This window comes from Salvelinus sp. IW2-2015, linkage group LG2, assembly GCF_002910315.2.
Source record: "Salvelinus sp. IW2-2015 linkage group LG2, ASM291031v2, whole genome shotgun sequence".
NCBI classification, from domain to species: Eukaryota; Metazoa; Chordata; class Actinopteri; order Salmoniformes; family Salmonidae; genus Salvelinus; species Salvelinus sp. IW2-2015.
In genome coordinates, this window is record NC_036839.1 from 32,940,483 (window position 1) to 33,078,463 (window position 137,981).

Sequence of the window (137,981 nt, forward strand, 5' to 3'; positions counted from 1 at the left end):
AGCGTCCCTGGGTTCGCGCCCGGGCGAAGGGGACCGGGCACTATAAATAGTACGACCCGAAACACACAGCCAGGGCAACTAAGGAGTGGCTCCGTAAGAAGCATCTCAAGGTCCTGGAGTGGCCTAGCCAGTCTCCAKACCTGAACCCAATAGAAAATCTTTGGAGGGAGCTGAAAGTCCGTATTGCCCAGCGACAGCCCCGAATCTTGAAGGATCTGGAGAAGGTCTGTATGGAGGAGTGGGCCAAAATCCCTGCTGCAGTGTGTGCAAACCTGGTCAAGAACTACAGGAAACATATGATCTCTGTAATTGCAAACAACGGTTTCTGTACCAAATATTAAGTTCTGCTTTTTTGATGTATCAAATACTTATGTCATGCAATAAAATGCAAATGAATTACTTAGAAATCATACAATGTGATTTTCTGRATTTTTGTTTTAGATTCCGTCTCTCACAGTTGAAGTGTACCTATGATAAAAAATTACAGACCTCTACATGCTTTGTAAGTAGGAAAACCTGCAAAATCGGCAGTGTATCAAAKACTTGTTCTCCCCACTGTAGCTGCAGATGTCCCATTGATGTCTAGTATAATCAACAGCATCCGGTGGGGGCTCTCTTAAAATACGACCGTATTCTACACTACTAGTAATATGGGAGGAATGATGAGAATAAGTTTTTAAGGACCAGATGGTTACAATCCAGGCCGTGTTAACTAAACTAGACTCTCAGTGATTAAGTGGGATGATAAGTTGCCTCTCTGAACTAAATGACTATCGCCCACGTAGCACTCACTTCTGTCATCATGAAGTGCTTTGAGAGACTAGTCAAGGATCAGTTTGCTTACCGCCCCAATAGATCCACAGACGATGCAATCGCCATCGCACTGCACACTGCCCTATTCCATCTGGACAAGAGGAATACTGGAGACTTACATTTCCCTCACTAACTTTAAACATCAGCTATCTGAGCAGCTAACCGATCGCTGCAGCTGTACATAGTCCATCTGTAAATAGCCCACCCAATCTACCTAACTCATCCCCATATTGTTTTTATTTACTTTGCTGCTCTTTTGCACACCAGTATCACTACTTACACACCATCATCTGCTCATCATCATCTGCTCATCTATCACTCCAGTTGTCACGTTCTGACCTAGTTCCTTTTTTATGTCTTTATTTTTAGTTTGTTCAGGGCGTGAGTTGGGGTGGGCATTCTATGTTGTTTTTCTATGTTTTGTTCTGTAGGTGATTTTCTATGTGTTTGGCCCAGTATGGTTCTCAATCAGAGGCAGGTGTCAGTCGTTGTCTCTGATTGGGAGCCATATTTAGGTAGCCTGTTTTCATTTGTGTTTTGTGGGTGGTTGTATCCTGTGTTAGTGTTTTCACCATACGGGACTGTTTTGGGTTGTTTGTACTTTTGTTATTTCGTTCAGTGTTCTGTTTGATTTATTAAATATATCAWTATGGACACTTACCACGCTGCGCATTGGTCCTCCTCTTCTTCCAACMACGACAAGCGTTACACCAGTGTTAATCTGCTAAATTGTAATTACTTCGCTACTATGGCCTATTTATTGCCTTTCTTCCTCATGCCATTTGCACACACTGTATATAGACTTAAACATTTTTCTATTGTGTTATTGACTGTACGCTTGTTTATTCCATGTGTAACTCTGTGTTGTTGTTTCTGTCGCACTGCTTTKCTTTATCTTGGCCAGGTCGCAGTTGTAAATGAGAACTTGTTATCAACTAGCTTACCTGGTTAAATAAAGGTGAAATAAAATAAAATAAAATAAATACCTATGTAAGAATGCTGTTCATTGACTATAGCTCAGCATTCAACACCATAGTACCCTCCAAGCTCATCATTAAGCTCGGGGCCCTGGGTCTGACCCCCACCCTGTGCAACTGTGTCCTAGACTTCCTGACGAGCCACCCCCAGGTGGTGAAGGTAGGAAACAACATCTCCACTTCACTGATCATCAACACTGGGTTCCCACAAGGGTGCGTGCTCTGCCCCCTCTTGTACTCCCTGTTCACCCATGACTGTGTGGCCGTGCATGCCTCCAACTCAATCATCAAGTTTGCAGATGACACAACAGTAGTAGGCCTGATTAGCAACAATGACGAGATAGCCTACAGGGAGAAGGTGAGGGCCCTGCGAGTGTGGTGCCAGGAAAATAACCTCTCACCCAACATCAATAAAACAAAGGAGCTGATCGTGGTCTTCAGGAAACAGCAGTGGGAGCACGCACCTATCCACATCGACGGGACCACAGTGGGGAAGGTGGAAATCTTCAATATTCTTTCCTCTTACTTCCATTCCTTTACTTTAGATGTGTGTGTATTGTGTGTATTGTTGTGAAATTGTTAGATATTACTTGTTAGACACACCCGCAATAACATCTGCCTAACACGTGTGTCCAATAAAATTTGATTTGATTTGATGTTAGAGAGTGTATCATTAGTGAGTTAATTAAAGCAGTAGCCAGGCTCTGTCTGTCTGTGACATGACTGTCTGCCAGCTTCAGGACAGATCCTGACAGAGGCCTGACTCTCTCTCACTGCCTCTCTCTCTCTCTCTCTGATACACGGTTCACACGTGTGACACATGAGTCTCTTTTTCTCCTCATTAGGGTGCTTTACAGCACACACATACACACACCACACACACGCACACAGATGGCAGGCCCCCTGAACGGTACCAATTTCGCCCTGTGTGGTCGAGCGTCTAGACAAAAGTATGGCCTGATGGTGGCATTTACAGTGGTGTAAAGTACTTAAATAAAAAATACTTGAAAGTACTACCAAAGTAATTTTKGGGGGTATCTGTACTTACTTATTTATATTTTTGACAACTTTTACTTTTACTTCACTACATTCCTAAAGAAAATAATGTACTTTTTACATTTTTCCTGACAACCAAAATGACTCATTACATTTCGAATGCTTAGCAGGACAGGAAAATGTTCCAATTCACACACTTATCAAGAGAACATCCCTGGTCATCCCTACTGACTCGGATCTGGCGGACTCACTAAACACAAATGCTTCATTTGTGCCGTCTGGTTTGCTTAATATAAGGAATGTGAAATTATTAATAATTTTACTTTTAATACTTAAGTATATTTTAGTAATTACATTTACTTTTCATACTTAAGTATATTTAAAACCAAATACTTTAGACTTTTACTCAAGTAGTATTTTACTGGGTGACTTTCACTTAAGATATTTTCTTAAGGTATCTCTACTTTTACTCAAGTATGACAATTGGGTACTTTTTCCACCACTGTATAGAAGGGGTAAAAAGTAAAAGTAGAGATACCTTAAAAGAAAATGACTTAAGTAAGTGAAAGTCTCCCAGTGCAGGGAGAAGAATTGGAGAAGCCGTTGAATGTGGTTCTAAGAAACCCTGCCAAGCTCATACCACACATATATGCTCATTATAAAAACTGGGAAATGGAAGGGCATTGTCATATTTCTAGCATTGCGCAGCACTTACTACACTGTCTAATATTCATATGAGCATATTCTCAGTGTTACACAATGTGTACCCACTGCCCAGTTCAAATTGCTTGGAGGAACCCAATATCTTTGCCTTTGTAGCAAGCACAAAATACATTAATACAATCCACAGGCGGAGTGGAGAGGTCCGTAACTGGCCTAGTTTTGGGGAGGCTGTGTCTGAAATGGAACCCTATTCCCTATATAGTGCACTACATCTGACCAGAGTCCCATGTGCCCTTAATGGAGAAGTTCGCTGTCTGCCACCCAAGCCACAGACCGGTTCAAACATAACCATGGAGACAAGGCTATACTCATGGCTTCAGTGGGCTCCCAGCAAACATGTCCACATTGGCACAATGTGGGCCCAATGCGGGCTAAAATATTGGACCCATGAAGGCTACCCACATTGGGCCGATGCGCCTTTGTGCATCAGCTTCATATTGGCCCCAAGGCAAGGGGCCCCAAGGGTAGCCCTCACTTCACCTGAAATAAGCCCACCCTTTTGGATTGGCTTCCAGTTCCATTGTATCAGAAAGACAACAAAGTTGTTGCTATCATATATATATATACAGTTGAAGTCGGAAGTTTACATACACCTTAGCCAAATAGATTTAAACTCAGTTTTCACAATTCCTGACATTTAATCCTTATAAAAATCCCCTGTCTTAGGTCAGTTAGGATCACCACTTTATTTTAAGAATGTGAAATGTCAGAATAATAGTAGAGAGAATGATTTATTTCAGTTTTTATTTCTTTCATCACATTCCCAGTGGGTCAGAAGGTTCCATACACTCAATTAGTATTTGGTAGCATTGCCATTAAATTGTTTAACTTGGGTCAAACATTTCGGGTAACCTTCCACAAGCTTCCCACAATAAGTTGAGTGAATTATGGCCCATTCCTCCTGACAGAGCTAGTGTAACTGAGTCAGGTTTGTAGGCCTCCTTGCTTGCACATGCTTTTTCAGTTCTGCCACTCCAATACCTTGACTTTGTTGTCCTTAAGCCATTTTGCCATATCTTTGGAAGTATGCTTGGGGTCATTGTTCATTTGGAAGACCCATTTGCGACCAAGCTGTAACTTCCTGACTGATGTCTTGAGATGTTGCTTCAATATATCCACATAAATTTCCTCCCTCATGATGCCATCTATTTTGTGAAGTGCACCAGTCCCTCCTGCAGCAAAGCACCCCCACAACATGATGCTGCCACCCCCGTACTTCACAGTTGGGATGGTGATCTTTGACTTGTAATCCTCCCCCTTTTTCCTCCAATCATAACGATGGTCATTATGGCCAAACAGTTCTATTTTTGTTTCATCAGACCAGAGGACATTTCTCCAAAAAGTTAAATCTTTGTCCCCATGTGCAGTTGCAAGCCGTAGTCTGGCTTTTTTATGGCGTTTTGGAGCAGTGGCCTCTTCCTTGCTGAGCGGCCTTTCAGGTTGTGTCGATATAGGACTCGATTTGCTGTGGATATAGGTACTTTTGTACCTGTTTCCTCCAGCATCTTCACAAGGTCCTTTGCTCTTATTCTGGGATTGATTTGCACTTTTTGCACCAAAGAATGCGTCTCCTGCCTGAGCGGTATGACGGCTGTGTGGTCCCATGATGTTTATACTTGCATACTCCTGTTTGTACAGATTAACGTGGTACCTTCAGTCAATTGGAAATTGCTCCCAAGGATGAACCAGACTTGTGGAAGTCTACATTTTTTTTACTGAGATCTTGGCTGATTTCTTTTGATTTTCCCATGATGTCAAGCAAAGAGGTAGGCCTTGAAATACATCCACAGGTACACCTCCAATTGACTCAAATGATGTCAATTAGCCTATCAGAAGCTTCTAAAGCAATGACATAATTTTCTGTAATTTTCCAAGCTGTTTAAAGGCACAGTCAACTTAATGTATGTAAACTCTGACATACTGGAATTGTGATACAGTGAATTATAAGTGAAATAATCTCTGTAAACAATTGTTGGAAAAATTACTTGTATCATGCACAAAGTAGATGTCCTAACCGACTTGCCAAAACTATAGTTTGTTAACAAGAAATTTGTGGAGTGGTTGAGAAACGAGTTATAATGACTCCAACCTAAGTGTATGCAAACTTCCAACTTCWACTGTATATATAATGAACAAAAATATAAATGCAACATGCAACAATTTTTATGATTTTACAGTTCATATAAGGAAATCAGTCAATTGAAATAAATGTATTAGGCCCTAATCTATGGATTTCACACGACTGAGCTTGGGCATAGGCCCACCCATTTGTGAGCAAGGCCCAGCCAAACAGAATGAGTTTTTCCCCAAAAAAGGGCTTTATTACAGACATAAATACTTCTCAGTTTCATCAGCTGTCCGGGTGGCTGGTCTCAGATGATCCAGCAGGTGAAGAAACCGGATGTGGAGGTCCTGGGCTGGCGTGGTTATAGTACGTGGTCTGTGGTTGTGAGGCCAGTTGGACGTACTGACAAATTCTCTAAAATGACGTTGGAGGCAGTTTATGTTGTAGAACTGAACATTAAATTCTCTGGCAACAGCTCTGGTTGACAGTCCTGCAGTCAGCATTCCAATTGCACTCTCCCTCAAAACTTCTGTGTCTTGTGACAAAACTACACATTTTAAAGTGGCCTTTTATTGCCCCCAGCACAAGGTGCAGCTGTGTACTGATCATGCTGTTTAATCAGCTTCTTAATATGCCACACCTGTCAGGTGGAGGAATTCTCTTAGCAAATGAGAAATACTCACTAACAGGGATGTAACCAAATTTGTGCACAACATTTGAGATAAATAAGCTTTTTGTGTTTATGGAACATTTCTGTGATTTCTGAAACATGGGACCAACACTTTACAAGTTGCGTTAATATTTTTGTTCAGTGTAGAACAAAAAGACTTCTCGGCTGGGTCTCGACTGCCCTGCCTGGTTGGGCTGAGGAGACAGTGGGTTGCTGCCTGGTTGGGCTGAGGAGACAGTGGATTGCTGCCTGTTTGGGCTGAGGAGACAGTGGGTTTGCTGCCGGGGTGTTGGGGCTGATGAGACAGTGGATTGCTGCCTGGTTGGGTGAGGAGACAGTGGATTGCTGCTGGTTGGGCTGATGAGACAGTGCATTGCTGCCTGGTTGGGCTGATGAGAACGTGATTGCTGCCTGGTTGGGATGAGAGACAGTGGATTGCTGCCTGGTTGGGCTGAGGAGACAGTGATTGCTGCTGGTTGGGCTGATGGACAGTGATTGCTGCCTGGTTGGGATGAGAGACAGTGGATTGCTGCCTGGTTGGGTTGAGGAAAGTGCATGCTGCTGGTTGGGCTGAGGAGACAGTGGATTTGCTGCCTGGTTGGCTGAGAGACAGTGGATTGCTGCCTGGTTGGCTGAATGAGACAGTGGATTGCTGCCTGGTTGGGCTGAGGAGACGTAGGATTGCTGCCTGGTTGGGCTGATGAGAACAGTGGATTGCTGCCTGGTTTGGGCTGAGAACAGTGATTGCTGCCTGGTTGGGCTGAGAGACAGTGGATTGCTGCCTGGTTGGGCTGATGAGACAGTGGATTGCTGCCTGGTTGGGCTGATGAGACAGTGGATTGCTGCTGGTTGGGCTGATGAGACAGAGATTGCTGCCTGGTTGGGCTGAGGAGACAGTGGAATGGCTGCTGGTTGGCTGATAGACAGTGGATTGCTGCCTGGTTGGCTGATGAGCAGTGGATTGCTGCCTGGTTGGGCTGATGAGACAGTGGATTGCTGCTGGTTGGGCTGAGGAGACAGTGGATTGCTGCCTGTTGGGCTGATGAGACAGTGCATTGCTGCCTGGTTGGGCCTGGGAGACAGTGCTTGCTGCCTGGTTGGGCTGATGAGACAGTGGATGCCTGCTTGGTTGGGCTGATGAGACGTGGATTGTTGCTGGTTTGGGCTGATGAGACAGTGGATTGCTGCTGGTTTGGGCTGATGAGAACAGTGCATTGTGCCTGGTTGGGCTGATGAGGAAGTGCATTGCTGCCTGGTTGGGCTGAGGAGACAGTGGATTGCTGCCTGGTTGGGCTGAGGAGACAGTGGATTGCTGCCTGGTTGGGATGAGGAGACAGTGGATTGCTGCCTGGTTGGGATGATGAGACAGTGCATTGCTGCCTGGTTGGGCTGAGGAGACAGTGCATTGCGCAGTGAGATGGAACAGTAAATAGGCATTTCAACGTCATAGCCTCCCACAGGGAACAGACGTCTATTCCACGTTGGTTAAACGTCATTTCATTGATTCAACCATTAATTCAACGTTGAGTCAACCAGTGTATGCCGCCAGTGGGTTTAGCCGGTGGTATTTTATGGAATAGACACCAGCTGGAATGCGGCTTTAACCAATCAGCATCCAGGATTATACACACTCACATAAATAAATAAGTGCATGTAGAATATCATATAAGTATTTTTACAGACTTCATCATTGGCAGTGTACAACATCATTTTGTTTTTACACGACACAATAGAACACTTAAACTGGAACGACACTCAGTAACAGTTGCACAAATACAACTTGAGACCTGAAAAAATATGATTACAACATAATTGGCTTTAAAGTTCCGAACCCTCATTTGTTTGAATGATGTCAATAATTGTATCTTGTATTCTTTTTTAACTTAACAACATGAATTGGGGTATTTGCAAACCTCTCCCCCAAATATTCAAATGAGCCCCCGCCACTACATTATGAAGTAGCTGGTCTTAGTGGGCTAGTCTGCGTTGGGCTGATGTGAAGTTGGTGTAGGCTAGCTTGTGTTAAGCTTGTTGTGGGCTAGCCCCTGCCCATCTTGCCCACCAAATACCCATATGGGGCCAATGGGGATGTTTGCTGGACTGTGTCTAGTCTGTCTTTTATATTCAGAATGGATGTTTTTAACAAGAGTAGACATCCTGATTGGGGGCATTACTGCTTTCTGACCGTTCCTTTATCCCTCCCTCTTTGGCCCTCTCTCTGCCCTCCCGTTCTGCACGCTCTTAACCAGCACTCAGAAAACATCAGGCACATGACAGCGCCTTTATTAAATTAATCTACTGCTAAATGAAATGCCATCAATACCTCTAAATTGCAGCCGCTGTATAAAATGTCAATCACTGTCCTTGAGGACTTGATGTGGATGGCCATTTTGATTACCCCTCACTTTGTTAATGTCCTGTGATTTACAGCGCCTCCGAGGACAGTTGACTATATATCAGGGTCTGATTTAAAGACACTACAAATAATACTGTGTGCGACTCCGGGATGCTGGCCTTCTAAGTAGAGTTGCAAAGAAAAAGCCGTATCTCAGACTGTCCAATAAAAAGAAAAGATTAACATGGGCAAAAGAACAGACACTGGACAGAGGAACTATGCCTAGAAGGCCAGCATCCCGGAGTTGCCTCTTCACTGTTGATGTTGAGACTGGTGTTTTGCGGGTACTATTTAATGAAGCTGCCAGTTGAGGACTTGTGAGGCGTCTGTTTCTCAAACCAGACACTCTAATGTACTTGTCCTCTTGCTCAGTTATGCACCGGGGCCTCCCACTCCTCTTTCTATTCTGGTTAAAGCCAGTTTGCGCTGTTCTGTGAAGGGAGTAGTACACGGCGTTGTACGAAATCTTTAGTTTCTTGGCAATTTCTTGCATGGAATAGGCTTCATTTCTCAGAAAAAATAATAGACTAACGAGTTTCAGAAGAAAGGTATTTTTTTCTGGCCATTTTGAGCCTGTAATCGAACCCACAAATGCTGATGCTCCAGATACTCAACTATTCTAAAGAATGCCAGTTTTTTTGCTTATTTAATCAGTGAAATGGCTAGCTAGTTAGCGGGGTGCGCCCTAATAGCGTTTCAATCGGTGACGTCACTTGCTCTGAGACCTTGAAGTAGTTGTTCCCCTTGCTCTGCAAGGGCCGTGGCTTTTGTGGCGCGATGGGTAACGATGCTTTGAGGGTGGCTGTTGTCTATGTATGCAGAGGGTCCCTGGTTTGAGCCCAGGTAGGGGCGAGGAGAGGGACAAAAGCAATACTGTTACACTAACATAATTGCAAAAGGGTTTTCTAATGATCAATTAGCCTTTTAAAATGACAAACTTGGATTAGCTAACACAACGTGCCATTGGAACACAGGTGTGATGGTTGCTGATAATGGGCCTCTGTACGCCTATGTAGATATTACATAAAAAATCTGCCGTTTCCAGCAACAATAGTCATTTACAACATTAACAATGTCTACACTGTATTTCTGATAAATTTGATGTTATTTTAATGGACAACAAAATTTTGTCTAAACTTTTGAACGGTAGTGTACGCGGCACATGCATACTGAACAAAGTCTTGCATGTGTTTACATGGTTTTGCGCATGTGCCAGGTGATCGAAATTTCAACGGCAGTACCAGCTCTCTAAAATGTCTGGTAAATAATACTTTTATGTGGATATTTTTTTCTCAGATTTCGACCTGAATCAGAAGCAACCGCACAGAAAACCTGGAAGAGTAAGTTCAAGTGTAATTTTATTGAACATTCTGGCTCGTAAGGAAACTTTCCACGTTTTTCCAATGCTTTAATTCGGACTGGATCCCAGATATCAGGGGTTACAGTCTGATTTATTAGGCAAGTTAGCGCCATACAGCCTTGTACTGTTTGTTTGGTCAAAAGTTACAAACACTGTAGGCTATCAGTAAATCAAATTCACAGAGCCTGATCAACTATTGACTGTTTAAAAATACAACTGTTTACATTAGGCCCACCATTAACATGCATCTTGCCGTTGTTGTTTGAGATTCTTGCTTAGTAGCAAACTGCAGGCACTGGGCTGCATTCCAAGACGAACGCACGCCTGATCAAGCTCGTTTTCACTGCACAGTCACTAAATTAATCTCTCCTTGGAGAGGGGGTGGTATTTTACATTTTATATATTTTTTGCCAGTCATAAAAACTATTGAATAAGTAATCTAAAATGTATATTTAAAACGTAAAGATATTTTTWAATGCATTCTATGCTGTGAAAATATTCATGTTTAAAGAATGTAGCCTAATCATGTGACTAACTTACCTGCCTTTAGTATCTTCCAGGTATGGGCAGGGCTTTTTAAAACATTGGTTTTGTGCAGCTACTTTATTCATTTTCATATTTTTCCTGCAGGACTTTTGCTTTTTGTTCTTTGGAGCCTAAGAACAACAAAGATAAACTTGAATTCCTGGTGCCATGACTCTCTCCTTCCACTCCACTTCACAAACACACACACACACACACACACACACACACACACACACACACACACACACACACACACACACACACACACACACACACACACACACACACACACACACACACACACACACACACATATCTCTTATACACATCTAGATGTGTATAAGAGACAGCACACACACACACACACACACACACACACACACAGACATCTACTTGCCAGTGCCATTCTTTAAAGACTGAGGCCTAGATCTCTTTCTTACAAAAGAGAGAGAGAGAGAGAGACTGTTATGGTGTAAAGTAATGGACAGTGAGAAAATTAAGATGCCTGAGCCTCCCTTTGGGAAAAGCCAATCAATCCAAGTTGTATCATAGATCTAGAAAGCATTGTGAGCCAATGACATATCCATAACTTTATTAGAATCCATTTCACTAATATGTTGACCATGCATTGATGTCAATGGGAGATTTGTGGGAAATGCGCATCTCAACCTGGATGGGACCCTACATGACTGTATTGCTGTCTACCCACTACTGTAAGTAACATGGCTTCCATTACAACCACAATGTTTGAAAAACAACAACAGTGGGATTAAGTGAGCAAACTCAGCTAAGAGGAAGCAAACTAAGTATATTCAATCCAATTGTTACTGATATTATCACAGTCATCATCTCTGTCATTACCGCTGTGTTTTCCTCCAATGAAATCGACTATAATTTTCCTCCCCATTAAATGTGCATTATCATCTATAGTCTACAGAGGCTGCGCCAACATGTGTGCTGCTCTCGCTCCGATCTCCTGAATACACAGAATTMATTCAGGAGAACAGCAGCAAAGTTGCAATTTCCTGTAATTTAGCAAGAAGGGGGTAGCTGCTGGGTATTCTGCAGGGAGGAGGGAGAATTCTCTAAGCTTCCCTTCCCTCTGTTCCCCTTTCCTCTCCTTATCCCTCTCTTCCCTCTCCTCCTCCCTCTCTCTCTTCTCTTCTGAACTGTATACAAATTGGCATTTCTCTCTCCTAACCCTGACACATTGGACTCAGATGACAAACTGTGAGATTGATTCTGATTCTGTTTGTCACTGACTCAAATAAAGACCTAGAGATTCCTTTCAGCTCATATGGCATACAGTAGTTTATAGCTCATATGCAGCCCTGCTATACTGCAACAGACTCAATTGACAGTATAGTACATGACATCTGGTTTCAATGAATGGATGATTATTGTTTACATGCACACACCATAACACTTACAGAACGTGTTGCTGAAAAACAGTACTAGCCAAGCTGAGTTCTGGCTGAGAAGTATTCTAAAAGAGCCATCGCAGCACCTTCAGAGCAGAGTTCAAACTCACAACCAACATTTGTCTCTGTTTAAATGTTTGGGGCTTGTACTGGATGCTCCTACAGGCCCTGGTGCGTGTATTTTCCTTTCCGCATCCAAAGGGTATGAGCGATGTTGTGAATAAAGATAAAATATCAGTTTAAAGAGGCTAACAGAGCCAAACCCAGCCTCTTCCCTCATAGCAAGCTGCTGCACCACAAAGGCACACAGGTGAATTATTGATATCCTACATTTGTATTGAGGAGGTATCATCTGAGGAATCCGCTGGCGCTCCTCTGCTAGCTGAAACACTGTTGTCAGCACACCTAGTTTAGGCCAGAAGTGCTTACTACTGCTGTATACACCCACACTGTGGCTTACTGCTTCCACACACACACACACACGACCACACACACACACACACACACACACACACACACACACACACACCACACACACACACGCGCACGCACGCACGCACGCACGCACGCACGCACGCACGCACGCACACACACAGCTCTCTGGCCTCATGATGGCCACATGTCTGTTCATCACAAATACCTCTCAATTACAGGGACAAAGTTACTGAACAGAGACAACCTCATCATGAGTCCAACTCCACCAGGACACGGCTTAATTGTATGTTTCTCTCTTAGAGAACACAGAGAGAGAGGGCTGTGTGTGTGTGTGTGTGTGTGTGTGTGTGTGTGTGTGTGTGTGTGTGTGTGTGTGTGTGTGTGTGTGTGTGTGTGTGTGTGTGTGTTGTGTGTGTGTGTGTGTGTGTGTGTGTGTGTGTGTGTGTGTGTGTGTGTGTGTGTGTGTGTGTGTGCTCGCATGTTTGTGTTTGTGTGTGGAAGCAGTAAGACACAGTGTATACAGCAGTAGTAAGCACTTCTGGCCTAAACTAGATGACCGAGAGAGAGATGAATAGATCTGCTGGCACATCTCTGCTGCTTACAGCTTTGTTCCTCTGCTCCTCTCTGTTCTCTCTGCTCCTCTCTGTTCCTCTGCTCCTCTCTGCTCCTCTGCTCCTCTCTGCTCCTCTCTGCTCCTCTCTGTCTCTCGTCTCTCTGGCTCCTCTCTGTTCTCTGTTCCTCTGCTCCTCTCTGTTCCTCTCTGCTCCTCTCTGTTCCTCTCTGCTCCTCTCTGTTCCTCTCTGCTCCTCTCTGTTCCTCTGCTCCTCTCTGCTTCCTCTCTCCTCCTCTTCTGTTCCTCTCTGCTCCTCTCTGTTCCTCTGCTCCTCTCTGCTCTCTCTATTCCTCTCTGTTCTTCTCTGCTTCTTTCTGCTCCTCTCTGCTCTCTCTGTTCTCCTGCTCCTCTCTGTTCCTCTGTCCTCTCTGTCTCTCTGCTCCTCTCTGTTCCTCCTGTCCTCTTGTTCCTCCTGCTCCTCTTCTGTTCCTCTGCTCCTCTCTGTTCTCTCTGCCCTCTCTGTTCCTCTCGCTCCTCTCTGTTCCTCTGCTCCTCTCTGCTCCTCTCTGCTCCTCTCTATTTCCTCTCTGTTCCTCTCTGTCCTCTTGCTCCTCTCTGCTCCTCTCTGCTCCTCTCTGCTCTCTCTGTCTCTCTGCTCCTCTCTGTTCCTCTCTTCTCCTCTCTGTTCCTCTGCTCCTCTCTGTTCTCTCTGCTCCTCTCTGTTCCTCTGCTCCTCTCTGTTCCTCCTGCTCCTCTGCTGTTCCTCTTGCTCCTCTCTGTTCCTCTCTGCTCCTCTCTGTTCCTCTCTGCTCCTCTCTGTTCCTCTCTGCTCCTTCCTCTGCCTCCTCTCTATTCCTCTCTGGTCCTCTCTGCTCCTCTCTTGCTCCTCTCTGCTCCTCTCTGCTCCTGCTCTGTTCCTCTCTGCTCCTCTCTGTTCCTCTCTGCTCCTCTCTGTTTCCTCTCTGCTCCTCTCGTGTTCTCTCTGCTCCTCTCTGTTCCTCTCTGCTCCTCTCTGCTCCTCTCTGCCCTGCTCTGTTCCTCTGCGTCCTCTCTGCTCCTCTCTGTCCTCTCTATTCCTCTCTGTTCCTCCTGCTCCTCTCTGCTCCTCTCTGTTCCTCTCTGCTCCTCCTCTCTGTTCCTCTCTGCTCCTCTCTGTTCCTCTCTGCTCCTCTCTGTTCCTCTGCTCCTCTCTGCTTCCTTCTTCTGCTCCTCTCTGTTCCTCCTGCCTCCCTCGTTCCTCCTGCTCCTCTCTGTTCCTCTGCTCCTCTCTGTTCCTCTCTGCTCCTCTCTGTTCCTCTCTGTTCTCTCTGTTCCTCTGCTCCTCTTCTGCTCCTTCTTCCTTTCCTCTCTTGTTCCTCTCTGCTCCTCTCTGGCTCCTCTCTTGCTCCTCTCTCTGTTCCTTCTGCTCTCTCGGTTCCTTCGGGCTCCTCTCTGTTCCTCTCTGCTCCTCTCTGTTCCTCTGCTCCTCTCTGTTCCTCTCTGCTCCTCTCTGTTCCTCTCTGCTCCTCTCTGCTCCTCTCTGCTCCTCTCTATTCCTCTCTGTTCTTCTCTGCTTCTTTCTGCTTGCGGTGCCAACTGGCTTATATGATGACATATTGACAGAGGTTCCATGAAGGCACACGGCTCCCTCACTGCTTGCTGGGTTGGAGAGGTCTGTGGGGGTCGTCTGGGGAAATAAAGAGGGGAGCCCAGGGGTCTGGTGGAGGAGATGAGGATGAATGAGAACATTCCTGGATGTCAGCAGCAGCAGCATGTTGATGTATAGCCAGAAGAGAGGAGAGGAGAGCAGAGGAGTGGGCAAATGTAGACTATTAGACTATTGATATGCACTCCTGGGTTCCGAGTGAGCAGGGCAGCCATTGATTTCCTCTCCTCTCTCTAACTGGTGTTACCAGCGATTACTAGGCCCGGTGGGCAGCAGTCTGGTCTCCAACACAAACACACAGCACAAGACCAGAGGGAACACAACTCACAACTCCCAGCCTAGCCAAGGGGTCAACTATAAATGAATATGACCTTTTTCTACAACACAGAACACAGATCCTTCCTTCTAACTGGCTCCATCTCCCAGTATCCCCCAGAAGGCCCTAAGGCCCTAAGGCCCCCAGGGTAATGCAGTATTGTACTACCCACAATGCTGAGACAATCTGAGCTCATGATCTTTTGTCTTTTAGAGAGGTACTGGAGGGTGATAGATACAGTAGGAAGACCCTTGAATCGATCATTGAAGTGTAATAGAGGTGTTTCAATGGTGATTAACCTTGCCTGAGACCTGAAGAGATGCCTTGTCTCCCACTAAAACAGTCTTGTGGTACACAAGAGACCCCGGCTGTGTTCGAGAGGATAGAAACCGCAATGAATCCTTAGTAAATTGTGACTGGCTGATCTTCAAATTATAATGAGTCGTTATTTATGATGCAAGGTGATTTGTAGGTCAGTCAGCAGTCGCCTGCAATCATTTTGATGCTCTCGAACACGGTCCCAGTCTAGGATGTCACCCCCACATCCACTCACTAAGGTTTGTTGAGTCACTACATGGTGACATGCCGAAACAACCCTTGAAAATCACAGAGGAAAATTATTTAATAAACTAATATGGTTCTCTTGGGAAATCTAGAGCGGAACATTCTCATTTTTCCATCCAAGCTCTGTTCTCTAATTGGCTTACTGTGCGTGGGTTGTGTTGTGTGAGGAAGTCAGTCAGAATGCAGGGGTTTGAGCAGAAAGCACTGACCCCTGAGGTGTCGCCCCCTGGAGGCCTGTTAGGGTACAGCTGCACAATGAATCACTCCTGCAGACTCATTTTCCCAGAATCCCCTAGGCTGTAAGAGGACTGAGTGAGAGGGAGAGGAGCAGCAGCTGGGTGGGTGGGTGGGAGTTGAGTCTTCCACTGCCCCTCTGGTAGGTAAAATACAGTAAGTGAGGTTCAGGCTTAGCAGAACAGGGCCGGGGCCAGTAGTTGAACAGTTCAGCAGTTGACGGTACAGTAGTAGAGGTAGCAAGGCAAGTCAACTGTAGAAGAACAGCACCTACCCCCACACCTGAGGCAACTGGTGGCACCTTAATTGGGGAGGACAGGCTCATAGTAATGCCTGGAACAGAATAAATGGAACGGTATCGAACACGTCAATGTATCATAACCTTTATAACTTTCAGCTAAGTTATTTGTTAAAACCTTCAAAGTTTTCCCCTTGTCTTAATCTCTCCTCTACTCAGCAGGAGAGAGCTGATGCTTTCTGGGTTTAGTCTCTTCATAGGGCTCTGAAAGAGAGAAAGAGAGCTGGAGGGTGAGGGAGAGAGAAAGCTATAACACTTCTGATGGCTTTACAGTGAATATCTCTCAATGTAATCTAGATGAAACATGGGACCAGATCTCATCCACCTGCTGGGTATCTAGAGGCTGAGCTATAGGCAAAGGGACATAAGGTCATAGGGTCAGTACCCACATCTTTACCCTTCAAACTGGCAGTCCACTTCCAGACAGATGGATAGAGGTGGGGAGTGGACATTGCTGCTATTAAGAGCTATTAATAGCATCCAAATGTCCAGGCACTGATGTCATTTTGTGTGTGTGTGTGTGTGTGTGTGTGTGTGTGTGTGTGTGTGTGTGTGTGTGTGTGTGTGTGTGTGTGTGTGTGTTGTGTGTGTGTGGTGTGTGTGTGTGTGTGTGTGTGTGTGTGTGTGTGTGTGTGTGTGTGTGTGTTGGTGTGTGGGCGCGCGTGAAGTGGCAGCGGCTGGGTTCCCTGGAATTGAAATTAATGAGTGTAATCAGAAGCAAACAGCGAGCAAAGCAAGGGCAATTAATACAAACAGGCGGGCAGTGGCTGAGGGTGGAGGCTGGAGAGAGATGGGGATTAAGATGCAGCGTGGACAGGCAGGCAGCTCTCAGCAGCAGATGTCCAGGAGGACGGGTGCTGGGAGGCTGGCACCAACACACATCCCGCAACCGGACGCTCTGGTCGGGGCAGCCAGCAGGCCCAACGCGAGCTGACAACCTCCTGGCAACTGTCTGATAACGTGATGATCCTCATTTAGAGCCAAGCTGAGAGAGTTGTCAGGGCCCTGGGCTGCTTGGTGAAGCCTGGCTATATCAGAGTAACACTGCAGTATGGAGGCTATACATGTGTGTATGTTTACAGAACGTGCTGTTGTTTTAAAGGCTGTGTGTTTATAGAACTCTGCTGTTGTTTTAAAGAGCTGTGTGTTATATAGAACTCTGCTGTTGTTTTAAAGGGCTGTGTGTTTATAGAACTCTACTGTTTGTTTTAATGGCTGTGTGTTTATAGAATCTTACTGTTGTTTTAAAGCTGTGTGTTTATAGACTCTACTGTTGTTTTAAATGGCTGTGTGTTTTAGAACTCTGCTGTGTTTTAAAGGGCTGTGTGTTTATAGAACTCTACTGTTGTTCTAAAGGCTGTGTGTTTATAGACTCTGCTGTTGTTTTAAAGGGCTGTGTGTTTATAGAACTCTACTGTTGTTCTAAAGGGCTTTGTGTTATAGAATCTACTGTTGTTTTAAAGGGCTGTGTGTTATAGACTCTACTGTGTTCTAAGGGGCTGTGTGTTTTAGAACTCTACTGTTGTTCTAAAGGGCTGTGTGTTTATAGAACTCTCTGTTGTTTAAAGGGCTGTGTGTTTATAGAACTCTACTGTTGTTTTAAATGGCTGTGTGTTTAAGAACTCTACGGTTGTTCTAAAGGCTGTGTGTTTATAAGAACTCTACGTTTGTTTTAAAAGGGCTGTGTGTTATAGAACTCTGCTGTTGTTTTAAATGGCTGTGTGTTTATATAGAACTCTACTGTTGTTTTAAAGCTGTGGTTTATAGAACTCTACTGTTTGTTTAATGGCTGTGTGTTTATAGAACTCTGCTGTTTGTTTTAAATGGCTTGTGTTTATAGATCTCTACTGTGTTTTAAAGGGCTGTGTGTTTATAGAACTCTACTGTGTTTTAAATGGCTGTGTGTTTATAGAACTCTACTGTTGTTCTAAAGGGCTGTGTGTTTTAAGAACTCTACTGTGTTTTTAAATGGCTGTGTGTTTATAGAACTCTACTGTTGTTTTAAAGGCTGTGTGTTTATAGAACTCTACTGTTGTTTTAAATGGCTGTGTGTTTATAGAACTCTACTTTGTTTTAAAGGGCTGTGTGTTTATAGAACTCTACTGTTGTTAAAGGGCTGTGTGTTATAGAACTCTACTGTTGTTTAAAGGGCTGTGTGTTTATAGAACTCTACTGTTGTTTAAATGGCTGTGTGTTTATAGAACTCTACTTGTTGTTCTAAATGGCTGTGGTTATAGAACTCTACTGTTGTTTTAAAGGGCTGTGTGTTTATAGAACTCTGCTGTTGTTTTAAATGGCTGTGTGTTTATGACTCTACTGTTTTTTAAAGGGCTGTGTGTTTATAGAACTCTACTGTGTGTTTTTAAATGGCTGTGTTGTATAGAACTCTACTGTTGTTCTAAAGGGCTGTGTGTTTATAGAACTCTACTGTTGTTTTAAGGCTGTGTGTTTATAGAACTCTGCTGTTGTTTTAAATGCTGTGTGTTTATAGAACTCTACTGTTGTTTTAAAGGGCTGTGTGTTATAGAACTCTACTGTTGTTTTAAGGGTGTGTGTTATAGAACTCTACTGTTGTTTTAAAGGGCTGGTGTTTATAGAACTTACTGTTGTTTTTAAGGCGCTGTGTGTTTATAGAACTCTACTGTTGTTCTAAAGGGCTGTGTGTTTATAGAACTCTACTGTTGTTTTAAATGGCTTGTGTGTTATAGAACTCACTGTCGTTTTAAAAGGGCTGTGTGTTTATAGACTCTACTGTTTGTTTTAAATGCTGTGTGTTTATAGAACTGTGCTGTTGTTTAAATGGCTGTGTGTTTATAGAACTCTACTGTTGTTTTAAAGGCTGTGTGTTTATAGAATCTACTGTGTTTTAAGGGCTGTGTGTTTTATAGAACTCTACTGTTTGTTTAAATGGCTGTGTGTTTATAGACTTCTACTGTTGTTTAATGGCTGTGTGTTTATAGAACTCTACTGTTGTTTAAAGGGCTGTGTGTTTATAGAACTCTACTGTTGTTTTAAAGGCTGTGTGTTTATAGAACTCTACTGTTGTTTTAAAGGGCTTGTGTGTTTATAGAACTCTACTGTTGTTTTAAATGGCTGTGTTGTTTATAGAACCTGTGCTGTTGTTAAAGGGCTGTGTGTTTATAGAACTGTGCTGTTTGTTTTAAAGGCTGTGTGTTTTAGAACTCTACTGTTGTTTTAAATGGGCTGTGTGTTTATAGAACTGTGCGTTGTTTTAAAGGGCTGTGTGTTTATAGAACTCTACTGTTGTTTTAAAGGGCTGTGTGTTTATAGAACTGTGCTGTTGTTTAAAGGGTGTGTGTTTATAGAATCGCTGTTGTTTTTAAGGCTGTGTGTTTATAGAACTCTACTGTTGTTTTAAAGGGCTGTGTGTTATAGAACTCTGCTGTTGTTTTAAAGGGCGTGGTGTTATAGAACTCTGCTGTGTTTAAAGGCTGTGTGTTATAGAACTCTACTGTTGTTTTAAAGGGCTGTGTGTTTATAGAACTGTGCTGTTGTTTTAAAGGGCTGTGTGTTTATAGAACTCTGCTGTTGTTTTAAAGGGCTGTGTTTTATAGAACTCTACTGTTGTTTTAAAGGGCTGTGTGTTTATAGAACTCTGCTGTTGTTTTAAGGGCTGTTGTTTTATAGAACTCAGCTTTGTTTTAAAGGGCTGTTGTTATAGAACTCTACTGTTGTTTTAAAGGGCTGTGTGTTTATAGAACTCTACGTTGTTCTAAATGGTGTGTGTTTAATAGACACTGTGCTGTTGTTTAAAGGCTGTGTGTTATAGAACTCTACTGTTGTTTTAAAGGCTGTGGTGTTTATAGAACTGTGCTGTTGTTTAAAGGCTGTGTGTTTATAGAACTCTGCTGTTGTTTTAAAGGCGGTGTTTATAGAACTCTGCTGTTGTTTTAAAGGCTGTGTGTTTATAGAACTGTGCTGTTGTTGTTATGCTGGTGAATGAGGACCCAAAAGCGACGTAATAGAAACAGAGTCTTTATTCCAGTATCAAAACAAACAATGATTCTCCTGGATATATCAAAGGTAAATCCAAAACAGGAAACTGAAATCCTCTCGTCAGTAGAGAGGAACGACTGGAGACGCGACCACAGACTGCTGGTCGCTTCAGGAAGGCACAGGCCGTAGCTGACATAGACACCTGCTCAACCGCAGCATCTGAAGAAGGCAAAAACACGACAGGGCGGAACAAGGACACAGGACAGCAAACATCAAACAAGAATCCGACAAGGACAGAAGCGGAAAACAGAGGAGAAATAGGGACTCTAATCAGAGGGCAAAATAGGGGACAGGTGTGAAAGAGTAAATGAGGTCGTTAGGAGAATGAGAAACAGCTGGGAGCAGGAAGGAACGATAGAGAGAGAGAGCGGGAGAGGGAGAGAGGGAGAGGAGAGAGAGGGATAGAAAGAAGGGAAAGAACCTAATAAGACCAGCAGAGGGAAGCACAGGGACAAGACATGATGATCAAAGACAAAACATGACAGTTGTTTATAGAACTCTGCTGCGCAGAAACATCAGCCCACAGGGAGAAGCACGAGATTGAACTTCACTCAACTTTCTCGAGTAGTGGTCACCAACCGGTCGATCCATGGCATTCCTAGACGATCGTCAAACATTTCTGTAAAAAACCCAACGATAAGGCCTTATGTTCCAATAAAAAAATGTTGTCTCAGCTGTTGTTAGTAGGTGCACCAGATTCAGCTGCCCTGCACGCCGTGTAGGCGAACTGTTGCATTTTTAACCATTTCATGTGTCTGAAGGTACAAACTCTGCCTTCCCAGCAGGCCCAGAGAGCAAATCAAGTGCACTATAGGCCTACCACTTTGCCAGCAGCATACCACCCTGCATCCCACTGCTGGCTTGCTTCTGAAGCTAAGCAGGGTTGGTCCTGGATGGGAGACCAGGTCCTGCTGGTCTAAATATCCTAATGCCCCAGGGCAGTGATTGGGGACATTGCCTTGTGTAGGGTGCTGTATTTATGATGGGTAGTTAAACGGGTGTCCTGACTCTCTGAGGTCATTAAAGATCCCATGGCACTTATTGTAAGAGTAGGGGTGTTAACCCTGGTGTCCTGGCTAAATTCCCATTCTAACCCACATACCATCACGGTCACCTAATCATCCCCAGCTTACAATTGGCTCATTCATCCCCCTCCTCTCCCCTGTAACTATTCCCCAGGTTGTTGTTGTAAATGAGAATGTGTTCTCAGTCAACTTACCTGGATAAAATAAAAATACCACTGGCCAATTGGATGTCTCAGATGACTGTGTCTGTAGTAATGTAGCAGGCCTAAAAGAAAGTTGATACTGTGAGATTTCAAAATGTTTAAAACCATGACTAGAGAGAGACTCAATGAATACAGCAAAAAACGAGTGAGTTCATGTTTAAGTTCTTCCTCAGCACTGTATTCAACACTTTTATAAGCCATAAAATGTGTGTTCTTCCTATTTTCCCTCCGCGCTAAAAGGCACACTGCATCAGTAATGAAAGAGTTGGAAAGTGTATCTATAAACTTGAGGTGTTATTATTAGCGGCTTGGGTCTTTTTTAATATCGAGGAATATTTCACTTTCTCTGTTCATAGGAGTATCAACATGAATTTGAGCATGTGGCAGAAATAATGCGGTGCGACTCGAGTTTCGCCATCATCTGGAAGACGGTGTCCCTTTTTGGTCAGTGTCAGCGGAGGAAAGGGAGAGTGGAGGGATTTTAAGAGGCGGACCCTCAGTCTGTTCCTCTCTCCCTCCGCTGAGACTGACCATCAGATGCAGGCACCATCAGCCCAGTAAAATAAAAATAAAAAGCACATTTATTTAAATGTATGCTCACTCAGCTGTGCTTTATAAGTAATACAACAATGGATCTATTACCGGTGTGATCATACAGCTTTTTTAATGCATGGCATTTATGCGGTGCCAATATGCGGTGATAATCTATTGGGCCTACAGTTTACTCCAACAATCTCATTGCTACAGTACTGTTTTTAATTGATTAATGTTGCATAGGATTATGTTTTTTACGTCATGTTAAAAAAATATGAGTGGTAGATATCGGCTTACATATGATCTTGACTCAGACCACTGTTCTAGAGTTTTCCCTGTTAACACTATTAACGTTTCCCTTTACTGGGGCAATTGTGATCGAATCAACGCAATATTAGTCACTTTCAAAGCAATATACCGAAACTGTAACGGGTGTCGTCGGAAGGAAGAGACCAAGGCGCAGCGTTCTTAGAGTTCCACATAATTTAATCACAAAGTGAAACTAAAACAGGACAAAACAATAAAGAATACAACGACCGAACAGCTTCGATGTGCAAACTCCCTGCACCACAAACAAAGAACAAAACCCAACAGAAAGAGGAAAAGGCAGCCTAAGTATGATCCCCAATCAGAGACAACGATAAACAGCTGCCTCTGATTGGGAACACACTTGGCCAGAACAATGAAAATACAAAACATAGAATTACAGAACATAGAATGCCCACCAAATCACACCCTGACCACAACACAAAATAGAGACATAAAAAGGATCTTCTAAGAAGGTCAGGGCGTGACAGTAACCCCCCCCACCCCCCCACCCCAAAGGTGCGGACTCCGGCCGCAAAACCTGAACCTATAGGGGAGGGTCTGGGTTGCATTTCACCGCAGTGCGGCTCTGTGCGGGACCAGAGGATGTGGGGGACGTGGCCCCGCTCCTTAGTCTTGGCCACTTAGGTGGTGCCTCTGGAGCGGGGACCTTACCAACTGACCCGGACCGGGCACCCTCGCAGCGGGCCCGGACCGGGCACCCTCGCAGCGGGCCCGGACAGGAGGGAAACTCTGGCAGCGCCGGACAGGCGGGAGGCTCTGCAGCGCCGGAAGCGAGGCCTGGAGCAGCGCCGGACAGGCGGGAGGCTCTGCAGCGCCGGACAGGCGGAGCTCTGGGCAGCCCGGACAGCGGAGACTCTGGCTCTCCGGACAGGCGGGAGACTCTGGCTGCTCCGGACAGAGGGAGACTCTGGCTGCTCCTGACAGGAGGGAGACTCTGGCTGCTCCTGACAGGAGGGAGACTCTGGCTGTGCTCTGACAGGAGGGAGACTCTGGCTGCTCCTGACAGGAGGAGACCTGGCGCTCTGACAGGAGGGAGACTCTGCTGCTCTGACTGAAGCCCGTCACTGGAGGCTCCGACTAGAGGCTTCGCTGGAGCCGGAACTTACGAGCGCCGACGCTGGAGTCCGGACTATAGGGCCGACGCTGGAGGCTCCGGACTAGAGGGCGACGCTGGAGGCTCCGACTAGAGGGCGACGCTGGAGGCTCCGACTAGAGGGCGACGCTGGAGGCTCCGGACTAAGGGCGTCGCTGGAGGCTCCGGACTAGAGGGCACGCTGAGCTCCGGACTAGAGGGCGCTGGAGCTCCGGACTATGAGGCGTCGCTGGAGGCCTCGTGCCATAACTCCTCACTGGAGCTTCGTGCCATGATCTTCACTGGAGGCTTCGTGCCATGGATCATCACTGGAGGCTTCGCGCCATGGATCACCACTGGAGGCGCGTGCCATGGATCACCACTGGAGGCTTCGGCCATGATCACCACTGGAGGCTTCGTGCCATGGATCATCACTGGAGGCTTCGTGCCATGGATCATCACTGGAGGCTTCGTGCCATGGATCATCACTGGAGGCTTTGTGCCATGGATTATCCCTGGAGGCTTCTCACCATGGATTATCACTGGAGACTTCGTGCCATGGATTATCACTGGAGGCTTCGTGCCATGGATCACCACTGGAGGCTTCTTGCCATGGATCATCACTGGAGGCTTCGTGCCATGGATTATCACTGGAGGCTTCTTACCATGGATCATCACTGGAGTGGAGAGACACACAGGAGGCCTTGCTCTGGGAGAAGGCACAGGACTCACCAGGCTGGGGAGACATATAGGAAGGTTACTTCTCGTCGCAGGCATAGGACTCACCAGGCTGGGGAGACATGCAGGAGGCCTTGTCCTTGGCCGAGGCACCGGATACAATGGGCCTTGGAGGCGCACTGGCGGTCTCGAGCGCAGATCTGGCTGCTCCCGTTCAGGCTGGATGCCAGCTTCCACCCGGCAAATGCGGGACACTGGCACCGAGCACACCGGCCTGTGGATGCTCGGCCGAGACACCGTGCCCATCACCCCATAGCACGGGGCCTGACCAGTCACATGCTCGCCCCAGTAAGAACGGGGAGTGGGCTCAGGTCTCCAACCTGACTCTGCCACACTCCCCGTGTTCTCCCCCAAAAAATGTTTGGGTCTGCCTCTCGGGTTTCCTTGCCAGCCGTGTTCCCTCGTACTGCTGGTTCCCTTCTCCTGCTGCCTCCGCTCTCCTGGCTGCCTCCACCTGTTCCCATGGGAGGCGATCCCTTCCAGCCAGGATCTCCTCCCATGTGTAGGACCCCTTCCCATCCAAAATGTCCTCCCATGTCCATTCCTCCAGAAAACGCTGCTTGGTCTTTTTGTGGTGGGATCTTCTGTAACGTGTGTCGTCGGAAGGAAGAGACCAAGGCGCAGCTTTCTTAGAGTTCCACATAATTTAATCACAAAGTGAAACTAAAACAGGACAAAACAATAAAGAATACAACGACCGAACAGCTTCGATGTGCAAACTCCCTGCACAAAAACAAAGAACAAGATCCCACACAGAAAGAGGGAAAAGGGCAGCCTAAGTATGATCCCCAATCAGAGACAACGATAAACAGCTGCCTCTGATTGGGAACCACACTCGGCCAGAAACAAAGAAATACAAAACATAGAATTACAGAACATAGAATGCCCACCCAAATCACACCCTGACCAAAACAAAATAGAGACATAAAAAGGATCTCTAAGGTCAGGGAGTGACAGAAACAAAACAAACTATGCAAGAGATTTYGTTGTAGGCATAATGCATCGGAGTAGGATTCTATTGCATTGATACCACTACTCAGCCCATACTCCACACAGACCGGTGAGGCATAAACAATCAGAGCTGCAGTAGGCCTATATGCAAATAGACCATTGCCATATATGGATCTGTGCCATTTACTTTGAACTGGACTGTGTTTACAGCATGAGCAGTCGTGATGAAAAGATGCGCTGGTTTGAGATCATAGCGAGAGCTACATGTAGCCACGTATACACATTTTGTTCATTTCCTTTGCTAGTTAGTGAGTTATTAACCAGCTATCGATCATTTGTAGTCAGCAATAGGGGAGTGAATGCTTCCTACAAGAGCACAAAACGTATATATCTCTAAACATCTTTGAAAAGCGAGTCAGGTAAAGAGCTTTTTTTGGTCTTAAAGGGGCAGTGTTGTATTTTGAGACGGGCTTGAATAAGCTAAGCAGCCAATAGGCAGAGGGTAGCATAATTTGTCTGATTCTCTGTAATAATGGTATGGGAATAATAATGCATTTTATTTTGTAAAGTGGTTTCTTGCATCAAACACCACAAGTGGATAAGTGGATAAACAGGTTAATGTTAAGCCCTGCATGTTTTGTTTTTTCCTAAAGTCTCATGGATTTTAGGCCCACATTGAATACCACACATTAGCTGCAACTGTAGGCTGAATGATAGAACAGCTACTTCCATGTTAAAATGTTATGGGATGCAATTTCTCCGTTGTTTTTAATGGTAGGCCACTCTGGTAGGCCTACAGTGCACTCAGAAAGTATTCAGAACCCTTTACTTTTTCCACATTTTGTTATGTTACAGCTTTATTCTAAAATGTATTAAATTGTTTTTTCCCCTCATCAATCTACACACAATACCCCATGACAAAGCAAAAACAGGTTTTTAAATTTGAAAAAATGAAAATATGACATTTACATAATTATTCAGGCTCTTGACTCAGTACTTTGTTGAAGCACCTTTGGCAGTGATTACATCCTTGTGTCTTCTAGGGTATTACGCTACAAGCTTGGCAAACCTGTATTTGGGAAGTGTCTCCCATTCTTCTCTGCAGATCCTCTCAAACTCTGTCAGGTTAGATGGGGAGGTCGCTGCACAGCTATTTTCAGGTCTCTCCAGAGATGTTCGATCGGGTTCAAGTTTGTGCTGTGACTGGGCCACTCAACGACATTCAGAGACTTGTCCTGAAGCCACTCCTGCATTGTCTTGGCTGTATAAGTTATGAAAGTAAGACCCAGATGCAGTCCACGTCGAATAAAAAATGTATAATTCAACAGGGGCAGGCAATAGACAGGTCAAGGCAGGCAGGGGTCAATAAACCAGAGGTGGGGCAACGGTACCGGATGGCAGGCAGATCAGGGTCAGGGTAAGGCAGAGGTTGGTAATCCAGAGGGGGGCAAAGGTACAGGTCGGCAAGCAGGCTCAGGGTCAGGAAACAGGAGACAAAGGGCTGTGAGACATGGGTTTGACTCTGGACACATGAAAGATGGGATGCATATGAAGGGTACGGGGCAACAGAAGATGAACAGCAGAGGGGCTAATGATCTTGGACATGGGGAACGGGCCGATAAACTGAGGAGAGAGTTTGCGGGATTCCACCAGGAGGGGCAGATACCGGGTGGATAGCCATACCTTCTGCCCGAGAAGATACCGGGGAGCTGGGGTCCGATGGCGATCCRCTTGTTGTCGTTTCCTGTAGGTGGTCTTGAGGAGGGCCGACAGGGCTGTCCTTCAGGTACGACGACAGCGGTGGACAAACATCTGGGCAGAAGGTATGTTGACCTCCTCTTCCTGCTCAGGGAAGAGCGGGGGCTGATACCCCAGGGAACACTCAAGCAGTGATAGGCCCGTGGCAGAGCAGGGAAGGATGTTGCAGGCATATTCCCCCACACCAGCTACTGGCTCCAGGTGGTGGGGTTGGCGGAGACCAGGCAGTGCAGGGTGGTCTCGAGGTCTTGGTTGGCTTGCTCTGACTGGCCATTGGACTGGGGGTGGAACCCGGAGCACAGGCTGGCCAATAACCCAATGAGGGTACAGAACGCCTTCCAGAACCGGGACGAGAACTGAGGACCACGGTCGGAGACAATGTCCACGGGCAGTCCATGGATCCTGAACATGTGCTGGACCATGAACCGATTCAGCATGACGCGGAGAACGTCATTTACCAGAGCCTGGAATACGTCAGGGGCGTTGGTGAGGCCAAAGGGCATTACCAGATATTCGTAGTGGCCACTTGCCTTGTTGAAGGCGGTCTTCCGCTCGTCCCCCTCTCGTATCCGCACCAGGTGGTAGGTGTTTCGTAGATCCAGCTTGAAGAACACAGTGGCCCCCTGGAGCGGCTGGAAGGCCGAGGAAATGAGTGGTAGCAGATAATGTTTCTTTACAGTGATGTCATTAAGTCCCCGGTAGTCAATGCACGGGCACAGGGTCTTGTCCTTGTGCCAGCAGGAAAGGAAGAGGGACGGATAAATCCAGTAGTTAGGGAGTCCCCAATGTAGTCCTCCATAGCCTTGGTTTCAGTTCCCGACAGTGAGTACAGATGTCCCCGGGGCGGCGTGGTGCTAGAGAGAAGTTCAATCCCGCAGTCATAGGGGAGGTGCGGCAGAAGGGAAGTGGCCTGGGACTTGCTGAACATCTCCCGGAGATCCTGGTACTCCGTGGGAATGGCAGAGAGATCCAAAACCACATCCGAGGACACAGGAAGACGTCCCGGGGCAGGTTGCGCCAACTTCAGACAATGGGCGTGGCAGAACGGACTCCAGCCCATGATGGCATCCGTAGACCAGTTGATGAGTGGGTTGTGTCGCTGGAGCCAGGAGAATCCCAAAACCACAGGAATCTGTGGCGGCTTGATGAGCAGGAACTGAATGGTCTCGCTGTGATTCCCTGACACACGTAGGTTGATGGGAGTGGTGTTATGGGTGATCTGACCTATAGAGCGCCTGTCCTACGCTCTAACATCCACGGGAATGGAGAGGGGCTGAGTGGGGATGTTCAGCTCGGAAGCCAGTGTGGTGTCCAAAAAGCTCTCCTCAGCCCCAGAGTCAATGAGGACACTGAGAGATTTGGACTGGTCTCTGCACAGCAGAATGACATGAAAAGGGATGTGAGTAAGGGAAGCAGAAAAGTTCCCCATTTGGCCCATCAGAGTACTCGCTCCTACCGGTGAGCCTGGTCTTTTACCGGGCACGAGGACACAAAATAACCAAAAGACCCGCAATACAGGCAGCTCCTTGTGCTGATACGGTTTTGCTGCTCCGCTGGCAACAGCCCAGCCCTGCCTAGTTGCATGGGCTCGGGAAACAGTACCTCGGCCCTCGTCGGTGACTCTCGAAGAAGGTCGGGAAATCTCGGGTGCTCTCGGCCACGGGACCGTCGGGGACTTCCGGGGTGACTCGGAGGCGAGGTGGAATCCCTGGACATGCGAGTGAAATCGAATTGAAATCCTCTCCATCTGTCATTCCTACAATCACCCATCGATGTGGATGGTCATAGCGATGAGGGAGTCAAAATCTGTGGGTAACTTCCAAGCCGCAAGCTCGTCCTTAACCTCCTCTGAGATGCTACGCAGGAACATGTCGAACAGTGCTTCCGGGTTCCACGCACTCTCCGCTGCCAACGTACAGAAATCCACCGCATAGTCCGCCACAGTGCGGACGTCCTGCCGGAGCTAGATTAGCTTCCGGGCAGCTTCTCTCCCGGAGAACAGGGCATCAAAAACCTTCCTCACCTCTCTCACGAACCCCTCCAGGCTCGCGCATATGGCCGGCTGCTGTTCCCATACGGCTGTAGCCCAGGTGAGAGCCCTACCAGACATCAGTGTGATTAGGCAGGCAATTTTGGAGGGATCCGAGGGGAAGGAGGATGGTTGAAGCTCAAAATTGAGGGCACACTGAGTTAAAAACGCCCGACAGGTGCTCAGCTCTCCATTAAAGCGTTCTGGAGGAGGTAACCCGGGGCTCCCGGGAAGGTGGAGTGGCCGGTGGGGTTACCATCGAGGCAGGCTCCCCCCCAGACGACTCGCAGAATTGCTCCAGCAGCATGTCCAATGCCCGGTCATGGCGCTCAGCCAACGTTTTGTCCCCTCCATCAGCCCACGAAGCAATTCCTTGTGCCTACCAATTGAGGCTCCTTGGGAGGAGATGGTGTTGCGCAGCTGGTCCAGGTCTGCTGGGTCAGTCATGGCCAGTTCGTACTATCAGGTATGAAGGTAAGACCCAGATGTAGACCACGTCGAATAAACAATAGTTAAAATTTTCAACAGGGGCAGGCGATAGACAGGTCAAGGTAGAGCTCGGTAATCCAGAGGGGGGAAAAGGTACAGGTCGACAGGCAGGCTCAGGGTCAGGGGCAGGCAGAGTGGTCAGGCAGGCGGGCTTGGTGTCAGGACAGGCAAGGGTCAAAACCAGGAGGGCGAGAAAAGAGAGACTGGAAAAAGCAGGAGCTGAGACACAAAACGCTGGTTGACTCGAACAAACAAGACGAACTGGCAAAGGACAAACAGAGAACATAGGTATAAATACACAGGGGATAATGGGGAAGATGGGCGACACCTGGAGGGGGTGAGAAAATCACAAAGACAGTTGAAACAGATCAGGGTGTGACAGGCTGAGTGCTTAGGGTCTTTGCCCTGTTGGAAGGTGAACCTTCGCCCTAGTCTGAGGTCCTGAGCACTCTTGAGCAGGTTTTCATCAAGGATATATGTACTTTGCTCCTTTCATTGTTCACTCGATCCTTACTAGTCTCCCAGTCCCTGTGGCTGAAAAACATCCCCACAGCATGATGCTGCCACCACCATGCTTCACCGTAGGGATGGTGCCAGGTTTACTCCAGATGTGACACTTGGCAGTCAGGCCAAAGAGTTCAGTCTTGGTTTCATCAGACCAGAGAATCTTGATTCTCATGGTCTGAGAGTCTGTTAGGTGCCTTTTGGCAAACTCCAAGTGGGCTGTCATGTGCCTTTTATTGAGGAGTGGCTTCCGTCTGGCCACTCTACCATAAAGGCCTGGTTGGTGGAGTGCTGCAGAAATAGTTGTCCTTCTGGAAGGTTCTCCCATCTCCACAGAAGAACTCTGGAGCTCTGACAGAGTGACCATCGGGTTCTTGGTCACCTCGCTGACCAAGGCCCATCTCCCCGATTGCTCAGTTTGGCTGGGTGACCAGCTCTAGGAAGAGGTGGTGGTTGGTGGTTCTAAACTTCTTCCATTTAAGAATTATGGAGGCCACTGTGTTCTTAGGGACCTGCAGAAATATTTTGGTACCCTTCCCAGATCGACACAATCCTGTCTCTACCGACAATTCCTTCGACCTCATGGCTTGGTTTTTGTTCTGACATGCACAGTCAACTGTGGGACCTTATATAGACAGGTGTGTACATTTCCAAATGATGTCCAATCAATTGAATTTACCACAGGTAGACTCCAATCAAGTTGTAGAAACACTCAAGGATGATCAATGGACCTAGGATGCACCTGAGCTCAATTTCGAGTCTCATAGCAAAGGGTCTGAATACTTTTGTAAATAAGGTATTGCTCTTTCTTTTATTTTTATAAATTAGTAAAACATTCTAAAAACCTGTTTTCACTTTGCCATTATGGGGTATTGTGGGTAGATTGATAAGGGGGATTTTCTTTTTTAAATTTTAGAACAAGGCTGTAACGTAACAAAATGTGGGGTCTGAATACTTTCCGCATGTACGGCACATTATGATCAAATAGCCACAGTAGCCTACATGGCCACTGTTAAAACTGTAAGTTAAAAATGGTACAGTCTCAGTGTTCAAAGTAAGAAGTTGCACTGGAAGTTGCACAGAATTTTCACAAAGTTCAAGTTTGCGCTCAGCAGACCTGAAATTTGCTCAGTGCCGAAAAACATTACAGGGAACATTGGCTGTGTGTTTATAGAACTCTGCAGATGTTTTAAAGGGCTGTCACGCCCTGACCATAGAGAGCCTTTTTATTCTCTATTTGGTTAGGTCAGGGTGTGACTAGGGTGGGCAATCTAGTTTTCCTATTTCTTTGTTTGGCCTGGTATGGTTCCCAATCAGAGGCAGCTGCTATCGTTGTCTCTGATTGAGGATCATACTTAGGCAGCCTTTTTTCCACCTTAGTTAGTGGGATCTTGTTTATGTACTGTTGCTTTCCAGCCCTACAGAACTGTGCGTTTAGTTTTGTATTTGTTGTTTTTTGGTGTCATCAATAAAAGTAAGATGTACGCCTACCACGCTGCACCTTGGTCTACTCCTTCCAACGACGAACGTAAAACAAGATCCCACACCAAAGGTCAAGCAGCGTGGCCAGGAGGAGCAGGGTCCTGAGCCGAGAGAGAAGGGAGTGGAGGACATCATGGACATGGGAGGAGGTTATGGCAGGGGACAAGACCCTGCCATGGAAGCAGGTGGAGGCAGCGAAGGAGGATCAACGAAAAAAGGCCACACGGAGTGGTCGGCGGAGCCGAGCGGTGAACCAGAGCCAGTCAGGGAGTCGAGTGAGGAACTCGACGAAAGATTCCGGAGAGAGGTGTTGGTGTTGAGAGCGCTGCAGAGCGGGCGTGCTGAGGAGCGTGACCCCAGTCCGGTGTCATAAGCACCAGTTTCACGCATCTGGCCTCCAGTGCGCCCCCCAGTCCGGTGCGTCCTGTGTCTCCTCCATGCACTCGCCCTGAGGTGTGTGTCACCATTCCGGTCAATGTGTGCCGGTTCTACGCACCGTGTCTCCAGTGCGCCTCCACAGCCCAGTGCGTCCTGTGCCAGCTCCCCGCACTTACCATGCGAAGGTGGTCCTTTGTCCAGGACGCGTTGTGCCAGCTCTACGCTCCAGACCTCCAGTGCGCCTCCACGGTCCAGTATATCCTGTGCCAGTTCCATGCACCCGGCCTCCAGTGCGTGTCTCCAGCCTGGTACGTCCTGTGCCTGCTCCACGCACGAAGCCTCCAGTGATGATCCATGGCCCGGAGCCTCCAGTGATGATCCATGGCACGAAGCCTCCCCTCCCTCCCACCCAGTGATGATCCATGGCCCGAAGCCTCCAGTGATGATCATGGCCCGAAGGCCTCCAGTGATGATCCATGGCCCGAAGCCTCCAGTGATGATCCATGGCCCGGAGCCTCCAGTGATGATCCATGGCCCAAAGCCTCCAGTGATGATCCATGGCCCGGAGCCTCCACCTTAGTTAGTGGGATCTTGTTTTTGTACTGTTGCTTTCCAGCCCTACAGAACTGTGCATTTAGTTTTGTATTTGTTGTTTTTTTGGTGTCATCAATAAAAGTAAGATGTACGCCTACCACGCTGCACCTTGGTCTACTCCTTCCAACGACGAACGTAACAAGGGCTGTGTGTTTATAGAACTCTACAGACGTGCTAAAGGGCTGTGTGTTTATGCATGTTTGAAAAATAAAGTTGCACACTATCTTTAATACTCCCATGATATGTATTGTGGATGAACCAGTTTTGAGCTGGCATTCAAGCAATAGAAAATCTGAGTTACTGGGTCAGTGTACCAGCCCCTTCCACCCCATGTCAACCACTGTATAGGATGATGGAGAGCAGTGATTGTTTCCTGGTTTATTTTAAGCTCTTCTGATTGAAACATCCTAGTTGGCTTCATGTATTTAGGTGTTCTTATCCCTGTGTTTTCCCCTTGTATAAATACAGAAAGTGTTCTGGTTGTTGTTTGGGTTAATTGATGTTAAACTAGACTGTCACAGCCACAGGATCCTCTCACGCTCTGCCTGTTTGTTTCCTGGGATCCTGGGTATTCCCCTGTGGTATAACGTTTCTAATGTTTATGTGAGGTAATTATGTGAGTGTAAAACTACACCAGGCCGGAGCACAGAGCACTGTCAGAACCTCTGAAGCCTGCCTCTCCAGTCCACATCAATTTAGCCTGAAATGGAACAATGATGTCAGCTGTAAATAGATGCATTTAGCTGACGTAAAGGGAAGGAAGGAAGAGAGAAGGTGACATCATTTGTCAATCGATAGAGACCGTGCCCAGAATCTAGTTTACCATCACCCTCACTTTTCTTACACAAGTTTTTTATATATTTTTTTAGATAAGTCTACTCAACAAAAGTTTGTAAAAGCTTGTATGTATTAGAAATGCTCTGACTGAATAGCACTTCTGAGATTCCAATCACATTGATTGAATTTACCTCTTAATGTGATTTGTCAGTCAATTTTGAGGAGAAATATTATTGCCTATTGATTGATTATAGCTGCCAAACATAAATCCCGTTTTTATTGTCTTTCTTCTGCAGCAGCCAATGCTGTCTCTGTCGCCTTCATGTGCATTCATAAATTACTGCCACTTCCATAACTAGTGAAATATGTGTTTTCATACCTTTGAAAGGGAATAGTTTAACGTGCCACTCTTTTAGAACCCTATTAATTTAATGGCAGACAATTCACAGTAAACTAAAAAATTTACTGTTTTGTTCATGACCTAGGCTACAAGAAACTGCCAGCTTACATAAAGTAGCCCAGGCTGTGCTTAGGAATTGACAACTTTCCTCACATAATTGCTTTAAAAGCTTTATATTTGGCCAAGGATCAAAATATCACTGCTCCCTGATGTAGCATGCCTGCCCCCTTGTGGAATAATGGGACAATGTCACTTTGAAAGTCAACAAAACTTGAAATGGGGAAAAAAGATCAGTATCATTCTTTCAGTATGAGATTATTTTTAAAAATAGTGCATAATTATCCGGTATATAACGTTTTATTATTTCATATATTATACCATCATGAAACAGTAACCCAGTTCAAAAACAGACAGGATACGTTTAACTCCATCTAAGGGAAAAATCTGGGTTTACAATGCACCAGTAAACCCATCATTTTTGGCAGAGAGTGTCTGAGAAGGGATGATGGTTCCACCATACAGACTTTCACCAAAATCTTCTCTCATTAATATGCTCATTCATCYCTATACAAAAGCAACTGTGTAACGTAATTAGAACCGTCAAATCAAACTGAAGTGCAAAAACAAATCTACTTGGCAATTAAAGCTGTTTCCATGGTTCACCACCCGAAAGCTATTTCAAAGCTCCAGGGATCCAGAGTTTAGAGTTTAACATTTCCTTTATGAGAAACACACTTCTTCATTAAAGAAAAACTCCAGTCACAGGGATCAGGAGACGCCAAACATACACACACACACTCAGACGCCAGTGAGTCGTATTTTTGAAGCTGTGCGTCAGAGCCGTGCCATGGGCCAAACCACTTATTAAACAGAGGAAAGCCAAGTGCCATAAAGGCAGGAGGCGGGCAACTTGTTATTATTCTTTCTGTGAGGTGAACAGCCAGAGATCAATGGCCGTGGTGGTTTCCTCTGCCACAACTATGGCCCAGTAAAGTACAGAGCCCCAGCCTACAGAGACAGATATTAACTAGCTCAGTTCCTTTGAAGCGAATGCCAAGAATAATTTCCCACATGTAACATTTCCCACCAAAACCACAGAGTCACTGCTGCATTCTCTACCCCACCACACAGAGCCAGGCCTATAGGCTACATTCAAACAGAGTGAGAGAGGAGAGAGTGACAGAGAGAGAGATTGAGGGTGAGAGAAAACCAATGAAAAAGGGAGTGGACACATATCATTTCTGTCATGAAATTGTCTTTGTGAAAGTACATACAGTGCCTTCAGAAAGTATTCACACCTCTTGACTTTTTCCACATTTTGTTGTGTTACACATTGGGATTAAAATATATTTAATTGTCATCTACACAAAATACTCTGCCATGTCAAAGTTGAATATTTGTATTATATTTTTATGAATATAAAATAAAACTAATATATCTTTATTAGATAAGTGCCCCAAGTCAATACATGTTAGAAACACCATTGGCAGCGATGACAGCTGTGAGTCTTTCTGGGTAAGTCTCTAAGAAAGGGGGATAACTAGTCAGTTGTATAACTGAATGCATTCAACTGAAAGTAAGAGCTTTGCAATCCGGGATTGTACAATATCTGCACATAATTTTTTTTCAAATTCTGCAAGTTCTGTCAAATTGGTTGTTGATCATTGCTAGGCAGCCATTTTCAAGTTTTTGTCAAAMCTGTAACCAGGAACATTCAACATTTTCCAGACAGGTCACCTGTGATACAAGTCAGTATTCGACTTCCATTCATGTCTGAGGATGTCGGGAGATGACGTGGAAACCAGCCACTAGGGGCAACAGTGAGCGCTGTTACCTTCAAGTAGGTTTTGGTTTTGTTAAGGTGTTGTGGAAAGTGGTGGTGGATGGGTGTAAGCGTCTGCCTCTGGGTGCATGTATGAATCCAGTGATAGAAAGTTGTTTTTGATATTTTGGTTTTAAACCTATCCCAAACCTTAACCTTTACATTAACCATTCGGAGTTAATGACAAACCTTAAGAATTTGGAGTTAATGCCTAAACTTAACCTTGGAACGATAAAGAGAAGTAACCAAAAACTTTGAAATTTGACGTTTGAGAAACATGGAAACATCTAATTCTGACGTGAGGCTGTGAGAGTCTTGTTTTTTGCAGTATTATTTAGTGCCTTATTGTAAACAGGATGCATGTTTTGGAATGTTTGTAAGCTGTACACGCTTCCTTCTTTTCGTTATGTAATTAAGGTTAGTATTGTGGAGTAAAAACAGTGTTGTTGATCCACAGTGGCGTGTATTCATGGATATCTCTGTGTTTCATAATTTTACTACAATTCGCAAGAAGCTGAATATATCTCACAGGAGAAAGCATCCGAGCGAGCAAAACAGCGCCCCTCTGTCTGTCTAGTTGCTGTCTAGTCTGTCTTGTCCAAACGAGTATACTGTTGCCACCCTTGGCATTGAAGGCAAGGGAAGCCAGCGAGCATCTGGCCTTCCTTGACAAAAATAGTATAATTTGCCAATCAGCGTTGTGCTAAATTTAGCGGGCTCAAGTATGAATGGTCCTGTCACACCAAAGAAAAGTGTCAAGGGAAGGCAGCTTGGATTTGGCCATCACTCCTGTCTTTTAGATGTCACTGTATTAGACCAAGCAGAAGTGATTTGATAATGTTGAAATGTTGAAATTGAAATGGTGGAGGCAGCTCCTGTTTTCCACTTATGGAATTACTTCAGGGGGGGTTGAGCATTGGCTTCCCCAGGGATTTTACCATCCAAAGTATAAGTAATAACTTCACTAAGGAATATTCATTGCCTGCTTATTTTCTACCAACAGGTGCCCTTCTTTGTGAGGCAATGGAAAACCTGCCAGGTCTTTGTTAGAAATTCATTGCTTGACTGAGGGATCTTACAGATAATTGTATGTGTGGGGTACAGAGGTGAGGTAGTCATTCAAAAAATCACRTTAAAGACTATTATTGCACACAGAGTGTAATTTATGTGACTTGTTAAATACATTTTTACTCCTGAACTTATTTAGGCTTGCCATAACAAMGGGATTGAATGCTTATTGACTTAAGAAATGTCACCTTTTGTTTTTGATGAATTATTAAATGTTGAAAATCATAATCCCACTTTGACATTATGAGGTACTGTGTCTATGACAAAACAATCTCAATTCAATCCATTTGAAATTCAAGCTGTAACACAACACAATGTGTGAATACTTCCTGAAGGCACTGTAGCTACCTGGACTATCTGCATTGACACTTTTTGCGCTAACTTTGACTCATCACTGCTGCTACTATTTATTATCTTCACTTTATTCTTACATGTACATATAGTATCTACCTCAACGACCTTGTACCCGTCCGTGCACATCGACTCAGTACTGGTAGCCTGTGTATATAGCCAAGTTATCATGACTCATTGTGTATTTATTATTACATGTCTTAATTTTCTATTATTTCTCTATTTTCTTTCTCTCTGCATTGTTGGGAAGGGCCCGTAAGTAAGCATTTCACTGTTAGTCCACACACGTTTAAGAAGCATGTAACGAAAAATGTGTATTTGATTTGAAAAGATCTGTCTTTTTGTTAGTGACAGTAAATCGAAGTGAGGATGTCATCCTTTGACATCTTATCCAACAACTCTCTGCAACCATAAAGCTCCTTGTAATTAAATCCTGACATTTAAAACTACAAAGAGCTCATTTAAAATCAGAAACTTGTGCTGAAACTTTTCATAGTAACTTGATGTCAGATCATGCCAGCAATATATGCCAATTTAACCAGTTCCATTTCAGCAGAGCATATCTGGGAGCTTTTGATTTCAATTAAACAAAATAGAAAATAGAAACCTTTGTAATAGAAACCTTTGTAATAGAAACCTTTGTAATAGAAACCTTTGTAAACTCAATAAAAAATTGAATTAAGTGCTAAACATTTGGTTCATTAACCAATGTATTGATGGTCTATTGCAAAATGATTGTGCAAAACATTGAAAAGTAATGCAAATTCAGTGAATTATAAGACTGCATAAGGCACAGGTCGAAAGAGAACATATACTGTAGGACTAGGTAAATGCAGTGCATTCGGAAAGTTTTCAGACCCCMTGACTTTTCCACATTTTGATATGTTACAGCCTTTTTCTAAAATTGATTAAATKACTTTTTCCCTCATCAATCTACACACAATACCCCATAATGACAAAGCGAAAACAGGTTTTTAGAAATTTTTATGAGACTCGAAATTGAGCTCAGGTGCATCCTGTTTCCACTGATCATCCTTGAGATGTATTTAGAAGTTGACTGGACTGCTGTATATTCAATTGATTGGACATGATTTGGAAAGGCACACACCTGTCTATATAAGGTCCCGCAGTTGGAAGTGCTTGTCAGAGCAAAAACAAAGCCACGAGATCGAAGGAATTGTCCATAGAGCTCCGAGACAGGATTGTGTCTTGGCACAGATCTGGGGAAGGGTACCAAAAACTTTATGCAACATTGAAGGTCCCCAAGAACATCTGGGGACCTTCTGTGGAGATGGGAGAAACTAAAGGACTGTCATCTAAAGGACTCTCCGACCAAGACACAAGATTCTCTAGTCTGATGAAACCAAGATTGAACTCTTTGGCCTGAATACCAAGCTTCACGGTGAAGCATGGTGGTGGCAGCGTCATGCTGTGGGGATGTTTTCAGTGGCAGGGACTGGGAGACCAGTCAGGATTGAGGGAGAGATGAACAGAGCAAAGTACAGAGATTCTTGATGAAAACCTGCTCAATACCTCAGACAGGGCCGAAGGTTCACCTTCCAASAGTACAACGACAAAAGCACACAGCCAAGACAACGCAGGAGTGGCTTCAGGACAAGTCTCTGAATGTCGTTGAGTGGCCCAGCCAGAGCCCGGACTTGAACCCAATCGAACATCTCTGGAGACCTGAAAATAGCTGTGCAGTGACATTACACATCCAAACTGACAGAGCTTGAGAGGATCTGCAGAGAATGGGAGAAACTCCCCAAATACAGGTGGCAAGCTTGTAGCGTCATACCCAAGAAGACTCGAGGCTGTAATCGCTGCCAAAGGTGCTTCAACAAAGTGCTGAGTAAAGGGTCTTATGTAAATGTAATATTTAAGTTGATTTTTTATAAATGTGCAAACACTTCTTAACCTGTTTTGGATTTGTCATTATCAGGTATTGTGTGTAGATTGAGAATTGTATTTTTTTTTATATATATATATATATTTTAGAATAAGGCTAACATAACAATGTGGAAAAAGTCAAGGGGTCTGAATACTTTCCAAATGCACTGTAAGTCACATACCTGATCAATATCAATACAGTTAATATAATATCAGCCAAACAGGATGACACAGAGCGAAGCAAACGGTACACAGGCAAAGGTTTAAATTATTTTTAGTACTGGTATGATACATATTTACAATATAATATACTTCAAGTTTTAGCCATATACCGTTACCGATGATAGAGGCATGCTTCTGCTTATAGACTATTCTACATAAGGCACAGATCACAGGTCATTTAAGGGAAAACGCCTCAAATGAGAGAAGAGAAGAATCGTGAAAACCACACATTCCTACACCAACCAAGAACTTTTCCCATTACATGGAGAGTAAACCTAAACATATCCTGGAATATAGTATTAATAGCAAAAACATTTTGTCTTGATACAGCAGTACATAATAGCTTACTATATAGTATTGAGGAAAACAGACCATGAAATGTATGTTTACCTCATCATGACAATTAAATTACTTGCATAATGTATTGAGTGCACTTTGTCTTTCATTCTCACAGGCATATCTCTAACCACTGCTCCCTTATGGTCTACAGAGCAGACCTCTTCTCTTAGTGACACCAAGTGTGAATTTCAATGATCTGAAGTGTCTCTCTCTCTCTCTCTCTTCTTTTCTCCTTTATCTGCACTGACCTGAGAACCCAAGATTGGTGAAAACAATATGGTGGATGTGACATTGGCAATTTACTTTCACCTGTCCATGTTTTTCACGAGTGCAGATAAAGGAAAGGAAGCAAGGAGAGGAAGCCCCTTTAGACTATTGGGATGCACCTCAGTTCCCTCATCTGCAGAGCAGCTGTAGTTCAGAGGAGCTGCAGGTCAGTGCAGGCGAGGCCAGCTCCTCTGCTCCTCCCAGGGCATCCTGCCCCCTGATCTTCAGGTTGACAAACTTGATCTTCCAGCTGTTCTGTTCCAGCGGTGAGCGGATGAGGCCAAACACCTGTTCATAGACTCCTAGGCAGACATCATCTCTGTGAATGGTCCCTGCCACAGCCACCAGCACTAGGCCGTGGGGGGAGGACAGGACCTTCAGGCCAGGAGGGTCAAGGTTGGGGCTCAACAGGAGCCTCTCGTCCCTCGCCAGGGCCAGGAGACGCAGGCTGGTCAGCTCAGAGCCATGGAACTCTTCCATTTGTTGGCCATCAGCACTGAGACAGAGTGAGAGAGAGAGGTCCTATGAATTAATATGGTATTTAATACTGTATGTTCAATACAAAATAAAATGGTAAGTTAGTCAAAATCAATACTTAGTCCCTAAGAGACTAAAAACTATATCATTTGTGTCCAGATTTTTACCTGGAGAAGAGGCGCAGACGGACGTCCTCCCAGAAGTGTTGTGGTCCCCAGTCCTTAGGAGGCTGGCCCAGGGAGGGGTTCTGACTGTTGAGAAGCTGGAAGAACCACTGACAGAACTGTCTGGCCAAGGCCAGGTGGTCAAAACCAGGACTGTACCCTAACTCAGAGGAAACAGAGACACTCTCAGCTGGTCTCAGACTTAGGCTGGTCTCAACTGCTGGGGTTTGATAGTCCAATGCCTACAAACAAGACCACAGACATTAAGTGACAAAAGCATGTTAAAATGTTCTTGCCAAATTCAGCCTCTATGAAACACAGAAACACGAATGTGTCTATACCTTCCCAGTAGACCAAAACTCTAGAGTCCGCTTCACTAGCTGGTGTTTCTCACTGTTGGGGGGCATCACCACCCCCTCCTTTGCCAGGTACTTGAATATAACGTCACGGTGGACCTTTTTTCGTTTTAGCAGCTCCGCCGTATCCTTGGTGTATGAAAGAATGGCCTCAACTGCTTCTGTAACAGACAGAGACGACCCCAAGATTTTACTATGGTATACCATTTACAGATCAAAACTTGCAATGGTTGGCAGCTAGCTAGTTAGCCCAATAATGGACTAAAGGAGCCTAATGTTACTCCTTATAGTCCAAGGACCGTACATGTTCTGTTTAAAGGCGAATTGGCTGTCTACCAAATACTCCATCTAAATGTGAATCGATTCTCAATTGAGGTATGGTCCTAAAAACAAAAAGCCCTTTACTATCATATCACAAAATAATTTCACAAATGAAAAATATACACTTACTGTACACTGTTTTAACACAGTTGCAGCCAACAGTGCTGTAACTTGGAAATATTGCCTTGTGGGAACCTTAACAAAGGTGTGTAATAATTGAACCTTTTGTTTTTTGAAAAATATTTCTCGATTATATGAAAGATGTACAATCCTTATGTTTCTAAAACCGTTCCACAAGCGATGCGTTTTAACGTTATGTTTCTAAAACCGTTTCCACAAGCGATGCGTTTTAACGTTATGTTTCTAAAACCGTTCCACAAGCGATGCGTTTAACTTCTAAAACCGTTCCACAAGCGATGCGTTTTAACGTTATGTTTCTAAAACCGTACCACAAGCGATGCGTTTTAACGTTATGTTTCTAAAACCGTACCACAAGCGATGCGTTTTAACGTTCATAACAAGCATCGGGGCTCTTAACAAAATACCCTGGCCAGAACACACTATCATCAATAGGCGCTAGAGGTAGTTATGAGTGGGTTAGCTACCCCTTGATCATGACTCTTATTACACATAAGAGTCATTGGATGAAGGCGTCTTCTGTATGGGGGTGTTTTGTTAAGAGTCCCGACTTTCGGTCTGAACATTAACAGCATGGCTTGGGGTATGGTTTTGGATGCATGAAAGGTCCTTATCTTTCATATCTGGGATAAATCATAAGAGGTTACATTGACACACATATTTATAGGGTTTGGGTTCCCACACATATGTCCATGTTACAGCGCTTGTTTGCGGAAAAAATACGTTAGACAGTGGTTGGACTAGTTACATGTGCTAATTAACTATCTGCGTCTCCGAACACCTACCTGTATGTAACCATACGGAAGACGGACGCCAAAAACATGTTGACACTGAACAATACTGCGGGCTGCGACTGTATTAAAACAATGTACAGTAAGTGTGTATTTTGCATTTGAGACATTTTTTCGAAGTGGGGGGCGGCAGGTAGCCTAGCGGTTAGAGCGTTGGGCCAGTAACCGAAAGGTTGCTGGATCGAATCCCCGAGCTGACAAGGTAAACATCTTTCGTTCTGCCCCTGAACAAAGCAGCTAACCCACTGTTCCCCGGTAGGCCGTCATTGTAAATACGATTTTGTTCTTAACTGACTTGCCTAGTTAAATAAAGGTTACATTTATTTAAAAAATACAAATTGTGATATGAAAGTAAAGGGATTTAGGATTCTACAGCCTAACCGCCATTGACAATCGATTCACGTTTAGATTGAGTATTTGTCTGTTTCTGCATCCAGAGCCAATTCGCATTTAAACAGAACATGTGGTCATTGGACTAAAATGCAGCAACGTTCGGCTCCTTTAGTCCATTATTATTGGGCTAGCCTAGTTAACATTAGCCGCTAAGTTCTCACCTGTAATGTTTTCCACTGCAATCATTTTGTTGGTGACTGTATCGCTAAGCGAAAGTATGTCGCCCCTTGACATGATACCCAACATATTTTTACAGCCCTTACGCTCCGTATCGGACAATACAGGCATATTTAAAAGAATAGCGTACAAYTTTTAACCCAGTAAACACCTGCAACGGCTGTGGTTGTACTTCCGTCATCCACCACTCGAGGGTACCAAAGGGAACGTCCGGGAGGAAACACCGCATCCCTCAAAGGTTCCGCAAGTGTTTGCACGCTGCCTGTAGACAGAAGCAGAAGTGACAGTGCCATCTATAGTGAGTTAACTAATCATTTTCAGCATGTACTAGGTACTCATTTTTTGTCTTAATAATGCATACTAAGGCATTATTATCGCGACAGAAGAACATMATTTATTCCGTGCAGCTCTGAGATTTGGCGATAACGATTGTGGCGTATTGCAAGTAACGTTAGGGTGTCCGACGCCGTCCCAAAACAAGGTAGGCAACGATGATAACTAGCTAGCTAAGGTTACCTAGACTATGCCATGGTGAGTATCATTAACTAGCTATGTCAAGCATCTGCATTTTATATGATAGCTTAATGTTGGCCAGTGGCCAGTTGATAGTACATTACTGTACTGCTGGGCTTCGCAATCATTTAGCGATTCAGTAGCTAGCTATATGGGACTTGCTAGTACAGTATGATGACGTTCATTAGCTAAGGGTGTTCCTAGCTAACGGTACGTTAATAGCCCTAGTAACCCAAACAACCCCAACCCTAAACGAACCCTATTACCAGAGAGGATGAACCTCTTTGCAGAAGATTGGACAAAGTGGATGTCATCAGTAGCCAAGTTTTTTTTATTTCTCACGATTGCTCTATCTTGTCAGATTTATTAACAGGAAGTTGTAGGCAATGTTTAAACCACAGAGTCCTTAAACAGTGTGTTAAATGTCATCATGGAGGTAAAAATTGACTTTTTCCAGTATTGATGAACTCTGCAGGTAAACTTCTTTTGAGGAGGAAGTTGAGTGTACCATGATTTCATCAACCCAATGAACCTATATTGCAAATCACTGTAATTTCCCCACAAGGAACTTGGTACATAATTATTGCTACACCTCAAGGAAGTGTTGTCAAAACACTTAATTTCACCACTACCACCCAACAATAGTTGCTTACTAAACCTCTGTCTCTTCTCTGTTTATCCTCTCCGGTGGCTGTTTAGATGGGGGAGACTGAGGGCAGGGTGCTGGGCAGGGTGACGGTGTACTCTGTACTGGGCTGTCCCCACTGTGTGCAGGCTAAGACGAGCCTTGGCCGTCTGGGTCTGCCTGTGTGTGATGTAGACATGGGAAAGCACCCAGAGCTCCGGGTCAGTGTGAAGGAGCTGACCGGACGGAGCACAGTTCCTCAGATCTTCTTCAACAGTGTCCACATCGGGGGGAATGATGACCTGCAGGAACTGGTGAGAACACTGTCTCTCAGATGGATGGATACATTGTCTCTTTGACTGCTCTATATTCAGTCATTCAGTTAAGTGAACTTTAGGTACTTTACCAATTTTTTTTACAAAAGGTGGGTTTGCTATTGTAGTAAGTAGAGGCTTGCTTCTGAATGCCTTGCCTGGCTAAATAAAGGTTAAATAAACACTACTCTCTGAAGCTTCCAGAGGAGTTGGAGCGTCTAGTGCGTTTGGTGAGGGAGGAGCCTGTCTTGTCAGAAGCCCTACCCCTGCCCAAGGAGAACCAATCAGATGGCTCAGACACAGCTGAGGAGGCTGATGGAGGTCAGTGGACACACAAGAAGCCCTGTGCCTGATTAGATTACGGTTGATTTAGAGTTGGGCCCTACTCTATAGAAATGTTTGCACCTTAGAACTGGAATGGGTAGACTGGAATGGCTGCAAAGACACATTCAGTCAAATGTGTTTATTAACCATTTTTAGAAGAAAAAGAAACGCACACCTATTTAGGCGAGGTGCTGGCTAGCGGAGTAGAAAACTTAAAAATAAAGGAGAGCCGCACACTCTAGGAGCTCAGATGCAAAAATGTAATTACCAACGTTTCGACAGCCAAGCTGTCTTCATCAGGGTATAATCACAAACACTGCGGGATGACTCGTTTATATAGTGTCAAAAGACACACAGGTGTCTGTAATCATGGCCAAGAGTGGCCTAATGTCATTGGTTAATTCTCAAATATTAAAATGGCATACAAAGAGCAGCATACAAAAAACAAATGGATAGCATACGATCATAGATTCATTTTAGACTATACAAGTTTACAAACAATTACAATGGCAAAGTCACAAGAATGGCTTCAGATCAAAGTCTACGTTGAGACCGAAGGGAGCAAGGGTCTTTAAGTTAAAGATCCAGGCAGCCTCTCGTTTTAACAATAAAATATCAAGGTCACCCCCTCTCTTAGGGAGGGTGACATGTTCGATGCCAATATACCGCAGAGACGAAATCGAGTGGCCTGCCTCCAAAAAGTGGGCCGCAACTGGGTAAGTCAAGTTTTTGCACCTAATGGTGCTACGATGCTCTGAGATACGTACTTTTAATTTCCGCTTTGTTTTACCCACATCATTTTTACCACAAGGAAAAGTTATAAGATAAATAACTGCCTTAGTGGAGCACGTAATAACACCTTTGATTGGAATCAATTTCCCTGTTTGTGGGTGTTTGAAGGATCTGCATTTATAAGTGCCATTGCATTGAGCACAGCCATTACACTTGTAATTTCCATCCAGTAGGGGCGCAAAGGAATATCTTGGGGTGGTAAATCAGAGTGTACCAATTGGTCTCTGAGATTTCTGCCCCGCGTGTAGTCTAAAATKAATCTATGATCGTATGCTATCCATTTGTTTTTTGTATGCTGCTCTTTGTATGCCATTTTAATATTTGAGAATTAACCAATGATATTAGGCCACTCTTGGCCATGATTACAGACACCTGTGTGTCYTTTGACACTATATAAACGAGTCATCCCGCAGTGTTTGTGATTATACCCTGATGAAGACAGCTTGGCTGTCAACGTTGGTAATTACATTTTTGCATCTGAGCTCCTAGAGTGTGCGGCTCTCATTTTTAAGTTATTAACCATTTTTGCCTATTGCAGTTAAAAGACAGACCTCCTGTGGCGAGACTAATCTAGTCTTCCTCTAGTTATAAACATGAGCTCTGATTCGACAGGGTTATTTGGATATGATACTGATATTACTGGACATGCTACTGTTTGAATACCAGCTGTAATATCAGTGTCATAAGACCTGGGGAAGAAGTGTCTGTCTTGTCAGTGTGGAATGTTGGYGTCTGCTGCATGAGAGAGAGGCTGGTTTTGTGGTTTTGTTTCAGCAGCCACAGCTCTCTGTGTGAGTGTGTGTGTGTGCGCCCATCTCCTGTCACCACAGCAGACGCAGAGACAATGGATCAGTGTTACCTGATAGCCCCAGACCAGCCAGCACCTGGCCTCTCTGCCCAGCCACAATATGTGTCTCTGAGTTCTAGTCTCCTCTGCTACCACTCAGGTCCATAAAATACATTCATATGGACTACAGTAAGAAATAAATATTGTCAATTGCTCCAACCATTTTCTCTTACACATTCCTATAGTGTTGATGTCTGGTGAGTGGCATCCATTCACATATTAGATGATTGCCAAGCCTTGTGTGCATTCTCTGCAGAGTTTAAGTGTGAGAGGGATGCGTTAGCGGACGTGGTAGAGGAACTCAAGCGGAGCGGTGTGATTGGATTTCAGTGGAGGGGACTGAGCATGTGCAGAAACAGCTTCACAGGAGCACAGCTGGTTGGCTGGCTGCAGAAAGAGAGGGGCATGGGTAAGGAATGAGAATGAGTAAACAGATATTCCTAAATTCTACATTCTAATTCTATTGTTCTATTCTATGATTCTAACTGATTCTAATTCTCGGATTCTGGCAGAGATGACTAAGGCATGTGAGACTGGGCAGATGTTACTGGACAGGAAGTACATGGTGGGCGTGGCTGGGGCAGGGAAGGGGGTGGGGTTTGGAGTGAGTGACAGGCTGTACAGGCTGATGGAACGCAACCCTCACTCGGCCCTGAACGCAGGACAGACTGCTGCATGCTCCCCTTTACAGGGTAGGTAGGGAGGACTCTCTTTTCCGAGTCTGGTTCTTCTCAAAGTTTCTTCATGCTAGTGAGCTTTTCCTTGCCACTGTCGCCTCTGCTTGCTCTTTGGGTGGTTTAGGCACTTTCAGATAAATCCCACTGTGTAGGTGGGGGCTTTCCTGCATGGAGCTTCTCTTTCTACTAGTTAAACACACAAGTGTAAGAGGCAATCCACACCTGGTGTGGGCTATTACATTAATTCCATAATACGATTAACTGGGATTGCAGTAGGTGTCCTTAAAAGCAGCTGATCTGTCTGTGTTCGTGCAAACGTGTGTGTGTGTGTGAGTCTCTGTCATTGCATAAGTTTAGTCTTTCTGCATGCCTCTTGTTGTCTTGCATAAGAAGTAACCTTAATCAGAATGTCTTTCCTAGTAAGGACATCTGCTCATTATCTGTTAAAAATAGTTTATTCATTGTATGTGTCTATATTCTCTCTCTTTCTCCCTTTCCCTCTGTCTTTCTTCCTCTCTCAGCTGCTGAGTTGTCTGCCATTCTAAGGGATATGATCCTGAAGTTGTTCTCTGAGTACCTCTCTTCTGATGGAAAGGTAACAGTCACACTGAACTAACTGAACCCTCCACTACAGTAGATATATTATGACATGACAGTTGTACTACAAAATGTGTGTTTCCTTACAGTGTGTGGACTACAAGGCCATGTCCCTGAGCCCAGTGTTTGAGCGCTACTGTGAGCTGGCTGTTCAGCTACAAAGAGTGGAGCTGCTGTCGCTGACCAGAGAGGAGAAACTAGCCTTCTTCATCAACACCTACAATGCTCTGGTCATCCACGGAAACGTCCGGATGGGAGCCCCAACCAACATGTGGCAGAGATACAAGGTAAGAGCACCATCTAGGATTCTGGAAAGACAACAAGTAATAGTCTGTTTAGCAGTGATATTACTTTGTTCCTGTGTGTTGTTTGCAGTTCTTTAACTACGTGAGCTACCTGATTGGAGGAGAGGTATTCACTCTGCAGGACATAGAGAACGGAGTTCTGAGAGGGAACAGAAAGGGTGTCGCACAGCTTCTGAGGCCCTTCTCTAAGACTGACCCTCGTCTACAGGTACACTACTCCGCTGGACCGGGAAAACTATTCAACTTATTATAATTTTTTTATTCACATCTCTGATTTACTGATGCAAATGTATGTTTTTATCTGAAATGTTGCGCAATCTGTGGCAGTGGTTGTAGTGGTGATAGTGGATGTTCTGTTTGTCCACCAGGTGGCTCTCCCAGACGCTGAGCCTCTCATCCATTTTGCTCTGAACTGTGGAGCCATGGGCTGTCCACCCATCAAAACATACACTCCACAGGTAACACACTGGGTTTTTACACTGAAAATAGTACACAGTATTTTCTGAATCTGGAGTTGAGTAAAGTCACATGATTTGTCCTCTCTGACCAATCAGGACATCGATAGTCAGCTGCGCAYGGCGGCCGAGTCCTTCCTGGAGAACGATGATGGCTGTGTGGTGGATTCTGAGAAGGGGGAGGTCCGTCTCAGCCAAATATTTAAGTGGTACAAGGCAGACTTCGGAGGCACAGATGAGAAGGTACCTCAACACTGACCTTTCACCTTTAACTGAAGAGTACGGTCTCCTGTCCTAACACAGCCTTGCCCGGTCTCTCCTTCAGCTGTTGAACTGGATCCTGGAGCACATGGGGGAGTCTCCCAAGAGGTCCAGCCTGCAGAGTGTCCTCTCCTCTGGGAAGATCAAAGTCAGCTACCTGCCCTACGACTGGAGCACCAACAGCTCTGAGGCAGAGTAACAAGCCATAGGAACACACTGTTCTGTCCACAACACAGAGAAACACACAGCTCAGCCTGCAGACATGTCTATCCTCAGTAAAGAGGTCTGCGTGTCTAACCCTTTCTTTCGATCTGCTTCCCTACTCTCCCACAGCATGTGAACCTATAGTTTAACCTGGTTTTACTTCCTCTTCTTACTGGGTCTTCCATTTCCAGCCTTGGAAGTGCTAATGCTGCATTTTAGCACGCACCTACTTATTATAAATTAGTTTTATCATTGATTATAAATATATTTATTGATACTGTATATGTTAGGAAGGCTTGATTAATTCCATGCATGTTTATGATCCAATTCAACACTTAAAGGACACATTTGTACTTTTTCTAACAAAATAAAAAGTTAACTATTTATTTTTAAAAAAGGATCTAAAACTGTTTAGTAAAACTTTTATCCCAAATGGTTTGTTCATCTCCTGTTTTATGCACACCACATTGTGCTGGTCTCTGTATAGCCAGGTACCAGTAAATTGTTCTCCAGAAAGAGCTTTGTACTGTGTAGCACACTGAGTCTGTTCTAGCCCATTTGTTTTTAGAACTCTCCCACGGTATGACAACGGAGGGGTATGTCTCCCTCTTTACCCAACAATCACTGGTGTGTTTATCTCAGGTCAGCTGCCCCATGATGCAATGGTAGGACTTCTTGTATGAGCAAAATCTGGAAAACTGTTGTCATATCACTAACATGTAATAACTGTATCATTCATATACCTGCAGTATACTGCTATTTCTGTCAAATCCTGATGTATTAACCATTTGCTCTGTCTCCCACTCCGATGTTTGTCTTTGTTTGTTGGGTTTCTGTGAGAGACTTGCTGTACCTCTAGTGAAGCAGATTCTCCAGTGAGAGGAATAACTCTCCTGCTCTGAAGGCAAAGCCGACCTTAGATACTGTTTAGAAGTATTACTATTTTTACTGTCTCGTTCACTCACTGAAATGCATGTTACAATGACTGGAATGCGTTCGTTTGTTTGATGCATGTACTACTGTATGCTTGGGATGCTGAATCCTCTCATCCTGAAGCCTGTAGTTAGAATATATGACCCTGTTCTCTAGCCAGTGCCTTCTAACCCTGCATGAGAGAGAGAGTACCTCAGACCCTGGCCACATCTATAGCTAGTACTCCTATAACAACTACTCCTAACCCCTACTGCCAACAACAGGCACCAGTACTCCATACTAACAGAGTTATAAGTACTACACTGGTAGACATGTTGCTGGGAAATTCCAGTTGGGCAGTGTTCTTTACTCCTGGTCCTGGATAGCCACAGTATGTGCAAGCTTTTTTGTTCCAGCCCTGCACTAACATACCTGTTTCAGACCTTGATTAGCTCCAGGACCGGTAATGAAGAACACTGCTTTAGTAAGGTTTCATGCATCTGCAACAGTAAGAGCTTGTACTCTGAATGATACCCTAAAAGTTGGAGAGCTCAGTCTGCTCTGACGACCACTGTACTTCCCTAAACTTACCTCATCTCTTTGTATTTGTCAGGGGGAAAAAATGTGATGCAAACCTGTAGAGAACAACACTGTCGTGGCTTTTACCTGGATCTAACTATGACCTAACTCTGAAGCAATATTTTTTATGATGGAAATGATGCAATTTGTCATCTGAAATAAATATCTTATAGTTCACTGGTTGTGCTCTCCCTTCTTGACCCATTGCAGTAAAGCACTACTTTGGTTCATACTGTAAATTGTTTATTGAAAACAAAAGTGACTTTTCTTTAAGAAAAATAGAGTTGAATTGATTGAGGATATTTACATTGAGTACAAACWTATAACATTTGTACATATAATCAACCAATGCAGGTAAGTGCACATCACTATATTCATCCCATTATGGGCTCTTCAACAGTGATTTTTATTTTCAAATGCATTTGGACTCTTTTACAAAATAAATGCATAGATCAATTTCTAATACATTGTAAAACAGTTTAATTTGAAAGAAACAAAATCAGTTAAAATACTGAACTAAAATATAGATTTTATGTGCCAACTAAAACTTATGGCTAAAAATACAATTAGAAGTACTTTTGAAGCACCATACCTACAGTGTGATTCTTCATACTGATTTTAAAGCAAATAAGAATTGAACAAAGAAGTGTAATGACTGAAAGGCAGTACTGTTCGGTCCACATGTATGTACAGTGAAGTGTAGCAGTAACACTGATTCCAGAGGATTGTGAGGATTGTATTTTTAGTGCCCGGCAAACTTCAGGCTGCAAGTATTAGTCTGCCACGAGTCTGGCCCTACAGCTCTCAGAGCCGACTGTCTGCTAGTAGTGCCTGTATTAGGCCCAGTTCAGAGTACAGATAAAACACAGAAGTGGAGACACATGTCTGATAGGAGCATTGTGGAGCTTCATATGGTTTCTGTAGTGCTCGAACATGAAGAGCATTTCACTCCCCTTCACCACTAACCTGGGAAGGAATAGAACAAAATGTATATTTGCTTTACAAAACAGAGTTGTCACATTACTATGCTTTTTGTATATGGTAGAAAAATTGTTGACCAAGTTCATGTTTCAAAACATTCTCTCCCTTTTGATATAAAGCTGTGCTCTATTCATTAGGTGTACCGTAGCTCATTTTCAAAGATGCATTATGGTACATTACAAGCTCAAAACATGTTTCAACAAATTACAATTATGATAAGTGGATATTTGCATGACAATTAATCGTTACCCCAAATGTAATAATGGTCACAGCCCTAGCTCCCCGTTTGACAAATTCAGTGAACAGAAACTCCCACGTACGCTACTCACTGTCGTCATCGGAGTCGAAGCTGAAGAGGAAGGAGCAGGTATTTTGGGAAAGGTGTTTCTCCAGTTCCTCGGTGCTAGTGAAGGAGGAGAAACACTTGGAGCAGCGCTGTCTTTGAGGGGCCTCCTCCTCAGCCACCATCTCCTTCTTCCCCACCACACTCCTCTTTACCGCAGCCTTACTCTTTTTGCCAGGCCCGCAGGAAGTGACCTCGCTGGGCTTCCTGCGCTTGCGCATGCTGAGGGCTGCCTCGGTCAGGTATGTAGAGGGGGGCGGGCGGATGAGGGGAGCTTTGGCCAGTGGTAGGAAGGAAGGATCCTCTAGTTTGAAGGTCTTGTGTTCCGCGATTACTGGTTCCTCTCCGCCAGGCACCACCTGAGCCAAACTGACGATATTGTCCACGTCCCTCATAGTCATTGGCTCAGTGATGTTTTGGAAGATTCTGGGATGGGGGTGTGTGGGGGTGGTGGTTTGGGATGGGGGTGTGGGAGAGGTGGTAGTGGTGGCAGGGACGGCTGTCTTGGGGGCTTTGTCTTTCTTATCCTTTTCATCATGGCCATTGATGAGTTTCAGTGTGCAATGATTAGGAGGTGTGGTGACAGCACCATGAACAGTGCCTGGAGTCTCCACTGGGCCGTCATAGTCGTTACCGTTGGTGTCTGACTCCGGAGTCTGCCCCTCCTCTTTGGTAGCGCTCTGCCCCTCTGTCGGCTCGTCATTAGGCTGGCCCTGGATGTAATGCCTCCACTCGTGGTCATGGAGAGAGGGGAGGCGGGAGAAGATCAGCCCACAGCCGGAGTACCCACAGGGGGCCTGGAAAGGCAGGTGCGTATCCATGTGCTCCCAGAGTAAGTGGGTTCTGGAGAAGCGCTGGCCACAGTTCAGGTGGAGACACACCTGTTTCAGAGGAGCATCATGGATCTTCATGTGTTCTAGGAAGTGCTGGTGGTTCCACAGGTACCTGGAACAGAAAAGAATAGAGACATAAGCAACACCATTTTCAACAGGCCTTAATTTACCGGYWCAACCATCTATGGGCTGGTTCCCCAGCCTAATCATGGAGAGCAGTAGATTTGGTGTTCTCACTGGCTTCTGCAAGTCGTGTCTCAGGCCTGGCCTGAAGAACACCTCAAGGTTGAAATGTTGTTTTGATAGAAATAATTTGACAGCAGTGTGTGGAGTCTCCCTCTTTTCACCTGTTACAGTGAAGGCACTTCTCATGAGGATTAGAGCGCCTGCTTTTGGGAGTAGGCGTTTCCCTCTGCCCCCTCCACCCGTGCACTGTCACATCTTGGCCCTTCGCCCTCTGTTTCCAGGGGGCCTCGCCCTCAGGGCTCAGCTCTGTGGTAGCGCCCTGCTCCAGCTCGTCTTTAGACTGGGGCTGGGTATAGTGCCTCCACTCGTGGTCGTGGAGAGAGGGGAGGGTAAAGAAGATCTCCCTACAGCCGGAGTACCCACAGGGGGCCTGGAGAGGGCGGTGGGTGTCTATGTGGTCTTTGAGCTCCTGGGCAGTCTTGAAGCGTTGGCCACAGTTCGTGTGGAGACACGCATGTTTTAGAGGAGCATCGTGAAGCTTCATGTGGTCTCTGTAGTGCTCAATCACCAACAAGAGCCTGGGGCACAACAAGAAAAAGATGGAGACATAAGTGACACCATAGTAAAGTTGGAACCCCCGCCCCACCTAGATACATTCTGGTCTAGTTGGAGCATACATATTTTTCTGTGCCTTTGCATCTGACCTGGGAAATAATCTGTGGGGAAAGACCCTTCTTACCTCTGGCAGATCTGGCACTTCCCCTTCCCCCACTGGAAGGTCTTGTCCAGGACGGCTGCGTCCTCCCTGTGGTAGGTGACAGCGTGTCTCAGCAGCGATGGGCCGATCTTCATAAAGATGCTGKCACAGCCCTCTGAAGGACACAGGTGGTACTGCTTCTGCTTCCCCTCCTCCTCTCCTCCCTCGCTCTCCTTCCCAGGCACCACCTCTCTCACGATCACCACTTTGTCTTTCACAGTCACCTGTTCATCAGTCACTTCCACAGACTTCAGGTTGTCCGTGTCCATTTTACACTTCTGGGTCTTTCTGATCAGGTTTCTCAGGTTCTGGATGATTCTACTCTGCTTACTCACCACCGGCTTGGCTTTAACACGTTTGGGTTTAGGAGGCTGGTCCGTCGGAGTCGAGGGCTCGGTCAAGTTCTCAACGGGTTTCGCTTCGTTCTCTGAGGCTTGATTAATATTCTTTGAGGAATATGTCTCCCCATTGACAGCGGGTTTGACCTTAATGTTGGCTGTGGAAGTTCTCAGTTCCTCTATGTGCTCYAGAACGTGTTCCTTGGCACGGTTGTACCTTTGGAAGTGTTTACCGCAGAAGACACAGCTGAGCCTGGTCTTTCTCAGCTTCAGGTGKGCCAGGGTGTGTCTCACCACGTTGCCTCCCTTGAAGAGTTTCTGGCAGTGGCTGCAGTGGAAGCGCAGGTGTTTGGAGCGTACTGGAGCCTTGCCTGGCTCAGTCTCTTCACCCTGTAGGTGCAGAAACAAGCTGTTATGCTGTCAAAGTGGAGAGGTAATATTCACAGAACCGGGTGTACTAGATAAACACTAAAGAGCTCTGGAGGAAGGTTAAGAATACATTATAGATGAATGAATCACTAGATTTTTTTTGCTCCAGATAACACTAACCTGAGTGTTTGAGTCTGATCCCGCCTCTGTCACTGTGAATTCACTTTCTCTAGAAAGTAGTTCCTTAGCAGCTGTCCCTTTGGAAAGTTTGGCGTAGATGTGGAACAGTTTCAGTGGACACTCCTCCATCTCCAAGGCTGGACCATCCAACTCTGGGTCAGTCTGCTCACTGGGACCTTCTAAAACCTTCACACCTGAAGGCTCTACTTCTAAAGGCTCTACTTCTAAAGGCTCTACTTCTAAAGGCTCTACTTCTAAAGGCTCTACTTCTAAAGGCTCCACGTCTAAAGGCTCTACTTCTAAAGGCTCTAATTCTAAAGGCTCTACTTCTAAAGGCTCTAATTCTAAAGGCTCTACTTCTAAAGGCTCCACGTCTAAAGGCTCTACTTCTAAAGGCTCCACGTCTAAAGGCTCTACTTCTAAAGGCTCCACGTCTAAAGGCTCTACTTCTARAGGCTCTACTTCTAAAGGCTCCACCGCCGAAGGCCCCCCTGCCGAAGGCTCCACCACCGAAGTCTCTACGTCTGACTCTGGTTTATACTTAAACGGTCTCTCACCATATACACCATTAGGCTGTCCCATGTTAACATATTTCTCAGACTCACTGTGCTGTTGTTTAATACGAACACTGGGTTCTAGATGACTCTCTACCACTTCCTGGTCAACAGGCACTTCATTTTCAGGGAAGGACAGCTCCATGCCAGATATAGTCCGACGGTAAGGTCTCTTACTCTCCCTTCCCTGCCTCATCTCTCTCTTATCCTCCTTTTCATGCCCCCTCTCTTTCCCCTCCTCTCCCTGTCTCTTACCCTCTCCTCTCATTCCCTCCCGTCGCTTCTCCCTCATTCCCCCTGGGGACATGTTCTCCGTCTGTCTGGTCATCTCCAGGAGCAGCCATCTTGGTTTCCTGCTGCGTCTCTTCAGGATCTTGTTCTTCACATGTCTGGCCAGGTATTCTCTCTGCCGATTGGCCGGTAGCTTGGTGGAGCTTTCAGAACTGAGATTGTGAATGAGGGAGTACTTAATGTCTGGGTCGTCAGCATACTCAATATCTGACCTACAGTTTCTTCTCCTCCTCCACCTCCTCTTCCTCCTCCTCCTCCTCCTCCTCCTCACAGGGAAGTCCTCTGTCTGTGACTCAGGAGCATCCCCATTCAATCCCTCTTCAGGTTCCTGACCTACAGTGTCAGAGCTCTCCAGTGCTGTGTTAGTGTGTGGTTGGAGGTGGGAGGCGTCTGTGTGTATCCTGCATGTCTCCTCCTCCATCCAGTAGCTTGGTATCCACTCCTCCTCCACCTGCTCCAACTCCTCTTCTTCCTTCAGCTCATTGAGAGCATCCCTCATGGCCTTGTCAGTCATCAGCTCCAGACAGTGGGTTCTCAGGGTCAGCAGATTCCAGAACTCTGGGTCAAAGAACAGACCTTCCTTCAGCACCTGGACCAGGACAGAGTTTTCAACTCTAAGTATTACATTGTTATTACAACATGTATCCTCAATGAGGACATCCAACATTTTCTTACATAGAAAAAAAATACATAGCCCAATGGGCTTTGAAATGCCATACTGTACAATGAAATACACTTTTGACAAACGTACTCCCCGGTGCCCCTCTCTGACCTGTAGGATATAGAAGCGGATGTTGGTTCTGACATGGGTGTGCTGGGGGTGTGGCTCCTCATCGGGGTATGTGTAGAGCAGATACATGGTCTTGTAGGCCTCCATGCTACGTTCCAGGCAGAACACCAGCAGGGCACAGAGGCGACATACCTCCAGGTCCCTGGGGAGCAGGAAGGCGATGGTCTTACACAGCAGACAGCGTGTTACAGGGTCAGACTGGAGGTCTGTCTGTAACGCTGTAGCACAAAGCTCCACACACAACGGCACTCCCTCACTACCCATCTGGCAAAGAAATAAGAACACTGTGTTACATTTAATTATGTAAATAGCAGAACAACAAAGTTAATTTCTAAGTCAGGGTAAACTAGGACTATAAGCAAACAAGAGAGTCAGATGTGTTGGTGGTTGGCTGTACACTCACCTCTGCTGTGATGACTTTGATGAAGGGGAAGATGGCGCTGGCGTTGATGGCGAAGACCATCAGCTGGCGACACTCAGACAGAAATCCCTGCTTAGAGGGATGGGCCCTGAGGTACAGTCTGCTCCACAAGAACACCAGATCCCTGTATGAACACAACATTCTATTATGTTACAGTACTGTATTATTACTGACCAGATTTAGTACAGTCGTGGCCAAAAGTTTTGAGAATGAAACAAATATTAATTTTCACAAAGTCTGTTGCCTCTGTTTGTATGATGGCAATTTGCATATACCCCAGAATGTTATGAAGAGTGATCAGATGAATTGCAATTAATTGCAAAGTCCCTCTTTGCCATGCAAATGAACTGAATCCCAAAAAAACATTTCCACTGCATTTCAGCCCTGCCACAAAAGGACCAGCTGACATCATGTCAGTGATTCTCTCGTTAACACAGGTGTGAGTGTTGACGAGGACATGGCTGGAGATCACTCTGTCATGCTGATTGAGTTCGAATAACAGACTGGAAGCTTCAAAAGGAGGGTGGTGCTTGGAATCATTGTTCTTCCTCTGTCAACCATGGTTACCTGCAAGGAAACACGTGCCGTCATCAGTGCTTTGCACAAAAAGGGCTTCACGGGCAAGGATATTGCTGCCAGTAAGATTGCACCTAAATCAACCATTTATCAGATCATCAAGAACTTCAAGGACAGCGGTTCAATTGTTATGAAGAAGGCTTCAGGACGCCCAAGAAAGTCCAGCAAGCGCCAGGACCATCTCCTAAAGTTGATTCAGCTGCGGGATTGGGGCACCACCAGTACAGAGCTTGCTCAGGAATGGCAGCAGGCAGGTGTGAGTGCATCTGCACACACAGTGAGGCGAAGACTTTTGGAGGATGGCCTGGTGTCAAGAAGGGCAGCAAAGAAGCCACTTCTCTCCAAAAAAAACATCAGGGACAGACTGATATTCTGCAAAAGGTACAGGGATTGGACTGCTGAGGACTGGGGTGAAGGCATTTTCTCTGATGAATCCCCTTTCCGATTGTTTGGGGCATCTGGAAAAAAGCTTGTCCGGAGAAGACAAGGTGAGCGCTACCATCAGTCCTGTGTCATGGTCAACAGTAAAGCATCTGAGACCATTCATGTGTGGGGTTGCTTCTCAGCCAAGGGAGTGGGCTCACTCACAATTTTGCCTAAAAACACAGCCATGAATAAAGAATGGTACCAAACATCCTCCGAGAGCAACTTCTCCCAACCATCCAGGAACAGTTTGGTGACGAACAATGCCTTTTCCAGCATGATGGAGCACCTTGCCATAAGGCAAAAGTGATAACTAAGTGGCTCGGGGAACAAAACATCAATAGTTTGGTCCATGGCCAGGAAACTCCCCAGATCTTAATCCCATTGAGAACTTGTGGTCAATCCTCAAGAGGCGGGTGGACAAACAAAAACCCACAAATTCTGACAAACTCCAAGCATTGATTATGCAGAATGGGCTGCCATCAGTCAGGATGTGGCCCAGAAGTTAATTGACAGCATGCCAGGGCGGATTGCAGGTCTTGAAAAAGAAGGTCAACACTGCAAATAATGACTCTTTGCATCAACTTCATGTAATTGTCAATTAAAAAGCCTTTTGACACTTATGAAATGCTTGTATATATACTTCAGTATTCCATATAACATCTGACAAAAATATCTAGACAGCTGAAGCAGCAAATTTTGTGGAAATTAATATTTGTGTCATTCTCAAAACTTTTGGCCATGACTGTACATGAGGTATACATCAGTGTTACTGAGCAGATTTAGTACATGAAGTATACATCACAGTGTTACTGACCAGATGTAGTACATGAAGTATATATATCACAGTGTTACTGACCAGATGTAGTACATGAAGTATATAATCACAGTGTTACTGACCAGATGTAGTACATAAGAATATATATCACAGTGTTACTGACCAGATGTAGTCATGAAGTATATACACTGCTCAAAAAAATAAAGGGAACACTTAAACAACACAATGTAACTCCAAGTCAATCACACTTCTGTGAAATCAAACTGTCCACTTAGGAAGCAACACTGATTGACAATAAAATGTCACATGCGTTGTGCAAATGGAATAGACAAAAGGTGGAAATTATAGGCAATTAGCAAGCACCCCCAATAAAGGAGTGGTTCTGCAGGTGGTGACCACAGACCACTTCTCAGTTCCTATGCTTCCTGGCTGATGTTTTGGTCACTTTTGAATGCTGGCGGTGCTTTCACTCTAGTGGTAGCATGAGACGGAGTCTACAACCCACACAAGTGGTCAGGTAGTGCAGCTCATCCAGGATGGCACATCAATGCGAGCTGTGGCAAGAAGGTTTGCTGTGTCTGTCAGCGTAGTGTCCAGAGCATGGAGGCGCTACCAGGAGACAGGCAGTACATCAGGAGACGTGGAGGAGGCCGTAGGAGGGCAACAACCCAGCAGCAGGACCGCTACCTCCGCCTTGTGCAAGGAGGAGCACTGCCAGAGCCCTGCAAAATGACCTCCAGCAGGCCACAAATGTGCATGTGTCAGCATATGGTCTCCACAAGGGTCTGAGGATCTCATCTCGGTACCTAATGGCAGTCAGGCTACCTCTGGCGAGCACATGAAGGCGTGCGTCCCCACAAAGAAATGCCACCCCACACCATGACTGACTCACCGCCAAACCGGTCATGCTGGAGGATATGCAGGCAGCAGAACGTTCTCCACGGCGTCTCCAGACTCTGTCACATGTGCTCAGTGTGAACCTGCTTTCATCTGTGAAAAGCACAGGGCGCCAGTGGCGAATTTGCCAATCTTGTGTTCTCTGCAAATGCCAAACGTCCTGCACGGTGTTGGGCTGTAAGCACAACCCCCACCTGTGGACGTCGGGCCCTCATACCACCCTCATGGAGTCTGTTTCTGACCGTTTGAGCAGACACATGCACATTTGTGGCCTGCTGAGGTCATTTTGCAGGGCTCTGGCAGTGCTCCTCCTAATCCTCCTTGCACAAAGGCGGAGATAGCGGTCCTGCTGCTGGGTTGTTGCCCTCCTACGGCCTCCTCCACGTCTCCTGATTACTGGCCTGTCTCCTGGTAGCGCCTCCAGCTCTGGACACTACGCTGACAGACACAGCAAACCTTCTTGCCACAGCTCGCATTGATGTGCCATCCTGGATGAGCTGCACTACCTGAGCCACTTGTGTGGGTTGTAGACTCCGTCTCATGCTACCACTAGAGTGAAAGCACCGCCAGCATTCAAAAGTGACCAAAACATCAGCCAGGAAGCATAGGAACTGAGAAGTGGTCTGTGGTGCACTCCTTTATTGGGGTGTCTTGCTAATTGCCTATAATTTCACCTTTTGTCTATTCCATTTGCACACAGCTGTGAAATGTATTGTCAATCAGTGTTGCTTCTAATGGACAGTTTGATTTCCAGAAGTGTGATTGACTTGGGAGTTACATTGTGTTGTTTAAGTGTTCCTTTATTTTTTTGAGCAGTGTATATCACAGTGTTTACTGACCAGATGTAGTACATGAAGTATATTTATCACAGTGTTACTGACCAGATGTAGTACATGAAGTATATATATCACAGTGTTACTGACACAGATGTAGTCATGAAGTATATTAATCACAGTGTTACTGACCAGAATGAGTAACATGAAGTATATATATCACAGTGTTACTGACCAGATGTAGTCATGAAGTATATATATCACAGTGTTACTGACCAGATGTAGTACATGTCTCCGTTGTGTAGCTGTTGGTTGAGGAAGGCTTTGCACAGAGACAGCAGCAGCTCATCTTTCTCCTGGCTCTCTGCATTACAGATTATCTCTACTGCGTCTCTGCCATCTATCTCAGCCATCTGAGGGAGGAAACAAAACCATGAGTCCATGCTGATGATGCTCATTGTCCATCAACCTACTCTGATTAGAGAGACTGTCTGAATATAGAGTGAAAGGTAGTTATAGATGGTTGCTGTACCTCCTCGTGCAGGTGTTGGTGTAGTGAGGCCTTGTACAGGCAGGTGAGGTAGGCCTGGTGGAAGAACAGGTGCCTCCACACCTCTGGGTGCTCCAGGCAGCACTTAGCCAGGGCCATGGCCTCCTGCACGCGCTCACAGGACTGCAGGTACCGCACACGCAGCTCAAAGAACACTGGCTTCTCTGAGCTCAAATACTTCTCCACTTTAACAGGGAGAGAGAGTGGGAGAAGGAAGAGAGGAAAAAGGAAGAGGGGGAGAGGAGATAAAAGACAATAAGAAATGCATAGGAACCTCACAAACAAAAAAACAAACAGAGAATGTGTATGTACCTTCTGTCTGTGTGAGGGCTGTGTCTTTCAGGATGGCTTGCAGAGCGGGTCTCTCCCAGGGACCGCCATCTTTGATGATCTGCCTCACCTGCAGCAGGTACACGTTCCTGTGTCTCAGCAGGCGGCGATGGCAGGCCTACAGAGGAGTAATGAAAAAATAAAGATAGTCACACTCTATATATAAACTCCCAGTAATTTATTGGGTAAATCACCAACGTTTCGGCATCACTGTGCCTTCTTCAGGGTCAAAGAGGATGAAATGGGACTCACGTTAACACAGTGTACATGGATCATCATGATGATTGCACTCAGTGAGAATAAAAACATGACACTTTTTTGCCTCACCTGAAAAGAGGCTAATATGTCCCTCAGGGGGGCCTCTAGGAACTCCTCTTTCCCGAAGAACAACATCAGCTCAAAGAAGCTCCTGAAAATGACATTTACACACACACACACACACACACAGTGCATTTGGAAAGTATTCAGACCCATTCCCTTTTTCCACATTTTGTTACGTTACAGCCTTATTCTAAAATTGATTAAATACATTTTTTTACTCAATCTACACACAATACCCCATAATGACAAAGCGAAAACAGGTTTTTAGACATTTTTGCAAATGAATTACATTTGAAAACAGATACCTTATTTACATAAGTATTCAGACCCTTTGCACCTTAGCCAAATACTTTTAAACTCAGTTGTTCACAATTCCTGACATTTAATCCTAGTAAAAATTCCCTGTCTTAGGTCAGTTAAAGGCTGACCACACCGTACGCAAGCGTTGCAAAATAAATTAAGAAATCTATGTTATTCAATTATTGCGCGCGCCAACGAGCGTCTGCGTTGCCAAGGGCTAAAGTAGAAATCAGTTCCATTTCTGACGCAGATTGCGCTGCAAGTCCTGCCTCTCCCATCTCCTCATTGGTTTATAGAAGCAGGTACCCATGTGCCATCTCCTCATTGGTTATACCCACGTGGGTGACTGGGGAAAAGACAAACAAGGTCAGTGGCGGTAATGCACCTAATTTATGAAAGTTGCCAATCGCAATATAAAGTCAAGAGAAAAAAAGCCTGGAAGGAAGAGAGATGACTAGAGACGATTCGGTTGACTGTTTATGTGTGGATTAATTGCCGGAGTAGAAGACCTTGTGCATTTCAGGTTAAAATAACAACTCAATGTTTATATCCCAGGACAAATTAGCTAGCAACAGCTAAATAGGATAACTTAGCTAGCAAGTGCAAGCTAGCTAGCTAAATTGCCATAAAGGTTTAATGCTTTTCGACTTGTCTCCAAATTAATGTAATTGGTTCAGAGTTTGTTTTGATATTTTAACCTGCGTGTGGTGATCGCGTTTGGTTGGGGGGACAAAATAAATGTATGCGCGCAGCCGGTTTGGGTTCCGTGTAAGGTCTTTAAGCTTTAACTTCCTGACTGATGTCTTGAGATGTTGCTTCAATATATCTACATAATTGTCCTACCTCATGATGCCATCTATTTGTGAAGTGCACTAGTCCCTCCTGAAGCAAAGCACCCCTACAACATGATGCTGCACCCCCGTGCTTCACGTTTGGGATGGTGTTCTTCGGCTTGCAAGCCCCTCCCTTTTTCCTCCAAACATAACGATGGTCATTATGGCCAAACAGTTCTATTTTGTTTCATCAGACCAGAGGACATTTCTCCAAAAGTGCGATCTTTGTCCCATGTGCAGTTGCAAACCGTAGTCAGGCTTTTTTATGTTGGTTTTGGAGCAGTGACTTCTTCCTTGCTGAGCGGCCTTTCAGGTTATGTCGATATAGGACTCGTTTTACTGTGGATATAGATACTTTTGTACCTGTTTCCTCTAGCATCCTCACAGGGTTCTTTGTTGTTGTTCTGGATTGATTTGCACTTTTTGCACCAAAGTGCGTTCATCTCTAGGAGACAGAACGCATCTCCTTCCTGAGCGGTATGACGGCTGCGTGGTCCCATGGTGTTTATACTTGCTTACTATTGTTTGTACAGATGAACGTGGTACCTTCAGGTGTTTGGAAATTGCTCCCAAGGATGAACCAGACTTGTGGAGGTATGCAAAACAATTTCTGAGGTCTTGGCTGATTTCTTTTGATTTTCCCATGATGTCGATCAAAGAGGCACTGAGTTTGAAGGTAGGCCTTGGAACTACATCCACAGGTACACCTCCAATTGACTCAAATGATGTCAATAAGCCTATCAGAAGCTTCTAAAGCCATGACATAATTTTCTGGAATTTTCCAAGCTGTTTAAATGCACAGTCAACTTAGTGAATGTAAACTTCTGACCCACTGGAATTGTGATACAGTGAATTATAAGTGAAATAATATGTCTGTAAACAAACTGTGTATATATACACACACATATATATATATATACTTTCAGAGAACAGTCGTGCTGGATAGCACATTGTAGAAAGAGAATATTCAAGTCAGCTTTGTACAGTGTGGGTCAGCATTACATGATGAAAACCAAACAAGTACTTACAAAGCCAAGCTGCTGAGAGCATAACAGACGTGCTGACAGTCATCGGGGTAGGCAACAGTGGCTCTGGTGAAGCAGGTCAGAGCCGTCCGCAGCACCTTCAGCTGGGGCAGCGGCACCTGCCATCTCCCTGTGTGCACCTCTACCAGCTTTACAGAGAGACAGTCAGACAGAGATACAGGGGCTGTGATTGAGATACACAGGCCAGTGCAGATTATTGGATCCGTATGTCATTAGTTGTTGTGGTTCCTGAATTCTGAAATATTAAAACCTTTTTTCAGGTGAGGTATTGTAGAGATCTCAGCATCTGTGCAGTCGAGACTTGTGTAGCTGGCTAGCAATCTAGATTTTAGACCATGTGGCAAGGGAATGCTTCAGGGAAGAGTGCTGCTCATCTGAAATGTTTTACAGTAGCTAGCTCAAATTGGGTTTCATTGCTTGTTAGATGTGCTGGGTAGTACCACCTCAAGACTTACTATAAAATCAAGTGACAGCGCGCCTTATTTGTCAATGTTTTTGACAAGTGGAGTGAGCCAATATATTTTTTGCATAATCCTCTCTTTGACTAGACTACTGACGTTACATAAAATTCAAAAGGCAGTAAGGCACATTTCCTCATATGAATAAATTCAACGTTTTTGCTTACCGTTTCATACACATCTGTGTGGTTTTACTATGAAGATGATACGTTTAATTCGTAACTACATCCATCGTAAAAAGACATTGATTACACTCGTGGTCATTATGTCAACAATATCTATGTTTTTGCCACCCGTTATAACTAATTGGTGGCGCAGTCCGTTGCTGTTTTCATGTTATCCAGAGCGTTGGTGACTGGAACTGTGCTGCTGGCAACAATTTATTACGCTTTTTTGCAGACGTTTACTGACACCCGCCATATTCAATGGTGCGCGAGTGCTCTGAAATTGGAGTAGATTGACAATTCTTGCTATGTCCATTGAAACGCACAATGACTATTCCACTTAGCCAAGAATGATGTGAATAATCAAGTCAATAAACATTGGTTAGTTATTTAATATACTGCATGGCAAGTTCAATGTATTATTATCCAAATAGGTAACTAGGGCGGCAGGTAGCCTAGTGGTTAGAGCCAGTACATGCATATAAGAAATTGTTCTTAATCAATAGGGTAGGGGGCACTATTTTCACCTCTGGATGAAAAGCGTGCCCAAAGTAAACTGCCTGCTACTCAGGCCCAGAAGCTAGGATACGCATATAATTAATAGATTTGGATAGAAAACACTCCAAAGTTTCTAAAACTGCTAAAATAATGTCTGTGAGTATAACAGAACTGAAATGTCTGGCAAAAACCTGAGAAAAATCCATCCAGGAAGTGGGATTTTTTTTATGTTTGTAGTTTTCCATTGACTGCCTGTTCAGATCCATTGACTTAGAACTGAAATTGCACTTCCTATGGCTTCCACTAGATGTCAACCATCTTTAGAAATTGTTTCAGGCTTGTATTCTGAAAAATGAGGGAGTAAGACCACTCTGAATGAGTGGACACTGCAGTGTCCCAGAGGTTTTTCATGCGCGCGACCGAGAGTGCGTCTTTCTTGTTTAACATTTATTTTAACGAAGCTTTTGTCCGGTTGAAATATTATTGATTATTATGACTAAAAACAACCTGAGGATTGATTATAAACATTGTTTGACATGTTTCTACGAACTTTACTGATACTTTTCGGATTTTTCATCTGCCTGTTGTGACTGCCTTTGAGCCTGTGGATTACTGAACAAAACGCGCAAACAAAACAGAGGTTTTTGGATATAAAGAGGGACTTTATCGAACAAAACAAACATTTATTGAGTAAATGGGAGTCTTGTGAGTGCAACCATATGAAGATCATCAAAGGTAAGTGATTAATTTTATCGCTATTTCTGACTTGTGTAACTCCTCTACTTGGCTGGTAACTGTTTGTAATGGTTTGTCTGCTGGGCGCTGCTCTCAGTTAATCGCATGGTATGCTTTTGCCATAAAGCCTTTTTGAAATCTGACACCGTGGTTGGATTAACAAGAAGTTAATCTTTAAACTGATGTATAACACTTGTATGTTTTATGAATTTTTATCATGAGTATTTCTGTTTTTGAATTTGGCGCTCTGCAATTTCACTGGATGTTGGCCAGGTGGGTCGCTACAGTCCCACACCCCCTAGAGAGGTTATTAACTGACTTGTCTGGTTTTTAAAAAAAAAATTGCTTACATACTGCTGTAATGCTATTCGTAGCTAACAAATTGTCAGCCAACATAGCGTGTAATGTAACTTGTTTGAAAAGTCATTACATTTTCTTAACATTTGTCATTAGTCAGTTGTCGTTAAACTTTGGCTGTATATTTTCCGCCATTTTCTTCAAAACTGAAAACGATGTGAAGCCACGCCCATTTCCTGAAGAATGTGTGTATACAGTACTTCATAATTTGGCGAATTTAGTACACAGGAACTTTTGGCATACTCACTACATCCATACTATGACCAATAAGCATACTATATAATCAGTGCGGGTTAGTATGAGTATTCGAACACAGTTCTAGTTAGTTTCTAGTAATCTCTCCTAGTTCAGTCTTCTTCTTTAGATTTTATATGGCATTTGGCAAGCAACTTCAAGGCGCATCAACCGACTGGACTGGAGTGTGGACCTCATTCATCTGTCAATCACCCACGTGGGTATATCCTCCTAAAAACAAATGAGATGGGAGAGGCGGGACTTGCAGCGCAACAAGCATCTAAAATAGAACCAAGTTCTATTTTAGCGCCTGGTTACGCAAATGCTTGTTGACACACGCGAGCACTTTGGATGAAATTATTGAATAACATGCATGTGTACATTTATTTTGCAGGCGTTGTGGTCAGCTTGTTACGCAGCACGTGGCAATAGATTTCAGGAACTCAGCTCCTTACCACTGTGAGGTAACTGTCCAGAACCACATTTGTAAAAGATGGCCACTATTTTATTATGAGTGTGCCAGTGGACTTATGGTAAGTATGCTTTACTGAGAAAGTGTTGGGATCAGGTACAATTACCCACCCCTAAACGAATATTTATGAGCAATTCCCCCCACCCACAACTTCTCACCTTAATGCATTATTTTCTTTTTTTTTTGAGGGGTTGAGACCGGCATATCATCAATCAACCACATTTCTCAAATACTTTGGGGCTAAATTCCACAAGTTCAGAGCGATCCTGCATCTGCAGGAACCCCTCTAAACTTATATTGGTACATGTTTATTAAGCTAAGACAGGCGGGAGCGCCCCAGTGCAGTACGTGGTGTTCATGCACAATGTTGGATATCAGCCGCAGAGAAAAAGGAGCGGGGCCGACAACAGTAGCTAGCTAACTAGCCATACACTAGTAGACAGTGTCCTTCATCCCGCCTGTCGGGCACTGTTTTCCAGCAGTTCTGTTAACGACAGCAGGTGATCGGCAGGCTGGAGCGAAGGACACTGCTAGTTTATCCAGCTAGTCCGGTACACAGCAGGCGGGGGCTACCTGTGGCTACACCGTGTGCTAACTAGTTATGTGCGCTAGCTAACTAACACATGGTGTCGCTAACTAGCTACCTAGTTAGCTAGCACACGGTATCGCCCCAGCCTGCTATTCTAGTGGGAGRCGGGTGCTACCGGTAGACAGTGTCCTTCGTCCCCGCCTATCAGGCACTACTTCCCCATAGTTCTGTTAAATACGATGAGGGCCACCTAGAACACGGTGTCGCTAACTAGCAAGCTAACACATGCTATCGCTCCAACCTGATGTTCTAGCGGGATCAACCGGTAGACTGTCCTTCGCCACTGCCTGTTAGGCACTGTTTTCCAGCATTTCTGTTCCGCAGAAGAAAAGGACACTTGTCTACCAGTGTCGATCCCGCTAACTAGCAAGGAGGACTTCGGGAGGCAGGGGATTAAAAAACCTCAGATAATAGTTTTATTTCTCACATTCAAAAGTGTCACAAGCATGAAGATGTGCCCGGGGGGGTGGCCTAACTACTTACAAAATGCGTGCTTCTGACGAAGTAAGGTACCTTAACATTTAAGGTCATTTCATAAAACTTGAGGCTCTCCATGCTCACTAGTTGCTCATTCAACATATTTGCTGCTACTTCAATCAGTCCCGTTTTAAAAGACTCCCTTCTTATCTGTTTTACATTCCCTGAGACCAACCAGAAATGATTTCTTGGCCAAATATTCCCAGATTTTTATAAAACAGCCACACACGTGGGCTCTCGTTTCTGCATCACCAAATTGTGCGTGAGGCAAAAAAGTAGGCTACGTGTGTTTCTATTAGCTCGTTCGGTGCCGCGGGAGCAAGGCTGTAGTGGAGCGCTTCTCACAATGGTGCTCATTTAAAGTCAGATCAAAGCTGCTGAATCAATGACAAAACATGTATTTGTACTGCTCTAATTACATTGATAACCAGTTTATAATGAAATAAGGCACCTCTGGGGTTTGTTGGTGGTATATGGCCAATATACCACGGCTAAGGGTTGTATCCAGGCACTCCGTGTTGCAGTACGCTTAAGAACATGTGGTATATTGGCCATATACCACACACACCCCCTCGGGCCTTATTGCTTAATCACCACCATCTTTATTTTTTTTTATGAAGATCTAAATGCATATTCCCATGAAACTAATTTGAGATCAAATGATTGACATGCAGATGCAATTTGGACGTTTCACGTGAAGAAATGTCATTCATGTCAATCATGTATTAAAAATAGAGGGCGCTGCCGTTTTTTTATTTTATTGATGTAGGCTACAATGTCCCACATTCATCCTGTTGTTCATCCTATTTTAAATGTGGTTACCCTAGCTTTTTGCCAACAGACATAGCTATGTGACAGCTTTAGCTAGCTTATCATTAGCCAACTGGCTAAATGTAAACACGGTATTAACATATTAGCGAAGAAAAACGTATTACAGCACAGCTAGCTACATGCCAGTTTGTCATTTTAGCTAAACTTGTGGACACAATCAGTAACGTTAGTCTTCTCCACAGTGATAGGTAGACAGTTTTGCATGCTAGCTAGCAATCCTAGGTTGTGTTCGTAAATTCAGAGCGTTGTCAGATTGTCCGTTCATAAATTCAGAACGTTTCGCCACAGATTGAACAATGAGACAGATATTTTACCGGGTGTATRAATGTGAAGCATTTGGTTGGTGTTTCCACACACTACCAAATATCCTGCCGAGACGAAACCCAGTAGCAATCAGTGGGAGAAGATGGATTTTGGGCGACATTCTGTACATTTTCTCATCGATGAAACATTTGATATCCATACAGTTCAGAAATGTAATCTGTAACAAACAGTGGACTGCGTGTTGTAGACTTTACTATTTGCAATATATATCTAACATTGTAAATGGTGTTATTTAGGAGTGCAAGGGCGAATCGTTCCCTAACGGAAATATGCAAATAAATGCTAGAACGCGCCAATTGGATCCCGCTAGCTCGTTCTTGGCTCTGCCCATCTCCTTGCTTGTTCTGCCCACTAGGATTTATTTGCTCCCATTGCAAACGACAGGTCAAGATTTGGTTACGCTCTCCGGAGCGTACACTGGATGCTGTGGCCAAGGAGTAGGGTTGATCAGAGCGTTCTGGCCTCACAACAACAACAACAGTCAAGCACCCAAGCTAAATGAGCTTGCTAACATGCTACTTCCAGACACAAATGAGAGAACACCTCATTCTGGCCATTTTAATCACCCCAGCAGAACTGGTTAAGCTGTTATTTAGAGCGGTGGTGACTGTGCTGCTAGCAACAATTTAATTGCTGACGTTTACAGTACTGACACCGGTCATATTCAACGGATGTTGCGCGTTCGTAAATTCCTCATTCTTCGAGAGTGCTTTGAATTCGGAGTAGATAGCTAGAGTGAATTTACGAACGCACCCATAGTTAGCGTGTAACGTCACATAGTGGTAGCCAACTCAAAGAGAAATAAAAGCTCTGTGGGGTAACGTTATAGCTAGCTAGACCAGTATGGGTTGACTAAATTTGCGATGCCACGTAACGTTGGCTAGTAAAGTAATGTATTTGCTATCTACAGTAGCTGAACTGCCTTGCTTCGTACTGCAAGCAACTGGCTAACTTACTTAGTAGCTAGCAAGCTTGGCGTAAGAACTCGCCTCTCTCCCAACTAAAACCAGGAATTGGCGTGATTTAGCTTACCTTACAAAACTCGGAGCAATATTCTTTGCTTTGTACCGAAGAATTGTCGTTAGAGTATATGTACAAAGTCTCCAGTTCCAATTCTAGCCTGTCTGTTTCCAAATCACTTTCCCCCTCCGCCATACTGTCTCGTTTACCTTGCACATAAAGGGCCTACTAGCGGATAGGTTGACATACTACAACAACTAATATCCTGGATCTACATTGGATAAAAACTACATCAATATGAAGGGTTATGAGAAAGCAAGGCAGTTGCTCGTAATGCTTTTTAAAATTTTTATGACCAGGCATTAAACAGCATGAAATCTTACGGACTGTGCATGGTTTATTTTATTAAGTGCCAAAGTGATGATAAACTGCTGGAATGGGTAGACAACAGAGATCAATACACATGGGTAAAGCCAGTGCTTGCTTGACTTGGGCAGGAGCTCACGAACTGAGTACCAGCACCTCAAATGTTCTTCTGCTGGAGTTCCTGCATCTCCTAGAATATTAGCTCAAAAGTATAGAGTTCCTGCACATAAATATAAATGGTATGTAGAGAGAACATTCCTCATGTCACCGTGCAGTTGATGTCCCTCTCAAGAATCTCTGCCCTGCCAGGAGTGGCATCACTATCCACATACTACAAAGCACGTGGAATGTCAAAGCACAATACAATAGGCAGAATAAGACAATACAATGCAAGTGATCCCAAATAGAGGAGAATACATGATTCAGACAGAAAGACATACAGTCGTTGATTGACGAGATTAGTTTTTATATAACTGAGAAATTATTTTGGAGGCAGTGATTTGGGTTACGAAGCACCTTTGGCTCTCAGCTTGGATAGCAGCATTTCATTCTTACGACACTCCTGTAAGAAAGAGTATTGGATTAATAAAGCAACGTCAGTGTTTCACTTTATCAGTTTAGAAGGGAAAATGCAAAAATAATTAAAAAATATATATAAAAATGTTTTTTAAAAATCAGCTCTGGGAGACTACGGTAGAACACATTCATAAAACAGTTAACTAGTTCCGTCATGTTTTACCATACATAACCAGAATGCGGTTCTCTCTCAGGCCTCACCTCTTTGAAGTCCTTGACAGTTTTGAAGTAGAGCCTCTGTTTGTCCAGCAGCTCCAGGTACTCATCATTCAGCTGGTCTCTCCTCATCTTATTCTCCTGCTTCTTCTTCTCCATCTGTAGACCAGGAGAAGGCATCACCAATATGCATCACACAGCACTGTCATATTTAAGTGTTTTTCACTAGGGCCAGGAGGAAAGCACCTGGCATCTTCAGCTCAAGCTGTCATTAGGTAGCGGACGGTGAAGATAAGAGAGATGGTTAGTTACTGTACTCACCTTAATGCGGCTTTGTTTGATTCCCACCACTATCTGCTCCATCTGTCTCAAGAACTGCTCCTTGGCCCCCAAAGACGCCATCGCCCTGAGCAAGACAGAAGACCACGGCTTAGACAGGAGGTAAACCTGCTGGACTCCATTACCCATAATACAAAAAGCAGGATAGGTTTATAAAAGGTAAATTGTGAAAATACTCACTGTTGGAAGTTGTCATGGATGGAATTCAGCAAGTTCACCTACAGAAACAGATCAACACGGGGTGGCAGGTAGCCTAGTGGTTAGAGCAATGGGCCAGTAACCGAAAGGTTGCTAGATCGAATCCCCAAGCTGACAAGGTAAAAATCTGTCGTTCTGCCCCTGAACAAGGCAGTTAACCCACTGTTCCTAGACCATCATTGTAAATAAGAATTTGTTCTTAACTGACTTGCCTAGTTAAATAAAAAAAACACAGAAGATGATTACCATGAGTAAACAAGCTGATTTCAGCTGCAATGGCTCTATGAAATTGATGCCCTCTCCTCTTACCTCCTTCTCCAGGTATACCTTCTTGTCATCTAATGTGTTATACAAGGTGAAGAACTGCTTGGTCTCTTTATGTGTTGCTGAAACTAGGGGACACACACAAAAGTAATGTTTCTTTGATGTAAGAATTTGTTAACAAATCAATAAGTGGTTGAGGCTAAGATACCTACCTTGGCCATAGAGCTCAATGAACCTCTTCTGATACTGGTTCAGTTCTTCCCTGCTCGGCACCTCGTCCATCTTCCTCTGCAGGATGGCGATCTCACGGTTCCTCCGAGCCTATCAGAGAGTAGCCCTCAGGTCATGAGCAAATAAAGGACTTGATAAGAGGACCACTATTTGCATGCTCCAAACAGAATACCTAAGTGAATTCAAATTGATTAAGCAGGAATGAATCCTGCTACAGCAGTGTGCATTGGTGCTTTTACCATCAGCAGTCTGATCTTCTGTAGCTTATCTCTGTCTGTGTTGTACTGCTTGTCGATTAGCTGACTCCTCTCCTTAGGGAGAGAGTGAGAAAGAGGGGGAAAGAAAGTCAGTCACAGTGTAACATTTATTAAACATAGACAAAAAAGAGTTAGCTGGTCTTGGGAGTGTATTACCTTCTCGTCCTCCGTATCATCTCCTGACTCCATCTTCAGGTCCTCAATGTTCTGCTGCAGGCGAACCATCTCCTCCTGGGAAAAAATTGCACTACATGTTAGTTGTTTTTCTCTTACCAGGAAATAAGGGAATTACATCACAAATACACCTGTGAAGTAGGTCCATTTCAAACTTAAATCTAACAAGTCATATATGGACAACAGATCCACAAGATAATGAAATCTCTATTGCACTCAATACTGCCCTTTCCCACTCATCACCAAGCTAAGGACCCTGGGACTAAACACCTCCGTCTGCAACTGGATCCTGGACTTCCTGACGGGCCACCCCCAGGTGGTAAGAGTAGGTAACAACACATCCACCACACTGATCCTCAACACGGGGGCCCCTCAGGGGTGCATGCTCAGTCACCTCCTGTACTCCCTGTTCACCCATGACTGCATGGCCAGGCACAACTCCAACACCATCATCAAGTTTGCTGATGACACAACAGCAGTAGGCCTGATCACTGACAACAATGACACAGCCTATGGAGTGGTCATCAGAGACCTGGCCGTCTGGTGCCAGGACAACAACCTCTCCCTCAACGTGATCAAGACAAAAGAGATGATTGTGAACTACAGGAAAAGGAGGACCGAGCACGCCCCCATTCTCATCGCCAGGGCTGTAGTGGAGCAGGTTGAGAGTTCCAAGTTCCTTGGTGTCCACATCACTAAACAAACTATCATGGTCCAAACACACTAAGACAGTTGTGAAGAGGGCACGACAAAACCTATACTCAGGAGACTGAAAAGATTTGGCATGGGTCCTCAGATCCTCAAAAGGTTATACAGCTACACCATCGAGAGCATCCTGACTGGTTGCATCACTGCCTGGTAGGGCAACTGCTCGGCAACTGACCACAAGGCACTACAGGGGGTAGTGCGTACGGCCGAGTACATCACCGGGGCCAAGGTTSCTGCCATCTAGGACCTCTATACCCGGTGGTATCAGAGGAAGGCCCTAAAAATTGTCAAAGACTCCAGCCACCCTAATCATAGACTGTTCTCTCTGCTACCGCACGGTACCAGAGCGCCAAGTCTAGGTCCAAAAGGCTTCTTAACAGCTTCTACCCCAAGCCATAAGACTCCTGAACAGCTAATCAAAGGGCTACTGAGACCCCTCTTTTACGCTGCTGCTACTCTCTGGTTATCTATGCATAGTCACTTTAACTCTACCTACATGTACATATTACCTCAATTAACTTGACTAACCGGTGCCCTTGCACCTTGACTATGTACCGGTACCCCCTGTATATAGCCTCGCTATTGTTATTTTACTGCTGCTGTTTCATTATTTGTTACTTTTATTTTCAACTTTTTTTTTTTTTTACTTAACACTTATTTTTCTTAACCAACAATGCTTCAAGAAGTTTAAGGCTTTTAACTAAGCGTTTCACTGTAAGGTCTACACCTGTTGTATTCGGTGCATGTGACAAATAACATTTGATTTGAAAGTATGCAGACTCACTCTACAATGTGTCCGGAACTCCTGCTCTTGGTGCTTCAGGTTCTCATTCATGCCTACCAGAGCCCTCAGCTTCTCCAACAGTCTGTGGCACACACAGGGAGGATGAGAAAAGTCCAAAACACCTGTATAATTTCAGAAAGAAAGAATGCCCTAATGATTTGGTCTGTATGTGCAGCACTCACCCAGTATCAGCCTGGCCCTCAGCCTCTTCCAGGGCACTCAGCTCTTTCTCCAGTCTCTCTGTCTGCTCTGTGGCCTCCATCAGTTTGCTCTTAGCTTCCACACACGCTGATTTTACCTCCAAGTGTTTGGCTTGTAGCTGAAAACACACCAAATACACATACTTTTAATTACTTCTGACAGGAAGATAAAGTGCATCATATCCTTCCATTTAAGAAATGCATGGCTATTTTACACAATGTTCTATGAAATTCATAAAGTCCAGTCGTCACCTCCTCCAACTGCTTGGTCTTCTGTTGGATCTGTTTGTTAAGAGAGGTCACTATCCTACGGTGCTGCTGGACTGGCCCGTACCGCTCTGGACGGTCCTCTGCAGACCTCTCCAACTGATGGAAATGTGTATGTGGAAACACATTTAACTACACACTGTGGCATTGATTTATTCTTTAAAATATGACAAATATTTTATGATTGCAGTTAACCATTTAACCCTGCTGTGGGAGTTGCTCACCTTCCCAGCATACTCAGATGCTATCTGTTTAATCTCCTCAGACTGCAGCCCAACTATCTGTCCCACTGTGCTAGCCGTTAGCCTCCCCTGTATTGATGTTACATATTAAATCAAATAACTTTACACAGTAATCAACCACACAGTAAAGGCACTGGCAAAGAGAAGAACTAAAGCCATGCCTACCTCCTCAGTCGCCATGGCAGCCATGCTGGTCATCAGTGTTTTGATGCACAGCTGAGAGGATATATCACAGAGAGTCAGGGACATCATCACAAAGAGGGATGCATTTCTGTAGTATTGGGCATGGGGCTACGGTTAGGTTTAGTGATGTGACCTCACCTCCTCCGCTGCCTGCAGGTCCTCCTCCTCCTGCGACCCCTCTGTAATCCCTGGGGGTGTGGCCTGAGAGCCTGGCATCAACAAGGCTTTCCGTTCCTCTGCCTGTAGGGAACAGGGGGATACCATCTTTCATCGTGGTTTCACTTTCTACTATAGCTACAGTTCACAGAACACCTATGATCCACCCTGTAATATTGGTTGTAATGATCGACCTCCTGTCCCTGTCTTCATCATTCTGTAGTTATAGGCTTTGAATTCATATAATGCTACAATTAACTTGACAAATATGACAGTAATTTCAATAAATCTCACCTGGTCCTGTTTTGTCTGCTTGCTGAATCCATACCGTCTAAAACACAGGCGTAATAAGTACTTAAATCACTGTTAGGCACAGGAGGTTGGTGGCACCTTAATTGGGGAAGACGGGCACGTGAAAATGGCTAGAGCGTTATAGTGGAAAGGTATCAACAACATCAAACACATGGTTTCCATGTGTTTGATGCCATTCCATTTGCTCCGTTTCAGCCATTATTATGAGCCGTCCTCCCCTCAACAGCTGTAAGGATACTGGTACATGAAAGGAACACATGTATGCACACACTAACCCACTCCATGCTTTTTTGAAGTTTTGTACCCTCTTCTGTATTGAAACACACACACACAACAAGCATTCATGTGAAACACTCCTTGCAGTGAATGAGACCATTTACATACTTACAGAAGGTAATCTGACATTCTAATATAAGGATGGATGAGACACAGGAAAAGAATAGGAAAATGAAAGGAACACAATTGTCAAATGGGATGAGATCACATTGAGAATCAGAACCAATGACAAGGTAAAGATCTATCGTTCTGCCCCTGAACAAGGCAATTAACCCACTGTTCCTAGGCCGTCATTGTAAATAAGAATTTATTCTTAACTGACCCACCTAGTTAAATAAAGGTAAAAACATATTTTTTTTTAAATGTGAACATGTAACATGGACTGTGGAGAAAGTTGGATATGGAGAGATGGAGAGAGACAGGCGGCCTACCTTCCGTACTCCAATAGAGTGGAGTGAACCCTGGACTCCTCGTCCAGCAGCGCTCCTGCTTCAACCTGTCTCTTGTATTTCCTATGAGGTTTATACACTTCCTGTCAATACCAGAGGAGAAAAACAACATGCTGTGTGGTTTTAAAGTTTCTATACTATTACAAGGGCGGCCTTTAAATCAAATCAAATTTCATTTGTCACATGCTACGTAAACAACAGGTGTAGACTATTTTTATTTAACCTTTATTTAACTAGGCAAGTCAGTTAAGAACAAAGTTTTATTTACAATGACGGCCTACACCGGCCAAACCCGGACGACGCTGGACCAATTGTGCCCCGTCCTATGGGACTCCCAATCACGGCCGGTTGTGATACAGACCTGGAGACAAACCGTATCGAGTCGAATCGATGAGGTAATTGCGGTAGATATGTATATATAAGCAGAATTGGTCAGAAGCCTGTAAAACGACTGCTATCCACTGCAGCACCATCTTTATGCCATCTATATTGTAAAGGCTCATGGAATAATTTGACCCAGACATGGCATGTCAGCTTCATGTCAGGGAGTCACTCACCAATACATCTAGGACTGCTTTCACAACCTTTTCCTTCCTCTGGAGGAAGTCTTCATCCTAGGATGRAGGGACAATACAGGGTGCATAAGACAGGGGTTTATTCAATGAAAAGTTCAGAACATTGCAGCACAAATGTAATGAGTAGAGCTGGAGTTGAATATCCCTGCCATGGAGCCACCCTACAATAACAGCACTCACCTCAGGAAAGCTGTGTGTCTTCTGGAACTGAGAGACAGAGTAGGCCCTCACATAGTCTCCCATCTCCTCCCTCGTCTCTATGGCCCTCTTCACCAGCCACTGAATACCATACAACACAGGCAATGAATCAGACATGAGGTCACAAACCAAGTGTGATACTCTATTACAAAACTCTMATGTCTAGGAATACACACCTGTATCACTGGAAATATATGGATGAAATCCAGCCCTTGGATCTGATGGGGCTCCAGGCGATGAGGGCACTTCATTTTGGGCAGAACAGACACAATCTTCTCTGTGAGAGCTCTGCAAAGAGATACACAAGTTCATCCAACATCAGTTACACTGGTCCAGCAACATCACTAACAGTAAACAAAATAATGCTATATGTTAGCTACTTACATTTTCTGTCCAATAGTTGAATTCTCCTGGAACAGCAGATCCACATCAATGTCAAAGTTACATGTTGTGATGCACCATGTCATCCCTCCAACCACCTATAAAAATACATGGTTCAGGGAATGGAATTAGAAAGGGTAGCAAGGAGATGGTAAACTAGGAATCAAAAGCCTGCAGMGCTTCAGGAGGTTTGTAATGTAAGTCGGTTCTCACCTTGTCAAAAGGTCCCAGTCCTTTTATTCGGGCTCTGAAATATCCAGCAGCAAGCAGAAGTTCCAGGATTTCTGCTAGCCTGACACTCTGCTCCTCGTCCTCCCTTGTTTCAACCTGCAAGCCACAGTTGCTAACATCAGTTGCTTTATTTAGCAAACTGCGAATTAGCTAACTTAGCTCCAGTAGGTATCTAGCCAAGTGGCAAACCCAGAAATGTTTACATTGCAATGTTGTGTTGTTATATTATGACAGAAACCGCACCATATTAGGAAAAATGACAGACTAAAAATGATGTTACCTGAATAAGATTGCCCTCTTGATCATATTGAGCTCCTATTTTCGAACCTGTTCTCGCTCTGTGGAAAACAGACGTGGCCGCCATGTTGGACTGTGGTGTGTAGTTACATGACGAAAGCATATGACTTTGGTCTTAATTCTTGAAAAATTGTGCGTTCAGGATGTAGCTGTAATCTTTATACAAAAAGTAAGCTAACCTCACTTAGATGTCGACTGCAACACGGCCACTGTCGAGTGATGGGAGTCGATAAAGTGATTATTGAGTTAACATTTAGAAAAACAAAAGGGAACAATGTTGCATGTGAATCGCTGCAGCGGTTCTAAACGTTGCAATTCCACTTTTGTCCACTGGAGAGAGCTCTAATGCCACTATAGATTATATGGAAAGGCTGACATGATGAAGCTCTCTAGGTCTGAAGCCTTTCCAACATCATTGCATCTTTCATTTCAACAGGGTTGTCAGTATTCCTAGAGACAAATAAATCATGCACGTTGTGATTAATGATCCTCAGTTGTTGAAGTCATGTAAGGAAGCAGGACCATCAAGTACACATCCTGTCCAATGATCCTGCCATAGGCCTATAATGCAAACCATCAGTTTGTCACACAAAACGTAAAATCTATTTGCTGTGTGTGTGTGTGTGTGTGTGTGTGTGTGTGTGTGTGTGTGTGTGTGTGTTGTGTCTGTTGTGTGTGTGTGTGTGTGTGTTGTGTGTGGTGGTGTGTGTGTGTGTGGTGGTGTGTGTGTGTGTGTGTGTGTGTGTGTGTGTGTGTGTGTGTGTGTGGTGTGTGTGGTCATCAACCATAAGCTGCTCTCAGATCCAGTGTTCATCTGTCATAGGGAGATATTCTCAATAGGCAAAAGTGTGTCTCTCCTCGACTCATCTGCCCTCCTTCCCAATGTGACCCGAAAACCGATAAGTGGTTGCAATGTAGAGAGCATCAATTCGTTGATATGTGACAGAGAGGTAGTTTGCTCCTTTCCTCGACTGCTTTTCTGGCAAGGATGCTCCAGTGTATCTACATGGAAGAGTTTTAAAATCCGCAACAAACCCTTTGAACATATATTTTCTCAGAGGTGAAAAGCATGCACATATTAAAAACAATATGCTACGTATCTTTTTATCATAAAATGTTAGCACAACTAGCTAGATGTATTAGGATTTAGGATTATTTTTTTTTTTAGCTTTAAATCATAATTATGATGATGCTGAGGAGTGTGTGTGTGTGTGAGAAGGAGAGAGAGAGAGAGAGAGAGAAGGAGAGAGAGAGAGAGAGAGAGAAGAGAGCGAGAGAGAGAGAGAGAGAGGAGAGAAAGCGAGAGAGAGAGAGAGAAGCGAGAGAGAGAGAGAAGAGAGAGACACTAAACAAGCTCCCATTTAAAACTTGATTTTTTGAATTACTTTCTGCCTTTGTTTCAGTAGCTTTTGTTACACAAGAATAGATTAACCATATTTATAAATATATTACTGGCGCCATTGTATAAAAGAAAGCATTGCAGAGCGGGGTTAGACTTCAATAGGTCTGAGTGCTTTGGCAGGCACCTGATGTTCTGTATTTCACATGAAGAAGCTAAGATAACTGAGCTAAATGCTATCGTCCATAGCACTCCTTCCGTCATCATGAAGTGCTTTGAGAGACTAGCAAGGATCATACATCACCCCCCACCTGACACCCTAGACACTCAATTTGCTTACCACAATAGGTCACAGACGGACGCAATCGCAATCACACTGCACATCGCCACTGCTAACCCATCTGGACACGAGGAATACCCTATGTAGAATGCTGTTCATCACCGCTCAGCATTTTACACCATAGTACCCCCAAACGTCAAGAGACTGGTTCGACCCCAGCCTGTGCACTGGGTCCTGGACTTCTGAACAGGCCGCCCAGGTGGGTGAGGGTAGGTAAAACCTCTCCACTTCACTGATCATCAACAAAGGTTCCCACAAAGGGTGGTTTCACCTCTCCTGTACTCCCTGTTCACCCATGACTGCGTGGCCATGCACGCCTCTAACTCAATCATCAAGTTTGCAGATGACACTACAGTGGTAGGCTTGATTACCAACAACAACGAGACGGCCTGCAGGGAGGAGGTGAGGGCCACGGAGTGTGGTGTCAAGAAAATAACCTCACACTCAATGTCAACAAAACAAAGGAGATGACCGTGGACTTCAGGAAACAGCAGAGGGAGCACCCGCCTATCCACATCGACGAGACAGTAGTGGAGAAGGTGGAAAGTTTTAAGTTCCTCGGCGTACACATCACGGACAAACTGAAATGGTCCACCCACACAGACAGCATGGTGAAGAAGGCGCAACAGCGCTTCTTCAACCTCAGGAGGCTGAAGAAATGTGGCTTGTCACCGAAAACACTCACAAACTTTTACAGAAGCGCAGTCGAGAGCATCCTGTCGGGCTGTATCACCGCCTGGTACGGCAACTACCCCGCCCACAACCGTAAGGCTCTTCAGAGGGTAGTGAGGTCTGTACAACGCATCACCGGGGGCAAACTACCTGCCCTCCAGGACACCTACACCACCCGATGTCACAAGAAGGCCAAAAAGATCATCAAGGACAACAACCACCAGAGCCACTGCCTGTTCACCCCGCTATCATCCAGAAGGCGAGGTCAGTACATTTGCATCACAGCTGGGACCGAGAGACTGAAAAACAGCTTCTATCTCAAGGCCATCAGACTGTTAAACAGCCATCACTAACATTGAGTGGCTGCTGCCAACATACTGACTCAAATCTCTAGCCACTTTAATAATAAAAAATTGGATGTAATAAATGTGTCACTAGTCACTTTAAACAATGCCACTTTATATAATGTTTACATACCGTACATTACTCATCWCATATGTATATACTGTACTCTATACCATCTACTGCATCTTGACTATGCCGCACGGCCATCACTCATCCATATATTTATATGTACATATTCTTATTCATTCCTTTACACTTGTGTGTATAATGTAGTTGTTGTGAAATTGTTAGATTACTTGTTAGATATTACTGCACGGTCGGAACTAGAAGCACAAGCATTTCACTACACTCGCATTAACATCTGCTAACCATGTGTATGTGACCAATAACATTTGATTTGATTTGATTTGATGGACACTATTAAAGTGGAGGATCCCATAATGGAATATGCATCAGTGCAGGTAATAGTAGTCAGGTTGAGCACCCAGGAGGCAGTGGAGGATTCCATTAGAGACTCACAGTTCCTAAATCAGTAATTCTCTCTCACTCTCTCTCTCTCTGTCTCCCTCTCTCCCCTATCTCTCTCTCTCTGAGTGTGTATTGAACTGCCTCTTTCAGGTAATTACTACAGCTTCATAAACTCTCTACTCCTCGGCCTCCTCAACAATGAAAAGAGACCTAGTCCTTGGACATATCAATGCCCACCCAGCTGAAACCATTACACAGTGGCTCTCACTCAAGCATAAGAGGCTTACAACAGAACATCACCTGACAACAGGTGTATAGACTGAAGCCATGTCAAAACAGGGTTTTGGGCTATAGGTTTTTGTTATATGTTGAAGCCATATTGCAAGTTATTTATAACAGAATAGGCTAAAGGTTTTTCTTAGGGTGATTACAATATTATTATTGCAATATTATAGCTTACTGTGACCACTATTGTATCATATATATATATACAGTTTAAGTTGGAAGTTTACATACACTAATGTTGRAGTCAGGGGCTAGGCCCCTTTTTTCTCAATTTCCGCCTGAATGACGTGCCCAAAGTAAACTGCCTGTTGTTCAGGCCATGAAGCCAGGATATGCAGGTTTGTAGAAATGTTAAAATAATGTAGGAGAATATAACACAATAGATATGGTAGGAGAAAATCCAAAGAAAAACCAACCAGACTTCTTTTTTTGAGAGAGACCATGCTCTTACAAAGGAAAGTATAAGGAAATACTGGAAATTAGCTCCCTGGATGCAATTCCTATGGCTTCCACGGGGTGTCAGCAGTCTATGTTCAAGGTTTCAGGCTTGTAACTTTAAAAACGAAGAAGAAATATCAGTTTTAGTACAGGGACACAGTCTTGGAAATTCGTGTTTGGCGCGCCATGAAGAAGGAACGCACCTGCTAAAATCAGTTTCCTATTGAACATACTTCTTTCCATAAGAAATATTCTAGTTTTATTACATTTTATGGTATCTGAGGAGTAAATAGAAACTTATTTTGACTTGATGAAACAAAGTTTAGGGGTAGATTTTTGGATTCCTTTCCCTGCATGTTGTAAGAGTGGATTACTCAAATTGATGGCGCCAACTAAACAGACTTTTTGGGATATAAAGAAGGATTTTATCTAACAAAACGACACTACATTTTATAGCTGGGACACTTTGGATGACAAATCAGAGGAAGATTTTCAAAAAGTAAGTGAATATTTAATCGCTATTTGTGAATTTATCTAACCTGTGCTGGTGGAAAAATATTTTGATGTGGGGTGCCGTCCTCAAACAATCAAACAATAGCATGCGTTCGCTGTAATAGCTACTGTAAATCGGACAGTGCAGTTAGATGAACAAGAATTTAAGCTTTCAACCGATATAAGACATTTACATTTACCTAAATGTTTAATATCCATAATTATAATAATTATTTATTTGAATTGTGCGCCCTCCAGTTTCACCGGAAGTTGTCCCGCTAGCAGGACGCCTAGCCCTAAGAAGTTTTAAAACTTGTTTTTCAACCACTCCACAAATTTCTTGTTAACAAACTATAGTTTTGGCAAGTCGGTTAGGACATCTACTTTGTGCATGACACAAGTACATTTTCCAACAATTGCTTACAGACAGATTATTTCACTTATAATTCACTGTATCACAATTCCAGTGGGTCAGAAGTTTACATACACCAAGTTGACTGTGCCTTTAAACAGTTTGGAAAATTCCAGAAAATTATGTAATGGCTTTAGAAGCTTCTGATAGGCAAATTGACATCATTTGATTCAATTGGAGGTGTACCTGTGGATGTATTTCAAGGCCTACCTTGAAACTCAGTGCCTCTTTGCTTGACATCATGGGAAAATCAAAAGAAATCAGCCAAGACCTCAGAAAAAAGATTGTAGACCTCCACAAGTCTGGTTCATCCTTGGGAGCAATTTCCAAATGCTTGAAGGTACCACGTTCATCTGTACAAACAACAGTACGCAAGTATAAACACCATGGGACCACGCAGCCGTCATACCGCTCAGGAAAGAGACGCGTTCTGTCTCCTAGAGATGAATGTACTTTGGTGCARAAAGTGCAAATCAATCCCAGAACAACAGCAAAGGACCTTGTGAAGATGCTGGAGGAAACGGGTACAAATGTATCTATATCCACAGTTAAACTAGTCCTATATCGTCATAACCTGACAGGTCGCTCAGGAAAGGAAAGGAAGAAGCCACTGCTCCGAAACCGCCATTAAAAAAGCCTGACTACGGTTTGCAACTGCACATGGGGACAAAGAATGAACTTTTTGGAGAAATGTCCTCTGGTCTGATGAAACAAAAATAGAACTGTTTGGCCATAATGACCATCGGTATGTTTGGAGGAAAAAGGGGATGCTTGCAAGCCGAAGAACACCATCCCAAATGTAAAGCACGGGGGTGCAGCATCATGTTGTGGGGGTGCTTTGCTGCAGGAGGGACTGGTGCACTTCACAAAATAGATGGCATCATGAGGCAGGAAAAGTATGTGGATATATTGAAGCAACATCTCAAGACATCAGTCAAGAAGTTAAAGCTAGGTCGCAAATGGGTCTTCCAAATGGACAATGACCCCAAGCATACTTCCAAAGAAAAAAAATTGGCAAAATGTTAAGACAACAAAGTCAGGCTATGAATGGCCATCACAAAGCCCTGACCTCCATCTATAGAAAATTTGTGGGCAGAACTGAAAAAGCGTGTCGGAGCAAGTAGGCCACAACCTGACTCAGTTACACCAGCTCTGTCAGGAGGAATGGGCCATAATCACCCAACTTATTGTGGGAAGCTTGTGAAGGCTACTGAAACGTTTGACCTAAGTTAAGCAATTTAAAGGCAATGCTACCAAATACTAATTGAGTGGTAGTAAACTTCTACACACTGATTGTAATGAATGAAAAAAAAGCTGAAAATAATAATTCTCTCTACTATTATTCTGACATTTCACTTCTAAAATAAAGTGGTGATCTAACTACCTAACAGGGAATGTTTACTAGGATTAAATGTCAGGAATGTAAAAAACTGAGTTTAATGTATTTGGCTAAGTGGTATGTAAACTTCTGACTTCAACTGTATATGTTTATAAACCAGCAAAAAAAGAAACGTCCTCTCACTGTCAACTGCTTTATTTTCAGCGAACATAACAAGATTCAACAACTGAGACATAAACTGAACAAGTTCCACAGACATGTGGACTAACAGAAGGGAATGTGTCCCTGAACAACGGGGACAAAATCAAAAGTAACAGTCAGATCTGTGTGGCCACCAGCTGCCATTAAGTACTGCAGTGCATCTCCTCCTCATGGGCTGCACCAGATTTGCCAGTTCTTGTTGTAGATTTTACCCACTCTTCCACCCAAGGCACATGCAATTCCCAGACATTTCTGGGGGATGGCCCTGCCGCCCTCACCTCCGATCCAACAGGTCCCAGACGTGCTCAATGGATTGGATCTGGGCTCTCGCGCCATGGCAAGAACACTGACATTCCTGTCTTGCAGAAATCACGGACAAACGAGCCAGTATGGCTGGTGGCATTGTCATGCTGGAGTATTCAGGATGAGCCTGCAGGAAGGTACCACATGAGGAGGAGGATGTCTTCCCTGTAACCACATTGTGAGATTGCCTGCAATAACAACAAGCTCAGTCCGATTGTGCTGTGACACAATGCCCCAGACCATGACGGACCCTCCACCTCCAAATCGATCCTGCTCCAGAGTGCAGGCCTCTGTGTAACGCTCATTCAGTCGACGATGAATGCGAATCCGACCATCACCCCTAGTGAGACAAAACCGCAACTCGTCAGTGAAGAGCACTTTTTGCCAGTCCTGTCTGGTCTAGCGATGGTGTGTTTGTGCCCATAGGCGACGTTGTTGCCGGTGATGTCTGGTGAGGACCTGCCTTACAACAGGCCTACAAGCCCTCAGTCCAGCCTCTCTCAGCCTATCGTGGACAGTCTGAGCACTGATGGAGGGATTGTGCGTTCCTGGTGTAACTCGGGCAGTTGTTGTTGCCATCCTGTACCTGTCCAGCAGGTGTGATGTTCGAATGTACCGTTCCTGTGCAGGTGTTGTTACACGGGGTCTGCCACTGCGAGGACGATCAGATGTCCGTCCTGTCTCCCTGTAGCACTGTCTTAGGCGTCTCACAGTACGGACATTGTAATTTATTTCCCTGGCCACGTCTGCAGTCCTCATGCCTCCTTGCAGCATGCCTAAGGCACGTTCACGCAGATGAGCAGGGACCCTGGGCATCTTTCTTTTGGTGTTTTTCAGAGTCAGTAGAACAGCCTCTTTAGTGTTATAAGTTTTCATAACTGTCACCTTAATTGCCTACTGTCTGTAAGCTGTTAGTGTCTTAACGACCGTTCCACAGGTACATGTTCATTCATTCTTTATGGGTCATTGAACAAGCATGGGAAACAGAGTTTAAACCCTTTATAATGAAGATCTGTGAAGTTATTTGGATTTTTACGAATGATCTTTGAAAGACAGGGTCCTGAAAAGGTATGTTTCTTATTTTGCTGAGTTTGGTATACTATTACCTTAACTGTAATGAAAACAGAAGACATTCACAATGGTGTACTACATATGATATAAAGCCTGTTTCATAGAAGTCTTTCCTGTTTGCCCGTGATCCAAGGCCCTCTCCGCACTGACAGTTGTAAGATTAACGTAGTTAGGTGATAACCTGCTCATGCGCACCAAATTAAATTAATGGAACAAATTTCCCTCCTAATTAAGATGGAAATTTGTGTCAGTTGTAACCTTGCTGAGCACTAATTATGTACAAATGATTTGTCATCTGTTTGGTCCTGAATAGCAATGGTCTCACCTCACTGATAGCCGTGGCCGCAGTAAGAGATGGCTGCTCATTAACACTAACAGTTTGTGCTACAGAGGAGCAGCCAATGAGAACATATGCACTGAATCTCCCTCCTTTCAATTCACCTATATTGGATGTGTAACTGAGCTTCACTGGGCTCGGCTCCGACGTATTTCTCTTTCCTGCCTGAATGAAAATAAAGTGTCTGCTGACTGATATTTTTTGATGAGTGTTTCTCGGTTTGTAATTGATGATGAATCCCATGTAGACCATTTCAAATTGAGAGTGCACTGATTATACCTGTATGATGACTGATAAATATACTGTAGGGGTGAATAAACATCCTCATATAGCACTCCTCATATATTGTCTTCTCTTTCCTCCCATTAGAAACAATGGGTTCCGTTAAGCACATCTGAGTTTGTGCATTTGACTTGATAGGCTGACCAGGCCAGTTCTATGATGGTGCCAGTAGATGGTGCAATAGGTTAAGATTGACAGTGAGCAAGTGGGGTATAAAATGCAGTTGGGCTAAAAATGGCAAAACACGCAGCGCTCTGTACAATGGTGTAACTGGTGTATTCCATTTTATTTCCCTGCTTTAGAGCTACATGGGAAAATACATTTCAATGGGAGCCAACAGTGATTAGCATTAGAATCCTGGTCCTCTTGGGGGTGAGGACACACTGGCCAATCTGTAATCAGCGTTCCACAGACTTGCTCACAAGGGATATGGCGTGCTTTGTCATTATCATTCAAGATGCCACACACATGCTGGTATTGGTGCTTCCGTGTGGCCAGCTAAATTACATTAGCATTTTACCTCATACTCTTAAGAATTTTCATAGACAATGATGAACTAGTAGACTACCCTCTGTTTCTAAAGCTCCAGCATATATATTATTTTCCGTACTGTGTTTCTTTCTCATTTATTTTGAATTATAGACATAAGTATGTGTCCCTATGTGCCTGAATGCTGTGCTCCTTAAATTTCACATGGAATGTCTAATCATGCAATTATGGACCATTTGACTTTCCATTATTACTCATTGAGCAATACCATGAATATGACGGTTGGTATTTTATTGTTGCATTAAATGCCAATATACTTTCTGAGGGAGGTACTTGCATGGTTCTTTATTAATTATTGGCTTATCTTCTGATTGGCCATCCTCTGCTGCTGTAAACACAACACATTACAGATGTTCATGCAGATTCACAGCATGTCAGTCAGGCAGAGAGAGACAATAAATATGTCAAGCCCTGCTGATACACCATGTGAGCCCTGCGGACCAGGGGGCACGCTAGAACGTGCAAACAGATGTGCGTTAGTGGAATTTCAAATAAGACATTTCATTAATATTATGAGTTTATGTTAGAAAACTATTCTTAATTCTATATGGCATTTAGACAACAGCTTTATAAGTGATTGAAGACTACCACTGTTGTCCGCAACAGAAATGACACGCAACGGCATAAAAAATGTTACAGGTATTTATTGGTCATGATGTACAGGCAGCCCCAGTGAAACACATACTCAGCCATTTTCCTTTGTTGCCCTCAGTGGTTTTTAGTTTTAAATAACACCTCTGAGAGGCTGAGAGTTCCAGTGGCACTGCAAAACGCATCTATTATCCCTGTCTGGGGATTGGTGGGCGAGTCAGAGAGGGGAGGGGTTTAGGGGTTAATTAGAGACCTATTATGTGTGAGCTGAGACCTGTAACAGGCCAATAGGAGTTGACTTTAACTAGAGCACACCTCACCCTGTACCTTCCCCATCAGTCACATTTATACCAGGGTTGTGTCTGACTGGGACACACGGGGCTGGTAATGAAAAGGCCCTTAACATTGAGCCAGTCAGGATGATGAATTGGGTCCCTGACCATTTTCTCTTAGTGCCAGGGGGCCTCCAAATAGCCCTTGACAACTAATTGAAACCCCTTCTGTATCCTGCCTGTACCTAGCAGGCTCCCTCTATCACTCTGATTATTAGGGTTAAGGACATCTCCCCAGGGATTGTTGGTACTGCTGTAGTGGATGGGATTTGCAGTGTCCCAATTGAATCCAGAAAACCCAAGGTGATAACAGTTCTAAATGAATTCACCACCACTATTCTTCTTCTCCTCTTCTATGTGATTTTACGTCCTAGCCATCCAGTGTAAATGGATACTAAGGTGTTTTCACTGGTGTGTTGGGAAGTAGTTTAGTGACAGTTCATCCTACTGTATGTCAGAAGAAATGGAAATATCCCTTAATAGTTCAACTATCTCTGTGCCAAATAATTCAAAAGGCTTTTGTGTCCCTCAAAAGTACAGCTGCCCAATATCCCTGTCCTGCTTCTCACTGTATACTCAAACAAAAATGTAATCCCATTCTCTCTCCTGTCATCTTTCATTCATGATGGCTGAATGGCTTCCCTTAAAGTCTCTTACCACTGTTCAGTCAAGACATTCCTTTTGCTCCAGCATGTGGTCTACTAGGCTTATGCTATGTAGGTGAGGCAGTCACAGTGTGGAGTAGATCACAGATAATCCCCATTCCCATTTCCACCTGATTTGGTATTCAGTATTCAGACTTTTGCCTTCTCAGTCTTACAGACCATTCACACTCTCTCAGCCTATTAGGATTTATTGTTATGTTTACAGCAACTCTGGATTTCATCCAATGGATAGACCAAAAATTACAATAGGCCTACACTAATGACAGATGTGATCCACATTAAAGACATTCTTATATAATGGGGTGGCAGGTAGCCTAGTGGTTAGAGTGTTGGACTAGTAACCGAAAGGTTTTTAGATTGAATCCCCGAGCTGACAAAGTAAAAATCTGTTGTTCTGCTACTGAACAAGGCAGTTAACCCATTGTTCCTAGGCCGTCATTGTAAATAAGAATGTGTTCTTAACTGACTTGACTAGTTAAATAAAGGTTACATTTTTTATATTTTTTATAATCATCATTGCTTTGATATGCACATCCAATTATACCTGTTGACAACCAATTGCCAAACAACTCAGCCATTTTATCATTATGTTTATAAATTAATGTATTTTAATTTGAACCACTTCTGTGCATTTTCTAAAGTTTTATATCTAAGACAACTTTGCATTTATTCTACCTGGGCAAAACGTGGGCTTTGTGCAATGAGATTACGTCAGGGTTTTAGGAGCCGATTGGTTGGCCACGTAGCCAGTGCCAAACCAGTTCATCCGAAATTAGCGAGAAGGCGAGTTTTTTCCCCCCCTCGAAGCTAGTTCTCAAACTCCTGCTACTACCTAAAACAAGAAGCAAAATGTGTCTTTTACCATTTAAAAAAAATACTTTATAAACATTGAAGGTAATATTTATTATTTAATTCAAGGCAAATAGCGTGTGACTGTAAATATCAGCTGACGAAGTGTGCTAGCTAACGTTAGCTAGGCTAATAAACAAGATGTGTTTGCTGATTATCAGCAATCAACTGTTGCTAGCATATATACAAAAACTATCAAATTCGTTTTATTTAACACTACACTATATAGTTAGCTAACGTTTGGTATTTATTGTTTGTATCCAACAGTGTATTCAAGGTATTAATGTTAGCTATTATGCTAGCTAGATATTATGCTAGCTGGCTATCTTCTAACGTTAGCTAGTTTAGCTGGTTTCAATGACCTTCGCTAGYTAGTTAGATAACGTTACGTTGCTCAGGCAGTGCCAGTACTGCCACAGGTTACTGTTATATCAGCTTCCAATCTCGAAGTAGATGAAACGTCACTGTAGGTAACTAACTAGGTCAAAAGTAGCGAGCCATCTGGCAAATGTGATGTATTCATTTGCTGAGGCTGAACATAACTTGGTTTGATCAAATGACTGAAGAGTTATTGTCTCTTCTTGAGACAAAGAAATCCACATTAGGCATAGCTAGCTACTCTTAATTATTTAACTTGTGTTTGTAAGCTGAGACATGAACATTGACTAACTAGACTCAGGGTCTGGAGTGGTGTCACACTTTTTGCCCATCCCTAGCAAACACAGCTGAAGATCATGATTAGTTGATTGTTTGAGTCAGGTGTGTTAGCTGGGGCTGGGGCAAAAGTGTGACACCAATCAGGCCCCAGAGGACTGGAGTTGCCCATCCCTGAACTAGACACACATCTATGTTTGTCCACTGACTTCACACCTCTGGGCTGTGGTTGTTTTGTTGGATGATCATGTAGCCACATCTGAATACCTAAACATGTTCCTGTGTTTTAGGGTATTGGTGATGTCAGTGGACAGCGCGATCACTGGAGGATAGAGTTAGCGTTTCCCCTGGTGTCCACGATTGCCCCAGCCATGGCCGACTCCACAGTAGTCAGCGACCAGCAGCAGTCTGGGTCTGGTCAGACCGCTCCTTCCAGAGGACCATACATTGCAGTGATCACCAACAGAAGCACCACCCTGGTGATCCGTGGGTTCATGCTGTTCTCTATAGGAGTTTTCCTGGCTCTGGTGCTCAACCTGCTGCAGGTGAGCTATGTTTGTATTTTAATGATACATCTCTTGAATGGGGAAACATTTAAGGGGAAGATATGACTAAGAGTACTAAAGTAGCTAATATTTGTTTTCTCTCACTGCAGGTACAGAGGAACGTCACTCTGTTCCCGCCTGATGTCATTAGTAGCATCTTCTCATCAGCCTGGTGGGTGCCGCCCTGCTGTGGGACCGCCTCAGGTAGGACACACACATTTACATTTTAGTCATTTAGCAGACGCTCTTATCCAGTGTAACTTACATTTAGTGCATTCATCTTAAGATAGCTAGGTGGGACAACCACATCACAGGCATAGTAAGTACACTTTTCCTCAAAGTAGCTATCAGCAAAGTCAGCGCTAAAAGGGACACACACACAGGTTTTTGCTGCCAGACTTGACTACTATCATTATTGAATTGTTGTCCCCTGGGTCTACAGCACAGAGAGTAGATGTAGCTGCTGATTCCTAGTGGACCAGTAGAAAAGCACAACAGCCGCAGGCCTGTATCCCCCTGAGACTGAGACTGCCGTGCTCGACTGCTCAGCCTGGGGGAGATGCTGGTTTCCACTGTTACTGCGCACTGGGCTGTTTGCATCATGCAGTAGCTATCGGGTTTTATTTACTAGTCAAGACCAGAGCAGTTTACTGTACATAGTTACCTAAATTTGCACAGCAATCTATATAGTTATTGTGTAATATTTAAACAATCGCTTTAAAAGGAGGCCAACCTCAACAACAGTGTTAAAAAAAATGTTTGGTGTGTCATCAGAATAGCGTTGATGCTATGTGGTGGGCTGGCATGGCAGCATTTCTCTCCACAAACATACTAACAGGAATGTACGGCACAGGCCGTGCTACTGCAGCAATAAAGCTGATTGTTGATCTATGATCCCCTCTCCCTATTTCTGCACCCTCAATCCCTTACCTTTATCCCGTCTACCTCTCTCTCTCAGCAATAATCGGTCTGTTGTATCCGTGCATTGACTGTCGGCTCGGCGAGCCCCACAAGTTCAAGCGGGAGTGGTCCAGTGTGATGCGCTGTGTGGCCGTGTTCGTGGGAATCAACCATGCCAGTGCTGTATCCTCTATGCCCCTCAAACTCAACTCTGGACCTGGAAGCCAGTTCCACTGCATTTTTTCATTATTCCCCTCTATAATCAGGGACTGATTTAGACCTGGGACACCAGGTGTATGCAATTAATTGTCAGGTAGAACAGAAACCCAGCAGGCTCCACACCACGTAGGGTAAGAGTTGAGTATCCTACTCTATTCCTACCTGCCTGTCTCACACTCACTGAATTTGATGTGAATAATAAAAAGATGTGTAAAAACCTGTAAACCATGGGGCAAAAGCATTCCTTGTTGACATTTTTACTTGCAAATCAAACTTGATTTAAATTGTATTTATAATCACAACACACTTTACAGTAAAACAAAATTAATCTGTCGATGTGCCCATGGGCAAGGCACTTTACCCTAATTGCCTCTAAGTTGCTCTGTATAAGAGCATCTGCTGAAAGACTCAAATGTAATGTGTAAAACAATAAGATCAGTGACTAAAGGCCCAGCTAAAACGATGGGCTTTTAAATGTGATTAAAAGAGCCTGTTTACAAGAAAGAACCTTACTGAGTAGAACCCATGGTTCCTGTGTGGACTATCCTACTACATGATCAGCTGTCCTTAACCCCTCTCAGAAAGTGGACTTTGCGAACAACGTGCAGCTGTCCCTGACGCTGGCGGCCCTGTCCATCGGCCTCTGGTGGACATTTGACCGGTCCCGCTCCGGCTTTGGCCTGGGGGTGGTCATCGCCCTGCTGGCCACTCTATCCACTCAGCTCCTGGTCTACAACGGAGTCTTTCAGTGAGTACTAATACAATACAGTTTACAGGACATACGTGTATAATAATTAAGCAATAAGGCGCGAGGGGGTGTGGTATATGGCCAATATACCATGGCTACGGGCTGTTCTTGTGCACGAGGAAAAGGGGAGTACCTGGAAACAGTCCTTAGCTGTGGTATATTGGCTATATACCACAAGCACCCAAGATGCCTTATTGCTATTATAAACTGGTTACAACCTAATTAGAGCAGTAAAGATACATGTTTTGTCATAACCGTGGTATACGTTCTATTGTATACTGGGTGGTTTGAGCACTGAATGCTAATTGGCTGACAGCTGTGGTATGTCAGACCGTATACCACAGGTATGACAAAACATTTTATTTTTACTGCTCATATTACATTACGTCATGCCTAAGAACATCTGTAGCCGTGGTATATTGGCCATATACCACACCCCCTCGGGCCTTATTGCTTAAATATACAACAGCTTTGACCCAATCAGCATTCAGGGCTCGAAACACCCAGTTTATAATATTTTTCAAGATACAGGAGGGATTTCTGTGGATTTTCATGCTCATTTGGGGATCGTCCTACGTTTAATACCTGTTCTATTGTTTTGTTTCAGGTATACCTCTCCAGATTTTCTGTACATTCGCTCCTGGTTACCTTGCATCTTCTTCGCTGGTGTGATAACCATGGGGAACATAGGACGACAGCTAGCCCTGGTGAGGAAACTTTATTATGCTGAATTAAAGTGTCATAGGTTTATAAATGTCCTACATGCATGTATTCATTCATTCCAACCAGAGCTTTTTACTGAATGTTCAACTGCCACATTACATTATCCCTTGTCTCCCGGGTTCTCTTTTCCAGTATGAATGCAAACTTATGTCAGAAAAGACTCATCAAGACTGAGAGAAATTCTGGCTATATCAAACTTTTGCACAAAATTAAATTTTCGTAGCAACAAAAAGCCAAAAGGGGATGGTAAAGGACATCTGTATGCAGCGTTGATGGAGATTGGTCAACCTTGGAGGCGGAGCAGTCATCCACAGGCAACAAATTATGTGCTTCTGCTTTGCTGATGAGTGCTTTACTGTGGAAAATAGTGTTTTGGTTTGTTCYTATGTGCCCTTTCTGGGCCTAGGGGGACAGACACCAGCTCGCTTTATTATAAGCATTCAATGGATGTCTAAGGAGAGGAATAACGACTGCCGATGTGATGTTGTGTGTGTGTGTGGTAGGTAGGCCCCATCTACAACGCAATCTGTGATTGCAACTCAACGGGCACCAATATTAGTGTAGCTCTGCTGTTGTTCAGGGCACTTTCGGCACCAGTGGTGTGAAACCTTTGGCTCCATCGTGCCAAACAGGATCATCTGAATTATTTTCTTTCTTCATCCATTCTTTCTATCCTTTATATATACTTTATATATACTGGTAGAAGCTGCAGTGTATATAGCCCATATATAGCCCATATATGTAGAGACATTTATTCCATGCTTTTACAATGTACAATTATATACACATAGTTATTTTTCTTATGCCGATAATGTCTGTGTTTGCTGGCAGTCACGAAGGGGTGAAGTGTTCAGTATTGCACTTATTTGTGCCATCCCAGCGTTATATCAAGGCAACCAGCATCCTGGGTCCAGTTTGGTATTTCATCCAGCCTTACCAGACCCTGCTTTTCATTCATTTCATTTTGTAATAAAACGCTCATAGAAGTTTATGGGCAAATTTCACCTCATTAACTTAATTTTGGTTAATTTCCTAAATTCAAAACTGAATTAAACCAAACCCTGATGAGATCCAATCAGAGACCAGGCTTCCCATTTCATTGTCCAACCTCCAGGTGCACGCAAGTATCCACATCATCAGTGGGTTCTTGGGTCAGGCATCTAATGCCAGATCTGCATTTTTTTTTTATAGAAAAATTTGATATAATACAGTGTTACATTCCTGGATGCAGTTAGACTTGATTTAGGAACCTCACTTCTCATCGTAAAGATGGTCTTATTGGAAATATAGAAAGCCATCCCTTTTTCTTGGTCTCTATCTAGAAAATGCTGCGAGACTGCTAAGTGAAGGAATTTTATTCAAATGTTATTTTTTTTCTTTCGAAAAACTTAACAAATTTAACATGACTGATTGAATTAGAGGATGCTGAAAATGTGTTAGTGTCTCAACAGTGTTTTTGTAAAATATTGTTTGTAATTTCACTGTGCATGATAAGGCAAACAAACTGCCAATGACTACAGAGGAAAGAAAATTAAGAACCAACAATCAATATTAAAATGACTAACTTGGATATCCTAGCATGTCAGCGTTATAGCTATGGTGAATTTTTCTAGAAATAAGATGAACTAGTTTTATTTCATCCATCTCCAGGAAGTAGAGGATTTAACTAGTTGAACTGGGACATTTTCATCCTCTCACCAAACAGAAAATCTGGAACTTGTGCAATCTCTTTGGTTAAATAAAGAACATGCCTTTTGTTGACGACAGGTTTATGTTTCTCCTTGATCACGCACACGGCTCTGAAAGATTTTAGGGAAAGTTTGGGAAAGCATTTTTTTTGTTCTAGACATTGTACATTTTGTTATATAGAGAGCCACTTTGTCATGATGCTTAGGCTACTCTACATGGTTAAATGAATGTGTTTTGGCATGAATATACCAGTGCTGCAGTCCAAATGTGCAGTGCCTGTTATGGCAGGTTTGGCCTATCTAACTGGTGTATTCTACTAATGTGGATTGATGTCGCCTGTCTTCACCTGCCTCCCACAATAACAGGCTTCTATAGACACATAATTAAGATGAATAATCTGAAGTTGACTCCTTTGTTTGCGTGGTTGCTAAATTCCAGGATATGTGGATGCTTTTTTTTCTTTGGTTTTACAGTCCTGTATGAGGCAATTTACTGTGTGAATGTTATTGTTCAAGACTAACTAGCTAAAACAATAGGCGTGATGTGTCATAGCAGAAAGTGGTGCTGTGAAGAGCTAAACTCCCTTCTGCTAATGAATTCATTAATCTCTCTATTTATTCCTGACAAGTAATTATCTCTTCTTAGAGACTGAGGGTCCAGAGGCAAGGTTGAGAGCACTCAGATACACTGCAAGGAAAAACTGAGATGGGTTCTTTTCCCAACCAGCCAACCATTCCACAGGCTCCTTAGCATGGTCGTGGATAACACGTTCCTTTGAAACGTTCACCTTGAGTGGTGTTAGCTATCCCCACTTCTGACACCAGTGTAGCAGGTAGCTGGTATTGAACCCAGTAGTACCCTATTGCACTGAACGGTAACGTACAGTTGTGTCCAACACACCTCAAAGCAAGTCTGGTCACTGCATTTGCTCATCACATGAAAACAATGGTAGGAGTTTGACCTTGCCCACTGAGGTGTTTTCACACACGGCAGGGCACAAAATCCATAAAGTCTCAGTGAAATTGAAATGGGGGTGGGTCTTCATACAATGAAATGGATGCTCCACTGCCACGTTTCCTGTAAGTCTCTGAGGAATGACCATCTAAATCGGCGCAAAATCCTGTTAAACGGTGTCAACATGAATCACCGGCTGCACAGACATCCATCAGGGCTAAGAAGTTGACCACAAATGACCTGTGGACCACTATATATTGATTACTCATGTACGGCCAGTGTCAGGTTTAATGCTGTGGCCGCCTGAGAGTGGTGCCTCTGACAGCGCGTGATCTAACTCTAATAGATTTTAATGGTGAGATATTGATTTCTCTGTGGCCAAGGTCTCCCATTGAGGATCATTTATTGGGGTAATGCAGGACAACCCATGCATCCATCACAATCTATCACTTTGACAGGGAGCACCAGATATTATCCATGACAGAGGGTTGAGCAGAGTGCTACAGTACATGGCTGAGAGCTCCTGCAGAGAACAAACTCCAGCTAGATAATATGAATACTAAGATGTGTTTATTGAGTGGGAATGCTCAGCAAATCAGCGCTGACGTGAAAGCAGCTAGTCGGAGTGTCTGGAGCAGGGAATGAGGATCTCAGTGAGAGGGTCTATATTTTATTTGAACGTCTGAGGCTGCTCGAGACTGCAGCAGGTAATGTGTTGTGTTACAACCCAGTGGCTGTATGGTTCTCTCCACCCACAGCGATAACACACTAGCTAATGGGAGCACATCAATCACAATCACACTCCTATTCCACCAGTGTCTCGATCTGCTCTTTCCTCCTCCCTACCAGCTCTGTACATGAACAGCACAGGTAATAATGGAGTTTTGTAGCCTAACACATTCCAGGATCATATTTACAGCTAAGGAATAAAATGGCTTTGCCAAGTCAGCATCTCTTTGACAAGGTAACAGAAAAGTCAGTGAAAGAATCATGAGAATCATGAGATGATGAAAACCGGCCTTGTGTCAAGTGGGACATTATAGGTGGATGTTTGGTGCTGAATACAGCTAATTATTTTGGTTTCATTACCCTGCAGATGCAAGGGTGCCATCAAGTCAACTGCTAAATAATCTGAGCACAGAATGGACAAATTAACACATTGTTAGGATGATTTTCTTACAATATTCTACATCGCTTGATATATTTTAGGCCCTTCCATTAGTACTATAGTGATATATTTTGCTATCACAAAGGCTGCGTTTAAACAGACAGGCAGCCCAATTCTAGTATTTTTTCACTAATTGGTCATTAGACCAATCAGGTCAGCTCTGGTAAAACAGCTGATGTGAAAAGATCTGATGTGATTGGACAAAATACCAATTATAGGAAAAAAGATCAGAATTGGGCTGCCTGTCTAAACRAACCCATGTGTTGTGAATGGGACCTGGATGACCAGAAGGGGGCACAAAACTACAGGACTGTTACACCAACCTTGATCTGTGTAAAACTCAATTGCTCTGTGAATGGAGTTCCTAAATGTATTATTGTTTCCCTGTAGATATCGTTTTTTTATTATAGATGTACAGTACCAGTCAACCTACTCATTCCATGGTTTCTTTATTTTTACTGTTTTCTACATTGTAGAATAATAGTGAAGACATAAACTATGAAATAACACATATGAAATCATGTAGTAACCAAAAAAGTGTTAAACAAATCAAAATATATTTTATATTTGAGATTCTTCAGTAGCCACCCTTTGCCTTGATGACAGCTTTAAACACGCTTGGCATTCTCTCAACCAGCTTCATGAGGTAGTTACCTGGAATGCATTTCAATTAGTAGATGTGCCATGTTAATTTGTGGAATTTCTTTCTTAATGCGTTTGAGCAAATAAGTTGTGACACGGTAGGGGTGGTATACAGAAGCCCTATTTGGTAAAAGACCAAGTCCACGTTATGGCAAGAACAGCTCAAATAAGCAAAGAAAAATGACAGTCCGTCATTACTTTAAGACATGAAGGWYAGTCAACCTGGAAAATTTCAAGAACTTTTAGTTTCTTCAAGTGCATTTGCGAAAACCATCAAGTGCTATGATGAAACTGGATCTCATGAGGACCGCCACAGGAAAGGAAGACGCAGAGTTACTAATGGATTAGTCCATTAGAGTTACCAGCCTCAGAAATTGCAGCCCAAATAAATACTTCACAGAGTTCAAGTAACAGACACATCTCAACATCAACTGTTCAGAGAAGACTGCGTGAATCAGGCCTTCATGGTCGAATTGCTGCAAAGAAACCACTACTAAAGGACACCAATAAGAAGAAGAGACTTGCTTGGGCCAAGAAACACGAGCAATGGACATTAGACCGGTGGAAATCTGTCCTTTGGTCTGATGAGTTTTTGGTTCCAAACGCCATGTCTTTGTGACGCAGACTAACAGATGATCTCCGCATGTGTAGTTCCCACCGTGAAGCATGGAGGAGGAGGTGTGATGGTGTGGGGGTGCTTTGCTGGTGACACTGTCAGTGATTAATTTAGAATTCAAGGCACACTTAATCAGCATGGCTACCACAGCATTCTGCAACGATACGCCATCCCATCTGGTTTGCGCTTGTTGGGACTATCATTTGTTTTTCAACAGGACAATGACCCCACACACCTCCAGGCTGTGTAAGGGCTATTTGACCAAGAAGGAGAGTGATTGAGTGCTGCATCAGATGACCTGGCCTCCACAATCACCCGACCTCAACCCCATTGAGATGGTTTGGACCACAAAGTGAATGAAAAGCAGCCAACAAGTGCTCAGCATATGTGGGAACTCCTTCAAGACTGTTGGACAAGCATTCCAGGTGAAGCTGGTTGAGAGAATGCCAAGAGTGTGCAAAGCTGTCATCAAGGCAAAGGGTGGCTACTTTGAAGAATATAAAATATTTGTTTTAACACTTTTTTTGGTTACTACATGATTCGTGTTATTTCTTAGTTTTGATGTATTCACTATTATTCTAGAATGTAGAAAATAGTAAAAAATAAAGAAAAACCCTTGAATGAGTAGGTGTGTCCAAACTTTTGACTGGTACAGCATATATGTATAAACATGTTAAATGTAATTTATTTTTAAATAGCACTAAAAATTGTTCAGCGCTACACAATTTTTATTTTGGTAAAAAATAAAATAAAAAGCTTAGATCGACCAACTATCCTATTGCACCTTTAACATATTTTTCGGGAAAATATATTATTTAACAAAACATATATTGAGAACGTATATGAATAACAATTTCCAATGGTGTGTGTATTGAAATATATAGTCATCCTCTCTCTCCTTCCCCTCACTGTTATCATCATTATCAATGAATTACACTACCACTCTGGTATTTGGGCTGCTGTCAAATAATATAGCTTACCAAAAAGTCTGTTTTGCTCTTGACACACACACACACACACACACACACACACACACACACACACACACACACACACACACAGCTAGACCTAAACATTGCATCCCCAGAGGGATCAAGACAAGGTTAGACTTGTAACCAGACTAATGGCTGACTTCCTCCCTGTATTGTTTTGTGGCCTCTAAGCCGTCGGCAGGGAGCATGTATGTCAATCAAAGGTTTTCTGTATGTGCCAACATGTTGTCATGGCAACAGGGTAGCATCTGGAACGATGTAGGGGGGAAGGGGCCCTAGCTACCCCACCCCTGTACCTGAAACCAATCAGAGGCCTTTGAATTAATTTAATGTTTTTGCCCAACACAAATCAACATAGATGATCCAAGTTGAGTAGCTCTTTTGGTGTGTGTTTTTTTTATGCACCCTAACATTTCACAGAGAAGCAGCCCTTTAAAATCGATTGAATTATCTTAAGTTCAGCATGGTCTCAGCGTAGCATGGCGAGCCCAGTTGGTTTTGAGAGGGGCACTGAGCAGAGAGGATCGCACATCAAAGTGAGCATTTTATGTGAGAGGAGCAATGGTGGAGTCACACATGAGGGGCTGTGTATTGTGCTGGATGTGAATCTCCACGGGAACCCAGTCACTGTAGGCCAACACTTCGACTAAGATTAAGACCAAGGTTAACAGTCTCAGATTTTTTTTAAATAGAATTTATTGAAGAATGGAAACCAGTTGTACTCCTTGGGAAATTCACAATCCAGACACTCACACTTACTCTGTAACCAGGAACATGTAAATCATTATTTCTACTATTATTTAAATGTATTAATAAAAGACACATACCAGCCATGATAACAGTAAATAATGTTACAGTCTGAGGACTAAGGCTGTATTCTGTGGCTCAGAGACAGTGAGTTTTTGTGTAATCACATATGGCGTTGTCATCATACAGTGATTTCCTGCTTTGACACTGACTATACATTGATTCTGTCACAGGGTCAAATTGAATTTTCTGAAGAAGGGTCTGAAGATTCAAAGCACTGTCATGGTCCCCTTGGTGATACAGCATCCCCCTCAGGAAAGATCCAAAAGACATTTAAAAGGAAAATGGAGCTCTCCATTGTAGTAAAGGCATGTGGGGTAGTGGCTAGTTTAGTCTTAAAACCCAATAGGTTGAGATGAGCGGAGGGATATTGGAACCGAACCACACATGACAAACTAGAATTACAACACCATTTCAAATTATACTTTTTTTTACAGCCCAGACACTTACAGTATATATCCTGTAAATAGTTTAATATGTCTMACTTCATCTTGACGCTATATTGTTGCTTTCATTCTATCTTTGACTTTTCTTCGGTTCGTAATTAGCATCGGCTTCAAGTATAGGCTTTCATCATGAATCAGTATCGCTAACTGTCTTCGATATAGCCKACTATCAGTAGCCGGTATGAGTTTTGCATATTGACTCTGTCTACGAGCCACATCATTACATATACACCATATGTAATGATGTGGCTCGTAGACAGAGTCAATATGCAAAACTCATACCGGCTACTGATAGTAGGCTATATCGAAGACAGTTAGCGATACCAATGTTGAACTGAAGACCAAACCAGACCAGAGCATTTTAACTCAACCTCCCTTCAGATTCAGTTCATATTTCTCCAGTTGGTCTCTCTCTCATACAGTAGACAGTACACAGTCTCTATCTATCCCACCCTGTTAGTTTACATGCTGACAGACACATATGACATGCTAAATCACCCCCACCATTAGCCATGGTTGCTGACCAAACGGATGACATGCTAGAATCCTAATCACGAGTTTGAATTGCTGTGCGCTCCGTGACTAAATGCTTTTGGTCAAACACAAATCATCAGTGTGTAATCCACTTAACTGTGTGTGAGACTGTGTGTGKGGTCCCACATAACACAGCCTAGCAGAGGTACTAAAGCAGCCATACATGAGCGGTGGTGTGGGCCATGGGTCATGGGATGAGCTAACCCACAGCAGAGAGGAGCAGTCGGTCCACAGTAGTAGTTGAGCTCATGTACATTTGCTTAGGTCTGCTGATTTTGTGGTCAGAGGCCTGCAACTTACAGTGCAACACTGATAAGAAATTCATGGTTATATTTTCCTAAAAGCTCTAAATGAAAAACAATGGACAATGTTACTATTGCAGTAGTAGTCTTATTTATTACTTACTGTGATCATGTTATTATATGCCATTTAGCAGAAGCATTTATCAAAAGCAACTTAGTCATGCATGTATACATTTGTACGTACGGGTGGCCGTGGGAATCGAACCCACAACCCTGGCATTGCAAGTGCCATGCTCTACCAACTGAGCCATACAAGACCATTCTATTATTACATTTTAATAAACTAGTAATTACCCTTTATTCCATTCATACATTCCAATCAGATGGAGTTATATTATTAAGAGCTACTAAAGTGTGTGGCTCACCCTCACAACAACAAGCATCATTTTTTACACCATTTATAGTGATGTTTTAAATACGTCCCAAGACGTATCTCAAATACAACTGTGAACGTGTGTCTGTGTGCATGTACAAGTTTATCTGTGTGTGGATATGTACATGTATGTCCTGCATTCATGAGTATCATGGTATTCGTGAGCATTTAAAGGAGTAATCTCCCATAATCCTCCAGAAAAAAACAATTTAGCTTCCATAAAAGAGCTGCTTTACCTTGCCTTTCTGTATCCACACACACGTGCATGCATTCATGCGCACGCGCACAGGCACGCACACACAGTCCCTCTGATAATGGAGATTAGGGTTATTAAGAGGGGTTTTTGTCTGTGGTGTCATGGATACCAAATTATTACATATCCCATGGCTGCTCCTCCTGTTCAGCTTCAAACCTCTGGGGTATCTCTCGCTGCCAAAGTCAAATAAATAATTTTTCACATTCACCTCTGATTTTATGGTGCAACTATAGTGCACTGTGCTGTCGACTAAAGATATGTGGCACTGTGCCGTCGACTAAAGATTTGGTGCACTGTGCCATCGACTAAGATATGGTGCACTGTGCCATCGACTAAGATATGGTGCACTGTGCCGTCGACTAAGATATGGTGCACTGTGCCGTCGACTAAGATATGGTGCACTGTGCTGTCGACTAAAGATATGGGTGCACTGTGCCGTCGACTAAGATATGGTGCACTGTGCCGTCGACTAAGATATTGGTGCACTGTGCGTCGACTAAAGATTTGGTGCACTGTGCGGTCGACTAAGATATGGGCACTGTGCCGTCGACTAAGATTATGGTGCACTGTGCCGTCGACTAAGATATGGTGCACTGTGCGTCGACTAAGATTGGTGCACTGTGCCGTCGACTAAAGTATGGTCACTGTGCTGTCGACTAAGATATGGTGCACTGTGCCGTCGACTAAGATATGGTGCACTGTGCCGTCGACTAAGATTGGTGCACTGTGCGTCGACTAAGATATGGTGCACTGTGCGTCGACTAAGATATGGTGCACTGTGCCGTCGACTAAAGATATGGTGCACTGTGCCGTCGACTAAGATATGGTGCACTGTGCCGTCGACTAAGATATGGTGCACTGTGCCGTCGACTAAGATATGGTGCACTGTGCTGTGACTACACATATGGTGCCACTGTGCTGTCGACTAAAGATATGGTGCACTGTGCTGTCGACTAAAGATATGGTGCACTGTGCTGTCGACTAAAGATATGGTGGGCACTGTGCTGTCGACTAAAGATATGGTGCACTGTGCCGTCGACTAAGATACTGGTGCACTGTGCGTCGACTAAAGATATGGGCACTGTGCCGTCGACTAAAGATATGGTGCACTGTGCCGTCGACTAAGATATGGTGCACTGTGCCGTCGACTAAGATATGGTGCACTGTGCGTCGACTAGATATGGTGAACTGTGCCGTCGACTAAGATATGGTGCACTGTGCCGTCGACTAAGATATGGTGCACTGTGCGTCGACTAGATATGGTGCACTGTGCGTCGCACTAAGGATATGGTGCACTGTGCGTCGCTAAGATAGTGGTGCACTGTGCCGTCGATAAAGATATGGTGCACTGTGCCGTCGACTAAGTATGGTGCACTGTGCCGTCGACTAAATATGGTGCACTGTGCGTCGACTAAAGATATGGTGCATCTGTGGGTCGACTAAAGATATGGTGCTCGTGCCGTCGACTAAGATATGGTGCACTGTGCCGTGTCGACTAGTGACTGAGATATGCACTGTGCTGTCGACTAAAGATATGGTGCACTGTGCTGTCGACTACAGATATGGTGCACTGTGCTTCGCTAAAGATTGGTATGGCTGTGACTAGTGCTGCACTGTGCTGTCGACTAAAGATATGGTGCATGTGCTGTCGACTAAAGATATGGTGCACTGTGCTGTGACTAAAGATTGGTGCACTGTGCTGTCGACTAAAGATATGGTGCACTGTTGCTGTCGACTAAAGATATGGTGCACTGTGCTGTCGACTACAATGGTGACTTCGTCGATATGCCTTGCTGTATATAACTCAGCAAAAAAAGAAATGTCCTTTTTCAGGACCCTGTCTTTCGAAGATAATTCGTAAAAATCCAATAACTTCACAGATCTTCATTGTAAAGGGTTTAACACCGTTTCCATGCTTGTTCAATGAACCCATAAACAATTAATGACATGCACAATGTGGAAACGGTCGTGCACATGTGGAACGGTCGTTAAGACACTAACAGCTTACAGACGGTAGGCAATTAAGGTCACAGTTATGAAAACTTAGGACACTAAAGAGGCCTTTCTACTGACTCTGAAAAACACCAAAAGAAAGATGCCCAGGATCCCTGCTCATCTGCGTGAACGTGCCTTAGGCATGCTGCAAGGAGGCATGAGGACTGCAGATGTRGCCAGGGCAATGAATTGCAATGTCCGTACTGTGAGACGCTTAAGACAGCGCTACAGGGAGACGGGACGGACAGCTGATCGTCCTCGCAGTGGCAGACCATGTGTAACAACACCTGCACAGGATCGGTACATCCAAACATCACACCTGCGGGACAGGTACAGGATGTCAACAACAACTGCCCGAGTTACACCAGKAATGCATAATAATCCCTCCATCASTGCTCAGACTGTCTGCAATAGGCTGAGAGAGGCTGGACTGAGGGCTTGTAGGCCTGTTGTAAGGCAGGTCCTCACCAGACATCACCGGCAACAACGTCACCTATGGGCACAAACCCACCAGACAGGACTGGCAAAAAGTGCTCTTCACTGACAAGTCGCGGTTTTGTCTCACCAGGAGTAATGGTCAGATTCGCATTTATCGTCAAAGAAATGAGCGTTACACCGAGTCCTGTACTCTGGAGCGGGATCAATTTGGAGGTGGAGGGTCCATCATGGTCTGGGGCGGTGTGTCACAGCATCATCGGACTGAGCTTGTTGTCATGTCAGGCAATCTCAACGCTGTGCGTTACAGGGAAGACATCCTCCTCCCTCATGTGGTACCATTCCTGCAGGCTCATCCTGACATGACCCTCCATCCAGCATGACAATGCCACCAGCCATACTGCTCATCTGTGCGTGATTTCCTGCAAGACAGGAATGTCAGTGTTCTGCCATGGCCAGTGAAGAGCCCGGATCTCAATCCCATTGAGCACATCTGGAACCTGTTGGATCGGAGGGTGAGGGCTAGGGCCATTCCCCCCAGAAATGTCCGGGAACTTGCAGGTGCCTTGGTGGAAGAGTGGGGTAACATCTCACAACAAGAACTGGCAAATCTGGTGCAGTCCACGAGGAGGAGATGCACTGCAGTACTTAATGCAGCTGGTGGCCACACCATATACTGACTGTTACTTTTTATTTTTACCCCCCCGTTGTTCAGGGACACATTATTCAATTTCTGTTAGTCACATGTCTGTGGAACTTGTTCAGTTTATGTCTCAGTTGTTATGTTCATACAAATATTTACACATGTTTGCTGAAAATAAACGCAGTTGACAGTGAGAAGACGTTTCATTTTTTGCTGAGTTTATATCCATTATCATTATTATTTGTATATAATCTATTGATGTTGTCCAAAGAGTATTTAAGTAACTCATTGACAGATAGGGCTATAGAGTAGGTGGTGATTTGTGTACTCCTGCAAGCTCCATGCAGTCCCAGTATTGTTTCTCAGAACATTAAGCCCCATAGGTGCCTCTGTACCCTCAGGAGATCCACTGGTCTTGTCCCAGGGGCCCAAGGGGTTTAGATGTTCCTTTTGCAGCTAAGGCACTTGACCCTGGCTGCCCTGAGAGCACCGGTTCAACAGTGATGTCATGTCGCACTGTTTTCAGTGCTGGAATATTTCAAGGAGGCTGAGACTTAGAGGGCAATAAAACTGTTAGCGCAGAAGGCCTTGAATCTAAACATATGGGCCAGCAGTTTGGCCTTAACTCTCACTTGGCGTCCGAACACCTTTTTGCAGGTCCCACAAATCATCAGGTGGAGAGTGAAATTATCACAGGGTCAAAATAGGTCACATTTTCCAGGAATTACTTGTTGTGTGGGTGCGTTTGTTATGGTAACGTATGTTCTGTATGTGTGTGAGGTGTGGGGCGACTCACATTTGCCGAGTCTGAGTCAGCGTTCCTAATCCTCTGGTGCTGCTGCCGCGCCTGCTCTAGATCCTCCTCACACCAACCAGGTGCCACCGCAGCCACAACTTGTCCACATAAATGTGAGGTATCTGAAGGGAAAAGATTGACTGACGTTGAACTATGAGCTGTGGGCTGTGAAACCCCCAACACAAGTAGCACACAGTTGTGTAATAAAATGTGTAATAAAATCCACAGCTTCTAATTGTGAGCTCGGGTGTCAGGGCTCTAAAATGTGAACAATTTGTTAGTTTTAGTTTGGGAGCACTGTGCTACTATGAAAAAAATCTCCCAGATAATAATTGTTGTAATGATAAGGCTTCGCTATACCGTTGTTTCCGAGTGTCCTGGAGAAACAAGAGAGTGCAGATTCGTTAGCGTCACGGATGCACTATTACTACAGCAAAAATGGCTTGCTTCTAACCCAACCAGGTAAAATAAATCTGACCCATATTACGGGAGCAATATTTTTATCTTCCTATAGCGGATCGCCGAAACCGCATTTTACATTCATAAACCATGGCATCGGCCGTTCTAAAACTACTCACGCGTACTTAACCATTTGTTTACACTTTGTTCAGTCAAATAAAATAAAATGTATTTATATAGCCCTTCTTACATCAGCTGATATCTCAAAGTGCTGTACAGAAACCCAGCCTAAAACCCCAAACAGCAAGCAATGCAGGTGTAGAAGCATGGTGGCTAGGAAAAACTCCCTAGAAAGGCCAAAACCTAGGAAGAAACCTAAAGAGGAACCAGGCTATGAGGGGTGGCCAGTCCTCTTCTGGCTGTGCCGGGTGGAGATTATAACAGAACATGGCCAAGATGTTCAAATGTTCATAAATTACCAGCATGTTCAAATAATAATAATCACAGTAGTTGTCGAGGGTGCAGCAAGTCAGCACCTCAGGAGTAAATRTCAGTTGGCTTTTCATAGCCGATCATTAAGAGTATCTCTACCAGTCATGTTATCTCATTGGCTAGCTAGCTAACTAACTACCTGGTAACTTTACCCGTGTATACATTTGGGGGCACATAAAGTATTACATATTTGTTTCTAGGGYACACCATGTTCTTCAAAAGCACTGGAATTCATATAGGCCCAATATAGGTTGTATCTCAATCAATTAAAAAATCGTATTTTCTGGTGCTCCGAAATTTCATGTGGTGCTCCTAACTTTTTTAATTTGGGCGCACCAGTGCTACCAATTACATTTTTTAATTTACAGCCCTGGAGGGAGTCATGACGATCTTTATTGATGTTCTTGTGATTTTTGGCTCCACCTTGACTGCACCTCGTTGGTTGAAATGCTATCTACACCCCTCTGAGAAATGAACAATTAAGAATGTTTGTTGAGATAGGAGAGAGAGTATAATTGAGGTTATGACAGAGACAGGTTATCATCTGCAGTCAATAGATCTCCAACACAAAGGTGCTGCTCTTTATGTGTGAAGACAGCAGCGCCAGGGGGCTGGGGGTGCAACCAGACAGAGAGGTCTCTAACATCCAGAGACCAGGCCATTGATAGGCTGATAGGCACTAAGCAGGCCTCTTCAGCCGGTTAGCGTTGACATAATTAAAAAGATAAACCTTTTGAGCAGGGCTCAAAGATAAGGTTGTAATGAGAGGGAGACGTGGGATGAGACAGTGGAGAGAAGAATTGGGGGGTAAGAGGGGGCTTGGAGGGGGGTACTAATCCCCAGGGAAATAAAGACCCAACCTGTCAATCATTTTCTCCAGATAAGTGTGGATGGATGGATGGATGGATGGATGGATGGACGGACAGACCTGTCCCGAAGATGATCTCTGTCTGCTAACTAGGCTTGATCTGTACCTTGACTCACAGAATGTACAGATGATTGCAATGCCTAATTTTGAAACAAATCAGCTAATCTTGGAACAAATCAGCTAATCTTGGTGCTTGATCATACCTAAGACATACACCCTTCAACAGATGTTGCCAATAACTAGGCATGAGATCAGATTATTTGTTCAATATGGCCGATGACTCAAGAGCTTTGATGCGCTTGTTGTTTTGAACAACAACATAATGTAGTTTACAGGACTAAGATCGAATTCTACTACACCGGCTCTGACGCTCGTCGGATGTGACAGGGCTTGCAAACTATCACAGATTACAAAGGGAAACCTAGCCACGAGCTGCCCAGTGACACAAACCTACCAGGTGATCTAAATGCCTTCTATGCTCGCTTCGAGGCAAGCGACACTGAACCATGCGTGAGAGCACCAGCTGTTCCAGAAGACTGTGTGATCACGCTGTCCATAGCCGATGAGTAAGACCTTTAAACAGGTTAACATTCACAAGGTGGATTACCAGGATGCGTACTCAGAGCTTGCGCTGACCAGCTGGCAAGTGTCTTCACTGACATTTTCAACCTCTCTCTGACCCAGTCTGTAATACCTACATGTTTTAAAAAGATCACCATAGTCCCTGTGCCCAAAAACAACAAGGTAACCTGTCTAAATGACTATCGCCCCATAGCACGCACATCTGTAGCCATGAAAAGCTTTTAAAGGCTAGTAATGGCTCACATCAACATCATCCCAGATACCTTGGATCCACTCCAATTCTTAAAAAGATCCACAGATGAGACAATCTCTATTGCACTCCACACTGCCCTCTCCCACCTGGACAAAAGGAACATCTACGTGAGAATGCTGTTCATTGACTGCAGCTCGAATCTCATCACTAAGCTAATGTCCCTGGGACTGAACACCTCCCACTGCAACTGGATCCTGGACTTCCTGACAGGCTGCCCCCAGGTGGTGAAGATAGGCAACAACACATCCACCACGCAGACCCTCAACGCACAGGCCCCTTGGGGGTGAGTGCTTGGTCCCTTCCTGTACTCCTTGTTCACCCATGACTGCGTAGCCATGCACGACACCAACACCATCCTTAAGTTTGCCGACATCATGATGGTGGTAGGCCTGATCACTGACTAACGGAGGAAACACACTCCTCTACTAAACTAACGTGCGGGAAAGGAGATGATCGTGGACTACATGAACCAGAGGGCTGAGCAAAAATTCATTCACATCGACGGGCTGTAGCGGAGCGGGTCGTTAGCATCAAGTTCTTCAGTGTCCACATCACTAAGGATCCATTATGGTCCAAACACACCAACACAGCCATGAAGAGGGCACGACAACACCTCTTCCCCCTCAGGTGGCTGAAAAGATTTAGCATTTGCCCTCAGATCCTCAAAAAGCTACTGCTACTGCTATTACTACTACTGCTGCTACTACTACTGCTGCTACTGCTGCTGCTGCTACTGCTACTACTGCTACGACTACTGCTACTGCGTGGGTAATAGCTTTTTCCTACAGCAAATCATTACTTCCCTTCAGAAAACACAGAGCAATCTGTTCCAGCTGCAGATGTACCAGTCTCTCTCACTGGAGTGTGTAAATGATCTCAGAGTACTTTGTCTTTCTGTCCTCCAGTACAGCCAGCTTACCATGTAAGCCTTACACCGGCGAGAGCCTCCAGACTGACAGGTAGCTCGTCTCTTTGACACTCATATATAGAGTTAAAGCCGTGAACAGAACCCTGCGTCTCCTTTGAGATGCTCTCACTTTTTCTGACACCTCGATTAGAAGGCAAACCTGCGTGGAGAGAATGCATCTCTAACTGGAACAGTGTGTGTGTGTGTGTGTGTGTGTGCGTGCGTGCGTGCGTGCGTGCGTGCGTGCGTGCGTGCGGTGCTGTGAGGTGGAAACACAGCTCTCTTGTTACAGGGCCAGTGGTGGAGGTTGTTTACATGACTACTTTAGGAAGAACAATGTACAGGCTGACAGGCAAACCGTGTTACTTCATTTCCAGGGCTTCCTTGTTTAGAAATAAGAGTACATAACTGAGTGCCATACATACACGATGGAGCATATCTGAAGATGTGTTGTAAATGTACTGACTTATAATACATAGACGTATGACAGTCAGTCTGCTAGTGCATCAATGTAATTACTCTAATCACATATTTTTATAATAATATGAAGAAAAGACACTGCCATGTCGTAGATGCCTAGCGCTAAATTCCAAACCGACCCCAAGCCCTTTCTCCCATAGGCACTACTTTAGATCTGAAAGGGGTGCATAGATATAAACATTATGGTAATAGCTTCGTTTTATCTTCTGCTTGGCTTGGTAGAAATGTCACAATGTTGCTTCCACCTACTTAATTATCCCAGATCTACAGGAGTGGCTATAAGGAGGGTTAATTGGCGATCCAGAACCAGACAGATGCCAACCCTACAAGTATAACGTTTTCTGTACACAGCTTGCCTCTGCTGTAGAACGTGCTCCAGCCTCTGTCTGATGTACCTGAAACTTCACATGTTCTATTCTAGAGGAAAATAAAACACAGCAAAATAGAAACACAGAAGTGTATCCATTTCAAACCTTCTCAGTCTCGTTCACTATTCAATTACGTCTTTCATTTCATCTTTTCAGTATTTCCAGGAAACATTTTTACTGAACCTGACATGCTGCATTATTTGCATTGGAGAGATTTACTAAACAAGAGAAATCTACCAAATAGCAGCTCTAAGACAGCTATGTTTTAATGTGTATTTTATTGAGTAAATGAAGCTTAATTCATCTTTGTGTGTAGAGAGAATTATTTTTCCCTGATGGTGCTACATGAATAAGGCTTTACTGACGTAATGGAGACAATATCTAACTCTCATACAAGAGCTTCTGACAGATAATTAGCGTTATTCATCAACCAAAACAACCCATAAAGATGTTGAGAAATCTCTCTCTCTTCCTAATGAACAATGTGTCTTCCTTCAATCTGCGGTCTGTCTATTCAAATGTGACAAACCCACAAATTAGGATTTAAACAAACGTCAGTCATTTCTTTTTCTTTTTCCATTGCAGAAAAATGGAAAGATGAGACTGTTTGTTGGTGAAAATGAAATGCTCTCCAACCATATGAATTTAGTTCAATTATAATTTCACAATGCATGGTTAAAAATCCCTCAAACTATCYATCTTTCATTAATATGACATGTAACACAAACAGTGTAGCTACTGTATATGACTGATGCATTCTAGTCTCATTTCTAAATGTATTCTCTGCATACCTATAGGACACAAGCACATTATTAGAACCTTAAAGGAAGAAAGTGATTTATCATTTTCTAGAATACATTTGATACATTTTCCTTAAAAAAAATGGTTTTCTCTGTCAAAATAATACTTGTATCCCTTGATTGATTTGTTGCTCCTTGTAAGCACTTTTATGGCGTGATATATTAATCAGAGAGCTGGTGAACAGAAGCATTCTGTGTAATCAGCAGATGTGTACTGTTTATAGGCTTGGCACAGCGTCGCTCACAGCAGCTGAAAATCTCTACCTCTGTGTTGGGAGGTCTTCCTCCTGGGGACAACTGAACCCAAGGAAAATGCCTGTCTCAGTGGAACAGTAGTACAAGTCTTGATTTGCAAGGACAAGTATAGCTGGGACTTTCTACATTTCTGCGTTAGAGCTGGAATTACAGTTATTTTCTAAATTTGTAAATTAAATCCACAATTATTTTGTGCTTAATTCATTATTCATTCTTGTGAATGAATAATCTTAGTCTTAATTTACTTGTTTTTATTTTATTTAGTTGCATTTTATTCTTTACAATAGTGTATCTGTGTAGAAATGAGAGAGGTATGTTTTGAACTGTTCATTTTGAGTTCTATGGGTTCTCTGTGTTGTAAAAACTCCTGATGTCCAGCCAGTCAGTGGACATCAGGACATTGGTTACACCAACACTGCTTCGGGCATATTATTTAGCAGCAATGTTGGCAACCATGTTAGCGCTCCAAACTTCAGATTTCACACCACAGGGTCCGAGGATGACATAGCTGACGCGCTATGCAGCCCCTCACCATGATAATACACATTTGCACAGAGCAATGGATAATTTATATTTTCTCAGCAGTCACCCCTTCTAGAGAACAGAGCTATAGTCACTGGCTCCATTGTGAGCCGCAGACTAATGCATTATTAATCTGGATTTATGTTGTTACTTTCCTTACATGGTTTGGAATAGGACATCACATCCAATAACCTATTTATACAGAATGGACCAGTGTAAACAGAACAGGGAATATATACTGTAAGCTCTTAGGACTTCTACTCAGTACTTCTACTCAATAAAAGTAATGTTCTTGGATGGATTGCAGTTAGGGTGATAGGGCTATACAGTTGTGAATGACCCTGTTGAGGTGACTGATGCCTCTGAAGAGACAAGCCATGTGAGAAGACACAAAGATTGGATTGGAGATTTGTTGGAGATCTATTGGCCCTGGTCCAACATGTTAGTCCTCTGTTACGCCACTAGAACGTGCTCTTCAGCAGCCTATCAGTCCTCTGTTACTACTGTAACATCAGCTCTCTCTCTCTCTCCATTTATATATATATATATATATATTCCCATTTATATATATCTCTCCATTTATATATATCTCTCTCTCTCCATTTATATATCTCTCTCTCTCTCTCTCTCCATTTATATATATATATCTCTCTCTCTCTCTCCATTTATATATATATCTCTCTCTCTCTCTCTCCATTATATATATAATCTTCTCTCTCTCTCCATTTATATCTCTCTCTCTCTCTCCTTTATATCTCTCTCTCTCTCTCCATTTATATCTCTCTCTCTCTCCATTTATATCTCTCCCTCTCCTCTCTCCTCCTCCTCCTCCTCCTCTCCTCCTCTCTCTCCTCTCCTCCTCCTCCTCCTCCTCCTCATCTCTATCTTTATCTCTCTCTTTCTGTTCTCTTTCTCTCTTGCTCTCTCTCTCTCTCTGTCTCTCCCTCCCTCTCTCTGCAGATCCTAAGACAAAGCTCTGCGTCTAATTTGTTGAGGAAGCAGAAAGAATGTGATTTAGAACTGTGAAGAGCAGCAGACCACCAACACACACACTCTCAGGGGTCTCCTGGGGTTCTCTGGGCTGGTCTGTGGAAAACACACAGGATGAATAAATCACAGAGACATACAGTATCAGAGACCACCATACCATACCCCACTGCTCATAGTCCATACCCATTGATTGATTGTGTGTGAGTGTGTGTGTGTGTATGTCAACCCTGTATCTTCACAGTCTAATAAATGTTAATGACACATCAAGAAGACAATAGGGAGTCATGGTAGACCGAGTCACCATTAGGGGAGTTATCTATGAGAGAAACTGAGGGACCAACTATTTTAGGTGCCCTGTCTGCTGACCTGTAATGGCCAATACGTCTTAATTATTGACACTCTTTAACAAGCTCTGAACTCTTTAGTGAGCATTGAATAGAACTTCTAGGTGTGGTCCTCAGGGAGTGAAGGGGTGTTGGGATGTTTTCTCCATGGGGTCCTGGTTGACTGGTCCAGAGCCTCCCCAGGGCCCCTAGAGAGTACTGAGTCTCACCATGGAGTCACAGTTACATACTGGGGTTAAATCTCTACAAAAGAGACCTGCTCAGTCTTCCACTTATAAACAAAGGAAAAACCAAGTGCATCAGGCATACAACACCATTCATTGATTATTCATTACAATCTTTAGATCAATAGGTTTATTTTCATGATGCAGACATTGTTAGTGAGATAATTTATGTGTATTTCAGACTTATAAATGAATCCAAATCCAATCCAAAACCTTTCACTACTGCACCATACAGCCTGGTTGTGTTAGAGGCTTCAAGCATTGAATGTGCTGATTGCTATCCATTACCCCTCCATTATCCATCAACAAACTGATGGGTTCCATTACCCCTCCATTATCCATCAACAAACTGATGTCTTCCATTACCCTCCATTGTCCATCAACAAACTGATGGATTCCATTACCCCTCCATTATCCATCAAACAAACTGATGGCTTCCATTACACCTCCATTATCCATCAACAAACTGATGACTTCCATTACCCTCCATTGTCCATCAACAAACTGATGGATTCCATTACCCCTCCATTGTCCATCAACAAACTGATGGATTCCATTACCCCTCCATTATCCATCAACAAACTGATGGCTTCCATTACACCTCCATTATCCATCAACAAACTGATGGATTCCATTACCCCTCCATTATCCATCAACAAACTGATGGCTTCCATTACACCTCCATTATCCATCAACAAACTGATGGCTTCCATTACCCCTCCATTTCCATCAACAAACTGATGGCTTCCATTACCACTCCATTGTTCCACCAACAAACTGATGGCTTCCATTACCCCTCCATTATCCATCAACAAACTGATGGCTTCCATTACACCTCCATTGGTCCACCCAACAAACTGATGGCTTCCATTACCCCTCCATTGTCCATCAACAAACTGATGGCTTCCATTACACCTCCATTGTCCACCCAACAAACTGATGGCTTCCATTACACCTCCATTGTCCACCCAACAAACTGATGGAACTCAACAAACTGATGATGGACAAAGAAATACTTGGAAAGTCTTTCAATGTATATTTTGGTAAAATAACTTTAGTTGTACACATCATTCTGTGTATTACAAAATGGAGCTAATGATTAAAATCAGCAACCTGACTTATCTCCTTTCATTCTCATTTTGAATGACTCATCCCTCTCTGTGCAGGGATACCTAGGTCTTTCACTGACTGGCATAATAGCCCTTTACAACACTTTCATTCATCTGATGAGGAGATATCAGTAGGGGTTGATATGGATGGTAATTGAGGAGATATCAGTAGGGGATAATATGGATGGTAATTGAGGAGTTGTGTGTAACCACCCACACTATTATTAAAATTCTTCATTTCCTCTTTCATTTGGAATTAATTGGAATAAAATCCATCCTACATGAAAGGCAATAATCTATAAAAGAAAATGTATAAGTGCGAAGATCTTCTCCTTAGGTTCAAATTAAGGAAATTCCTTTTTAGCCATATTTGATTAAATTGCTCTCATTTCACCAGTATTGGGCCTATGCCATTCATTCTAGAAGTGCATAAATTAAGAAAATAAAAAAGTGAATTATCTGAGAGGAGCCAACTGTCAGTGAATTCAGACCAAGTTCATTATTTCAGCCTGATAACCCTTCTCATCTCCTTGACTCGCTTTATAGAGACAATTAATTATGTCAAACATGCTCTCTTTCTTTCCCGAGAATAGCCAGGCACAGGCAGGCTGGTGGGGGTGTTTACGATACGAGGGATGGGGGGTCTGCAGGACGAACGAGGGAAAAGCTTTCCCTAATCTGGACACACCTGTCAGACATATAGATCGTTATGTTGCCACTGAGGGCTAGATAACAAGCTGAATGTTGAACTACAACATCCAGGGGAGCGCAGAGCTGAGCTGATCAGACCACTGTCCACTGGTRGACAATTCATTCAATTAGCCAACAGCACTCAGCCATGGCTGTAATGAGCTTGTAACAGGGCGTGAGTTGGGCTCATTGACTGAAGATCCTCAAACCTCGTCTATATTATTGATACGGGACATTGACTTCATCTCCATCAAGGACGTTTTGCCGTTCCCTGCTTGTGGCTGCATGAAGTAGTGTTTGGGAATAGCAGGAAAAAGCAGTAACGTCTGGCAATGAGAGAGAGCCTGATCATCCTAGTGTTGAGTGGGGGACATCAGCATGACACCAAAAAGAAAGCATGAGCACATGGCAGTGTCCTCAGAGCTAGCRTGTATCCTGTCTGAGCATGTGGACTTGGCTGTGACACCTGGAGATGCGGGGGGAGCATTTAAGAATTCCCTGAGTCACTATTGGAGGGAAGTGGGACCCTATGGCGTAGCTACCAGAGCTGTTTCATCGGCAGGAACACACTTGGGAGACAAAAGTCTCTAGAAAATGCATGGTTTGTAATCCATCTCAGGAAAAAGGGCGGAAAATCACGCCCTCTGTCCGAGAGGCACGCTGCATAGTTGCTACGGCTGGTTACACTCTGTCAGTCATTGGGTAAGGTCTGAGATGAGAGGGTGACGTTGGGTAACAGTTTTAATGGCTAGGGAAAATATGAAGTTGAGTCACAAGGTTCTGGAATGGTAGTCATTTTGAGGAGCATGGTCTTCAAAACATTTGATCTTTGCGTGTTTGCTATATTTCTTCATTTGACTTCATACAAGCCGCCTCTTCCTCATGAGAGAGTCTGAGAGAGTATGCATGAGCACATCTGCCTGCCTCTCTAGCTGTAACATACCACAGATGTGAGTACAGACAATTTACAGACAATTTAGTAAAAGTGTGAGCAATGGTAGCCGTGCATGGGCTTCCCCCCCGACATCAAAGAGATGGAGGGAGGACTGGTTGGAAGAATGAGGAGAAGAAGTGAATTAGAAACTGTAGCTCTCTACAGCTCAGCGTGAGAGTCTGACCTCCACCTCTGACAGCAGGCCATCCAGGTAAACACACTGTCTATCAGCAGGGGATCTGAATGCTGCTGGAGAAATGTAGGCTCAACTTACAGCCTAGAAATTAGCTAGTGATATACCACATATACATGTGTGTGTGTGCCTACGTGTGGGTGTGAATGTGCGTGTGCGTGTGTGTGTTTGTATTTTGAGATGCCTGTTGGTTGAGTAAAAAGTAATTCTCTTTGATTCGTTCCCAGTCACACATCCAAATGAGTCAGGATGAGAAAGACAGCGGGGAGTCTCTTGGCCTTACCAAACTCAAGGCCMATTTTTGGTGCATGGAATTGGCCTCTCTCTGTTTGGATTTATTCATTTGATATGTGGAACCTGATATTGAAATGAATGGCTTTAGACTGGTGCTGAAACAAAGAGAAAGACTGAAGGTTTTAACCATTTTTATATTGACTCTTCAGCAGTATTCCGTTTTATGTCTCATCAAATTCAAATAGTTGTTTAAGCCCCCTTTTTCTCCCCAATTTCATGATATCCAATTGGTAGTTACAGTCTTGTTCCATCGCTGCAACTCCCGTACGGACTCAGGAGAGGCGAAGGTCGAGAGCAATGCTTCCTCCGAAACACGACCCCACCAAGCCGCACTACTTCTTGGCACACTGGTCGCTTAACCCGGAAGCCAGCCGCACCAATGTATCAGAGGAAACACCATCCAGCTGGCGACCGAAGTCAGCTTGAAGGCACCTGAAGTCAGCTTGAAGGCACACGGCCCGCCACAAGGCACAAGTCCTACCTTAATTTCGCTGGACCCCAGGAAGAGTACCTGCTGCTTTGGCAAATTCTACCTCAATTTGACTTATACTGTTACACATAGTCCATGTGAAAGCACTGCTCCAGTACTGCAGGTGCACTGACTGTGTATGTGTTGAGGGTGTAAAGGACGGCTCAGTGACACGGCCTCTGGAGGTCATCCCAGAGAGCTCTGGTGTCCAGAGCTGCCTGAGTGGTGACCTAAAAGTCAGCGGACAGCAGTCCATGGCAACAGGTTGACCACATTTCACAGCCAGCTTGTGCAGGTGCCTCTGAGGTCAGGGGTCTGTAGCTGGAGGTCATAAGGGTCGCAGTCTGTTTTAAACAGTAGGGTCCTCCCCCGCCCCCTGGCCACCTGTCCTGAGTGTGCTAGGTTTGGTGCACCAGAAAGAGTGTGTGGGTGATCAAATGCATTTCCCAAATTTCTCCAGCGGTGCTGGGCCTTAAAAAGACTGATCATTAAAAACAAGAAAAGCCTGCACACTATAAAACAGTACAACTTGATGAAGGCTATTGCAGCTAAAACATTCTCCATGTTTGTACAGGGGGAAAGCATGAGAGCAGCATATACTGCCATGTATACCATGTGCATGTTGTTCTGTCTTTACTATGGGTGTGGTGATCAGCCAGCCAGACTCAGGGAGAGTGGTCAGCGGCCTGTCCAGTCTGGATGGACACCAGCAGGGGGTATGTGTGGAATGTCCAGACTGCAGGCCACTCTACCCCACCATGGTATGCATATGGAAGGGAAGACCAACAGGACCTCACTCTACATGCACCTGTGTTTTTGATGCATGTGTGTGCGTACATGCGATAGTGTATGTATTCGCGAGTGCGTATGCATGTTGAGTGTGTGTGGGGTGGGGAATCCTGGCATTGGAATGTGTGTTAACTCTTGACTGCCAGGCCACACTATCAGCTGGACATCTGGCCTGGATTCATTTAGGCTTTCTTCCTTCCCATCAACCCCCCTCTCTCCATCAACCTGTCGTCCCACTCACCCTCATGAACCTCCTCATGCCCCTTTCTCACCCATCACCCCCTCCTACCCATCAACCCCTCAACCCCCCTCTTACCCATCAACCCCTCACCCCCGTCCTGCCCATCAAACCTCCCCACCCCCCTCCCTCACCCTCCTCTCTCCCCTCACCCCCATCAACCCATCAGCCCCTCTTTCCCATCAACCCCCTCTCTTCCATTACCCCCTTCACCCCACAACCCCTCAACCCCCTCTCCTCCTCTCCCCATCAACCACCTCTCCCCATCAACCCACCACCCCTCTCCCATCAACCCTCTCTCTATCCACCCTCACCCCTTCAACCCCCCTCCCCTCTCCCCCATTAACCCCCTCTTCCCCATCAACCCCCCCCTCCCCAATCAACCCCTCACCTCCCTCCCCCATCTTTCTCCACTCCCCCATCAACCCCCTCCACATCCTCCCTTCCTCTCTTTTCCTACTCACCCTCCACTCATCTCTGGCAACCCAACACTCAATACCTATCTTTCTTATTCTCTCATCATCCCTTCTCTTCCTCTAATCTGTAACCCTCTTTCACCTGTTCTCTCTATTTTACCTCTAGTTCTCCTTCACCTGCTGAGCCTCTATTGTCTGCTCCTCTTTTCCTCTCCATTAACTCCTCTTCACAGATGTTTTCTTTGACTTTACTGGTGTTCGCCCATAGTACATACACCATCTGATATTATGCTCTATCCGGTGGCGTTAGTGTATGTTAGCCAGCTGTCCTGTGGGTGTCTGCTATGTGTTCTGCAAGAAATGGCAGCAGGGGGCAGGGAAAGAGGTTTGTTTCATCACCTATCGCAGCCCTGAGTTACGGCCCCGCTAGACGTGTTACTGGATAGCCTGCTCCCTGTCGGTGTTTGAAGTCCCGTCAGATTTAGCAGTAGGCTGTACATCCATAGGCGATGCATACGGACACTTGCTCTGACACCGCTGATGCGTTCGTCCAGTGCCATCCAAACATATTCACACATTTGCGCACACAACACACACACACACACACACACACACACACACACACACACACACACACACACACACACACACACACACACACACACACACACACACACACACACGAGTAGCAAGGCCAGGGGCAGCCCTGCAAACTGTGCCGTAATAGAGAGAGTGTAGAATGTGGAGGGGTCAGGGACTAGGCCAGGGTTCATACATAGGCCCACCCACATGTAGACTCACTCCACTCAACTCCATACAGACAGACAGAGGCTTACAGTTTCCCAGACGCAGATTAACCCTAGGCCTACTCATGGCCTAAAGAAACATGCTCAATAGAGAAACTACACTGAAAGAAGGTCTGGATAAACAAAATAAGTCTATAATCACTGCATGGTGGAGAAACAGACTCTATTCTACCCAAGGTGTTACCCATCAGAGTTATTGAGACAGTCAGTGGGCAGAGCTGTCACCATAGTCTAGTCAGAGTCTAAACAGACAGTACAGCAGTTTGAATCGCCTCCAGATTATCTTCACTCATTCAGAATGTTGAAATGCTCCTCTACAGTCCGAAAATAGGCTTGTTCCCTGCTGCTCTCCTCGTCACACCAGCAGCCTGTCCTCTCCTCTCAGCCCAGTATCCAGAAGCCATCAGCAGCCCTGGCCCCCTGCTGGGACAGTCTGGCTGGCTGACCGACAATATCCAGAGTTAACAACAGCCATGATGTCAAGAATCAGAAGACAGATGTAGTCGTTTTGACAGAGAGAGAGAGAGAGAGTAGATTATTCCTAATAGAAGTAATTACGATCTTATATTGTAAACTCTTTTCAATGGCCAAAGTAACATGGAGTCAGATGGTATTCTACAGTTGTGAGTGAACACCAGGAGAACAATTTTGGTCTGATGCCTCCACATCAATAACTTATTCATCTGCTATCAGGCTGAATCCTTTCAATACCCTTGCTATTTATAAGCAATACCTTTCAAATATTTATAAGTCAGTGTAAGCGGGTAATTTGTGACTGACTAATGATCCTTACAGTCTGTCTAATTCCGGCAATTGAAAAGGGATTAGTCTGTTTTCATGTCTTAAAGGCCCTTGAATACCAACCACCATCATTAGGCATTCACACTGACACAGAACATTACAGGAACGCTAATAAAAGTGTGTAGTTTAATTAAGGCTAACGTTTCTTCACATAATAAAGCACCGCGCTGAACACCGTGAGCCTGGCGTATCTGGAGATTTGTATTACACCCCCACAATGTAATTAATAAGACAACAATATCGGTGCGCAGTGCCCGTGGTTTGGAATGCCAACGGCAAACCCATGCAGCTAATGTACAAAGCCACTAATAAACAATATGGAAATAGAGGGACCCAGATGAGCCCCTGAGGGCCAGACCATTCTGATGCGTAATTACAATCACACTGTATTAATGAACACAGAACACTTATTCTCTGAAACGTGAGAAAGAACAAACCGTATTATATAGAGAGAGCAGACAGAGCTCAAAGCCAAGTCCTTCAGCACTTTGGGGAAACGGATCTGAATCGGAGAGAGGATACACAGTGGCCTCCCATACATCACGGACAGAAGGTCATTGCTGATATGGAGAGGCTTTGATAGCTATTATCAGGCAGCACAAACAATGAAGGGTGTTGATAATAAGCGTATGAGAGTGGTCTTTGTGGGTGGGGTCTCTGTAGAGGGAGCCCCTCTGGTGTGAACAGAGCCAGGCACGCTGTGGCTCCTCCCTCTGGCTGGTGTGGCCATGTAGTCATTAGCTAGTGATAAGACAGGACAACAAGGAGGCAGGGAGGAGGAGAGGGGGATGTTTACTGGAACAGAGCTGGCTCTGACTGGAAWATAGGAGGTGTACAGTGAATCTCAACCTAATGCTCAGGTACACTATGCATTCTCGCAGTCATTAGGATGGCAGAATTGTGGCAGGAATCCTGAATGATTTCACCTTTGAGTGAAGCATTCAACACAATCACTACCCTGGCAAATATGTGAGATGTGTTAATGCATGGCATGTCAACATTATGTCGGCCATGATAGTAACAATTATTCAGTCTGCAGTCTAATGTTGTTTTCTGTGTGATTGACAGCTGCATCCGCCAGCCCTTGGAGTGCAGCCAGGCGTTAACGCCCTGCATGAGCGATCATGGGGTCCGCCCCCGAACCCGGGCTGCTGGGCCGGTGGGGCGTCCCACTACCACGACACGTTTAGGAAGTGGCAGAGGCCAGGGATTGTCTCTGGCCAGCAGGGAAGATGGAGAGACACCAGGATAGACAAAAGGAGGAGAGGATGAACGTGAGGGCTGAGGCCTCTGTCTCTTTCATTAGAGAGGAGCCGTCTAGACATCAATGTTCCACAGGAGAGCAGGGCCTCTTTTAAAGATGACTTTGAGAAAGTCTTTGCTGGGAAAATAGGGGTGGGGGTCAAAGTCAGTGATCAGTATAGGCACCACAATACTAAGGTAAAACTGAATGTCTAAATGAATCCACATTCATCTCAAATCACATTCTGTGAYATTAAGATACAGCAATCACAATATTGTGATCACAATGTTTTGTATACAGTTTGTGTTTTCTGGTGTCTTCCTCCTCAAAATAGCAGGTGCAATGTGTGCATGTGTGAATGTGTGTGCACGCATGCGTATCTGTGCTTTGTGGTGTACCTTCCTTTCCACAGCAGCAGCACAGGGAGACGGTGGGGGGTGGGGAGGAGAGGGTAATGGGCCACGGCTCTATTTTGAACACGTACTTACTGGTTCTTTAATAAACCTTTGACCCCCCCATGGGGTCATATATCCCAAAACAACTGTGCAGCTCCGCCACCCACAGAGCCTGCTGCCTGGCTGTCACAGTCACAGAGAGGCTCTGTCTCACACCAACTGCACTGTACCCAATACCCTTGTGCCCTCATATAATTATTGGTGGTATGTTTGTAAGAGGTTCTCTCCCTTTTAACCTCTGCTCCTTAGCTGAATGTATGTGCTAAACTGGACAACCATCGGCTCTCATATAAAAATGTGTGTATTTACACTCCTGCATACTGTACATGTAATGTATTGTTATACAGTGAGGCCATATTTCTTTCCCGTGCATGATTATACAGCACCTCTGCACTGTTTATTCTATTTGTTTGCCTAATGCAATGATTGCGTACTGTTATGATGGTCCTGCATTGAGTCGCATTCATTACCTAAACCTGCACTGACATTTGAAATATGCACCTGCAGTGCTCCTTCTAGAATGTTACATCAGGTTCCTGTTATAAAGATACACTCAGACATTAAACTTGATGGGAACATTTGTAAATTTTGTCTTGCAAATAGTGTTATTAAACTGTCTAACTAATTGCAGGATGTAATGGCCCGAATATAGACATATAGACCTATTCAGATTTTAGAAATATTTAGTTACCTCGCATAAAAGATGTGATATACAGTAACCTGGGTAGAAAGATGCTCTACAGCATGTGACCATTTTAGATAATCCTATTCCCAAAAGAAGTTATTGTTTTGTATAGCTTTGTTTGTAGATGCTTCCTCTCCTTACCTGCACATTAATCCCTGTATCTAACCCTCTCTAAAAACAGTTCACCGAAGGCAGATGGGTCACTCTTCTGTTATTTAGTTGTTGATGGAAAATGTGTTCATCCTTGTCGTCTGTTCATCCATTGAGCACTGGCATTGGACTGAGTAGCGGGTGGAGGGGACCAGACGGTGGCACATTTGCATGAGAAAGTGTTTATGGTCCCCTATCTCTCCCCTCTCCTCTCAGGCAGTGCATTTTGAATCAGTCTTGTTGGCTTTCTGGCCCTCTAGATGAGGGGAGGGGTCAGGAGGGCAGCCTATTACAACGCCCCCTATCACTTCTATGTCACTCAGACCCCGTCACATGACCCTTTGTCAACCAGAAGGGCGACAGCCCTCTTAAGAATAATCAAATTAGTTATCAATAAGCTCCATAACTCTGGATGTAATTGGCTTTTTATGGACAGAGGAGGTGTGCAGCTGGTGGCAATGATTGAGGTGACACACACACATAAATACACAAAGGTGTGCGAAAGAATGATGGGATGGAGAATAATGCAGTCTCTAGGGGGTACTCTCTCTTCAAACCCTCAAACAAAATCCTAATTGAATTAGCGGAGCTACATTGAGAGAACTGGGAGGGCAGTGTATTATTGAAAATTAGGTGCATTATTTTGGCTCCTTTTTGGTCAAAATTGAGCCCAAAGTAGTTTAGATAATACTTGATCGTGACATTTCCTCAACTAAAATAATTGTTTTGAATCTTTCATTTTAAATGAATACAACCAAGAATTGACCCATATGGGCACTCCACTGACATGTGCGTGAGGTATATCACCTTCACGTACGAGGTGTCCTAATCTTATATTATGTGTAAATTGCAACAACCCTCCTAGCTGCTATCAGACAACTCACCCTTCTGAATTGTTCTTTCCCCAATATCAATTCTCCTCACCCTGCAGAATCGTTCTCCCCAGGGCTCCTAGCCACAGCCAGAGCCACAGTGCTGCCTCGCTACATTAGCTGATCGTCCAGCACCAGGGCCCGGGCCCTCCTAATGAGACGGGGGCGTGGGGCCCTGTAGCTCGTTCATCATCCTGCTCCCTCCAATCCCAAGCCCTTTTATCAAGCCCCCTGTCATCTCCACCAACATTAATCAGCTGTCCGCTGAGGCACAGGCTCTGATAATGCCCTATTAGTCGCCATGCTGCAGAGTCATTACGGGCCAATGAAAAGGCCAAGGAATTACATCCCCAAGACGCTCACAGAGCGCGCTCAGACAGCACGACTGGTATGGCCCGGATATTAGTGTTAGCTAGCAACAATGGCTCAGGTTCTGAGAGAGGAAAGGTCCTGCTTGGCTTGTTTGCTCTCTCACTCTCTCTGGAAAAATACTATTCGGTAATACTGAAGGGATGAGAATATTTCAAAGCAAGACCAAATAGTCCATTTTCTGTAAATAAAATCTTCGACTACCAACTAAAGAACATGAACCAAAAGCTAACCCTGGACAGAGATAATTTACATCCCCATGTTATCAGACAAAACATCACAATGTATTCCAAACAAATATGTCCTTTCAGTTCCTCCGCACCCATCTTACAGCTAGCTCCCTGCAATAACTCATTCATTATCACCATCAAGATCAACACTATGATCCACACTCTTAGAACATAGGGTTCCAAAGGGGTTCTTCAGCTGTCCCCATAAGATAACCCTTTTTGGTTCCAGGTAGAATCCTTTTGGGATCCATGTAGAACCCTCTGTAGAAAGGATTCTAATGGAACCCAAAAGGGTTCTACCTGCAACCAAAAAGGGTTCTTCAAAGGATTCTMCTATGGGGACAGCCAAAGAACCCTTTAAGGTTCTAGATAGAAAAAAAAGCTAAGAGTGCATGGTTATGAATATCATCAGAGCCATGCTGAACATATCCCCACTGTCAAAATATGGTGCTTTGGATCTTAATGGTAATTATCTGAGATATGCGTTCACTTCCCTTTATGATTATCTCTGTGTATGCTTGAGTGATCTGGCATTAGAGGTAGCATAACATCCATCATGGGGAGACACAGGGAGATTAGCAGGGTTAGTCGTGTGATAGATAGCCCCTGATAGGCTAATGATAAGCTTCTTAGTGTCCATGTAGCCAGCCTGGTTCTGAGCTCCACTAACCATGCAGATGAGAGCCCATTTGTATTCATTAGACCATGGAGGTCCTGTCTCTCTCTTTCATTCTCTCTTTCTTCCCCTCTATCTATAGCCCCGTTTATACCTGGTGCTAACATAAGTCCTTTGTCCTGATCTTGTCTACATTCTGATTGTGCCCACATTTCCAGAAATGTGTCTACACGTGGTATTAAAATATGTTTGTTATCCGTCCACTGTGTCTACATTGTGACCATATTTCCTGGTCCCTTCCTTTATGCAAATTATTTCATAGTTATTCATTCAAAATATTATTTCTTTATTTAAACTGATGTAATCAGTCAATGGTGCCACCTGTCAATGATTTTAGAGAGCGGAATAATGATGATTTAAATAGTTTCTCTGTCCAGATCTGTCGACACTTGTAAGATATAGAGACACAATACGTGTCTAACTACCTTAGGAGGTGGGCAGGATGATCTGATCACAATCAGATCACAATATGTCTTTTGATTGTCTACACCTGTCTAAAAACGTGGGCCCAATCAGAATATGGACAAGATCAGGACAAAGGAATCAAGTTAGAACCAGCTATAAATGTGGCTTTTGTCTCTCTACCTCTCCATGAACATAAAAGGGTAAAATCTCTGCGGAAATTAAATCAGCACTACAATTCTAGAAAACCTATAAAAACCTGAATTCCTGGAAGATACAAAAMAAGCTGTATGTTTAAATTGACCAGGTAGACTTTCCTGAGAGACGTTGTTCCCGTCAGTGTCAAAACGCAGCCTGTAAGTCTAGACTGACTGAGACTATCTCTTCTCTGGCCTTGTAGATGAATGGTGTGCATCTGACAGCTCAGCTTGTTCTGAGGGCTGATAGCATCTCCACACCAGCCCAGGCCCTGAGGTGAGGTGAGTCTAGCCTTATACTACAGTATGTCAAGCTGCTGCTGTGACACTGAACAGAGTGCTGGCCGCAGGCTACGTGTCGAGTCATGTGCCACAGGCAGGTGGACACACCCCTGACTCTGTAAAGTGTATCTACTACCTGTAATGGTCCTGTGATCCATAATCGTTAAGCTTTTAGAACAGCTGGAAGAGAACTGAGCCATAGACAAAAGAGGGAAAGGACTGTGATATTCCTCTCTGCACTACATGCTGCCAATGTTCATTGTTGATATTGTTGCTGAGAGTAAACCAGGAAACATGTTGGCCAATTAACTAGCTGTGTTGTCATTCAGACAGTAGACAACAGGTTAGATGACGTGTGATATTCTAATTAGTACAGCAGGGTATTACAACATGTTGGTTCCAAACAGTTACCTCTGAAGGCAGACAAGGCACAAACACACACTTTCTGTCAGTAGATCTCTTTCCTAATGACAGCAAGGCACAAACACACACTACTGTTACTGCAGGCTAGGTCCCTTTCCTAATGACAGCAAGGCACAAACACACACTACTGTTACTGCAGGCTAGGTCCCTTTCCTAATGACAGCAAGGCACAAACACACACTACTGTTACTGCAGGCTAGGTCCCTTTCTTAATGGCAGCAACAGAGAAGAGCACCCAACTAGCAACTTTTTTAGAAGAAGTGAGCAGGTTATTTATCATTTCATCAACACAGCCCATCCCAGCCAGGTGATTTATGGGACATCAACAGCTCAGGATGTGGAGTCGTCTGCAGACAGAGGAAAGGTGTTTATCTGCTGCTGTCTGGATGAAGGGGAGGGAGGACAAGACACTCGACTTGGCTGTAACCGTCCGGTGTGATCTTTAATATACACCCTTCTGACAGTTTGGGTCTGTCCTCCAGACCTACTCTGATGAGGCCAAGAGATCAGAGTGAACTGAAGTTCCAGATTTCAACAGGCTTGTTGCTGCTGACTTACACTTTACACTCCACCTAGTGTGTCAAAAGGCCACTAAATGAGTGAAATAATGCTTCTCACTTTGTCTCTTTCTTTGAMAATTCCTGACAACTGAAACAAATCTTCTTCCTCAAAACAAATTTAGTCAGATGCCAGTGTGAGGCAACGTTACCTTGTGACCTGAAACCCTATGGAGAAGAGACCTCTATCTATCGCTGCGTCTGTGCAGTGTCAGGGTGTGTGATGGAGGGTATTAGTCAGGACCTCTGTGGAGGAGAACAGGAGGTCTGTCATTACCACGGGACCAGGAAGGGATTACTACGCCTGAATTATCTGCACTGATAAGGACAGAAGGATGAGCCACAGACATCCTCCACTCTGACCCTGTTCCCCCGTACAAACATTTGATGTACAACATCTTGGGGTTGTGTCTGTCTCTGTAATTGGAGTCAAATGCAAGATCCAAAAGTTCACAAATATCACAGACAGAGACCATAGATTTATCTCCAAACCCCAACATACTAAATTAGCCAAATACCCACAACCAAATAGTGAGCAAACAAAATACACACTCTACTCGCATCACTGGATCAAAAAGCAGACATGAGCTGCAATGTGAATGCCACGACAGATGTACGTGACGCACTAGAGAAGCGATGCAAGACAAACAGGCCAACATGGGTACAGAGAAGCGCCAAGGGGAAATGGTGCTCTAATTATACCATCCAATGGTTCCCGACGAAGGATGGCCTGCCTGTGTTTCTCTGCCTGCTGCTGTGCCGTGAGCCGCCGTTCAGCAGCACAGTCATACGCCCTGGGAGGAGACAGACACCCACCGTCTGCCTCCTCGGTATGTGTGAATGCTCCGTCGCCCGTCCTCCCCCACCTCGTCCTCCCCCCACCGTCGCCCCTCTTTCCCCCACTGTTGTCCGTCCTCCCCCACTTTTGCCCGTCTTCCCCACCTTGCACGGGATACTTCCACTGAGATAATTAGTCTTTATTGCAGATGAGACAGTGTGGTGCTGACAGCCAGTCAGCTCAGCAGACTACCTTTCATGTAGTGCTCAATATTGTGGCACCAACCAACCACACTTATCTTTGGCGCTGCTTTAATGCAGTGTAGTGTTACAAGGTGGTAAGGTTTTGTTTCTATGTTTGTGTTTGTACACTGAACAAAAACATAACCGAAACATGTAAAGTGTTGGTCCCATGTTTCATGAGCTGAAATGAAAGATCCCAGAAATGTTCCAAAAGCACAAATAGCTTATTTCTCTCAAATTTTGGGCACAAATTTGATTACATCCCTGTTTATGAGCATTTCTCCTTTGCCAAGATAATCTATCCACCTGGCAGGTGTGGCATGTCAATAAATTGATTAAACAGCATGGTCATTACCCAGGTGCACCTTGTGCTGGGGACAATAATTGGCCACTCTAAAATGTGCAGTTTTGTCACACAACACAATTCCACAGATGTCTCAAGTTTTATGGGTGCGTGCAATTTGCATGCTGACTGCAGGAATGTCCACCAGAGCTGTTGCCAGATAATTTAATATATACTTCTCTACCATAAGCCGCCTCCAACGTGATACGTCCAACCGGCCTCACAACCGCAGCCCACGTATAACCACATCAGCCCAGAACCTCCACATCCGGCTTCCTTACCTGCGGGATCGTCTGAGACCAGCCACCTGGATAGCTAATGAAACTATGGGTTTGCACAACCGAAGAATTTCTGCACAAACTGTCTCAGGGAAGATCATTTGTGTTCTCACCAGAGTCTTGACCCGACCGCAGTTCGGCGTCGAAACTGACTTCAGTGGGCAAATGCTCACCTTCGATGGCCACTGGCACGCTGGAGAAGTGTGCACTCCTCAGATGAATCCCGGTTTCAACTGTACTGGGCAGATGGCAGACAGAGTGTATGGCGTCGTTTGGGTGAGCGGTTTCTAATGTCAACGTTGTGAACAGAGTGCTTCATGGTGGCGGTGAGGTTATGGTATAGGGAAGCATAAGCTACGGACAATGAACACAATTGCATTTTATCGAGGATGCCCATTGTCATGCCATTCATCCCCCGCCATCAACTCATGTTTCAGTACGATAATGCAAGGCCCCATGTAGCAAAGATCTGTACACAATTCATTGAAGCTGAAAATCTCCTAGTTTTTCCATGGCCTGCATACTCACTTCACGTCACCCATTGAGGATGTTTGGGATGTTCTGGATCGACGTATACGACAGCGTGCTCCAGTTCCCAACAATATCCAGCAACTTCGCACAGCCATTGAAAAGGAGTAGGACAACATTCCACAGGTCACAATCAACAGCCTGACCAGCTTTATGCAAAGGAGATATGTCGCGCTGCATGAGGCAAGTGGTGGTCACAACAGATACTGACGGGTTTTCTGATCCACACCCCTACCTTTTTTTAAGGTATATGTGACCAACAAGTTAATATCTTTATTCCCAGTCATGAAATCCATAGACTAGAGGCTAATGAATTTCTTTGAATTTACTGATTTCCTTATACAAACTGTAACTCAGTAAAATCTTTGAAATTGTTTCATGTTGTGCTTTTATTTTTGTTCACTGTATTTAGCTGCTCTTTGATCAAATAACTGTGTCTTTGTTTTGTCTGCTTGTAGTTTTTGTTATGTCTGTGTTTCAGTTGTTGTGTCTATGTTATTTGTTTGGTACATATTTAACCCATATTCAAACGCAACCCAAGCGTCTTTGGTGTGAGAAAATCTACATGTCTCTCTCAACCTGATCTTCTACCTCACACACGTCTACAGAGAGCTCTTGACCTACCTCTGAACGGTAAATCTAATGAAAGGCAATGGCACTGCGATCAAGGGCTGGTTTCACAGCTGCTTTTGGCTCGAGTTCTATGTTCTTTGAACCACAACCACCAAAGGACGCTGGGTATTAGACTAAACACACACACAGTCCCCAAAGAATTGCTGGCCGTTTTGAGTTTTTCATATATTTTCTCTCCACATGAGCGAGGGGCACGGCACAGGAATTCTACCCCAGAACTTTTATTGATTCTGAGCACAGTCTATTAGAGCCCCCCGCTAGTCTTAACATTGAGTGCACTTGAACCAACACTGGATCGAACTGCCGTTTTTCATTATGTGAAATCCAGCTAGATGTGATTGAGAAATTCTCTCCAACTATTCTCAGTAGTCGAAAGGAGTCGTAACCACACAGATCTGATACCATATGAGAAAATATACAAAAAAAGTACAAGAAAAAAAACAATTTTTACCAGGTGATATTGTATGTATAGGCATTGAAACAAACAGTATGTCTCACTAAAGCCCAATGACCATATAAATGGACAAAGTCATCGATCACGTGACACCATTCATTCCTATGTGAAGAATTAATAGCGCATTGAAGCCAATAGGAGGTGGGCCGAAGCCGAAAAACATGAACCCCGTCGAGGGAGGATCTGATTTTTTGTATATGACAGTAAAACATTCTTAGGATTATTGGCACCTTCAATTCTTGCACATTTTCTCATAAAACGTATATTTGAATACTCTGTCCGCTMAGGTAAATTTGCCGAATTGCTAACCTTGGAACCAATCAGAACCACCGTACATACCCCTCGTGATGAAGGCAGCCAAAGGTCTGCTTCTATCTATGATGTACGCATAGMCTCTTGTGAAAACACGAGCTGCTGTCTGATGAAGAGGAACAGATATAGCTAGCTCCGAAAGACTGCAATAAGATGAATATATATTTTTTGAGTGCACTGGAAATATGCAGCATGATTTTCGAATTGTCTTTATCGTATGAAGAGGTGACATGCTAGCTAGTATAGTTAGCTAACTAGCAAGCTAGCTACATTACTAAGGTTGCTGTGTTCTAAGTTAGGAGTMATTTTACAGCTTGCATTGATGGTATCATGTTTCTATAGCTAAATAGTTAGATTACAAATAAAAAAATACTCTACCTGGTAGCAGTTTGTCGGAAGGCGATCTCTTTCAAGATGTCACCAGCTGTCTACTACCTTAGATATGGACAGATCTAGGGACAGATCTAAATTTACTGGGGGTGATTGGCTGGTCCAACTCAAGGTGTCGTAAAAACAATTATCACCATCCTCCCCTTTTTTTCACCCTCCCCCTCATAGAATTAACTCAAAATAATGTTTACGACCAAATATAACAATAACTACTGACCCTTTGTTTAGAAACATGGATATCAACTTTGCAACTTCAGCATGCTTTTGTGGCACAGTCGATGCCACACAGGGCCACAGGCCAGAAGGTTGGGGGTTCGCCGACCACTATAAACGAGCTCACTCTCCCTGCCTGTTTCATTCCACTACAATCAGAGCTGGCTGCAGACAATGATCAGCTTGGGGGAAATCAGATTTTCAACATTTTGATGCCATATTTATAATTATGTAAAATATATGCAACTCATTATCCACCAACAGATTWCTGTGCCAATGCACCACACAACCAATAAACAAAGCATAACAATTTCGGGCACTTCACTATCATGGTATATCATGGATTCAACATCACAATAAATAGACCATGTAAATCTCGACAAACAGAAAATACATCCCTCCCTACCTTGTAGGCGTACCCAGTATAGAAGGCTTGGCTTGACCATCTCCGAATGTCATTAAATGTGTGTGTTTTGTAACAGATGTTTCTTCCCATTCATCAATTGGCCGCTGCAGAGTTTGGATTGATTGATTGATATTATTTGCCAATTTAAAAAATACATAGTGTACAGTATATACACAAAGATTTGTATAAGTGACCGGGATTGCACAATAAGGTTGGGGACTTATTTCCATTGTGATCCCAGTTTTTTTACATAAATACATATACAATTACATAAATAGACACATTACAGAGATAGAGACAAAAAAATGCTCAACCTCCAGATGAGTATGAGGAGAGAGTTTAAGTACAATTCTTACAAGCTTTTTTGGTTTGTAGCTTATTCTTTAGATGTTTGGGGCTGCTGGTGAACCATGATGTGCAGACATAATCAAAGTGACACTGGACTAGCACACTAGCTAGGTTTCCATCCAATTGGTGACAGATTTTCATGTGAATATTCTGAAATCTTCAAATAAACAAAATGAATTTCCTTTCTGAAAATGTAGTGCCGAAAAACATGACAGGGAAGATTTTCATATACAAGACATTTGAGAAATTTACCAGACATCCATATGCATTCAGATCCAACCTGGCGCAGCCAGCGCTATCAATAAAGGGATACTGGCCGAATTAGTCACATTTACGTGTCCTTAAAAACAGCCTATAACACATTACAAAAAAAACAATTCCTTGTGTTTCGATGTGAAGCATATGCAACACTTGATAGCCTATTTTTGTAATAGTTTTTTAGTTTTTTAGGCTCCTAAAACAATAATTGTCAATCTCAAGGTTCAGTTGTCAGAGATTTGAGCACTAAATGTATCAGGGCATTGCATGCATAGGCGTATAGGCTTAGGTGTCCACTGTATGATATTAATATTTAATAAATATAAACTCAGAAAAAAAGAAAYGTYCCTTTTTCAGGACCCTGTCTTTCAAAGATAATTAGTAAAAATCCAAATAACTTCACAGATCTTCATTGTAAAGGGTTTAAACACTGTTTCTCATGCTTGTTCAATGAATCATAAACAATTAACGAACATTCACCTGTGGAACGGTCGTTAAGACACTAACAGCTTGCGGACGGTAGGTAATTAAGGTCACAGTTATGAAAACTTATAACACTAAAGAGGCCTTTCTACTGACTGAAAAACACCAAAAGAAAGATGCCCAGGATCCCTGCTCATCTGCGTGAACGTGCCTTAGGCATGCTGCAAGGAGGCATAAGGACTGCAGATGTGGCCAGAGCAATGAATTGCAATGTCCGTACTGTGAGACGCCTAAGACAGCGCTACAGGGAGACAGGATGGACAGCTGATCGTCCTCACAGTGGCAGACCACATGTAACAACACCTGCACAGGATCGGTACATCCAAACATCACACCTGCGGGACAGGTACAGGATGGCAACAACAACTGCCCGAGTTACACCAGGAACGCACACCAGGAACGCACAATCCCTCCATCAGTGCTCAGACTGTCCACGATAGGCTGAGAGAGGCTGGACTGAGKGCTTGTAGGCCTGTTGTAAGGCAGGTCCTCACCAGACATCACCAGCAACAACGTCGCCTATGGGCACAAACTCACCGTCGCTGGACCAGACAGGACTGGCAAAAAGTGCTGACGAGTCGCGGTTTTRTCTTACCAGGKGTGATGGTCGGATTCGCGTTTCTCGTTGAAGGAATGAGCGTTACACCGAGGCCTGTACTCTGGAGCGGGATCAATTTGGAGGTGGAGTGTCSGTCATGGTCTGGGGCGGTGTGTCACAGCATCATCGGACTGAGCTTGTTGTCATTGTGATCTCAATCCCATTGAGCAYGTCTGGGACCTGTTGGATCGGAGGTTGAGGGCTAGGGCCATTCCCCCCCAGAAATGTCCGGGAACTTGCAGGTGCCTTGGTGGAAGAGTGGGGTAACACAGCAAGAACTGGCAAATCTGGTGCAGTCCACGAGGAGGAGATGCACTGCAGTACTTAATGCAGCTGGTGGCCAAACCAGATACTGACTGTTACTTTTGATTTTGACCCCCCCCCCCTTTGTTCAGGGACACATTATTCAATTTCTGTTAGTCACATGTCTGTGGAATTTGTTCAGTTTGTCTCAGTTGTTGAATCTTCTGTTCAAACAAATATTTACACATGTTAAGTTTGCTGAAAATAAACGCAGTTGACAGTGAGAGGACGTTTCTCTTTTTGCTGAGTTTATATATCCTTTATAAAGGAAGAGAAGCTTATGCCTAACCCCAGAGATATAAAGATATTCCTGTGGCATGCTATGACACCGACATACATTTCTTTAAATGTCAGATGGCTGCTGCATCTGCTATACAGATATAAACACGAGACTAAATTGTACATTTTCTATCAGAATATTTTGTATAAAGTTAAGGATTATATTGTTAGAATATAGGAGGAACTTTGGTAGGCCTGAAACAGTCTTCCTCACCTCAAGTTCAACTGTCGGAGTCAGTTCGAGCGCCGGGGCGCACTGCCTTCTTATCTTAGGCCTGCAGTAGCCAAAGCTTAATAGTCACACCATACCAAACATTTCTAAACTTTATTAGGGTAATATCAAAAGTTAGTCAAGGCATTGTTACAGGGAAAATACGAGCAGAGCAAATGTAAACCAGTGAAAAAATATATACTTAGAAAACAGCTCCTCTCTTGACAGAGATCGAGCTCGAGAGATTGAAGCAAATAGCTTTCTACTGCCCACCACCTACAAATGAAGTCGGTTAAGATTGCATTTCATGGAGACATAACATGCGCAGTTTGAGCTACTCCAGTCTAGCTCAGTGCTGCCCCCTCTCATTGAGCATCTCAAATTGAAGGCCAACCAGGGTACTACTGCAGGCTTCCAATAGCAACTAAATTAGCCTGAATTTTTAAAAATTATCCTTAACTTCTGTGTGCAATTTTAAAATAGTCGGTTCAAGGACATACTTCTGGTGTATTAGATGCAATTGATACCACGATGGTCTTAGAATATATTTTTTTTACACAAAGATTGCCATTTTTTCCATTCACTATAATTCGGGGAGATCTGGTTTTCTGCTAATGTCAAAGGCTGGTCAAGAGCAGCTTTGACTAGACACAGTTCAGTACCATAGATAAGACTACACCACCCTAGGTTTAGACCAAGAGCAGATAAACACCAAGAGACCAAGAGCTCAAATAAACACTTCTACCATTGGCTACACAGGTTCTTTCGGTTTGAGTTTGAGCAGAAGAATATGAAAGGAGGATCACAGGCATGCTCCAGTTCACAGTTTGTTTTGTTTTTTCTCCCAATTTCAGCTTCCATACCCACTTTAGCATTAGCACAAATGGAGGACGGATAACAAATACAAACATTTATATCAAACAAAACAGGTTTCAGTGCATGTGGAGCATTTTAACATTATCTTTAGCTTAAATCATTATTTCATCAAGCTAACACTTCTCTTAGCAAAACCCTCGGCTTCCAAMGCTCTGTCACAGCTTTAATCAACATCACTTCCCTCTAACCTGAGCCTTCCCCTGGACAGCCACGCTTCAAACAAGGGTTATAAACAGAGCCAAACACATTGCTCCATGAAACATCAATTAAGAATCAATTAGGAACACTCAATTAGGGCAAAAGCATACACAGTAATTAAGGGCATTCGTCACACCTGGGACACTTACAATGCCTTCAGTACAGCGGTCAACTTGAACTTCCGTGGCTTCAATGAGAGGGGGTAGTTGTTCTCCCCTTACAAACAGTAGCTCTCTGCATCTATGATGTCACCATAGTGTCATGAACTTAGCATTCTCTTTGACAGGTTAGTATTATGACTTTATGTAATCTAGTAGGGGTCGGAGACATACAGCTCTGTTATGGCTATTCTATGTCCACTGACTGACTTGTCTGATGRATGTGGCCAAAAAACTTGAATAAGTATCTGCCTAAATGAGGCTAAATGGTTGGCAAAGAGTTATAAGCGTTGATAGGTAATGGTGTTGAAGAGAATGACAGTGAACGACAGGTTCACATTTACTACTGGCTAGCTCTAAGTGTTGACCTGAAATGTCTGTTAGATCAGTGTAAATATGTTGAGGCGAACTTGGCCAGTTTATGTCCCTAATGAGCTTATCTTCTGTAACTGATGAGAGTTTCTTTCAAGGTTCCTCTGAAGGGTGCAGAGTGACACATGATCCCATCTCTTTCTCCAACGTTAACACAATGTATCTTGTCTTCATATTTATTTTACTCTGTATGGGCAAAACTCTGGCATTGCTCTTCATCTGGGGTGTCAGACATAAGTCTGCTGTGAATATGAAGAAAAAAAATCCCTAATTTTTCAACAAAAGTATTCCTACATGGCCAAAGTTCCTGGGCCAAATCACTTTGAGCATGGTGTCTATGAAAACCAGGCATACAGTGGAATCTAAGCCTCCACAGCTTCTGAATAACAGAAAGATATTTTAGGGACATGTCTGCATTTCTGGTGTCAGGGCATCGGGTATCTAAACATTGCCAGAGTTCATTTGGACTAACATTGCGTCATGTGACATATTTTTCATAATGTACAGCAGACCACTGCAAAAGAATATGGTCCAAAAATGATTTTGTTCAATATAAAATACATTTTCTCTGTATTTTTCTAGGAATATAGGCATGGACATTGATACGCCTTTCACTTAAAAAATGTATGTGTTTGATTTATGGTAAATGTAAAACAGCTTCTAAGATTGAGCAATGAGGTGGTGCTGAGTTGAGTTCTGCATTGCTGAGCTGATATTTTGTGTTCAAAGGTATGCCTGTGATGGTGAGAAGGGGAAGAGGCAAAACTACATTGGCACACATAATTCTGTCAGAATTCTGGTGACAGGGATGCAAATAGTTCTCAAACCTTCAAGAGCATGTGACCTTCATATCACTAACACTCAGACACTCCATGTAYGGTAACCACGTCTCAGATTATGCCGGACAGTCCCGCGTTTTGGCCCTTTGTCTCGCGTCCTGCAACCAAACAATCATATCCCGTATTTTATCAACAAATTTAAACACCACTCATTTAGAAAAAAAGGTTGATTTGGCCGTTATTTCAGTCCGACCTGTCTCTTGCAGTCACACTGTGCTTATGAAAATATATACACTACCGTTCAAAAGTTTGGGGTCACTTAGAAATGTTGTTTTTGAAAGAAAAGCAATTTGTCCATTAAAATAACATCTAATTTATCAGAAATAGTGGAGACATTGTTAACGCTGGAAACAGCAGATTTTTTAATGGAATATCTACATAGACATAGAGAAGCCCATTATCAGCAACCATCACTCCTGTGTTCCAATGGCACGTTGTGTTAGCTAATCCAAGTTTGTCATTTTAAAAGGCTAACTGATCRTTAGAAAACAATTTTGCAATTATGTTAGCACAGCTGAAAACTGCTGTCCTGATTAAAGAAGCAATAAAACTGCCCTTCTTTAGACTAGTTGAGTATCTGGAGCATCCGCATTTGTGGGCTTGATTACGGCTCAAAATGGCCGGAAACCAAAAACTTTCTTCTGAAACATGTCAGTCTATAATTGTTCWGAGACATGAAGGCTATTCCATGCGAGAAATTTCCAAGAAACTGAAGATCTCGTACAACGCTGTGTACTACTCCCTTCACAGAACAAAGCAAACTGTCTCTAACCAGAATATAAAGGAGTGGGAGGCCCCGGTGCACAACTGAGCAAGAGGACAAGTACATTGGAGTGTCTAGTTTGAGATACAGGCACCTCACAAGTCCTCAACTGGCAGCTTGAGGACTTGTACTATTTAATGAGGGGCCTGTTTCTCAAACTAGACACTAATGTTCTTGTCCTCTTGCTCAACAACGGGGCCTCCCACTCCTCTTTCTATTCTGGTTAGAGCCAGTTTGGGCTGTTCTGTGAAGGGAGTAGTTGTATGAGATCTTCAGTTTCTTGGGAATTTCTCGCATGGAATAGCCTTCATTTCTCAGAACAAAAATAAACTGACAAGTTTCAGCAGAAAGTTATTTGTTTCCGGCCATTTTGAGCCTGTAATCAAACCCACAAATGCTGATGCACCAGATACTCAACTAGTCTAAAGAAGGCAAGTTTTATTGCTTCTTTAATCAGGACAGTTTTCARCTGTGCTAACATAATTGCAAAATGGTTTTCTAATGATCAATTAGCCTTTTAAAATTATAAACATGGATTAGCTAACACAATGTGCCATTGGAATACAGGAGTGATGGTTGCTGATATGTTGAATTTGTTCCTTTTGAAACAACGTCAGATCTTCAACGTAATATCCACTAAAACAAAAACAAATAGGATGGGTAGCACCTCCTACTGGAGAGTTGATCTATCTACAGCTATCCCATTGGTCTCCCATCAAGGGTTTTAGCCAAGCCCAGCGTTAATATTTGTCACTGACTATTACCAATGTGCTATCGTGAGAATTACTGTTGAGAACTATCCAGTTAACAGATTCACTGTTGTTATCAAAGTCATTCCAAAGGGTAGGATCAACAGAGCAAATTAAATGTAACCATACAATATCAAGCATATATCATCAATGAGGCTATTTAGCCCTATATAGCATTTGGGAAGTCATCAACAGCTAATGCTTAAATTCAGCCCAGGATTAAACTAAAAATAGACAATACATACAGTGCATTTGGAAAAGTATTCAGACCCCTTGACTTTTTCCACATTTTGTWGCGTTACAGCCTTATTCTAAAATKGATTAAATAGTGTTTTGCCCTCATCAATCTACACACAATACCCATAATGACAAAGCAAAAACAGGTTTTTAGAAATAGTTGCAAATGTATAAAAAAACWACTGAAATATCAAATTTWAAAAAAWAWAWTWTTTTATTTTACATTTACATTTACAAATTTACATTTACTGAGTACTTTGTTGAAGCACCTTTGGCAGATATAACATCCTTGAGTCTTCTTGGGTATAATGCTACAAGCTTGGCACACCTGTATTTGGGGAGTTTCTCCCCTTCTTCTCTGCAGATCCTCTTAAGCTCTGTCAGGTTGGATGGGGAGTGTCACTGCACAGCTATTTTCCGGTCTCTCCAGAGATGTTTGATCTGGTTCAAGTCCTGTCTCTGGCTGGGCTGCTCAAGGACATTCAGAGACTTGTCCCGAAGCCACTCCTGCGTTGTCTTGGCTGTGTGCTTAGGGTGGTTGTCCTGTTGGAAGGTGAACCTTTGCCCCAGTCTGAGGTCCTGAGCACTCTGGAGCAGGTTTTCATCAAGGATCTCTCTGTACTTTGCTCCGTTCATCTTTCCCTTGATCCTGACTAGTCTCCCAGTCCCTGCAGCTGAAAAACATCCCCACAGCATGATGCTGCCACCACCATCCTYCACCGTARGGATGGTGCCAGGTTTCCTCCAGATGTGACACTTGGCRTTCAGGCCAAAGARCAATCTTGGCTTCATCAGACCAGAGAATCTTGTTTCTCATAGTCTGAGAGTCCTTTAGGTGGCTTTTGGCGAACTCCAAGCGGGCTGTCATGTGCCTTTTACTGAGGTGTGTCTTCCGTCTGACAACTCTAACATAAAGATCTGGTTGATGGAGTGCTGCAGAGATGGTTGTCCTTCTGGAAGGTTCTCCCATCTCCATAGAGGAACTCTGTGGTCACCTCCCAGACCAAGGCCCATCTCCCCGATTGCTCAGTTTGGCCGGATGGCCAGCTCTATGAAAGAGCCTTGGTGGTTCCAAACTCTTTCAATTTTAGAATGATGTTGGCAACTGTGTTCTTAGGCACCTTCAATGCTGCAGAAATGTGTTGTTACTCTTCCCCAGATCTGTGCCTCGACACAATCCTGTCTCAGAGCTCTACGGACAATTCCTTCGACCTAATGGCTTGGTTTTTGCTCTGACATACACTGTCACCTTTGGGACCTTAGATAGACAGGTGTGTGCCTTTCCAGATCATGTCCAATCAATTGAATGTACCACAGGTTGACCCCAAGTTGTAGAAATAGAAGGATGATGAATGGAAACAGGATGCACCTGAGCTCAATTTCGAGTCTCATAGCAAAGGGTCTGAATACTTATGCAAATAAGGTATTTATGTTTTTTATTTTTWATAAATTTGCAAAAATGCCTAAACATGTTTTCACTTTGTCTTTATGGGGTATTGTCTRTAGATTGAGGAGGGGAATTCTTTTTAAAAATCAATTTTAGAATAAGGCTGTAACAAAATGTGGAAAAAGTCAAGAGGTCTGAATACTTTCCMGAATGCATAGTATAGGCCTAGGGTTTCAAGTGTTGGTTGATTTCAAATGGCATCTAAAAGTTAATTATAAATATGTTCGATTCACATCTCCATCTAGACCAAAAATATAAATTAAAGAATAGGATTAAGCCAGTAACTCAGATGGAACTGTCCAAGCAGTAGATACAGCTACTTTAAATGTTGATATTTGTTTGCATTGTCAACCAAACACAATTCAATATTATGCTGAACAAAAATATAAATGCAACATGCAACAATTTCATATAAGGAAATCAGTCAATTTAAAGAAATAAATTAGGCCCTAATCTATGGATTTCACATGACTGGGAAACAGATATGCATCTGTTGGTCACAGATACCTTAAAAATGGTAGGAGCGTGGATCA

General features: G+C 44.0%; 5 protein-coding genes across 17 annotated transcripts; 2 read left to right on the forward strand and 3 right to left on the reverse strand.

Moving 5' to 3' along the window:
• Window positions 1-38,659: 38,659 nt before the first annotated feature.
• On the reverse strand, window positions 38,660-42,362 carry lg2h3orf38 (linkage group 2 C3orf38 homolog). 2 transcript variants are annotated; one of them, XM_024008412.2, is made up of 4 exons: window positions 42,199-42,362; window positions 40,213-40,388; window positions 39,875-40,113; window positions 38,660-39,726 (listed from the first exon to the last, which is right to left on the reverse strand). In XM_024008412.2, the coding sequence occupies exons 1-4, from the start codon at window positions 42,338-42,340 to the stop codon at window positions 39,360-39,362; spliced, it is 924 nt and encodes a 307-aa protein (XP_023864180.1). In that variant the 5' UTR covers window positions 42,341-42,362; the 3' UTR covers window positions 38,660-39,359. The 2 variants fall into 2 exon arrangements, with proteins under 2 accessions (XP_023864180.1, XP_023864186.1); XM_024008418.2 differs by having other exon boundaries at window positions 42,032-42,283.
• zgc:152951 (Thioredoxin_like and DUF547 domain-containing protein) lies at window positions 42,259-49,629 on the forward strand. Of its 5 annotated transcripts, none has more exons than XM_024008393.2 (12): window positions 42,259-42,345; window positions 43,260-43,499; window positions 43,697-43,820; window positions 45,446-45,562; window positions 45,719-45,871; window positions 45,975-46,154; window positions 46,661-46,734; window positions 46,826-47,023; window positions 47,112-47,249; window positions 47,410-47,499; window positions 47,596-47,739; window positions 47,822-49,629. In XM_024008393.2, exons 2-12 carry the CDS (start codon window positions 43,260-43,262, stop codon window positions 47,954-47,956), a joined length of 1,593 nt encoding a protein of 530 aa, XP_023864161.1. In that variant the 5' UTR covers window positions 42,259-42,345; the 3' UTR covers window positions 47,957-49,629. The 5 variants fall into 5 exon arrangements, with proteins under 5 accessions (XP_023864161.1, XP_070304643.1, XP_023864152.1 ...); XM_024008384.2 differs by having other exon boundaries at window positions 42,298-42,528; XM_070448542.1 differs by lacking the exon at window positions 45,446-45,562.
• A 178-nt stretch (window positions 49,630-49,807) lies between these two features.
• LOC111978315 (zinc finger protein 654) lies at window positions 49,808-68,718 on the reverse strand. 4 transcript variants are annotated; one of them, XM_024008321.2, is made up of 13 exons: window positions 68,494-68,718; window positions 62,305-62,450; window positions 60,150-60,231; window positions 59,805-59,940; window positions 59,475-59,677; window positions 59,219-59,355; window positions 55,478-55,619; window positions 55,057-55,338; window positions 53,440-54,873; window positions 52,535-53,280; window positions 51,957-52,373; window positions 50,763-51,721; window positions 49,808-50,418 (listed from the first exon to the last, which is right to left on the reverse strand). In XM_024008321.2, the coding sequence occupies exons 1-13, from the start codon at window positions 68,614-68,616 to the stop codon at window positions 50,414-50,416; spliced, it is 4,812 nt and encodes a 1,603-aa protein (XP_023864089.1). In that variant the 5' UTR covers window positions 68,617-68,718; the 3' UTR covers window positions 49,808-50,413. The 4 variants fall into 4 exon arrangements, with proteins under 4 accessions (XP_023864089.1, XP_023864080.1, XP_023864071.1 ...); XM_024008312.2 differs by having other exon boundaries at window positions 50,754-51,721; XM_024008303.2 differs by having other exon boundaries at window positions 49,808-51,721.
• An 87-nt stretch (window positions 68,719-68,805) lies between these two features.
• LOC111978331 (coiled-coil domain-containing protein 93) lies at window positions 68,806-76,547 on the reverse strand. 5 transcript variants are annotated; one of them, XM_024008357.2, is made up of 23 exons: window positions 76,225-76,547; window positions 75,927-76,040; window positions 75,717-75,742; window positions 75,509-75,620; window positions 75,315-75,413; window positions 75,117-75,173; window positions 74,542-74,642; window positions 74,223-74,240; window positions 73,817-73,853; window positions 73,505-73,606; window positions 73,349-73,399; window positions 73,166-73,252; window positions 72,927-73,040; window positions 72,657-72,793; window positions 72,475-72,556; window positions 70,965-71,039; window positions 70,791-70,862; window positions 70,533-70,641; window positions 70,366-70,448; window positions 70,039-70,076; window positions 69,841-69,925; window positions 69,565-69,678; window positions 68,806-69,349 (listed from the first exon to the last, which is right to left on the reverse strand). In XM_024008357.2, exons 1-23 carry the CDS (start codon window positions 76,342-76,344, stop codon window positions 69,293-69,295), a joined length of 1,890 nt encoding a protein of 629 aa, XP_023864125.1. In that variant the 5' UTR covers window positions 76,345-76,547; the 3' UTR covers window positions 68,806-69,292. The 5 variants fall into 5 exon arrangements, with proteins under 5 accessions (XP_023864125.1, XP_023864110.1, XP_070304623.1 ...); XM_024008342.2 differs by having other exon boundaries at window positions 75,717-75,811; XM_070448522.1 differs by lacking the exon at window positions 74,223-74,240.
• Window positions 76,548-87,502: 10,955 nt separating this feature from the next.
• insig2 (insulin induced gene 2) lies at window positions 87,503-92,026 on the forward strand. The gene is made up of 7 exons (XM_024008434.2): window positions 87,503-87,596; window positions 88,496-88,750; window positions 88,861-88,954; window positions 89,709-89,833; window positions 90,451-90,617; window positions 91,225-91,324; window positions 91,473-92,026. The coding sequence occupies exons 2-7, from the start codon at window positions 88,577-88,579 to the stop codon at window positions 91,512-91,514; spliced, it is 702 nt and encodes a 233-aa protein (XP_023864202.1). The 5' UTR covers window positions 87,503-87,596; window positions 88,496-88,576; the 3' UTR covers window positions 91,515-92,026.
• The last annotated feature ends 45,955 nt before the right edge of the window (window positions 92,027-137,981 follow it).

What these genes read in the sequence shown, in the direction of transcription:
- insig2 (XM_024008434.2), top strand. Translation starts at nt 88,577, where the DNA reads ATGGCCGACTCCACAGTAGTCAGCGACCAGCAGCAGTCTGGGTCTGGT. An exon ending in CTGCTGTGGGACCGCCTCAG is followed by an intron (nt 88,955 to 89,708) that starts GTAGGACACACA and finishes TCTCTCTCTCAG; the next exon opens with CAATAATCGGTCTGTTGTAT. An exon ending in TAGGACGACAGCTAGCCCTG is followed by an intron (nt 91,325 to 91,472) that starts GTGAGGAAACTT and finishes TCTCTTTTCCAG; the next exon opens with TATGAATGCAAACTTATGTC.
- LOC111978331 (XM_024008342.2), bottom strand. Translation starts at nt 76,344, where the DNA reads ATGCTTTCGTCATGTAACTACACACCACAGTCCAACATGGCGGCCACG. An exon ending in ATGATACGGAGGACGAGAAG is followed by an intron (nt 70,863 to 70,964) that starts GTAATACACTCC and finishes TCTCTCCCTAAG; the next exon opens with GAGAGGAGTCAGCTAATCGA. An exon ending in TCAAACAAAGCCGCATTAAG is followed by an intron (nt 69,679 to 69,840) that starts GTGAGTACAGTA and finishes CCTGGTCTACAG; the next exon opens with ATGGAGAAGAAGAAGCAGGA.
- lg2h3orf38 (XM_024008412.2), bottom strand. Translation starts at nt 42,340, where the DNA reads ATGGCACTGTCACTTCTGCTTCTGTCTACAGGCAGCGTGCAAACACTT. An exon ending in AGTTTTGGTCTACTGGGAAG is followed by an intron (nt 40,114 to 40,212) that starts GTATAGACACAT and finishes TCTTGTTTGTAG; the next exon opens with GCATTGGACTATCAAACCCC. An exon ending in CGTCTGCGCCTCTTCTCCAG is followed by an intron (nt 39,727 to 39,874) that starts GTAAAAATCTGG and finishes ACTCTGTCTCAG; the next exon opens with TGCTGATGGCCAACAAATGG.